Below are 123,625 nucleotides of genomic sequence, written 5' to 3'. Positions count from 1 at the left end.
ACATAATAGTCAGGAGAGCCATTAGAATGTTCAGGGCAGTTTTTTTTTAGTAAAACAAGGGTTTTCTACTCCTGTTCTCTATAATATGCATACTTTTTGCTTAGTTTTAAAACTGATAAAGCCTAGCTATAGCCAGATTGGCTTGCCAAATTGTTAGTAACTGCTTTCTAGAATGTCTTGTTCTGCATTTATAATAGATCAGGATGAAATAGTTAATGGTTTTCCCATAGAAAATGGACCGTATAAGAAATAAACTGTTTTGACACATTATGCCTTTTATGATGACAAGGACTAACAAGTGTTTCACTAATACAGCAAAATACCCTCACAATCTTCAAAGTACCATAAATGAGTTCTGGTGAACACTGACTTAACTAGCACTAGATTTTAACTTTGTCTATTGATATTAATCATAATATGAGTGGAAAATAATATTTGCATACCTGCTATGATAAGAATAAGCTAGTAATTCAAATTCATGCTCAAAAAATAAACCTGATTGTGTAAGGCCATTGTGCTTAGTTTTAGTACTGCATTTATGTCATGGTAATATAACTTGTAGGAATTGTTTTATCACTGTTTCCATTCTCATTCAGAAATAAATTTCAGACTTGAAGCCCATAAAAACTGAATTTATACTGGACAATTTCAGGTACTAAGCTATTTGATATGAATCTTCCAATAATGAACAATTTAATGGAGAGCAATATAATTTAAGATGACAGTGCAGTGACTGGAAAGAGTGATCTTGTCAAAGTCCTCAGTCTTTCTGAAATGGCTATAAAATATTACTGTAGTTCCTTGCAAAATAAAGGTTGTAGAACAAGAACTTTTGTCCCATTTTAAGACAAAGCTGGAAGGCCATTCTAAGCTTTCTTTAGAATAGTAATAATAATAATAATTCTAGTTTCTGGTGTCATATATATGTATATGTCAGGCATATTCTGTAAGAAGTTGGAAGATGTGAACTCTTAAAGGGGTTTGCAATTATTGGAGACAAAGCATGTGATGTATGTCAGGTTCATCTAGAATAACTGAGTAAGGAAGGAGTATAAGTAGAGGAGAATTTCTGTGATTCTGTTCATTGGCATCTTATACATGGCTGCACGTTATTCGCAAGAGGGAGGAGTGCTGCTACTGCAGCAGCTGGAGGTCATCCCAGAATGAGCTTGGGAGAAAGTTCCCTGGTGGCTGAGTACAGGAGCAATGTGAGAATGCTCTGCAGTGGTTGCACAGCAGCGATGCTTTGTGGAAGACAATCCGGGTGAGTGGGGGGCAGGGGGCAGAGCTGGGAAGGGCAGGAGGGGGAAAGTAGTCTGATCCTGTCATCTGGATGGGTGTGGAGAAAGATATCTTGTACAACATAGGGGAAACATTTTTCTAGTAGTAGGAGCAAGAGAGAAACAGCAAATTTTTTTGCATGTGCAAGCAAGCCTTGAATGTCACTAGATTTATTTTTTCCCCTCGAGTCCTTTATCAACAATCCAGTTACTGAGGGCACAGTGCTTTTGTTTTGTTCCCTCTGGGATACATTCCTGGTAAAGCTTTTAATTGTAGGGGTTTTTTTTCCTACTTCCTTGAAGGCATTTTTGCACTTAAGTATCATTTGTGTATTGGTGCCAAATCTCCACCTGCAGGATAACTACTGGTTGTGTTGATGAACCTCTGGAGTCTTTCAGGAAGCTTTGCCTTCTTTACCCCCAAGGGAACTAGGTGAATAAAGGTTTAAATATATGGTAAATCTGAGCATCAAGGGGCTACTGGGGAGTCTGCTATCTACCTCAGTGACAATAGATACCGGACTTCGAGGTGAGATGGAAGAGAGAGAGCCAGGGGAAGGCCAGGTGAGCATAGCACCTCTGCTGCTGTTTTGAGACTTCTTTATAGTAGCCATACACAAAATGAGGGTTGCTTGGCCTCAACAGCCAGACGGGAGGTGGGGGCCTTGGATTCACAAGGTGTGTGCAGTGGTAGTTCATCAAAGGGAAGAGTGTGACTTGTGCAGGTTGTTCCAGTGTGGAGTAGCACAGAAACTCCCAAATAGTTGCATAAGGATAGATTTGGTAGTGTTTTTGGCAGCTGGTTGTCTTATATGACTATGATGAATCAGAAAGTTGACAGTAGTTATTCAAAAATAGTGACTGTGGATAGTGTTTTCTGGAATTAATGACGAGATGGCTAGTGCTCTGCTATTACACATGCTATTAGGATTATGGGAAGTGTATTAAATTGGTTTTAAATATTGAGCTGCAAATGCCAATTACAGTAGCAGTTAAATATAATTGTGAAGACATCCCAAAAAACCAGCAAAAAATAAAATTGTATTTCCAAATAGATGTCAGCTTCAGTGATGAAACTGCAAGGTGAATCACTGCCACACAGGCTGTGAGCAACAGATGTTAAAGCACTTGTCTTTGGCTCTGTCAAGCCACTGTCCCATTCACACTTGAATGATCACAGGGGTGTCCTAACTTCTTTTTTAAATGCAGTCTTCTTTAAGTGAAAACAATAATATTGCTCCTCATCTGGTGAATGCTTCAGCATTAGCATTGGATTAATCCTTTCATGGTGGGGTGGTGTTTTAGGTTTATAGATCCTACAATGCATTAGGTAATATACAGAAAGAAGCCAGCAGCACAAAGTTTGCATTCTTACAAAATTCAATGACCAGTTCATCACTTATAACAATAGACTTGGTTTATACCAAGAATGGAAAATACTGGCTGTTCCTTTATTCATGAAGCAATTAAACAAAGCATTTGGTATCATATATCTCTTAACAACAGTGCATCTGGCATGTTTAGTAGATCTTAGTAGATTATATTATTGTTGGACTATGAGAAAAGGACTTAGTTATATATTACTTCTTTCAAAAGGGGGTGTTCCACCTTCCCCCCATAGTCACATTTTCACCAGATAACAAGCCAGTGGCAAGAAGCTTTATGACCAAACACTGAGGATTCTTTTCAATGCTTTCCATGCACTTGTCTTCCTGTTCCCAGTAAGGTCTGGCAATGTCTTTGACAAATTAGAGGACTGGGCAATCGCCCAACTTTTGTTAAACAACAGCAGTGTTTAACAAAAGCAAGTGCTGGATTTGTACCTGGGATGAGGTAATCCTGAGTGTACAGAGAGAACAGGGAATGGGATACTGGAAAGCAGTGACATGGAAAGGGAAAGGGACCTGGGTGTCCCATCACCAGCTGGGCAGGGGAGAGGATTGTCCTGCTCTGCTCTGCACTGGGGCGGCCTCACCTCGAGTGCTGGGGGCAGTTTTGGGCACCACCATGTAAGAAGACATTAAATTATTTGAGAGTGTCCAAAGGAGGGCAGCAAGGATGGTGAAGGGCCTTGAGGGGAAGCTGTGTGAGGAGCAGCTGAGGGCACTGGGTCTGTTCAGCCTGGAAGAGACTGAGGGGAGACCTCACTGTACTTACAACCTCCTCATAAGGGGAAGGGGCAGGCACTGATCTCTTCTCTCTGGTGACTGGTGACAGGACCAAGGGAACGGCCTGAAGTTGTTTCAGGTTGCATAATAGAAAAAAGTTTTTAACCCAGAGGGTGGCTGGGCATTGGAATGGGATCCCCAGGAAAATGGTCACAGCACCAGCCCGACAGAGTTCAAGGAATATTTGGACAATGATTTTGGGCACATGATGTGATATTTGAGGCTGACCTATGCAGTGCCATGAGTTGGATTTTGATGATCCTTGCTGGTCTCTTCCAACAAGATATTCTATGATGGTAAGATTTAAGATGTCCTTTGTGACACCTCTCAAGCACCTTTAAATAGATTTGTTGGCAGGAACTGTAGCCAGCGCTTGACTACCACAAACTGTGGGCAGTTATCAAGTCAGAACACTGTAGCAATAATTGAGATACACTGTGAATCTCTCTGAAAGATGTTGATTTGTTTACCTCCTTGAAATGGTACATTGTTTCCTTTCAACTTCTCATCAGTTTGAGACTTTGTATTTTCAGTTTGTTCTCCACATCGACTCTTCATTCAAGGATCTTTAGTGCGGCCCTGAGAAGCTTTTATGATTATTTTAAGCATTTCAGCATTTTCACACTTAGTGGACAGAATAAAGACTCAAATGATTTGGAGGCTGAATAAAAGTGAACTGAGCTGTTTTAGCGTTTATTACAAACTAGCTAGGATTTATCTCTGCCTCTAGAACTTCCTAGCAAAGGACGTTGTAGAATGTATTCCATGTTTTACATACTATACCTTTACTATAGAGGTATCTCAGTTTCAGAAGTAAAGCACAATGGCAGCTTTGTTTGTTGCAAAAGCTTTGTCTATGCTAGCAAAGCAAAAGGTGCCAGGACACAGAGCTGCAGACTTGAAGCCCAGAGCTTACACTGTTAAATTGTTGACAGCAGAATCCCTGCACTAGGTCCAGGACAAGCAGCATTCTCCCAAGCCACCTTTGGCATGGTTCAGGGGGTAGCTCAGGCCCAGCTGACAATACAGATGCAGTTGTCCTGTTCTGGAGGAAGGAGCCCAGTAATATGGATATGGCCACTGGCATGAGCAACTGGCCAGAAATTGACTGAGCAATAGTGCTCTTCAGATTACTAGTATGGGTAAAATTCAAAACTGAGGAATACAGCAACAAGAACACCTTACCTTCTGTGTCCTGGAATTTTAAATATTGTTGTCTGCAAATATGTAATGATCTGTCCTCTTACAGAGTCCTACACTATTAGAATTATCCATCAGTAAATGAACTGAAAGGCATACACACCACTCTTCTGGGGGAAGAGAAAAATGTAAGTATGCTGGCTACTGAAAAATTTCAACTGAAAATCAGGGTTGGGAGTATATGGGAGCAACACAATTCAGAGGTTCACTTAATGTGGTGAAATCTGGGATGCACCAAGACTGGCATGTTGTTAAAACTGTCAGAAACTGCTATGCAGGGTCTGAGGAAAGCACTTTCAAACATATATACAAAAATCATTGATACATGTAGACATTGATTTACTATAACAACAATATTAAAAATAAATTCCTATGTATTTCTTCAACTGCTCAATTAAGTTTTCATAAGATGTTTCTTTACATTAGCTGATTGACTTTTAGTGTTGTTTGATGCTTTATTTATAAGGGTCTGTCAAGAGCTAATTATTAATAGTCAAATTTGATGCTGAAAGATCAAGTTCAATTCCTTTTTTATTCAATCTTAGAAGTTGGATTTTAAAAAAATTCACATGTGCAGAAACTAGCACTAAGCTTCTGCTCCAGAGCTTATTGCAAGAGCACCCATCAGTAATGAGGTGAGAATGTGTATGACACTAACTATAAAACAATATTTCCATTATTTCACCATTCAAAATATATAGATACATCATTTTCCAACAGTGAGAGTTTCTGAGTGTCTAAAAAACTTCTTAGTTTGCCCAGAACTGCCTGTTCCTGCTAGCTCATGATCCACAAATCTCTGCTTGTCTTGTTTTTACACCCCACTCATGGATCATTTTCTGAACATGCTTACCAAACTAGGTCCTAACCAAAGAGGGGGTTGTGCAATTTTAATTTACTCTTGTGTGCAGGAGGATCCCACTTCAGTTCAAATTCTTCCAGGATAGAGAAATCAGTATTTTGTACCTCACAACAGACTGAGCTAGCCACCTGGGAAAATATCCTCAAGATACGGTTCTTCTTAATCTCTGTTAAGAAAGCTGCTTCCTTCTGCATGAGAAAAGTATCTGTTAGTCCATCTAGAATGATCACAATCTTTTAATCTTGTGGTAGGGCCTCACCTGGGAAAAGGGAGTCACGTGTGCCAGTCTTCATCTTACATCAGTATTAAGTTAAAAACAAGGAAGCAAACAAAAAATTCAACCAGTGTCATATGCAGGGATCATTTGCAGTCTGATCACACTTCTTGTGAAGCACTGGTACTCTACAACCTGTAAAATCAAGAGCTTGGTTCAATTACTTTAAATCAGCAGTTATCTTACACAATTTGTATCTCAATTAGTACACCATGCCTGTGTGGATCACCAGAGCTGGGCAAACTGACAATATAAAATAATCCTTTCAAGGCACCAAGTAGATGCTATACAAGAATACAAAATGTTGAGAAATCTGGATCAGCAGACCAGTATTTTCTCAGAAGACTGAACAATAAATGGAGATCGGAATCTCAGTGATGCGTATTTCATGGATGACTGACAAATCACATATGCTACACAAAGTAGGCACTGTCAGCCAAATGGCTCAATGCTAACAGCCCTGGATTTTTACTGTAAGTGCAAATATTGGTACTACTCACTCTACATCATTGCTATTTTGGGGAAAGTAGGTATTTCAATTGCATAGAAATAAAAATACTCGGTAGGTCTAAATTAAACAACATTAGAAGGAAATACTTGGGAAAAACTAGGGATGGTCTTTAGGCTGGCAACAGAGCAAGGCTGTTTTGGGTCAGACTAATGATCTTTATAATTATGTATCTGTACTATCACTGGCTGTTCTTACCTATAGAAGTAAAGACTGCTAAAATCCTTGACTTTGAGACTTCTGAGGCAAAAGTGAAGCCCGAACGACTATATTTTGTTATGAGGGAAAACATAGTTTTTAATTTGAAATCTTTCAAGTGTTTAAATTAATGAACTATACCCTAGAGTTTATAGAAGGTCTTGCTTTAGCTTTTCTCAAACAGAGAAATTTTGTATGCATTGACTGAATATTACTTCCTCCATTATTTTATTCCTTTTCCTTGGTCATTAATCCCATTCCTAAAGTATTTTTCCTTGATCCTAATTTTGTCCTAAGCTCTAATTTTTTGAGATAAGGTGAAAGACTTAATGCAGTATTACAACAGTAGATGTTATTGTTTTGTTTCACCGGCTTCATATTAGAGTTCTAGAAAAAAAAAATACCATATTCTCAATGTTGAATATGTAATAAATAAATATGTAATAAATAAATATGTAATAAATGTAATAAATGCAGTATTACAACAGTAGATGTTATTGTTTTGTTTCACCGGCTTCATATTAGAGTTCTAGAAAAAAAAATTACCATATTCTCAATGTTGAATATGTAATAAATAGAACGGTCTTTTAAAAAGATTTACCACTGGATCTCAAATAGACGGGTTTTTTTCTCCCCCTTATATTGACTTGGAGCCCATACGGAGCATGAATGACTCATATAATTTCTTCAATAGATTATTTTGAATGTAACATCATGAAATTATATCTACATTGTTCTGCTCATCACTTCCCTGGGTAGATCTCACTGATATTTCTTATGACCTCCTCTACTTTTATCTAAATTGCATATTAGCAAGTTTATCAGACTGTATGTCTGATAACAATATCACAGAATCCCTTAAGTTATTACATAGATATAAATCTTTAACAGTCTTTTGTATTAACTCAGAGAAATTCCAAGTCTTTACCAAACTAATGATAGCCAACATAATTTTGAAAAATCAGGCAAATAACCTCTCATCTGTATTTTTAAAAGTTGCATTTCTAACAGGCTACTACAGTAAATGAAAACATCAAATCCAAACCCCTAATTGGAAATGACCCTCAAACTTGGTTAAACAGGAATCTATATTTTCATTTAGAGAAATGGAAAGACAAACAGTAGCTGAAGGCCACTGTTAAATTGTGTCTTAACAAACTTTATAATTTACCAATTTAAATAAAATTTGTCACTTAAGACTTCAAGTCTTAGACTCATAACACTAATATGAAACCATTGAAAAAAATTAATGATACATGTTATTTTGAGAATCTTCAGCTCAACAAAATTTGCCTTAGCATATTAGAACAGTTTACTACAAAGTGAAGTAACAGCAAATGTTTCCAAAAGTTTTGTAGAAGCAATAATCTAAGCAAATAATTCTCAATATACAAAGCAACATAATTCCTATTTTCATTATGGAGTAATTCTTCTCTAAAATATACCCTGTGTATTATTTTTTTCAAAGCTTTCCTTAAAAAAAATTCTACATAACCTTAGAAGACTCAGAAAACTTTGGAGACATCAAATAGATGTGAAAATAGACATGGCAAATACCCAAGAGTCTCTGTGAAGAAAAGCCCAATAGCAAACAATTAAGTACAGCATTTTAATAATTTTCTCAATATCCTCTGGATAATTAGGGAATGGATTCAGTGTAGAAAGCTGAAATGTCAGACAGATCCAGGGAATTTAATTGAAGGTCTTTTACAAAATACAAGAACACAAATAAATGTGCTTTAAAACAATACAAACCCAAACAAAATTCCCAGCATGAACCAGTAGAATTGCTCTATTCAGAAGGAATAACATAGGCCTTATTCTTAGTTTCTCTTTGTAAAGGAAGGTTTTGCACTCAAAGATATAACAGTGAAACTGAAAGAATGTCAAGGCTGGTGCAATTCATATTTATTTGGGTAACAGTATACTAAAGAGGTTTTTAGATTCATTGGAAGAACTCCAACAAGGCTCATTTACTGCTCAAAATATAAATGGCATATAGATCTACTTTCAAAAGCCCAATAGTAGATTTGCAGCTAATTATTTGTTTTTACACAAAATTGATAGAAAACATTTTCATAGGCTAATCATTTTGTGTTCTTTTTAAAAAATGTTAATTTGTCAGTGCTACTGGTGTTTTGGGTAATGCAGGTGTCTAATTCTATGCTCCTCTTCATCATTGATGAGAAGCTAGCAGGAGCAACAGGAAATATTTTCAAAAACAGTGGAGTGGGAAGACATGCATGTTCTGTGGTAAAGGGCACACTGAAATGGGAAATAAAGTAAAAAATAGAAGCATACAGTTCACTATTTAGTATCTGATAAGGGTAGAATACAAAGCAGATAAGCACTCTATAAGAAACTTCATAGTAGAATGTTCAGGTAAGTTACTAATGCAGGATGCAGAAAAGATGGATGTATTCTTGGCATGAAGCATGAACAAGTGAGTATTTAAATGAATTTTGATATGAAACTACTTAGTTAAGCTCCAAGTTATTGGCTGAAAATACAGAAGGAATTTTCTCATAGTAGTATTGTATTTTAGCATGTGTGGTCCTTTCTGCATGAAGTTAACATAAATGATAATAATAAAAAAAGTTGCTGGCCTCACAAGCACTCATCACATGTGTCTTGCCCTGGTTGGTTTCAAGAGTAAGAATCAACAAGCAACTAGTGGTGATAATTCTCCTTCGAGGTGGAAAAAAATTACCAAAAAAGCCCTGTTCAAGTAACCAACCAACCATCCAAACCCGAGGAAAACTTACTCACTGCTTTATGTTGCTCTCAGCCACCCCCTGCCAATATCATGCTTCAAATATTTAGCTACATTGTTCAGCTTGACAATCTACAAACCCTACATACTTTCCTTTGTCTCTAGAGAAAAGGAGAAGAGCAAATTTCAAAAGACACAGAAAGGCCTTTCATGTCAAGTACTGCCACTACTAGGGTCCAAAAAATATACTTTCTGAGCACAAGGTATAAAATCATACTGACACAAAAAATCCCTACTGGCTAAAATATTTCAGTAAAAACAAAAACAAAAACAAAACCTACCAAACCTCAAACCCCCAAACTAACTAATCCCAAAAGTGCAGAAAGATACCAGAAAATTAAAGAAGAAAACAAAAGATACTACATTCTTATCTGTCAAAGGTAACCAGCAATTAAAGAGAATTCTAATATATCTGTATTTGGATACTTTTAGAGCCTATAGCACTTTTTAGGGGGGAAGAGGAGGATGGAAGGAAAAAAGGGGCCAGGTTAGGGTAAAAAGAGACTCCCCAACCAGCAACTATTGGGATCAGTCCATTGCTTATTATAGCTGATGTGTAAAATCTACAGCAACAGGAAAATCTATGAAACTTTATTTTTTTTGTAAAATTAATTTAGCAATTGTGTGTGAATATCAACATTTGAAGGCCACAAAATAAAATAATTTCATTACTATTTTTTCTTTTTTTTATGAAGACCTTTGAGAGTAATTTCTCCTGAAAACATTAAATCTTGCTGATAAAGCAGGACTGATGTATTTTATTTTAGAATAATGTAAGGTGACAAGATCACATGAAAGAAAAGGGATTATTAGAAAGTAAAACAATAAAGATAGCAAAAATTCAGAGATTATATTTTCTTCACTTGTGTACTTTACAAAAAAAAATCTGAATTTTAACTGAAAGAATAAAAAAACATTTTAAAATATCTCTGACAAATGAATGGAATATTTGTTACTGTTACAGAAATTCTTAGGACTCAATCTAACGTGTATCATGAAGTAATAATAATTAGGCATTTTCTCTTGTGTGTGACTTTCATGTTGTGTCACACATACACATAAAAATCCCCTTGGATTTTATCTGTAAAAAGTGGAATGTACGTTTGTAAAAGCTGTTTATTAAATATTGCTTGTAGTACTGCAGTGCTGCATCTCAAGTCTGGGACTATGATTTAATTTTGCTTGGTGATCTAAAAAAATTAAATAAAAGACACAATCCTTATATTCTTGTCAAAACAACAAGAACTTTTTGATTCTGTGGGCTGTGTTATGAACTGCAATAGGAAAAGGTGTGAGTTGCCAAAAGAACAAGGAGGCTCAATATATATCTAGGAGAGTTTTTCCTCTACTTTCAGACTCCTTAACTGTTAAAATTTTTCTATTGCTTGGTTTACAGTTTCAGTGATGTCATAGTCAGTATACTTTCTTTTATGTAAACATCAAGGGAAATTAAAATGTTAATCACATTATTCATGTAGCCCTTTGTCGTGAGAATCACCTATGGAAGATATTACAATACACATTTTACATTGCTAAGAAAAGATGCAAGTCACTTTATTTTTAAAATCTTTATTAGACATTAAATATTATTTCATTTCCTTTTTAATTATTTGAAGTGTGGATTTAAAATGAAGCTGAAACAGAGTGGTTATTGTAACAAATCTAGGGAAAGAGATACATGTACTTTTAAAATACATAGTGATCATAGCTACAGATACAGTGATCAAATCTAGTACATACAGTCTTACTTTTCTTTTTATTAAAAAAATAATCTATCCTACAAAATTAATTTATCTTAATGATAACAAATTCTAGATTAGAATTTTAAAGATTTTTCAGGACATGTGATAATTGTATATAAAAAATGCACAGCATCTATACATCCATTATATAAATATAGTTTTTATAATAAGACAATGGAAATAGGATGATAAAACATCACTTTTCTTTAACCTTTCAGGGTAACATTTCTTCAATAAAGCAGAAGGGTGATTGCAGCGAAGCTTTCTCACCATGTCAAGCACAAAGCTCGAGCTTTTACACAGAGCTTGCAGGCCTTGGAAATACATACAAAAATGCTCAACACAGGTTACTCTCAGCTGCACAGAAATCTTGTTCAAATTTAATTTTGTTGAAAGTTAGATAGTTGAGAATTTCGGGGAGTTTTAAGTACAGGAAAAAAATAGTTCTTTGTGTAGTTTCTGTACGATTTCAAATATACTTTTGTCTTTGCTTCACAAGTTGCATTGGTTAATAACTGAGGCTAAAGAAATATTTAAAAATTACAGCTTGATCTGTTTACATTGATCCCTGCTAAATTCATTCTTATTGTCGACAAACACATTCGTTCTTGCAAGGCCCCAACTCGACCAGAAAAAGGACGGACACGTTGCAAACCTAAAGACAACGAATCATGCTCCTTTAAATCCCTCATCAGATATGGATTTTTTTAAAAAAAGCTAATTATCAGCGGACACCGGCTTTGTTTTTTCTTTTTCCTGTAAGCAGCTAAGAAGCAGTTACAGCACAAACCATCGGGTTTTATTCAGTATCCTCAAGGTAGCAAACATTAAATAAAGAAACTATGTAACCGCTAACCGGGCTCCGTACAATGTTGCAGCCTTTCAGGAACCTTCGGTAGGTTATCGATCCGCTAGAGATTTACCTCCAGTTCAGCCATAGGTTGCAGGCATCACCATCTATCGCTCGTCCTGCCGTTGACAACACTCCTCTTATCCATCGCTCCTGGAAGGCAGAAGATTCGTCAGTCCCGCATGTCTGATCTGCTTGGCGGCAAGAGCGATGAATAGAATCGTTATCAGCTGTCGGGGTTTGTTTGGTTGTTTTGGTTTTTGTTTTGGGTATTTTTTTTTTTTAAGGGAAGTTCTCAAAGCGAGCGCCCTGCGAGTCCTTCACCCTCCAGGCGGGGCCGCCTGGGCAGACCCGCCGAACAACGGAGAAAGGCGCCTTTTTGGCTGCTGGGGGCTCGCTGGGATTTCCCCCCGCTCCAGACCCACGGCAGGAACCCGGGCGCGATGTTGCAAGAATCAGAACCAACAACGCGTGACACTGTGGCACTTACGCGCAGATGCCAAAGCCCCTGGCAGCGCCCCGAGGTCCCCGGCTGGCTCCGAGGGAGCGGGCTGGGCTACGGGGGAGCCGCGAGGCGGGGGTGTGGAAGCGCCGGGCCTCCCCAGCGGGGCCGCGCTCCCCGGGGGCATTTTGGCTTCGCTTGCTTCCCATTCTGGCGACGCTGGAACAAGGGAACTTCCAGCGCCGCCGCCGCCGCTGCCCCGCCGCCTCCGCGGCCCCTCCTCCTCCCCGTGCGTCGTATCCCTCCGCGCGCCGGCACGGCGCAGAGAAAGCGCCTTTCAGCCGCCCGCCCGCCGCCTTCCCGCCCACCCCGCCGACATCTTCTGCCACAGCCCGCCCGCCTTCCCGCTAATAAACGCGTAGCGCTCGCCCCTCTCTCCCCTCCGGCGCCGGACAGCGCTGGGGGCCGCCGCGGCAGCGGGGCGGTAGCCGGGGTCAGCAGAGCCCGGGTCCCCCCTTGCTGCCCTGCCTGGCCACCCCCGGCAGGCAGCGCCGGGGACTGGGGGGGCGCGGGGAAGGGGCGGCGCGCGGGGCCGTGGGGGCTGAGGAGGGGGCGCGGAGGAGGAGGGGACTCTTTCTCCTGGCGGAGGGATCGCGCTCGCTCGCTCGCGCTGGCTGGCGGCGGCGGCGGCGTTGGCGGCGGGCGGCTGCGAGTTGTTGTTTCCTCCTCCTCCTGCTGCTGCTGCTGCTGCTGCCCGTGGGTTGAATGGTGGAGCCGAGACTCTCCCCGGTGAACGAGCAGTGACAGCGACCGGGCGGGCGCATTTCGCTGGGACCCGACGCTGCCGCGGGAGCGCGGCCCGGGCAACCCCCCTTCTCCCCCTTTCCCCCCCTCCCCTCCCCGGTTTTCGCCTCGCCATGTCCGGGGACGGCGGCAGCCGGCACACGGCGGAGCTGCGAGCGGGTGAGTGGTGGCCGGGGGAGCCGGAGAGGGGCGGCGGGCAGCGGGAAGAAAGGGAAGCCCGCGGGAAAGAGGCGAGCTCCAGCCCTGACGGCCTCTCCTCTCCCCGCAGAGCTCTACTTCCTCATCGCTCGCTTTTTGGAGGACGGACCATGCCAGCAAGCGGCTCAGGTAGGGGATGGAGGGATGGATGGATGGAGGGACGGATGGATGGATGGCGCCGCCGGGCCTGGTGGGGAGGGGGCGGCCGGGCAGGGCGGCTGATCGGGCGGCGCGCTGGCCGCCTCGTCCTCCTTCTCCCTTTTTCTCTCTTTTTGAAACCTTTCCTCACGCCCCGCTTTTGTTTTGCTGCAGGTCCTGATCCGAGAAGTGGCGGAGAAAGAGGTAAGAGCGGCGCCGTGCACCCGGCTCTCGCCCCGCCTGCGGCCTCCCTCCCCCTTCCCTCGCTCCCCGCTTCCCCCGCCCCATCCCGGGCGCTGCCGGGGGGCTCCTCGGGGGAGGGGGGAGCCGCTCACGGGGCGCCCTCTCTTCCCTCCCTTAGCTGCTGCCCAAGCGCACGGACTGGACGGGCAAGGAGCATCCCCGGAGCTACGAGAACCTGGTAAGAGGAGCAGGCGCTGGTAACAGGAGAGAGCGCTGCGACGGGCAAAGTTGTTTTTCCCCCTCCCTCCGTCTCTCTGAGCAGCCCGGTAAAAAAATTGAATTTCCCGCAAAAAAAAAAAAAAAAAAAGGGCAGCAACTTAGGGGGGAAAAAAAGCAACAAAACTTTGGGATTTATGTTTTTTTATTTTTAGATTTTTGTGACAGCCTCTGTCCCTCCCTGCGCCCCCCGTCAGTGTCCCGGGGCGGGCTCGGGCCGGGGTCCGGCCGGTGCCCGCCCGAGCGGGGTCAATAACAACGCGCGCGCCGGGCCCGGCCGCGCTCGCCTCGCGACGTCACGGACGCGGCGCGGGCGGGCGCCACAGCCGCGCGCGCGGCGCGGCGCCGGGCGGGGCGGGGCCAGCGGCGGCGGGTGCCGGGGCGCGCGCGGCCGTGCGGGGGCGCTGCGCGCCGGCCGCCCGCGCGCGCACAATGGCCGCGGCCCGGCCCCGCGCTCCGCTCCGGCCCCGCGCTCCGCTCCGTGGCTTGGGGCTTTTTATACACCGCGCGGTGCTGCGTGCGAGTAACCGGGCTTGCCGGGGTCACACCGCAAATTTGACTTGAGTGGATTTTTGGTTGGTTCTTTTTTAAGGTTTCCTTGTGTGTGCTTTTCGTCTCAGGTTAGATCAGTAATAAAACGAAGTGTTACTCTCAGCGATGTAGCTCTGGCTAGCAGAGAGGGGCCTGGATTTTTTTTCCCTAACATGTTGGTAACTGCAGCACTTGGGAAAACAGCAATTAAAGTGTCCGAATTATCTCTTAGCAACTTGTTGCTAGTACAGTTTTCATTGCAGGTACACTATTGTATAATTTAGTCTCTGAATTCCTGAAAACGGTTTAAGAGAAAGACTGAGCCTTGTTTATGATGCTCATCAAAGAGAGATTTCTCTTGCTGGTTGCTTGTAGTTGTTCTGAGCTGCAGTACTTCTGAAACAGATATGCTGAGAACTTTTGAACTTGCACAAAAGGAGACAGAACCATTTCCATTTGTAATGCCTCTGATAAAAACTGTTGCCACATGCATTTTCTTAATTATATAACAAATGCTATAGTATGAAGCATAGGTATTTATTGTAGTTAGAACAGGTTTATTTACAGCATTGCTTTCTTTCTTTAGCAAGAGTTACATTGGCCACAGGCATTGTCATGTGTATGGTGTGGAAGAGTTGACAGCAACTAACTTGTGGAAAACATAAGAATGCTTATCAGTACCTTTTAACTTTCCTGAAATAAAATATGAAGAAACTCAACTGGGAATTTCAAAATGCACGATATATTACACTATTCTTATTTACTTATTTATTTGTAAGACTGTGAGGCTGTTTTGCCCACTTCAAGGAGTTGCTTGGTAAAACTTACTGATACCTGTTCTCTTTTATCCTATAAATTATAAAGACTTGGAGGTACAGTCATAGTGTAGCATGGAAGTGAGTTTCTTCTATATAGTCAGAGTATAAAAGGATGTGAAGAAAGGAAAAGTGAGGAAAAAAGACATTTTAAAGTTTAAAGTAAAAAGAGTTGGTGAGAAATAAGTTCATTCAGACCCTTTCCAAGAAACTTTTTTATGGATTGCAGGTAAATACCAATTTAGTCAGTGTAGGTCTGTAATAACATAAGATGTACTTCCTCAAACTTTGGACTTGATGCTGGATACTTATATTCAGAGCGGTGGTGCTGACTAAATCCTTTCTCTTTTCCTAGTCTTTTATTCATAACAAAATTTCCTTAGACTTATTAATAAACATTTCTAAGTGCTTTCCCACCTTTTCCCTACCTAGATTTTGGGGGGTGTGTGTGTAATTGGTTATTTTGTTCTTGATGCTTCCCTCCATCCTGTATTTGTTCTTGCCTTAGTTGTCAAAGCTATGTGAACTTTGTATTACTTGACATTTTAGGCATGTGGAAGCTGGCACGGAAATGTATTTGCAGCATGGCAGTTACATTTTGTACAAAAGAAGAGTTGAGGAGTTTTTCTCTCTGTCCTCTTTCATTAAACAAAAACTTATTTGTTTCAAACCAAAGGATTCTTAGCTTTTGAGATAGAAAATTATTGAACTAACATTGTTTCTCTCTCTTTTTTTTTTTTTTTTAATTTTTCCAGCGTTAAGATGCCAACTCTTCCTTCTCAAGATGGCACATTTTGCCATGTTTTAATACCTTTTCTCAGACATGAATGTCCTAAGCTTTCACTAAACTTTGTAGAGAGGTCTGAAGGGTTAAAAGGCTAAAAAATAAAATTGCCAGTAAATGTAGGGCTAGATATCTTATTTTTATTCTGGGATAGAATAATGGCTTTGTGTAACTGGGATGAAAATTAATCCCAAGTTTCTCTTTTGTTGTGTAGAAAATCATGCTTTTTATTATATTTATATTTTTGTAAAATAATTCCTTTAATATATATTAATATATTTTCAAGATATTATGATATTTCTGATTTGGTCCTCATTTGAAAGCATTTATTGAAGAATTTTTATTGGAGTTAACTTTTTGTTATTAGACTGGAATTCACAGCCCTAGATGTTTAATTTCTGTTACTTAATTTGTGCAAATAATGTTAAATCTGGTGCAGTTTTCATCTTGCAAGTTACTTTCATTTTTCTGTTTGGCCAGTGAAAGTAAATGTTTCATTTTCTTAAATAAGCTGATACCATGCTGTGGATGTTTGTAATGCTACAGGCAAATACATGAGTTTAGAAATGCTATTATATTACGTTCTTAAATGGTTTTTCTTGAATTTCAGTATTCCTCTATTGTATTTTTCTAGAGTCAGCATGTGTGGTGAAATAAATAACTTGAATGTGGCTTTGGTAGTGTAGGCTCTTATTTCAGAGCGTTGATATCATTTTAATATTGCCAGTATTAAGATTTCTATTTGTGCTATAACCCTAGACCCTGTGAGAATTGAGTCCTTGGTAGGTCTACCAAGCATGATGGGTGACAGATCTTCAGTAACAGATCTCAGGATGTTTTGTGATCTTGCTTTTGTTGTGAAAACTTGCAAATTGTAGGCTAGCTTATTTTCTCTCTTTTGAAAGATTAAGGTTTTCTCACTATGGGGGACAGAAACTGAGAAATTTTAAGAGTTAACAGCTCATTTAACAGCAGAGCAAGGCAGGGTGAATTTGTTTAGACATTGTGGATAAGATGTTTAAGTGTTATGTTACATCGTTAAACTTTGGAACACTTTTGTTAGGGCCTTTACACGAGCAAGCTTCGGTGCTTCATTTGACTCCAGGGTAATTGTTTTTTTTTCATGTTGCAGTTTCCCTATGGGTGTAGCTGCTCTAATTGTATGCTGTGGATGAAAGCTGTGCATTTCTACTGCATCCTTTGTGTAGGCACTAGTGCTCATTCAAATGTGTGGTTAGGTGGATGAGGCAGCTGACCTGTCTGAAAAATAAACAGTAATTTTAAGATGGCTCAGCTCTTCTTGTGTGCTACACCATGGGTCTTACCAACACCATGAGGGAGATGATAGGAGTGGGTGTGGAGGGGTTGGAGACTGTGTTGCAGTTGCTTCTTTTGGGAGCAAAGTAGACTTAATTTGAATGAAACCAACTGTTGAGATTCTCTTTGACAATTTAGAGCTACCATAGGGAATGTTGTGTGTTGTTTGGTTTTTTGTTGTTGTTGTTCTTTGTTTTGTTTTTAAGGTCTTCTATGGTACAAGCATAGTAGTGTAGATGATCACAACAATTGTGTGAATTTTCTTATCCAGAATATTAATTTGTCATTTTCTCTTTTGCATTAGAATTTTATTCATGGTGGTGATGGTGGTTGAAGAAGGGAAAAGCTGAGGCTTCACACCAAATTGGATGGCCCAATATGTTTACTAGGCAGTATGTCTTGGTCTCGGGAACTGTTGATGATTGTTTTGCTTACATTTGTGCCTTTCTTTTCTCCAGCCCACAATTGTTAAATGTGATATCAAGTAAAAACTACAAAACACTTTTTTCAGGCCATTCCGCTGTTCTTTTTTTATGGTGCAAACCTACATGAAGTTACAGAGAGTATCGGTGGGAATGGGGCACTAAGTACATTGATATTGTGTTTCTTTGTTCATGTGGTAGTTAAGTCCTCTAGGCACAATTGTGGTTACTATTTAGAAATTGTTTCTTAATGACAGATAATAAGTGGTTTATTTCTTTAGGAAAGTAAGCTTGTTCTGTAAAGATATTCAAAGAAATAGGGAGCAAAATTGAGTTGAATCAGAGAGTTGCATTATCACCTAGATTTTATTAACAGTATTTTGGGGACATTCTATACAATATTTTGGAAGGTGTTCTGAAAAACTTGGCACTATGGCTAAGAAAACTGAAGTATTTTGATTGTTATCCTGAGCCAGATTTTTTGGTCTCATTAACAGTGTTTCTGTTGGACATATAGCAACATAAATTATCTCCTGAGTTCTGAAAGACAAGTGCTTCTGCTCTATAGACTAGTCCCATAGTTGATTCCCATAGTTGAGACCTTGGGTGATGTTAAAACCTCTTTGTTCAAACTATTATATTTTGATATAGGGAAACACTTGTTTGTTGTGGGTAGCACCACACATTTGTTTGTTCCACAGATAATCAAGAAAATTGGCCAAGCCAACTGTTTTGTGCTAGTTCTTTCAAACTGGGACTAAGATACACTGTTGAGAGATGGGATGAAGAGGAATATCAAGTTTCTAATGTCTAACTTTTTGTTTAAAAAACCCCAAACCCACAAAACCCACAAAATGTTAAGAGCGAGTTTAAGAAAGGCAAATAGCTACAGGTAATTTAACAGTAACAGGCACAGCTGAATATCTTAGTCCATATGGCAAAAAATGCTGCCTCTGCTCACACCTTCTCATGTGGTAAGCTTGTGGCACAATGTTTATACTAAGGCTTGAGTTTATCTGCTCTGGCCTCACACCTATTAAAAGCATTAAATAGTTGAAAAAATAATGTGTTCTTGGGATGGCTGGTTTCATATAGATGTATTTAATTAGAGAAAGAGTAATCTCATAGTAAAATATTAGGCATTCTGATTGGAAATAGTAGTTAAGGATTAGTATAGTTTTAGCTCAAGCAGAATTAGAAAGTATACAAGAAATAAATATATTTTGGGGAAAATGGATCTCCCTCCCTGTTATTGGTTGTCCCTGCCTTGTCTCCCCAGACCTCCCCCCACTTCCCCCCTAAAAAAAAGAAAAAAACGGAATGAGAATTCTTCAGAGAAAACTACTTGCATTTAATTGCAATTCCTAATTTTAAAGTGATAATGCAGTGGCTGATGGTACACGGTACTCTATCAAATTGATGATCTGATTTAGTACAATAATTACTGTAATTCAGTTTGGGGCTTGTTTTGGGTAATATGTTACATAGCAGGGTAGTTAAAGCGGGAGAGCTGCTAGTATTAGACTGAGCTTTCACATCTTGGAATATAGGTAGCTGACTGACGCAGATTTTGTTGTTAAATGCCCTTGCATGAAAATGTGTTTTTTCTGAACCATATTTACAGCCAACCGGGTAGTTGAACATATTGACTGTTAGCAGGGTGGGAGAGGGAACTAACAATTTTTTGAGAGAATGTTTCAGTGTGCAGAGTATTTGGAACACTAGAATAAGGTCATATTTCACTTGATGTCTGAAACACTGATGGTGAATAACTGCATTATGTATTGCAAATTTAACTAAAGACTCTAGGTCAAACCACAATTCTTTTGTTTCATTCTTTGTGATTCTGATGCTGAATTATGCTGCAGAGTCATGCAGAATGAAAATATAAGCACTTAGCTCTATTTCAAAGGTGATAAAGATTTGTACGTTAGTCCAGATGGGTGTGTAGCTGCATTTTGTGTATTCCTGTGCAGCTTGTTTGGAATAGATGAAGTTGGGGGATAGTCGGTAAAGGGAAAGGTTTGAGGGTAATGCTGCTTCTGATTTTCTAGAAAATAATATTTAGGCTTTAAGATCTGAAAATTTTGTACTTGCTAACAGAGTTTAATTTATGTTACATTGATAGTTAAGAAGTGTTAACTTACGTGAAAAGGCTGTGAGAACAAAAAGAGGGTTTATTATTTTATCTTAAAAGCATGTCTCCTATGCATTTCTTTTGGGAGAACAGACAGATTTAGACATTGAAGTAAGTCTAATAGGGCGAGAAAGAAAAACAGCTAGAGTTTCAGTAGAGACTGGCAGAGAAAAAATCCTGTGCTTTTTGTGCTGTTTGACATCACAGTTTTGGCATATAATCTTAAAATTCCTGTTTGTAGAGTCCAGTTTTCACTTTCATTTAGAGCTGTATGAATTTTAAATACTTGTACATCTGTTATTTTTTTCCTTTTGCTTTCCTTTCTCTCTTGGAACCAGAGATAAAACCAAATTTTATTTTATTATTTCATTATATTAATTTCAAATTTCATTCTGTGTTGTCTTGAGCTTTCCTGTTTCTGACAAAGCTTCTAAAGTTGCTATTAAAACAAAAATTTATTTATTTTGTTTTGTCTCAGTACTTTGAAAGTATTTTGAAAGTACTCTGGATGTGGATTTTTTGTGTTGTAGGTATATTTTTGTTGATTCTAGGTTCTTTTTGTGGTTTGTCAGTTCTGGTAGGCTACACATGGAGCAATCTGAATAATTTTAATGTATTAAATAAACTTATCTTGTCCTGTCTTGCTTTGTTGCTACCAGGTTGCGGTTATCTTTCCTGTACTTCTTATTTTTCCTTTTTTAAAAGGGAGAAATTGGATGAATTTCTGTTACAGTTTTTCAACTAGTGACTTCTACCATGATACTCACACATACAAATTAGCACTGGAATAGACTTCCTAGAGAGTCAGTCAAAGCCCCAAGCCTGTTGCTGGCTGAGACATGTGGACAATGCTCCTAGCACTGTACTTTAACTTTTGGTCAGCCCTTAAGTAGTCAGTCAGGCAGTTGGAGTAGATAAAACATTTTTTTTTAAATGAAGAAATTATGTTACCTGGAGAAAATTAATAGCATGTTTTTAATAACTTATTGAAATTCCACATTTTATTTGTTTGTAGAAGAAGAAAAGGAAAAATGAATCAGTCAAAATAAAGACTGTAATAAAATAAGTTTTCATGTCTGATTTTGCAGAGAAATGAAACCTAGCTTTTTTTTTTTAAGTTTCTTGTGTGTACTTTAGCTTTTTGGAGGAAAATGAGAGCAGAATGTTGACTGTGCATGGTTCATGAAATAGCTCTATAAACTTCCTGGAACTGACAAGTGTTTAAATGGGCAATGCCACTTCTGTTTTGGCAAAATCTGCAGCTCGCTAAGTATTGTTGAATCAGTTTGTTAATGAGCCACTGCAAATGCTGCTTAGTAGTGAACTATGATTACTTAGACAAATACTGTGAAGAAGCATCACACAACTACTGCATAATGTGTCATAAATAGCTCTTTTCACACAAATGGACTTAAATGAGAAGAGACTGTAGTGTGGGTGTAAGGTATATATTGAGATCTTTAATACAGATGATCAGGAACAAAACAGACAGATACCTCTTATCAAAACATTTGCTTTAAAAACTACAAGAGGAATTGAGCCTACCTAATTTCTCCTAAAATAAAAAGTGAGCACATGGCTGATGACAAATCATGAGAAATATGACTCAAGATGTTAGCTTGCTGTAGTTTTGGAATGTGTCAAAGATGATTTATTTAATTTACTTTAGATTTTGTGCATTTTTTAGGATGTGTAAAAATGTAGGGTCTTGAGCAGGATAAAATGACAACTGTATTGTGTATTTAGTTGTGTTATTCATGGTTAAACAAAAAAAACCTCACTAGTTATTAATCTTTGAGAGATGAATTCAGATTCTGCAGATTTAAATTCTGGTTTCAGATGGAATTAAGCAGAAAGCAGTGTTTGTTAAGCTTTTGTGCTTCTTTTGATAGGAGAGAGGCGAACAAAAGCTAAGGAAATGGATCAGGGCTGTTGATGGCTAAAGTGTATACAGCTTCATAACTTCTTATGGCTATTTAGGTATTTTAGAGCTCTCATGCATGTATTTTGACTGATTGCTCCTTTAAGCAGAAAAACACATGTTGATTTGCTATTCTGATTAGTTTTTCACATCTTAATAATTTGGAATTATTTTTTGCCTTAAAATAATTCAGAAGAGCACACTCTTATGTGTGCTGTCTGATGACATTGAATTTAGCAATTTAAAATTAACTGATCTTTATAAAGAGCTGCAATTTTATTTAAATAAAATAAATTTTTAATATTTTTTGAAAAAAACCTTTTTCACTTGTGTGAATTTTGCAAGTTATTTAACTTTTAGGCAGCCAAATTCAGAGAGCTTGCAAAGCTTTCTACAAATGTAATATAATCCACAGAAGAAAAACTCCTCTTTCCAGGGAGCAGCTAAACATTTGCTTGCTGATGGGAGTAGTAAATGAATTCTTACTTTGCCTTACTTGCTGTGCAGATTTTGCTTTACTTATTCAACTGTTTTTATTTCAACACACAAGTTTTTTCTCTTTTACCCATCTGATTTTCTCCACCATTCCACTGCAGTGAGAATGATCAAGTGGCTGCAGAAGGCTGAGCTACTGGCCAGTGTTAGACCAGGACAGGAGAGAGAAAACTTTCCCTACTTCATTAGGAGATTGTGATGGTGGTGGGAATTACTGGTGTAAGCAAGGCTTTTCCAGAACCTCAGTTTCAGACATCAGCACTCTTTATGTTAAACTGCTGGAGTGCATTAAAAGATTGTGGTGTGTCAGCAAGATAGGAGCACATTTGATGAAGAATGAGGTATATTCTGTTAATTGGGTGTAATACAGAAGGATAATTCTGCCCAAGTGTCAGTCAAGACTTCCTCTAGTTACAGAATAACAAAACATCACAAGCTTTTTCTTCAGTATTTTGCTGCTTTCTTCCCTCTTCTGTGAAGTAAAACTGTGAAGATGTATTTTAGGCTATATGAAACACAAAACGACTACATGCCAAATTCTATACAATAATTGGAAAAATTGAGTCCATTCTCCTTCTTAATTTATGATTTTAATTTGTTTTTGTTATAGTCTGAATTGACAACAGCTTTTGCATTTTAAAAATGCTGTTTCTTAACCAAAAGTCTTATGTTAGTAGGATTTTTTATTGTTGTCACATACATTTCAAAAGCATTTTCCCCCCTTGTTATTTAAGACAGTTCTCTGGTCTAGAATTATGCTAGTTCAAAAGAATAAACTGTTTTTATCTGGCAGTCATTAAAGGTGGCTTATTATCAAGGTAGTGAGAAATTATGTTGCTGATAATAGGTGCTTGTTTTTGTACTGTATAATTGACCTGTTGCAAAAACTTGTCATGTTTATAGACGCAATAGGGAAGACATAAACCAATTTAAAAGTTGTATTACTTAAGACAACATTTTTGTTTAAAAGCTTTAGATGTAAAATAAATCAAGCCAATTGTAAAGTTTCAAGGTGTTTTAACTTAGGTAAATTGAGGTGGACTGTTTTTGCATTTTCTTTTACAAAGCTATATTATTTATTTGGTATTTGTAATTTTTGAAAGAAGTAAATGTTCCTGTCTTTACAATCTTTGTCTCATCTTTATCTTATAGTAACTTGAATTGACGAGACCACTACTTAAATGTAATATTGAATATATGCTTTACATTTTTTTTTACTGTGGTTATAAGGGAGCTTATTAGTGTATGACCAATTGTGCCTTGAAGTCAGAAAGTAGTAAATATCAACAGTTCTCTGTACAAAGTGGCATGTGTTGAAGAGAAGAATTAATTAGGACCAGCTGGAATGAATTATTGTACTTAAAGGTCATTATTTCTTTTTATCCTTTAATATCCTATAATTTCGTTACGAATTTGTGTAGGAGTCTTGGGGGGAAAAGATTAAACCAGTAATACATCAAAAATATTGTATTCTTTCTCAGATGTTCTGTTTGCTCTTTGATGTAATAGGTGAAATACTACAGACATTTGGCACCTGATCACTTGCTTCAAATATGCCATCGACTTGGACCGCTTCTAGAGCAAGAAATTCCACAAAGTGTCCCTGGAGTGCAGACATTATTAGGGGCTGGCAGACAGTCTTTGCTTCGTACAAACAAAAGTATGAAAATTTCATGAGAATTTTGAGAGTTCTTGATATTTCATACCTTTCCTGTGGTTTTGCATGAAAAAGCTCATTTGCCTTTATATTTTGGTGTGATTTTTAATAAACAGGTTGCAAACATGTTGTATGGAAGGGATCTGCTCTTGCTGCACTACATTGTGGAAGGCCTCCAGAGTCTCCTGTAAATTATGGCAGTCCACCTAGTATAGGTAAGTCAATTTTATTCTGGGACTGCCATTTTAAACCTAACTCTCAGGGTGATTGATTATTATGATGGTGAGAGAAATCGTAATTCTGTTTATATTTGCCCTTGTCAGTGTCACATACCTTACTTCTAGTGTTTTTAAGATGCAATGTTTCTGTATTCATTGTAAAATTTTCTCTGAAGCTAATTTTGTCTTTGAAGTATGAAACTGGATAAAATGTATTTAAACAATGACTACATACAAACAAAACTCTTTCTTAAAGATATAATAAGGCTCCCAGTAGATAAATAATTAGTATTATAGGGCAGCAAGACCTATACCCATTGTTGGGAAAAGTAAGTAATGTAGACTGGTAATGGTTTCCTTTGGAAAAATTTGAGTCTTGTAGAAGTTATTATTTTTGCTTTCTGGTCCATTCACTAATTTTGTAGCTGTCCTTTAGCTTTCTCTGCTGTGCTGTATCATGAAGGATGCATGTTCTGTCTGTACTGTTGAAAAATTGAAAGCTGCAGGTCAGAGGTATTGCAGTTTTTATTTTTAAGCTCTCACATGGTCACTGAAATGTTTGTTAGCTTTCATGTTTTAAGAACAAAGATACACATTTGTTTAGTTGCTAGAAGGATCAAGGTGTGATATTTTAGAAGATTGTTTAAGGAGCACCCTTTATCTTTTTTCATGTATAGAAAAATGAGCAGAATCACTGGCATCTTTTCATCTTTCCCTATTGATGTCCACTGAAGGGAGAATGATTAAGACCAAATTGTCTGTGTGGATTACACCAGAAAAAGACTGGGTTTTTTTACTAAAATGGTAGTTGCAGATAGATGCGCAGTTTTAGATGAGAGTGGGCATCGACTATCCAGTTGATTGGCTCTGGATCAGGTGCAGCTGCTGCTGCAAAGACAAACGTTTCTGTCTAGGCAAAAAAAAAAGAGAAGACTTGCAGATACATTGGGAAACTAATATATAACAAAGTATGTGAAATAATATATTTACATATGCTATATATAGTATCACAATATAAATATGTACGCAGACACTAATAGGAACAGAGACTTTTTTTAATGTGATAACTTGCCATTGGCAATTCTTCAATCTCTAAACTCCTTTTGGAGGCTTTTGGAACCCACTAAGTTTTTAATGAATTTAAATGGATACACATAACATGTATGAAAGATAAAATCAAGACAGGTTAATTTGGGCTGTTTGTATTTTTTCTTCAGTTGAAGGAACTCAAAATCAAATCTCAAAATACACACCATTACACTTAATCCAGAGAATTACAGTTCTCTCCCAACAACTGAAGCAGAACCATGCTATAGTTAAACACTCAGGTTCAGCACAGCCAATTTTGACTTGGTAGATTGCAGAATGTTTAGTGTCCTAGTAGCATTTCCATTTTAAAGCACAAGTTACATGCTTTCCATGGTATTTCTATAGCTGCTTGGACTGTAGGATGATAATGTGATTTTGCTTGTTGTTTAGAGCTGAGCTTTAAGAACTCCTCAGTTGGTATGTGTATTGATCAGAAGTGGTTCACTTGAACCCTAATGTAGCACCTGCATCATTCAATGTGGTTTTGTTTAGAGCCACTAGTTTTGTATTCACTTAGAGGGCATTTTCTGTGTTGTGCTCTAGGTGTGTAGGAGAAAATACTTGTTGCTGGTTAGAAAATTCCCTTCTTGAGTGGTAGTGCAATGGCTGGATGATAATAATCTTGGAAAATCTTGGGCTATTTTTTGCAAGGTGACTGTAGGACTGAGGTTTTTAATAGCTGATTTCTTTAGTGGTTGTTTAGCTTTTCGTGTGAAGAAATTTTAAAACATGTTGGAGGAATCAGAATGATTGAAGACTGTTTTATGTCGTACTGTAGCTTACAGTGTATGGTAGCTGGTGCATACTTTTTAAGGGGGAAAAGATCAGTGTATGAGATCCATGGTAGCTGAAGTTCAAAGAAAGCTGTAGAGCTGCTGTGGTAGTGAAATAAAATGTTAAGAAAAATAACTTTCAGACTCTTTTTTAGAGAAGAACAAGTCAGGCTTTCTAAATAAATGTTATTTTTATTGAACCTTTTGCAGAGCGCTGAATGTTTGCAAAATTGCAGTTATTTCAAATACCACTTTTTTTCATGACCAGTAATTTCCTTTTCCAAACATTCATATAAGTGCTGCTAACTGAATGTTTTCAACTGTGAAATGTATTTGGATTTTTGGGATATTTGGTTCAGAGCTGTATGCTAAAGCACTTACTTTTGATGTATCTTATTCTATCTACTCTGATCTCTCAATGAGATAAGGAACTTGAATAACACTTCTTTTATAAATTGAATTAGAATTTTTTTTCTGTTTCCTTAAATAACTTACAATTTTCCCCTGGGAAGACTACATTTTATGTAAAAAAAAGAGAAAAGTTAGAACCTATTATTCTTCAGGCTGTATGTATTTCAGGTAGATATCCTACTAATGTTTGAGGAACAGGAACAAAGACACTGAAATTCCTCTGTGTTGGCTAGGAAAACTTAACTTACATTTCAGTGAATGTACAAAGTCGTTAATTTATTTTCTAGCCTGGTGAATTAATGCAGGTATAATGCTGATGGAATATTACTTAGAATTATTTTTGTGTATGTAATGCCACCTGCCTTATAGGTAGCTGGCTTATACCAATTAAAATAGATCTGTACAAATACATATTTCCCCTGAAAACTATAGAGTATCTGTAGAACACGTTGAAAAGTAAAACTTGAATATTGAATAGTCTTTGTCCATTTGGGCTCACTTGTGCAATATAGCTCATAAAAAAGCTGCTGAAGTGCCTAAGAAATTAGAGCAAAAGCAGCTAAGTCATATGTGAATTTGTTTTGTTAAAGGTCTCAATTTTGTGGATGCAGAAAATGAGCTCTTTTTCAGTAATATTTGGGAGCTGCTGAAAAAGGAATGAAACTAAACATAAACCTTTGAGAGCTTTGAGCTCAGAACTCTTGGGAAAGCTGACCACTTGGGCATGAGGATGTGGCTGAGACTGGCTGTTTGCCCCAGACAAAGAAGATTTTTTTTTTCCTGACCAGCAAAACGATGTATTTCACAGTTTTGCAGAGTAATCAATCTCAAGAAAAGTTCTGAAGCGTTTTACACTTTTTCCAGTATGTTTATTAAGTGGTACTGGTGTTTTGGCTGTAAAGAGAAAGCCAGGTTCTGAAAGCAGTGTAAATGTCTATTTTTAGAAATACAGTAAATATTTTAGGCCTAAAAACTAGCTTCCCAGTACTTTGTGCAACTCTATTATTCTGATAACTATAGGAAGAAAATAAAGGAAAATACTGCATTTCTATTAAAAGATCTGTGTAAAAGTAACATCTTGTTATACATGTTCAGTCAAGTCTAGAGTGAGTTATACTAAAATAAATGACTTGGTAGTGTGTAAGAATAAATAAGTGGTTGAAGTCATGGAACTTTGAGTAAAGTACCAATGGAATTATATAGTGAAATCAAGTGGGGTGTTGCTGAAGTAAGGGAAGTTTGGAAGATTGTGTAGGTTTCATTTGGTTTTGCTTTCTGCTTCTTGAAATATCTCACCTCTTACCACTCTGAATTAGGAAGAGTCCGCAGTTGCTTTCATCAAGCAAATGAATATTTTATGTGACGTTTGAGATGTATATAGAATTTTTGTGTTTTCACTCCAGTTAGGAGTTGATATTCTTTTACCTTCATGATTTGACCAGAGACAAGTTTTGACTTGGTAACATAGCAAGCTTAATAATTTTACTTGGTTGACAGTCATGTGTAAGTCAGGAGACTTGGAATACTGTATAGAGTTCAAAAGCTGAACAGAGAAATGGTAGGAAGTTATAGGCCAGCTCTAGCTGGTTTTTGTTTTTGTTTTGTTTTGTGGGTTTTTTGTTTTTTGTTTTTTTTTGTTTCCCTTGAAAACCTTTGAAGAAGGGAGAAAAAAGCCCTTCAACAGCACCAAACTGAATGCTTGATACATTCAATCTTACTGCCTTGGAGAGTGAAAGGAGTTGTCTAGCAGTCTCTACTATTATTTTTAACAGCTCTGAATTCTGTGGTATTCATTAGAGGCCTGTCTAGCCTCTTAAGTTAATGAAACTTGATTCAATAAGGGTAAGATTTGTAAGTGAATTATATCCTTTGGGTATCCTTCCAGGATTCTTCTGAATCTGGTTCTATTTTTGTGTGTCTGGAAGGGGAATGAAGTTGGATTCTGGTTTTCAGAACAGAACTTCCATTAGTTAAATACAATTCCAGAAAGGAAGACAATGAAAGATTGTGTATGCATTTTAAAAATGTAAATGGTAAAAAATGTAAACATGTAAATGGTACAAAATTAAATTTGATTTATCAAAGGCCAGTGGTAAGGCAGATTACTATCCCCCATCTTTAAGGCATGTTCCATATTCAGGGATAAGACCATGTAAATAAGAATATAAAATGGATAATTTTGGTAAAATTAAAAATAAGGAAGAAATCCAAGTGAAAAAAAAAAAGAAAAAAAAGGCTAATAATGCCATATTTTTCAGACACCCAAATTTATCATCCTTTTAACAGACTTCTGTTTTCCTTTGAGCTGTGTGTTCTGTTTGGGATGTGAATGAGTTAGAGAAGTTCTGAAACTTTGGAGGCATTAATTTGGTGCCTGTTGCATGCCTTTTGAGTGGGAGAAAATCTATACTCTTTTGTAAGTTCCACTGAAAACTCCCACCACTTCACTTCCATCAGCTTTGTTTGATTTTTACATCGTTCCACAGGAAGCCAAACAAATAAGGTGTTTTTGCTGCCTTGAGATGTGTGGTTTTGAGATTAAGGTTGTTGGCAGCAGTGAATTGTAACAGCAGAAGCAATATTTAAAAAACAAAGTTGCATTTTAGATTCCTGAAAAATGGAATTTAAAGTCTTACATTTAGAGCATTTAGGTCAAGAATGGCAGGTTTTTTTCTCTACCTCACTTGGGTTTTTAAATTCTAGAGATTAAAGATTCTGAGCAATCTTTTTCCCTTCTTTCAAAGGAGGATTAGACTGGATGATTTTTAGAGGTCCTTTCCAACTTCAACCATTCTGTGATTTTGTAGTAACAGAAGTTGGAGTTATTCTGGCAATAAATCTGTTGAGGGATATGAATCAACACATGAAGAGTTTTTCAGGTCTGTCAGCAGTAGGAGGAACAGTAGTCCTGGTGCTGAGTGGGGCAGGGGACCTGAAGTAGGATGAGAAGCAGACTTTATAGAACTAAAGGCGAGTCCTCCTCATGACAGTCCCTGGGCAAGTGATGAAGCAAATATTTTTGGAGGTTGAGGTAGGAAAAGACAGATACATGGTTAAGAGTTGTTGGAATTGGTCTGTGAAGGAGAAATCATACCTGAATAGCCCAATAGCCTTTTAAAGGAGATGAGGGGCTTGGAGATTAGGGGACAATAATGAATGTTACTTATCCAGCTTTCTGAACAGACTTCCATAACATTCTCGATGACAAACTGAAAAGATGTGACAGAACTGCTGGGGTCAAAGGGCTGTGATCACCAGAGTGAATTCCAGTGACTGGCACAAGAGCCAGTCAGATGGAACAAAAAGTTTGTCAAACAACTGAAATCTGGGAGTAGTGAATGATTGAGGAAGACCTTGAGGGTGGAGAAATGGGTCAACAAGAATCTAATGAAGTTTCACAAAGAGAAGAGCAAAGGTCCTGTCTCTGGGGAGGAATAACTTCATGTACCAGTGGATACTGAGGGTTGACGGCTGGAATGCAGCTGTGGAGAAAACTACCTGGCTGTCCTGGTGCTGATGTGTCATACACAATGTGACCTTGGACACAAAACCCAAGCAGCATCCTGGGTTGCTGGAGGCAGTGCATTGCCATTAGATTGTGGGTGTTCTTTCCCCTCTACTCAGTGCAAATAAGGTCACACCTGGAGTGCTGGATCCAGCTCCTCAGGAAAAGACCTACATGGAGAGTCTGTTAACTGGTAAGCATAGCTGTTAACTGGTCTCTCAAAGGATCAGAAAGGTGATGAAGAAATTGATGTATCTGTTATACAAGGAGGAGCCAAGAGACCTGGACTTGTTTAGCCTTGAACAGAGAACGTGGCATGGGCCGGATGGTGGTGGTAGTATCAATGGTTATAAATACATTAATTGGAGCATGTGATGAAGATGGAGCCAGACTCTTCTCATTGGTGCATCCTGACATGACAGAGGTCATGAACCAAAACTGAAATAGAGGAACTTCAGTTTAAACATAATAAAATAGCTTTGGGGGTGATAAGATCTCTGGCACAATTTGCTCAAAGAGATTGTTAAGTTGCCATCCTTGGAGACTCAAAACTGGACTGGATGCAGCACTGAGCAACCTGCTCTAGCTGACGCTGCTTGAGCAGGGGGCTTGGAATAGATGACCTTTATATAGGTTCCTTCCCACCTCAGCCATTCAGTGGCTGGGTGGTAGTAGACCATTTCAGTCTTTTGAAGCTGGTCATATTGTATAAATATAAGTGCAGTTACTAAAAACTAGAAGCCACTTAATTTCATTTGGAACCAGTTAATAAACAATTTTTAGCAACTTAAAAGGATAGAATTTCTGAAAAAAATTCAAAATGTCAACAAATTCACAGCTTTCTCAGACACTGGCTTTCACTGATTATTAAGTATGAAGGGTTCTGATTTTGAAACCAGAATATTATCTGGGAGGAAGTGGTAGTTTATCATACTGTGTTGTGCAACAACCATTTAGTAACATCTGGTTTTTTAATCTGTTTTCTATTCAATTTATTTATTTTTAAAACAGGACCTTATGTGTTAGTAGAAGATGGGAATGTAAAACTAAGGTAGTGTTAATTTCCTTGGTCAGCCAGGCATTGGATAGTTTTTTCAATGCATTGTCCATTTCACAGCGCCCTTCCAGCCAGGGAGCATGCAATCTCTATTCTGTTGTTTTCTTGTTTACAACCCTTCCCTTTTAGTTGGTTGACACTGTAAGGCCCAACCAGCATTCTCTAATGCATCCTGGGATAAAGTGTAATCTTCCTTCACTCCCTTATGTAGTTTGTGGCTCCCGCTGCAACCATTTAACTACTTATACCTTGTCATTCTTCCTATGATTAACAGCTTTGTTCATACTCACTCATTTGTGTGAGGCCAAGCAAAGACAGAAAAGTGCTAGTACGGCTAAAACGAGAGAGATTAGACTTGCTGTCACAGAGAGTTCTAAATTAATTGTTTTCCAAATGCATTAAAATATGGCTAAATAGCATAGAGACTTGACAAGTGTTGATGTAACAATTGTTATAAAACCAAGGGCCTATAATTTGTACAAAGGCATTATTATGAACAGTGGGTAACCTTTCTCATCTTGTCTTGGACAAGAAAACTCAATTTTATTGTTTGAATGCAGGAATTTTTCACACAGGTATTTTTGATTTTTACTTGTTGTTTGGAGGGGAGAAAAAAGCTAATGTGCTAGCAAAGATTGCAGGTGTTTGGAATAAATAATGGGAGTTGGTCAGAGAAATCAGGATAGATTCTTGGCACTTGGCAAAATTGATAAGAGTAAATAGAAAGGTCGTTAAATGAAAGGGATATTGAAAAACAGTAGTAGATGTGAGAATTCCATTTTAAATAACCAGAAGATACCCCCCAGTTTGGGAAGTCTTAAAAGTTATGTGCTTATGGATAGTGTTAAACCTGTGGGAAATTGATTCTTCCCCTCCCCTGTGCTAATTGCATGAACTTGGTAAAAAAAATTCTTCCCAGAGAATGTAAGTTCATAATACTGTGGAGGGTTTTTTTCTTGCCAACTTGCTTTCTAATTCACTTAGTTTTATTTTTAACCAGTTTTTTTTTAATACATTTTAAGTTTTGATTAAGGCTAAAGAGTAAGATGGATTCCAGTATTGTTTCCAGTGTCAGTATTCCCTTTTATATCCTGTGGTAAGTTGATACTGAGCAAGGGGTGTTTCACCTGTTGAGATTCCCAGGGATATGTGAACTAGTAGTAAGTTGCCCACTGGTGATTAGCATCAGCGAGACCATTCTTAGAAATACTGGCTTGTGTTCTGCTAAAATTATCTTCTCCAGTGTGACCAAAAATCTGCCAAAACCAAACAATTCTCTTCCATAAACCCTCTCAAGTTTGAAGCTGATCTCAAGTACTTCAGTTTTTTATAAATTCAGGTGTGTATTAAAAATTGCATTCTTATGTAATTTTTTGTTTTATCCTAATGTCTCCCTGCAGTTTTGTTTCATTGACACATCTCTGCAAATTAAACTTTTAGTTAAGGTTTTTTCAGTTTTTGTGAGCTATTGTTTCATTTGAAGGCATTGAGATAAATCATATCCATGTTACATTATAAGTAGACAAAAGGTAATTTGTGTGTAGGCTGGGATTATTGTTGGGACACTGACCTTTATTCTGTTTGTGTGTGTGTACTTGTTTGGTTTCTTTTTTTTGTGTGTGTTTTTTTTTTTTGTTGAGGGTTTTGTGTTTTAAACGTAGGATGATTTGTGAGATACCAAAACTAGATTTATCTTGTGCCTGCACTAGTCTTGGTTTCCTGCTGTTCTGCAGTAGACTGCTGGCAAGGGAAAAGTTTGTCATAAAGCAAATGCAACTGCATCTTTTTCTGGTATGAGGGAAGGGTGAAGATATAGTAGAGCCTTAAGACAGCAATTGCTCTTCAACTAAAAGTGATTTGCTCTACAGCTAATAATTCCACTTCTTCACAGAGCTTCTTGAACTATGAAAAATTCCTTGAATTGGGGCCTGAGGCTAATGGACTTGGCACTTGGCTATAACACAAGAAGCTTGTGGTTCTTGCAAATTTGCTACAATCCCACTGTAAAAATTGGCTTATCTGATGTAGTGTGACCTGTGCTGGCTTATGAACCACTGTTATGTTGGTCTGGGCCAAACCTGAGCGGTGTGAGGGGTTTATAGCTCTTTTGTAGTTGATACTAGGGAGCAAGTTGTCCATGAGCCAGCAGTTCCCTTGTGGCCAAGAAGGCCAGTGGTATCCAGGGATGCCTTAGGAAGGCCTTTTCCAGCAGGTCAAGGGAAGTGATCTACTCAACCCTGATGAGGTCAGTCTGGAGTGCTGTGTCCAGTTCTGGGCTCCTCAGGATAAGAGAGACATGGAGGTCTTGGAGTGGGTCCAGTGGAGGGCTGTGAGAATGATTAAGGGACTGGAGTGTCTCTGAGATAAATATGAGAGAGAGAGCTGGGCCTGCTCATCCTTGAGAAACAACAACTCAGAGGCTTGAGAAACAACAACTCAGAGGTGACCATATCAACATCTGTTCCTATCAGAATGGAAGGTGCCAAGAGAAAGAAGCCAGACTCTTCTCAGTGCTGCTGAGCAAGAGGGATCATGCAGAAACTGATGCACAGAAAGTTCCCCTGAATACAAGGATGAACTTCTTCCCTGTCTGGGTGACCATGCAATGGAATAGATTGCTCAGAGAGGTTGTGGAGTCTCCCTCACTGGAGATGTTCAAGAACTGTCTAGGTGCAGTCCTGTGCCACCTGCTCTAGGATGACGCTGCTTGAGCAGAGAGTTTAGATTGGATGACTGCCTGTGGTCCCTTCCAAATTTCTTTAAATCATCCAGCACCATTTGGTGTGTGAGTGTTATATTACCAGCCTTCTGTAGATTATAAAATGTATCACCATTGCCATTCTTTGGTTTGATAAGGATATGGAGTGTGACTAATGTTTATGCATTAGTCTAATGTCTATATGGATTCTATGTGGATAATATGTGTCTGTATGGATACTAATGTATCCATGAAGCGAAGTATTATACTTTGCTTTGTTATTCCATTAATAGCAGTTTGAAATTAATTTCAGTGAGCTTAATTTTCGTCACTGACATTCTTGATGGAAGATTTCCATTTTGTTAAACTGAATTCTTGCTCTTGGAACTTTTTAACTTTTAAACTTGAAAAATATCACCAAGTTCTTTGAAACAAAGTTTTGTTAGTCAGAATCAGAAGTTTCTGTAAGTTTTGGTGAATCTGTTTGTATATTTGTTTGATGGTTTTGTGTGTTTATTTGTTTAGCTATAGTGGGTAACAGGGTTCTTAAAAAATGAATGGTCTTACAAGTGATGGGTAAATGTTTGAGCAGACCGCAAGAAGCAGGTTGCCTTGGAGAAGATTTGAATGTGTGCTGACCTTCAGTTAAAAGCTATGTGGGAGCTTCTGCACCTTTTATACTTGAGATAGATTATTCCTTCAAGGAAGCTGCCTTAGTACTCCTGAATTTGGGCACTTAAAGTTGGAAGTAATATTGCATCTTTGTACTATGCCTTGCAGTTCAATATTTTTTCCATGTCTGTATCATAGGCTACTTTTGTATGTATTTTTCTCTAACTAGGGCAAAATAAGAATTATTATAGTAAGCTGTTCATATGCGCAGGTGTTCCAGTTTAAAAAAAAAATTCTGTCCTTGTTAAGTATTTTAGGTTATGAATGCAATATAAATGTGTCTCTTCTTTCTTTACCCATTTGGTAGTGGATACCCTGTTTTCAAGAAAACTAAATGGAAAATACAGACTTGAACGCCTTGTTCCAACTGCAGTTTATCAACATATGAAGATGCACAAACGAATTTTAGGACACTTATCTTCTGTATACTGTGTAACTTTTGATCGGACTGGGAGGCGAATATTTACTGTGAGTACAAAATCTTTATTTTTGTACTTTATTTATTTATTTTTTCATTTTTAAGCACATATAATATGTCATCTAATTGTTTCCAAAACCTGAATAGGATAGACACACTGATTATGAATGAAAAGCAGAATAAGTCCTTTACTGCTGTTCCTCTCATATTTGCTTTTTAATAGCCATGCTGGTTTACACACAAAAATAGGTTTGGCATATGTCTCTGAACACTAGAGATGTGATGGTGGGTGCTGATCTGTGTAGTTCATTAAGAAAATTGTTCATTTTCAGTGGAAAGGATTTACCTGTATAGGTTCTTTCTTCTGGCTTTGTTATCTCTAGCAAAAATATAAGCAAAACAGGGAACTGCCACCACAGAATTAGATTAGAAAGTCAGAGAGAGAACAATCACATGGTGTGTTGTAACAAATGTTGATTCACAACAAATTGTCTTTATGAGATCCTAGGAACTTTTTTTTAAATGTTCTTAGTATTTTTAACTATTTACTTTTTGTTGTTGTTGTAAAGTCATAGATACTACACAGATGTCTGAAATCAGTACTGAAATTGCAGGTTTCTGAAGGGATGGGATTTTTAAAACCACACAGGTGTCAGTGTACTATTTAGATTTCTTGGTAAGTAGTCGGTTTCAGTAGAGACAAAAGATTTCATATACACACCTCATGCCAGTCCAGGATGCTTTGGCTGCATTTATTGCCTTCCTACAAACACTGGATGTAATTGATGCCTGTGTGGATTCAGGAGCTTGATTGTGTCCTTTTAACCTAATGTCAGATAGCTTGAACAATGGTGATAGAAGTACAGTTCAGGTTTCCTATTTTGCCTTGCAGTCCTAACTTCTAAAATTCTTTCAAGGCAGTTGTAAATATGTAAATATTCTCCCTTTTGGCTACATATATCTTGCTTTGTCCCATGGGGAAATATATGGTTGAAGGAATGGGACACCTTGCAGTGTTCTGAGCAGGCCTGTTTTATTTATTTGTTCACTTCAGGCACAGAAGAGACTTGTTTTCATATTTATTTTGTTTTTGTCAGCAAGCTAAATCAAAGGCATTAAAATCTTATGTCCTGTGGTTTATACGTGATTTACTTGCTGGAAAATGGGCTCTGTATTGTGGGCTTATTCTGTACATGACATGGCAGAATGCATTAAAGATTTTATGAGAGAATTCTCTTGACTGTGACAGCAGTTTTTTTCAAAGAGAGAAGTAGAACAACATGAAATAAATTGGGAGATGGAGAGAGACAGTATGTTTCCACAACCCCAGAGTTTTGCTGGCATTCCTTTGTTGACTAGTGTTATGTTTTAATTGTTTGAAAGAAAATTCCCAGTTTAGATCATGATTACTTCAGGTGTTAAATAAAGTAGCCATAAATATTAATTGTGGTTGCTGAATTTTCATTTTGGAGGGCCTAGGACTGAACTTCTTGTGTCTGCACTTTTAGGTACATCCAATGTTCTTCGTGTAGATGTTGAAGTGGTTGTTGGCAAAAGGTTGTATTCCACAATTCAGTAAAATCCAAGTTGCTCTAGCTGGCCTCATATAGTTAGTGGGTCAACAGTCATGAACTGTTGTGTTGTAATTGCATCTGTATAATGAAATGGTGCCAGTTCTTTTCAACCTAGACTACTGCAACCACTAAAGTCTCTAGTATGGTACGTAAATTTGCATGCATCAGTAGGGAATTGCTCTTGCCTTACATTTTTACTCCATAACCTTCAGTGTGACGTTAGTTAGATGAATTGTTTTAGATTTGTAATTGTTTCTGGAAACTTCATCATAATTGTTTCCTGTTCCACCTGACATCTGATGGATTGAAAGCCTCTAAATTCAAGCTTTGTTCATGTTGTGTTTCAAATTCAAAGGAAGAGGTGTTCTCAGCACATTTTTGAGTCATAGTCACCTGGGAGATGTTGTCCTTGCTAGAAAGTTGTTACTTCTATTTTCCTGAAGACAGTGGAAACGAGACAGTATACATTTTTCTTTACTAACTTAGTTGGTCTTTATTGTGTTCACATAGCAAGGCTGTGGTGCTGGGGTGGCTTCTGTGAGATGTTGTCGGAAGCTTCCTCCATGTCCAGCAGAGCCAATGCCAGCTGCCTCCAAGATAGACTCACTACTGGTTAAGGCTCAGCACATCAGTGATGGTGGTAGTGCCACTGGGATAATGTGTTTAAGAAGGAGGAGAAAAATCCCGGGATGGCTGCAGTTGGGAGAGAGGAGTGAAATACATGAGAGAAACAGCCCTGCAGACTCTATCATGAGTGAAGAAGGAAGAGGAGGAGGTGTTTCAGGTGCTGGAATAGAGATTCCCAGCAACCTGTGGGGAAGACTGTGGTGAAGAACTACCCCTCTGCAGCCTGTAGAAACTTTGTATTCTGGATCTACTGAAAAGCGTGACTTGCAAAACCCATGCAGGGTAATAGAAACAAATACTGTCTTCTCTAGTTCCTGCAGTACTTAAATTTCTGACTGTAAAAACCTCCTTTTCTCCCTATCTTTATTTTCGTGTCTCTGCTGAGATTATTCTTTCTAGGGAATAATAAAACAGCATTGTGTAATACTCTGTGTAAGATTTCCAACCCAAGATTAATTTGTGTGTTGCTTGGCAGTTTCACTTCATCCCACAAGTGTGTGTAATGGTAGGAAAATGAACCAATTTTACTCCATACCTTGGTAATGCAGTCATCAATTCTCTCTCGGTGCTGAAGTTGTTTTAGGATTCATTTTTGACAGATTCTTTTTAATAGGTATATAATTTGTAACGGTTGTGGATATAACCTTGGAAACATGAGCTGTGGTGTAAGCCAAATGCCCTTGCTAGTAGTATTGCACCAGTATTTTAGAAGTTGTAGATTGTCCCATTCAGATGAGATAGCAAGACATGAATTTTGAACTCTAATATTAATGTCTTGCCAAGGTGCTACAGAATTTACAATTTTACCTTATTTTTTTTCTCTTTTGTTTTCCTTTTCCCTGCCTTATTCCCCCCACCCCCTCCATTTTCATTGTTGAGACTTGGCTGACAGTATTTTTTCTCTGCAGTAGAGATGTACATCATGTGCCTCTATAGTGACACTATAGCCAGCTGGCAGGGAGCAGGGTGGTTTTATGCTGATCTTCTTTCCTTGGTTTGCTGTTACTAAAAAGACCTCTGGGTAATCTTCCAGGTGGTGTTAGGTGCTACAACTATTTTTTTTTCCTTGCTGACCATTTTACATCTTTGTGACTGATTTCTGCTCTTTCTAGTGTTTGGTAGTTCTGGGTTTGCCATTCCCTTCTCCTGCTTTCAGGTCTTTCTTGAGCGGTGAGGCTCTTATTTGCAGTATTACACACTAGCAAGCACACATACCCTTCTGTCTCAGCTTCTTGGGTTTTTTGGTGGTGACTGAATTTTGAGAAGAATATGAAAGCCTCTTTGTATTCTAGCCTCATATAATGATAACAGAACTGCATGAGCAGATACTACCTTTCAGATCATTGTAACATCCTTCCTGACAAACTGATGATGTACAGGTTAGATGTGCGGACTGTGAGATTGTCAGTTTAGGGCATTTTCAGGTTTGAAGGGCTGTGATTACAGCACGGGGTCCAGCTGGAGGCCAGTCACTAGTGGTGTACCACAGGGTTTGGTACTAAGACCAGTACTCTCTCAGGCTTCATTTAAGGACCTGGGTGACAGAACAAGACGGTGCCTTCAGTAGATGCCCAGAAGATAACAAAACCTGAGTGGTGGATACAGCGTCATGTTCTAGCTGACCCTACTTGAGCAGGGAGTTTGGACTAAGTATCATCTCACCTCAACAATTCTGTGATTCTGTCCTCTGCTCATTGCTGTAACTCAGACTCTGGTTGTGTTCCCTGGTCTGGCACTGTGGCAGTCTAGCAGTTAAAAGAGGCAAATGTGTTCCACAGAATCTCAACATGGAAGTTTTATGCATAGGTAGAAATAATATAGGCTGTATCATTGCTCTTATCACCCAAGAGGCTAAAAATATAATTATCAACAAGTTTCTGTAACTATTTCTTTTGCCTAGGAGACCTGGTTCTATTTTATAAAAGGTAGATGGCATGCCTTCTGCTGTTTTTTAAAATGTAATTGCTAGATTACAGAGGCAGATATGCAGAAGCACTGAAGTAGATGGAACAGGAAAAACTGATGAAATTTTATAAGGGTGGTGTCACATTGTAACTTGTTGCAGCACTTGTGTGTGTCCAGTAGCAGATCAGTGTCTGAATGTTAAAACCCAACTTTCTATTACTTCTGAACCTAAGTAATTTAATTAAATGTTTACAATAAACATTGTCTGCCAGTGTGTGGTGCAGTGTTGCAGTGCAGATGCTCAGACTTTCAGGGAGGCACAGAAATGCAATAAAAAATGAAGGAATGAGTTCTGAATTTTTGTTAGAGCTGGGAATTTGTATACAGGCAAGTAGCTGCTAGAATTGTGTGGGTAGACCAGCAAAACTTGAGTTAAATATGAATATGGAGATGAAGCCTCTTTAGTTTGTTGAGAAAGAATGGTCATTTCAATGTTTATGTGAATGTGAATATTAAAGCAGGTTTGTAGTAGTTTGACCTAATAATAGAATAGCTGTTCATACATGCTCTTTACCGAACTTCTTGTGGTAAGTATGATGATGATGAAATGAAGAAGATAAGGAATATATGTTGGTATAAAAGATAGACTGTACCAGTTTATAACTCAATTTCACTTTTAATGTAAAGCTTTATTTTAATGTATTGCAACAGCTTCTACAGTTTGTGCTGGATTTTTGGAAAAATATCTTACTGAAACATAAACCAGCTTGCTGTAGGATTTGTGATTTGTATTATAAATGCATCATGATTTGTATATACTGTTGAGAATCAATGTAAACTTGTGTTTTAAATGCAGTGTGGAAAACTGTTAAAAGCATGGGTGGGAGTATCTGCATGTCACTAGTTCTGTTTTTCACCTCACTGTGCTAACTCTAGCATCAAAACAGCCAATGGTGTGGTTGAAATTATTTCTACCTTACTTCTAGGGGTCAGATGATTGTCTTGTAAAAATCTGGGCAACTGATGACGGAAGGTTGTTGGCTACCCTGAGAGGGCATGCAGCTGAAATATCTGATATGGCAGTAAACTATGAAAACACCATGATAGCTGCTGGAAGCTGTGATAAAATGATCCGAGTTTGGTGCCTTCGAACTTGCGCACCCTTAGCAGTCCTGCAGGGCCACAGTGCATCTATAACATCATTGCAGGTAGGTTTTTACTTTGCAAAAATGAGTCACGAGAACGTTCAGTGTAATGAAAATGCATGCCTGGCAAGTAACCCTGAAATGAGAAGGAATTTTCATGGTATGCATTGGAAGAAACACATTTATTGTCAAAATGCCCAACCTTTGAAGAATCCCAGACATAATCCTTGTTCAAAAAAATTGCATGACACGTGTGGGTAGTTCTATTTTGAAGTACCATTCCTTTGCAGGCTGTGATTCTGAGCACAGGTGCCTTGAGTAAAAACTGCAGTCACTGGGAATACTTTAGTTTGTTTTTGTTTAGAGTTACATGCTATTGTGCAACTTGGGTGGTGGGGAGGGAGGAGGAACCTAGAGTGCTTTGGCAAGTAACCCGGAAGGGTTGTTCTTGGGGGAGTGACAGGGCAACATTTTGTTATTTTGGTGTTCATTCCAATCAGTTTCCCTTATGTATGGTTTGATGCTTGATTTTTTTTTTTTTTTTTTTTTTTTTTTTTTTTTTTTTTTTTTTTTGAGATTAATTGTAGAACTCCTTAGCACATCTGGAACAGATTAACAGGAAGACTTTTCTTTTTTTCTTCCTCCTTTTCCCAGTTCTCTCCACTATGCAGTGGCTCAAAGAGATATTTATCTTCCACCGGGGCAGATGGAACTATATGCTTTTGGCTGTGGGATGCTGGCACCCTTAAAATAAAGTTAGTTGCTATTTTATTTATTACTACTTTTGTTTATGTAATTAAGAATGATGTACAAATATGGAGAAAAATTTCACTAAACCAAGCTTGTCATGGACTATTTCGGTATGTGATTGTTGGGTCTGATCTATTTCTGATGTAGCTATAAGTTGCTTGCTTATCTCTTAAAAACTAAGTTGATAATACAACATTTTGTGCAGTGATAATGTATATCTGTTAATTTAGAAAATGAGTTGAGGTATTTTGTTTAATATAATGTCAAAGTTGGCACTCCATTACTTGCATAGGTGCTTTTCTAGTTGTTTGGGCCTTAACTATTTTGATGTTCCCTGCATCTTTTGTCTCTTTTGGTACTGTAAATGAAGCTGTGTCTCAGGTTCTTACTCCTCTGTTGCCTAGTGCATGCTGTAATCAAATTAAGATGACCTTTTTTACTGAGGACAGAAGAAGATAGCTTACATGCTTATTTTTATGCGAAGGAAAGGAGTTGCCACCACATTATTTTTCTCAAGGCTTCCTAAGTCTGAGCTCTTGTTGGCAAGATGAAATTTTAATCTCTCAGATGGGTACACCTTTTGAGCCCGCATGTTTTTTCCTTTTATCTTTCTCTTTTCTTTCTTTTCTTCTCCTTTTCCTAACTAAAGTTTTAGTCTGTGGTATTGATTTTTGAAACTAATTGTCATTAGAAAATAGTGAATCCTTGAGAGTTTGGTAGATTATAATATATAAACTGGGACATTAATATTTTAAAATTATGGAAGTTTGAATGAATCATGGAGTTGGATGAGATTTGTCTTGACATGAAACTTAGAGAAGGAGAAAATTGGTACTGATTATGGTAGGGGATTCTCCCATGGTGATATATAATTGTAGAATAAAAATTGTTAGTGATGTGCTCAATAAATATTAAATAAATAGAAGATATTTGAGGAATGCTTTCATGTAGAAGTCATTTCAACAGATGTGATTAGACAGGGGCATGGTGAAAACAGATCAGTTGAGATGTCTTGTGCAGCACAGCAAGGAAGTGGTTTGGTAACCTAAGTCATGCCAGTGACTCGTGTTGCTTAACAACAAAGTGCAGATTAAATTTTGAGATTGGAATTTTTCTACTGCTCTTACCTTCTGTTTTGGAAATACTTTTTATGTTGGGTTTGAAAAGGGGGAGGAAGTCATTAAGCTGTATTACTTCAGTCTGGAAAAAAATGAATACATGAAGATGAGTAATGTACAATCATGAGTGTGTTGAAAAGGGAATATTATGAGGAATTGCTTGTGGGTCATTATGGTTCTAGAAGGTATCAAATGAAAGTATCAATTTTCAAACTGAAAGGTGGTTCTTTACAAAACATGCAACTGAGTTACAAAACTCCTTGCCACAGGGTATTATGCATTATATGAAGATATTTAAAGGCATCACTGTGCTTTTTCTTCTTTAGGCCTTTGTTTAAGCTTAGTAGAGCTGTAATGTATTTCAAGTAATTGATGCTTTTTAATCCAAACTAAAACTTGATAAAAATGTCTAAATAAGAAACAGGTATGTCTTTTGGGACTGGAGTACAACTGTATGCCATTTGTGATATCAAAACAGTTGGACACACAGACAAGTCTTAATTTCCTGAATTGAACAGTATATTACTAGTTTAGGGAAACAGTTATTTAGGGGAAGTTTTACTCAATGTACTAAGCTGTAAACTTTTCTAACTGTGATGATCATGATTATTCCAGTAAACCAAAACAACTTTTACTTGTAAACTTGCAATCTAGCGTAATTTTCCACAAGAAGGCTGCATTGCATGGCCAGTGAAGCTCAGCAATGGGTGTATATTGTCATAGCAGTTTTCAATTAGGTGATTGCACTTCTTACACACTTGGATGTGGTTCTCCTTCCAGAACTGCAGAAATGTGGTAGGTTCCCTCTACACCTGTTCAGTTATGTGCTGGGGGAAAACAAGTACTAGCAATATAAGAGCATCAAGGGAAAGAAAGATGCCTGTTAATTTTTGTCATAAGGCCTCTTTTAAAGTTACATTAAAAAAATATGATGTGTAGGCCATCTGGAAGAGAGTATTGCTGGTAAGGTGGGAAGTTTGTCTTTACATTTATCTGTGTAGTAAAAAATACAGGCTTGTTTCTGTTCAATATTTCTGAAGAGGAGGAAAGCTGGCCAGGACAGCTTACCATGGTTGTTCAGCCTCTGAACCTGCTGCCCTGTATCTTGGTTCTAGTACAACTCCCACCCTGGGAAGGAGTAATTGGAGCTTTCAAGTAAGACTTAGAGTTCTGAGTAGTTCGGGTGAAAGATATTGTAATATGCTTAAGGCAGAACTTGATTTCATGTTCCTCCTGAGCTTGACTGCAGCCTGCTCTGCAAGAATACAATTGCTATCAGTGATGAAAGTGTGTTACTAAATTATCCAATGCTTCAGATGGGGATGGGTGGTAAAGTCTTGAAATTTTAGCTTCTTTAAAGAAAAAAAAAAATCGATATATCCAACACCTGTTTTTTGTATTCAACACTGCTTGAATCACCTGGTGCCCTGGTGAGGGGCAGCCTCCTGATGATCATGTGGTTGATTATAATTTCAAGATGATTGGCAGTGCCGCTAGTACTTTGCTGAACTTTTTAATGGAATACGGGAAAGGCAGAGTTGGTATTGTGTTCAGTGTACTCTCAAATGAAAAATGATCAGTTTTTTTCTTAACTACACTGAGCTGTATTTTCTCTGTTTTGTTTTTCTTTCTTACCTTTGCAAATGTTTATTTTGTTTTATTTAATTAATAATATGTCTGAAATTAGGGGCTTCCCATGTTGGTCTCCTATTTTTCAATAGCCTTGTTAATTGAGGCATGTTCTGTGTTTGGGTCAGACATATGGCCCAGTTTGGAGATATTAGTGACAGCTGTGTTTTGATAAACTGCAAAAGGACACATCACAATAGATTTAGTTTCATATGGTGCAGCTGACCACAAAATTCTCATGTTGTTTAAAGAAAAGTGAGCAACCTTGTTCTCATGATTCTGTGACTAGTGTGTATGCATGTTCTTTAGTGTTACAGGGGCACCTGTGTGCTCCTCTTCTTTCCTTGAAGAGATTTATGACCAGGAAGCTACCATGTATGTCTAAAAGCAGTAACATTCCAGGTAGATTAATTCACTTTCCAAACAGAGGAGCACTGGTTGTTGCTGCAGGCAAGGAATTCACAGAATGTAGCCCAAACAAGATTGAAAACAATTGAAAATGTAGGCAATTGAGTCTTACCCTGGGTTTATTCTGGGTGATGATAGTAAACACAGGAGTTGAATCCTGCATCAGTTTGCAGTAGGAAGGAGTGAGAAAGTCTGCCTCATCAGAAGCTGAAGAATCATGTGCGTCATTCAAGTTTAAGGAAGAATTATTACAACTGGTCAGTGCATCATAGTTAAATTAGTTTCACTGTGAAATATTTGCCTATATATCCTTTCAGAGGAAGACACAGAGTTTCATTTTTCTTCTGCCACCTTTTGCATCAAAAGTTTCCAGTGTTAGCCTGTTACTGACAGACCATATGAGCAAGGCAGCAGAACCATCTCACAGATTTGAATAGAGGAGCTTGGTGTATTGCTTTTCTTCTCATCTATTTATTCTCCCATAATTTTAAAAAGAGGGGAAAATAGTCAGGAAAAATACATGCTGATTTTGACATTCCTGTTTTGGATAGGACACTGATTTTTCAATTGTCATCAGTGTGATGGGATATTTCCCATTTGCTTTCTTATGCAGAAGGCACTTGGTTAAAGGGGCTGGTAATATATCAGAACTCAGATATGCTGAACCTCTTTCATTAACTTGTGAACAAAGACTTAAGTTAGAGAGGTTATATCACACATCTGTTTTCTGTGAAGAAGTCTTGCTTTAACTACTACATGACCAGAGTTAGGCTAGTCTTCAGATTAGATTAATAAACTAATAAAACAATAAATGCATTGAAAATATATTTAAAGTGAAACACTGTCCTGGAGAGAGCCAGCTTTTGTCCCATTTCCATGCTTCATAAAAATACTGATTGCCCAACTCATTTTGCAATCTGCTCTACTGTAGAAGAGTGCTGTCTCTAATCCCTAAAATAGCACACATTGGAGAGGCATAAGTTTGAGAATTTAAATTGGTTCTCCAAACTAGAATGTAAATGCATACTTTCTCTATTTTGTAGTTGTCCTAACGCCAAAGGCAGAGTTCATGAACAACAGTGGAAGAAAATAACAGGCTATTTATCTATTTACATTTATTCCAAATGATGGAAACTGCATATTGAATTGTTTGGTAGATCTTGTTAGTATTTCAGTTAAGGAGCATTTCAACTGTTTTGTAGGAAAGATCTTTGTCTTGTTTAGTGTACCTTGTGAAGTTTTCTTGTCACAAATCTGCATGGAGTTACCTTAAAACTCCTGCAGGGAAGGTCACAGAAACAGCCTATAGTGAATGGATAATTTGGAGAAAGATTTCTTAACTGGAATTGCTGGTGTTTATTACTTTGTTTTACGCATAAACATCACCAAGGTTTAATGCTTATTACTTTTTTTGAGATAGCAATAACTCATTAGTGGAGAAAGATCTCTTATGCATCTGCCTTCAGGTGAAATTAATTATACAGGCCATTTTGCTTTTAAAAGAGAACATTTTGGATAAGTTCTGAATATGCATTCTTTTATGTTAGAGCAAATCTTTAGTGATGACACTCGTGGGTGTAGTGCTGCTGTTCTCTCATAAGCTAATTCTTTGAGGGAAGATTGCAGATGGCATACTGTGCAAGACCACCTACTGGTTTGAGGTTGCTGTAATGCATGAACAGAATTGAAATAATGATTGAAGAACTTGATCTGATTTGTTTTGGTTTTACACATCCTTAAAGTGTCACTGAAGCTTTAGTTTTGTTCACTCACGCTTTAGTTTTGCTTGCACATCAGATTCTGAAATGCCTAGAGAAAAGTGAGGGCCATAAAGTAAAATCTCTTAAAAACTTCTAATCTTTGTCCTGACATATTGGGTACTGTTTGAAACTAACCTACAAGGATATATGTAATTTGAAGAAACTCTTATATTCTAATACTGTAAAAAACTCCAAATTTATTTAAATTTTTTGGATATCCTTATCTATATAGAACACCCAGCTCTGGATCTCTCTTGTTAAAACAAGCACATGCTACAGGAGAAAACAGTACACCCAGCAGTTTAAAACTGAACATCATGGCAAACTGGCTCTGAACATCATGGCAAACGGGCTCTGTTCTGCCTTGCTGATAACTTCGGGAGAGTATTTTGTATAGCATTATCAGAAGGGAATGGGATTTAAGTTATGTTACAACTCTCCTTGATGCATGAATTACTTAGTCCATCTGGATGTCTTAGTTTCCTAAAGATCAGATCATGAAGCATAGTCACACAAAATTGTTTATAAATGGGCAGCCATCTGTTCCTTCATATTTAATTTTATCCTTCTGTCCTTTATTTCCTAGATACTGACTTGTTTCTTGAAACCCTATTAGGAAATTATTTAACTGTTCTTTTGTTGTTTTTTTTTTTTTTAATTTGTAGTCCAAGGCCAACAAAATTTACAGAACGTCCTCGGCCTGGAGTCCAAATGATCTGTTCTTCTTTTAGTGCTGGTAAAAGACTTTTTTCCTCCTCTCCTTGTATCAGTGTAAGAAATAATTTGAAGTGTAAAGTACGGTACAGTTACTGTAGCATATTTCTTTTTTATTAAGATGGATTTGAGTTTAAGTGGCTATTAAAAGACCCCGAATACTTAAAATAGAAATTCAGAATTTGTGAATTAATACTTGCTGCTACAGAAATTCCTAGGAACAGTTAAACATGGAATGTTGTAAGTAATTCTCTTGGGACTGCAATTCTTTTCAGAACAGGATAGATGTATACCTTTTTTACAGAATAATTAGGAGAGTCAGCTTTATCTGAAGTGTAATATATGGGGATTTGTACAAAAAAGGGCTGATTTCAGAGTTCTCACAGTCTGGGTTTCATTGATTCTAGAGCTGGTAACTGAACGATGCTGCATAAATAATTGAATAAAATATCAAAATGTACTGGAGCTCTAGTTCCTTTTGATTTTTTTTTAAGAGGGAGGCTTCTAAGGGTTTAGCTGCAAGCAAATTGCTCTGGTTAGCTAATCTTTTGGATACATCTGCTGATGCATATTTACTGACAGCAAATGTGAGGTAATTCAGCTCCAGTTAAACTTTGGAGTTTCTGAATCTTGTTTTGATTTAAAGGTCAGTTACAGGCATAGTTGAAATGAGATACAGCTATAAATTTCAGAGAATAAATTGAAATATTTGATGTTACATCCCTTTGAAAATACTGTAATAACAGTAGATTGCCCTTTTTTTAAAGACTTATCTGTTTGTTTTTCTCAGGTGGAATGTTTTTGGCCACTGGGAGTACAGATCACATCATTAGGGTTTATTTCTTTGGATCAGGTCAGCCAGAGAAGATATCAGAGTTGGAGTTTCATACTGTAAATACATTTTTTAAAATTACATATGTACTTGATTAAAGTAATAATTTGGATAAAAGGGGATAACTTGGAGAAATTTGATTTCTTTTTTCTTTTTCTGCTTTTTTTTATATAGGACAAAGTTGACAGCATTCAGTTTTCTAATAGTAGTAGCAGGTAAGCACACTATTCAGAGCTAGCTTTTTGACCTTGTAGACATTTTTAAATACCAGTTTCCAGAGAGAGTTATTAAAAAAGAGCTTTGTTTTGAGTTTCATCCAGTATAATTGTCTATTACTAGTAGAGTCTCATTGTTTCTTTTTAATAGTATTCCTTAGTTTCACAGTTGTTTTCATTGTAATGATTGAAGTATTTTGAATATGATAAAATTATGGGTATAAAAAACTTGAAACTTCTTCCTGAGAAATATGTGTATATATATATATATTTTCACATATCAAATACATGTACTTTTAGATACATTTTAATGTGTAAACCTTTTTTCAGTTAATTTCTGTGAATGCAGCAGTCACTTATCGAACTAGATCTAGCAATGTTTCTAGCCTAGTTCTTTTTTTAATGTTTCACTTTAAGTTCTGGATGTTGGATATGAAGGATGCTCAAGAAAACAGTTTTATTTGTTATGAAGCATCTGGCACTTATTTGATGTTCTACACTTTTATCATGATGCAAATAGTTGTAAACCAAGCTTCACCCACCTCCTTCTCCTCCTCCTACCCCTGAACCTCTAAAAGGGGGAAGAAAAGTGTGTGAGAGAAACTCAGGCTGGGAAACAATTCTTCATATAAATATCATAATACTTAGAATACAATGCTAATTTACTGGGAGTAGGTTATGTTTTAAATAATGTCTGTACTTCTACTGGCAGGACTCTCCTCTTGACCTGGTGTGATAGGGTCTGTTCCTTGGAATGTTCATTGGGGTTGTGGTGTTCCACTGCCAGTGCAGTGCCATAACTCAGCAAAGTGCACCAAAGGTCACAAAACAGTTAGTTTAGAAGGGGCTCAGGATAGGGAAGCAGGTTTGGCCTTTTGGAGGCCTTCAATTTTTTTGCTGGTATGGGAAGCATTTTTAACCTCAAACCACTTGCACAGCATTCTGACAATGTTTGGAGTTCTTACTCATACCTTCTGTTTTTGAATTCTAATGTCTGGGAGTTCAGTTTTCAGGTGTTTTTTCTGTACAGATCTGCCTTTGATCTCTGAGTAACTTTTCCTCCACTTTTGTTAGATTTGTGAGTGGAAGCCGTGATGGAACAGCACGAATCTGGCAATTTAAGCGAAGAGAATGGAAAAGCATTTTGTTAGACATGGCTACTCGCCCAGCAGGGTAAGGGATGTAAAATGTTCTGCTATCACATAGATTCTTGAGAGTCTTTGATATAATTTGCTGACTTATTAACATTTTTTTTTAAAAAGACAGTGAGAGAAGAGAAAAAGAGAAAGTTTAAATTATTATTGCTCAAATGCACAGTATGCTTATCTAGCTCTTGAAATCTAACTAAAATAAATATCTGATAACATATTCAGGTGTGGAAATTAGCTTGTCCTGATAATAGTGCCACTAGTATTTTGATTAGATTAAGACAATAAAAGATAATCAAAACCCATTGATGGTCAAATTTATATGTATTGGTTCCTTTTCATACAATATGCCAGAGCAAAGAAATTGCTGGCTCTCTAACAGTTTCATGTTTGCTAAAACAATCTGAGAATTTACAATTTTGTAGGTATGGGAAACTTCTGTACACTAGAACAAGCAACAAAAGAGGTTTGAAGATGGAGAATGACTTAGTAGGGATTGTGGCTTGCACCTTTATATTTTGCATGAATATATTTTCCAGTTGGCATAAATTAAAAGGACTTATAGGAGGTTTAAGGGATAAACATTTTTCCCCTTACTCAGTGCTTTGAAGGATATTTAGTAGAAAAGAAAACTATAATGATTTCAGGAGTAATATGTGGTAAGAGATCTAAAGGACCAAGGGAAAGGTGGAAGAGAAGGCTAAATAAGCTGTAATTTAGTTAGATATTTTGATTAGACATTGTCTTTTCAGTTAAGGACAGATGCAACAAAACATAGGTATCAAAATGTTGGACAAGAGTGTATAAAACACTACTTTGATAACAGACTGAGTTACTCTCACTAAAAAGTCTCAATTTTAACTGATACTGTGCAAAAGAGGAATGGATTCTTCTTCATTGTGGTCGTAAGTGCTGAATTTATCTGAGGAACTGAAATGCTCATTTTAGTGAAACACTGTAGCTGAATTCTGTTTTATCCTTGTGGTGAGAGGAATAAGTGCAGTTCCAAATTTGGTCTTTTCTCTACAAGAACAGTTTTATAAAAAAAATGAAATCACTGCACTGAAAGGAAAGAGTGATTCAGCTTTTAAAGCCTCCTGGGTTCTGCATCGGATCTAAAAGGGAATTTGGCTATAACTACATTTTCTATTATTGAGTTTTACAATACATATATTGTACAATATGTTGTTGTGCTTACTATATGGAAGATTCTGTATTTTTTTGCCTACTTAGTGGTAACATGCTATTGTTGCATTTGGTTGATGTTTTCATAGAAGTAAATGTGCTAGAGAATTTAAGGGTGATTAGTCTTTAAATCACACTACCAAAAATGTAATTTTTGAGTATTCTGATATATTATAGATTACTGTTGTTTGGGTTTCATGGAAGATTAAATGCCATTATTACCAATAGTAAAGTGATGCCAGGGTAGTGCTGTAGTTCTAAATATTGCCTGAGAATTTAGATAATTTTATGGTATAGAATACTTCTCTCTCTGAGAACTACTTATTATGAATATTCTTTAGGGCAATTTCTGGTTTGGATTTCTGTTCTTTAGATGTCAAAAAGAATATTGTAGCTATCAATTTTAGTAAATTAGGTCATCAGAGTGCATTTTCTGGAAGATTCTTTAATCATTGTTTAAGTAGCTACAATTCTTTGTGATTGTATGTGCCACATTATAGAAAACATCTTTAATTTCTCTAGTTTCAGAGAAAATTTAAGAATATTTTTCAAGAAATATTCTTAAAAATACAACAAAATACAGAAGTATTTTCACTTGTTAGTAGTTTTAAACTAATTTGGCAAGGTAGGATTACACTGAAATTTTTTACTTTTTTGTTTTAGACAAAATTTTCAAGGAGTTGAAGATAAAATCACAAAGCTGAAAGTGACCATGGTGGCATGGGACCGCCATGACAACTCTGTTATAACTGCAGTTAATAATATGACTCTGAAAGTCTGGAATTCTTTCACTGGCCAGCTCATTCACATTCTCATGGTAAGGTATACCATCTTGATTTATCAACCTTGAATGCAAAATTTATTTATACATCATCAGTGTTCCTCCTTATATGTTTTTTCCTGACTGAAAACTGCCATGACAAATGTTGATGTCTATCAGCTGCTTATTAGAAAATAAAAACTTAAAGTTGCAAATAACCACTGCTGTTCAAGATGTCTGAAACTAATTTTGGACTATTTTTTTTTTTTTTCAATGGAGTTCTATCTTGAAGGAGAGAAGGATACAGCTTTTTAATCTTTATTTAATGTGACATTTTAAAATACTGTTAATGGGTGAATTTGCCCTCTTTAACCAGAGACACATCTTCAATCTAATAATTTCATGAGTACAAAAATTAGTCTTCTAGCTAAAATAAATCAACAGTTTTACTAATGTCTGACACTTCTTTTGTAATTGAGAAAATGGTTAACTCTAGATAACTTGATACTCTGCTTAGAGATGGAAATTCTTAATGCAAATCTCTAAAATATAGCATTATTTTAAAGATATTGTTCTCTAACTTTAAGTTATATATTTCATTCTTTATGAGTTTAAATTCAATTTCTAACTGATCCTCTGCTGAAAAAAATGGAAATCTGTGGAATATTGAGACCCTAAGATACCAAGTGTTTTGGACACTAATCTTTTTAAAATCCTGGGGAAAGTATTGGGGTGTACTTGTGAAAGTGGCATACTTGACATACTACTTAGAAAGGTAAAATTGCAACTGGAAAGAAAAGAGTGTAATCCACTGGTACCAAAAATAAAGTGTGGTTAAAATAGTTTTTTGCAGGGTATTTGCATAGGTTAATGTGGCAGCTGCTAGTGTTGCCATGTTGAGTTCTTGGGTAAATATCTGAGACAATACTCCTTTTCATTCTGCTGTGTCTTTATTTTCAGGGACATGAAGATGAAGTGTTTGTGCTTGAACCTCACCCATTTGATCCAAGAGTTCTCTTCTCTGCTGGACATGATGGAAATGTCATAGTTTGGGATTTGGCAAGAGGGGTCAAAATCCGGTCTTACTTCAACATGGTAATTACTGTGCTTTATACAGATATGTCAGAGCAAACATTCTAAACCCTCTGCTTTTAGTACATTCTTATGTAGGCCATCTTGAAGTATGATTTATGTATAGGGCAAAATCCTGCATCTGGTGAAGTCATGAGAAATTCCTTTTCAGTTCAGTGGGGCAAAGAGCAAATCTGTAAAAAAAGTTGTTTCTTTGGCTATATTTCATAGTGGGTTTCTTTTTTTTGTATGCTTGATCCACGCAAAATTGGAATGTTAGTTACATTGTCAGAGATCATGTGTAAGACAGGGTGACAAAGACCCTCCTTTTATGCTCTTTTTCCTGCCTGGGGAGCCAAGGTGGAACTTGGTTTATTTTTGCATTATTAATTCTTAATTTGGCTAAAGCTGTTCAGGAGTGTCTTTATCTCATACAAGGTTGTTATATGTCACCTTGGCCCATTGGATGGAATACTGTCAGTCTTTCTGTGTAGAACTCCTCCACATGCAGGTTTCAAATTTGGTCTGTTCTGCACTAGACTAATTCTCCTGCAAGATGAATGCAATACATGTTTTCATCTGTTTCTTGATATTAAGTGGGTCTTTGTATGTATCTTTTCCCTCAAAAATGTTATGATGTATTGTGTAATTCAGACTTCATCTCATGGACAAAATTACAAAAGCCTTTGTAGAATATCCACAATCATTTGGAATGCTTGAGAATAGGCAAAAGGTCTTCAGCTGTAGTGGAATGGCAGTCATGGAGACCAGCATAAAGAAAATCATCTGAAGAAGAGACCTATCATAGATATATTCACAAAAATATAAGAGACATTTAGAAATTAACTCAAGCCAGGAAGGTCACTGAACCTAAAGAAAGGTTTTGAGATATGCATTACAGTAGAGTTCATAAGGTCTTAGAGAAAATGCAGCCATTTCTTAATCAGAGACAGTGCAACCTAGATTCCTTCAGCAATGACCTGGGTTGAGTAGTGTTCTCTCTGCAGTGATTTCTGTAACTGAGCTTATGAAGGATCCAAGACAATCACACTGGAGCTATGAGCATGCATCTTCATTACTTGATGCTATCGACTGTTGCCAGTTGAGGTGCATGTTCTCATTTCTTGATTAGTTTGCATTTCCAGTTCTACTTACAACGGATGTATGATGGTTTTCATTGAGTTTAGGTCAGAAGAGTCTGAGCTTAGCTACTCTTTTTAAACCAAGACCATTTAAGAGCTATAAGAATCTAAATTACAGGCGCCTGTGATATTAGGCAGCCCCCAAAACATTGAAATATTTATGTCAAGAGTATCATGCAACATAAACACCTAAAAAAGGTAGTAGTCACATACATTTTAAGATTTTTGGAGTCAGAGAAATTTGTAGACAATCAGAAGATCTCAGCAGCTAGTAGTGTACGCTTTATGCTAGAAACTAACACGAGAAAGTCTGTCTGCTTTGTGAGGTGAGGGGAATTGTAAATCTGGCAATCAGTTAATCTCAAACCAATAAATTAGACTGTATGAGCCAGGTATACAAGAGAGGCATCTTTCTACAGATGGAATATTTCACTACTGTGTTTGATGCAAAAGACATGGGTGGAAATTACAGGTTTTCTTAGATGATGGGTGGCAGGCAGAGGACATTGTGCAGCCACCTCTGCAGAACTACAAAGTTTAAGTGCTCTGGTTTACTACACTGAGGTAAATGAATTCATACAGAGCTGCCAGTCTTCTCTGTTTCCTAAATGGCAAATGAAAAATCTCTCCTTATCATTGCCTGGTCTGTGGTACCAGAAAGTAGCATTTGGTGATTTTCTTACAACAAAAGTTCCTTAAAAAATGTTGCAGAACTTGAGAGAATTGGTTGAATTAGCAAAATCATAGATGACTGTTGGCTTAGTGTTAGTCTAGTCAGGTATTTCTTCCCTAGATGGATTCATTTGCACATCTAAAGCCTTGTGGCAAATTCCTAGAGTTGAGTTTTTTTTAAATTACTTCCCACCCTTCCCCAAATGCCTTCATTGTCAACATAAAAAACCCCAAACAAACAAAAAAAAACCCAACAAATAAAAAAATAAAAAGGAAAGAAAACACCAAGGGATGCAAGCAGTGTCAATCTTAATTCTTTTATCCAGTCAGTGAATATGAAATTGCAAAGAAAATCAGTCACCAAATACACGTTTGTTTTGTATTTAACTTAAACTTTGATTTCTTCGTTTATTTGTTCCTTGCTGGTTGCAATTTGGTCCCACTAGGTGACTCTGGTGGTCATGCAGAATATCCTTGCCCAGGTTTTTAAACTGAAGATTTCCTATTACATTAATTGTCATAACTGTGGATAATTTGAAGCATCTTTGGTCTGTTTGAAGCATCTTTGGTCTGTTTGCCAGATTTTGGTCCTTATCACTAATAGTCACCCTATACTGTCAAATGGGGTACTCTCAGTAAGTATATATGCTTTATATATTTCATGTTTTCGCCTGTAGTCTTCATTTCATTTGGTCTAGTTGTGTAAGTATTGCATAACTTGGTGTTGGAGTCCATGGTCATTCAGAACTGGTTTAATTCAGTGACTTGAGTCCCCTACAGTCGGGGGAGTTTTCAATATGCCAGAGCGTGCAATTTGCCATAGAAATATCAGGACTGTGAGATGGTTAAAGCATTTAGGCAATTTTGACATTTAGCAAGATGATGAGATGGTTTTAAATTGCATTTGTAAATACAGTTGTTTGGTTTTTGGCCTATGCCATAATCACTCTAAGCCTGACTTAATACAACTGCTAATGAGTTGTTAGTGCAATACTAGGGCAGTTTCATCTGCTGTAATTCCCAGGTACAAAGAAGTACTCTGAAAAAACAGGGTAATAATTCTCAAGTGGTTCCTTTAGCCAACTGTTTCAGAGTTTATGTATTTCACAAAAACTATCTTGTTGCTACAGAAGAACATTGCAGACTCTTGCAATGTTTAAATTGTAATTAATTTTGCTGAAGATTGTATGAACTGTAGATGTTTTAGTGGATGGTCAAGGGAGAAAAATATACTGAATGGTAGACTGTCTGGTGAAAGCAGCTACATGATAATGTACATAAAGATATGTCTGAAATGCAGTCCCTTACTCAAAGCTGCAGTGAGGCATCTGGATTCCTTGAGTGGCAAGACACGTTTCCAACAACTGAGGGAGGTCCTTGCTTTCCTAAAGGAGTCTACAGGAGCAAGTGGCACTCATTTTTTGGGATTACCTTGGCTGTTAGTGTCAGGAAATGGAAGACCTAGATTCTGTTATATACTCAGTAGTAAAGCACTCAATTCAACATCTCTGCTGCTTACTCAGGAGAACGTCTTGGCTATAAATGCCCTAGACAGGACTTCTTCCCAGTTTTCCCAAATTGCGCTGCTATGGAGAGAAGTGAATCTGTAGCCTATGGGTTAGTTACTGGCTAGTCTTCTTGGGTATACAAATCATGTTCTAGGTAGATTAGAAAGTGGTAGAAATTCTTTGCCTTTAGGTGAGCTTTTGTATTTGTAGGAGTCATGTTCCATCAGGTCATAAATAGAAGGTGTACACCACTCAGTTCTTGTCATAGCATTTGTTTTCTTTCATGTGTTCCCACTAAGTTACTTCCTAGTAGATCTGACGCCGCTGGTTTGTTAGGAATTCCAGGTTTGACACTTGGGTGGTATGTGCTTCTGCTTAGCCCTTAGGCTTTAGGCAGAAGTTTCTCAATGCTGAGAACATATGAAGGCAAAAAAAACCTACAGGGACATAATATTTCAGATCTAAATTGAGATGTCTGGTGATTTTAGGTGGATGCACGGGCCTTTATTTGATTTGGTGATTGGGTTGTTGTTGATTTTATAATTTAGACATTTTGTATTGGTGTTCCTTGAATCTGACCCTAAACAGGTTTGTGGTGTTATGGTGCTGCCTTTGATTGTCAGCTTTTGGACTTAGGCAAGTATCACTTAAGCACACCTTCCTCCAAGAAGTACCTCTTGAGGATGGGCTCTGCTGACTCAGACTGCTTGCAAAAAGCATTTTGTCTGGGGCCTTGGAGTATAGGTTTCTCCTGATAGTTCTTATCCTGTGGGTGGGCTGCCCTGGGAAAAAATATTGAAAGAAGTTTCCTAAAAGATTTTAGAATACAAACCCATAGTTCTGTGGGGTTTTTTTTGGGTTTGGTTTTTTTTGTTTTGTTTGTTTGTTTGGTTTTTTGGTTTAGGGTTTTTTTTTGTTTGTTTGTTTTTGGGTTTTTGCTTGTTTTTTTTTTTCCCCTTTAGTTTTTGGGGTTTTATTTTTTTTTTAAATTATGTGATTTATAAGATAGATTTATGAACAGTTGCAGGAACATATGGTGACTCCTATTACTTTAAAGTATGTTTTTGAAAGTATGAAGATGTACTACAGTAGCAAGGATGAAAGATTAGGAGAGAGCAGGCATTTTAAATTTTTTTGTCACTATAGAATATTGGAATTCTTGCTGTGTCTTTGAATGTCATTGCTTTACCTGGATCTGATACCTGGCTAGGCAGATTCTGTAGGTAGGCATTGCAATTACTGAGACAGGAAGCCTGTGTTTTGATAAAGATGAGCATTATGACATTTAAGAAATCTTTGTGTAGTGTAGAAATTAATCAATTAGGAATATTGAAGCCTTTAAAGAAAATAAAAATATTCTGGATAAGAGATTTTAAAAAAATACCCAAAGAAAACCAGCAACAAAAGATCTTTCATGACTAGGTGTTGTTATCCTGTCTTACTTGATTGACTCTCATTGTGAGTCGCTTCTTTGAGAAGTCAGGCTCAGCTGTAGCCAGCAGTCAGCCTTCTTTTGTCTGACATATGTCTGCCTTAGGTGCCTCCTGTGTGCCTGACAGCTTGTCAAGGTCAGCCTTTTGCTTATTTGTGATCTTAATGTATTGCCAGTTGTGAAGTGTTTGTCTGGACTGATTCTTGTGACATTACCTTAGTGCTAAGAGAGTCTCTGAACACTGTTTAGGGTATCCTTAACATGCTCTTGGCAGTAGTTCTGGAACTCCCTTGGAACTCAGGGCTAAGATGGCGATAACTCTCTTTCATCGTATTGTGAGGAATGCTTTGAAATACTGATATGAAAAGAATTTTTTTACAATTTGGTATTAAATTCAGATCTGAGTACTTCAAAATCCTCCTACCTTTGTGACTTTGAGTTGCTGAAAGGCTAAGCCACCTTAGCCTTTGACACTTATGCATCACAGTATGTGTATCTCTAACTGTTGAGAATTGTATGATGAGTCTTTTTCTAAATGCCAAAGCATGTTTCATGAGAGCATATAGAAATATCAAGGGTGTTTTAGAAATGCATTATAATTTGAACTCTAAACTAGTCATTTGAAGCAACCTTCTGATTCTTTTGAAGGAGGAAGAAGAAAAAGAAAAAATTCTAACTGAACCTGCTCTTCCCCTTTCCCACCTTCAGCTTCCTTTGAAATGACAAGTAACTCAGTTATATTTGTGAAAGAAAAGCTTTAATCTCCCCCAGAAACATCACTGTTCTCCTCTGTGTAAATGCTTACTCTCCACTTAGTAAATGCTGCTTGCCCTGGAAACCATATTGGTAGTTCAAAAATAGCAGTGTAACGCTTAGTGCTTGAATTGGTGTTTGTCATTCTTATGCCCTCTGTCCAACTTTTATGGAAATGGTCAAGAAAAATAAATAAAACAAACGTTTAAAATGGCAAGGTCTGAGGGGCAGACTGACATGCTTGTAGCATCCCCACTGGAGAAGATACAGGCACAGCTCTGTTTCTTGGCTGTTTGTTGAAAGACTGATCCTGGAGCTAAGGTATGCTTTTTCACTGAGACATAGAAGGACAACAGTGTCTTTGCTGTAGTTGATGTAACATAGGATGAGGATTCTTATAGGTTCCAGGAAAACAATTAGTGTGGTTTTTTTTTGTTTTTAAACGAGCATATTTTGCACTAAGTCTCTGTATCAGAATCCTAGCTGTTTCTCTTTGTTTCTAGGCAGTATTCTGTTGCAAGCTCATGATGAAGAGTCCCATACTTTAATTTAAAATGCATTAGTTACATTTTATGTAAATAGACATGTATCCAGAACTAGAAAGCTTGTGACATGTTGTGATTTACAATATGTTTTTTTACAATATGTGTTCTTTACAATATGTTTTAATTTTCAACAGGTTATGAAACCTAGACCTTAAATATTAACATTTTTAAAGCAAAGTAAGAATTTACACACTTTTGTGTTTATTTAAAAAGAAGGTTTAATAGCTTATTCAAAGATTTGGTTGGTGTGATTAGCATAGTTTCTCCCATATGTGTCAAAAAACAAAACAGGTACAATGTAAGCAGCTGAATTGAAAAGTGACAGTTTTCTAATAAGTTAAGGTTTTGCACTTGCAATTTTCATATAAATTTAGCAGCACATTATTTTGTCCAACTTCATTTAAAATTGTTAGCCCAGAAGCAAATTACTTAAAATTTTAGGATAAACCTGGATTTAACTGCATTAACAAAGATATGTTTATTTTTTTTTTTTATTTTTTTTTTTTCTTCTAAATTAAAATCATGACAGCTAAAAGAGAAATAGTGAGGAAACTTTAATTTCTGAAAGGACAAAACAACTTATTACTGGAACCTTATGGAAATAGTTATAGATCCTTTCAGCAAGATAAAATTATATGACTTGGCATTATGTTACCACATCAAAACTTACATGTAGTTGTTCTCTTTAACAACTGTATTAATAGGAAATAGCAATTCTAAAGTTCTTGGTACCGAAAAATGCTTTAAAGAACTTAAATGTTGTTGAACATAAAGTGTAACAGGTATAAGCTACTTTATGAGACCTAACAAACTTGAGGGTTGATTTTTTGCTTATGTTCTTGGTTGGAGTTAGAAAAGTACTGCAGAAGTTAATAATCCTTAGGGATAAAAAACCCAAGACAACAAAAATCCCAAACCAAATTAAGAAAAAAACTCAGAGCTTTGCAGCAGGGTAAAATTGTTACTGGCTTTACAAACATTTCAGTTATAGAATTATAAAATACAAACATCATCTACTTTAAACTATAGAATTTTAAAATTTGAATGTCTCATCCTGTCTTACCAACTTGACTCATAGCTTGAGTTGGCTTCTCTAATGTAGTCTCAAATATGAGATTCAGTGCTTGTTATCAGAAAGATGAAAATACTGAGCTGTGGTTGAGAAAGCTGGTCAGCATTTCTTGGCAAGACATGAGGACCAGATATTTAGCATGACTGACTTAATGTAATTTTTACCACAAATTCTAGTGAAAATACCCCAAAGGGGAAAATTTACCACAGCTTGTTTATATAGTTTTCAAACCAACACATGTTATGCCTCTTTCAGCGCTATTTAATTTTTAGTAAAAGGGTTAAATATTGGTACTTTAAAAATAAAACAAATTGTAAATTTGTTTTAAATTTTTAACATCTATGTTAAAAATTTAATGTCAAGTACATGAAGTGAGACAGTTGTGTAAATAAATTTTACTAGATTTTTTGAAAAGCTGTAGTGGTTATGTTTGTTTATTCCTGAAATACTGTTTGTGAAGAATAAAAGATTTGCTTCGCTGGGAGACCTCAGTGTGTTACTTGAGAAAATAAAGACTCCAGCACCTGCTTTTTCACTCTAAGGATTACAACATGACTATATTTCTAACAGATACCACTGCGAATGTTAGGTAGAAAATGTGTGTTGGAAGGATCTTGGAATGATGCAGGACCACTCATTAAAACCTTATTTACTTTTAGCTATGGTGTAGTAGCTTTCATTTGACTGCATTCAGACTTCTTATGCAGTGAAGAGTGCTTTCATATGATTGAGAGAATGTACCCACAAAGTTATTTTTAGATCTCTTGATTTTTCTGGCCAATCTTGAAGTTAAGACCCAAGCTCTTACAACTTTGCTATAGTAAAGAAAAAACCCTGACTTGTATTGGTCCTTAGTTTTCTTTTTCAGGTTGCTTCTTTGTTGAGAAGCCTTGGGCTGAAGAAACAAAAAGTGGATTTGATAAGGTTGTTTTGAAGGTGATCTCTGAAATTCCTTTATTTCATTTGATTGCCTTTGAAAACAATTTGAACAGTAGAATCAGCAAGCAGACACTAACCTACCTTGTAAGGTTGTGCTTATCTGGTTATATGAAGATTATAGTTGTATGTCTCTAAATGCTGCTTTTATTTAAAATGATGTAGTAGTGAAACTGATTATACTTAGATATGCTGGCATAAAATCAGGAAATGGGGTGATACATAATTTAACAAAGCAATTATTGTATTTAAAACATTAAACTTGTTTTTGAAACTGAAAATATGTATTGCCGTGCATCCAGTGAGAAAGCTTTGAAGCAAGTGAGTACATTCATGCTAATTTTGTTTTACATTCACTACGTGAAGTTACCATGGTGAATATGTCTTTTCATAGACAGATACAAGTAAATGTGTGTAAATGTAGATAATTTTTTTATATTATATATATATTATGTACTAAAATAACCCAATCAAAACACAAAAATTCCAAAAAACCTTAACCCTAAAATCATCTTAACAATGATGTTAAGGTTGAAAATTATGGATACACAGAAATTAAGGAATAAGATGGCTGAAGATAATGTCCAAGTGTTTTGTCCCCAAGTCTGTAGCAAACTGATTGTCTAATGTAAAGTTGTCTGGTGCTATTCCTGGTTCCATGCATTTCTTTTCAAGTCCTTATTTACTTTTCTAGGATGTATATTTGCATTGCATGATTCTTTTTTAAGCTTATTTAAACATTGTATATTTAAAAACAAATTAATAGAAACACTTTATTAGCTTTTGAGAGCTTTGGATATGTTTTATATTTATTTGGAGTTATTAGCATGAGCAGTGACAGAAGTAATGTACTGAACTTGACCATAAAAAGGTCAAGGTGAAGCAAGCTGCAAGAATTTTCCTGATTTCTACAATGGAAATTGTGAAGGGTGTAATTTTGATCCTATTAATGGAGGGTCCGCAGTACAGTTGAAGAATCGGACTGTCTGGATGCAGTGATGTGTTGGTTGTCTACTTGCCCAGTCTCTCTGCCCTCTTTATACATTTTATGTTTTTTTATAAATCAGTCAAAAATATTAGAAACCCCATGGTGGTTGTAGTAGGAATGTATTTCATAATGGCAATTATGTCTAGTTTTTGTGAATTTGGACACACACATTCCCTGTTAATGACTGTTTTAATGTTTTAGTGCAGTTTAATCCTTGTTTTGTTTAGAATTTACTGTCAGTGTTATGGCATTAACTGACTCAGGTTAAAAGGGTTTCTTCCTGCAAGTTGTCAATCAAGCAGAGACTACTTAGTTGCAATTGGATTTTTCTGTGTGCTCTTGCTCCTTCAGAGAGATGGTTGTTGACTGTCCTTTATTTTTAGCTTTAAGTGGACACTTCATTGCAGGTAGTTCTTATGCTATGGCTACTTATGTCTGTGTACCTTAATGTTTTTCCTACTCCATCTTCTGAAGTCTGATTTTCCACTGATCTGTGTGATGTGGTTTCATATTTTCTAATTCTGCTTCTACTTTCAATGACAACTGGCAAACTCTAAAGCCATAATAGCATTATCATATCACCTACAACATTGCTTTCTTTTCTTTAAACCTGTCAGGCCTACGTAGGTCTTTAACAGCTACTTGATTAGTTTTAGGCTAAATGACATACCAATAGTTTGGAAGTCCTTGTCAAATGAACAGTGTGTAAAATCAGGCTCCATTTAGAACACCTTAGCAGAATGCTTGGTGTGTGGATTTTCTGCCACATAAGATGACTTTTTTGAATAATGTTTAAAAGCCATGTCTCTTGCTTATATGAATAATGTATTGTAACTTCCTGTGGGAACTAGAGACGTGAAAACAATATTTCTTATGTTGTGGCCTTCATAAAGGCTTTCACTTTCAGTGGAATTATGTGGAATTGTACTTTTAGGTCAGCTTTTGTAGTTATGTGAAATACAGAATGACCTAAATAAGGTTATGGATGCATTTTTTTTTTTGAGTCAGTTTGTCTGTAGTCCTACTGTAATGGTTTGAAATTTTTGAGAGGTTCTATCTTTGAATAGCACATAAGAGCACATCCTGAGAAACAGATTCTGGAGAACGAAACCAGCATAATGCTCTAGTAGTTCAAATGGAAGAAGCCAGTGCTAAGTTTGTAGGATGTATAGAAAGAAAAATCTTTAACAATAACAAAAAAAGCTGTAAATAATTTATATATATATATATATATATATATATATATATATATAGCCTTTATATAACTTCAGGCATCCACAGGGTGGGTAATCTATCAGACCTTTTAACTGATAGATTTATTTTTAAGATATATGCAGCATTCCTGAATAAATAACGGATGTGGCTGGTAGGAGGATAGAAACATTTTTAGTAAGTATGCTAGTCTGAATTTTATTATTTCTTGTCTTCGTGTCATTTCATCTCTTGTTACTGCTTTGGGAGCAGTGTAGAAGATCTGCTGTTTTTTTAAAATTTTTATAAACTGGCTTAAAAAGTAAGTCTACTTTTCAATCCTCCAAATGAGTAGCAACCTCCTTTAACTTTGCAGAGAATCTGTAGATACTATTTGGCTTATGGAAGCATGTTGTGGTTGAAGATTTTTCCATAAAGCAAAGGAGAGCACAAACCTACAGAGAAAATTCCAGATACCTGGGGGCTGGTTTGGCTTGAACAGTTATGTAGTTTCATAATTTATAAAAGAGATTTCAATAATAATTAGTGCTGCTTTTTTTGCTAGTTTTGGAAATTTGTTCTAGCATACCATTATTGTCTTTGTTAGAATCTGGATTTCAGTTTTCAAGTTTGGATGTTGCTTGTAACTTATATTCATTTGTTCCTATGCATGTAATTAGAGAAGTTCTCATCCTCTTTAAGGTCTTTTAGTATAGTAGTTCTCTTCCTGCTAGAGGTCTTTTAGTATAGTCATACAAAATAGTCCTCTCTCCTTAGTGTTTATATAAAGAAGTTTAGCTCTTAGATTTTGTGTTATCATGATGAGTGGCTCTATAGCTGTTCCTCTTGGAATGTATTCATCTTGAACATGTGAAGCAAAAAACATGTATTGCTTTGGAAGATTTTGTTCTTGCTGTTGTCTATTTGTCTAGCACATATGCACTTTCTTTTCTGGATGCACTTCTGGTCTGGTTTAAAATTGCACTTTTTGTTGCTGCATTTATGTAATGTATTGCAAAGAATACACAGTGATCTTTTTCCCTGTATTTCCAACTAATTGCCTCAGTTCCTTAACATGAAGGATGGATTCTACCTCAGGCTAGTAGAGGTTTTAGTTCACTGATTTTTATTTGGTTTTTTAAACTTTTTTTTTTTAAATGTGCTGGTAACTAGTGTTGGAAGATTTTTTAGAAATATGTAGCATTATTTTATGTAGACTGAGTTTCAATGTGCTAGTAAATTATTTCTAATAATCTTATTAGGTTCATGCTATGTTGCATTTTGTCCTATTGGCTTTTAATTGCTTCAATTGATATTATTTATACTGTCCCAAATTTGGTCTTAGTGGATGATTCCCTAATGTTCATTTCATCAAAGGGCTCTTATTTTTTCTTTAGTCCATCTCAGAAAGGCCTGCCTTGAGAAACTTTAGTGATAACATCCTTTAGCTTTGTATGTCTTTCTGAAATCAGTAACTGTTAACCTTTCTTTATAAGGTTTGCCTACTCTGCATTTCTCCTACTAATCATAATCATTTGAATCAAGTTTAAATATCATATTATGCCTTTGAAATCTAGCTAGGTTGAATGAGTTATATTTTCTTGGCATTAAAAAATTAGTTATTTTTCTGAAGAAAGTCTGCTAAATTTCTCTGGTACACTGTACTCTATTAATATTTCATCTTATTGGAATTTTTTACTTTTTCTTCCATGTCTTACACACTTCTTGAAAAGTAAGATTTAGCTGTTTCTTACTATCAATTGATAACAGGTCAAAAAGGCTTATTACTGAGCTTGCTATGTAAGTGTTATTATTCTGTTTTCATATAACAAAAAATATTTTATGCATTTAAGACATTATTTTGTGTACAAGATTGACAGCTCCATTCTCTTTGGTTTGGGGCAAATGATAAGCTTTCCTCAAAACTGAGAGGAAAAGTCTTCCCCTTTTCATTTTCTTATTTCATCATCAGTCCTTCCTTCAGTATATACCAATGTCCACCTGTTTAGTTGCTAGTGAAAATATGGGCAAATTGGTCTCTTAATTATTGGAGCTAAAACTAAAAATAATCTTTATTTAGTCCTCATTGTATAGCATCACTGGTTCTTCCCTGTTAGGCTGAAAAAACCTTGCTACTTGCTTTGCTACCTGGAGTGTCTTATTCACTTTTCACTTTCCTTTTGTTGTGACACAGTCTTTGCTGAAGCACTGGAACAGGATATAAGAGAAACTGGGGGCTCCCCATCCCTGGAAGTGTTTAAGAGCAGGTTGGATGGAGCCCTGAGCAACCTGGTCTAGAAGGTATCCCTGCCCATGGTAGGGGATTGGAACTATGTGATCTTAAGGGTCTTTTCCATCCCAAATAATACTGTGATTCTGTGGCAGCTCTTAATTAACTAGTGTTTTTTCTGTACTCCCAAGCAATCTCTTCCCTTCAAAATTGATATCCTTATATGCAGCAGGGCAAGGTCCCAGGCAGAATAAGCACTCTAAATCTTCTTGGGATACAGTCTTTATCTATAGTAGTTCTTGCATCCTTGACTTAAAAGGGATGGAGAGGGGAAGGCAGCTTCCTTCTTGCTGAAGTAACACCTTCACTGATTTACTACAGCTTCCCTTTTTGCAACTTAACGTTTAGTTTCTGTTTCAAATTACTAGCTCCTCTGGGTTAGCTTTATTATGGAAAAAAATTCTATTGTAAGTTGTTACTTATTAATCCTGAAATAGTTTTATTGAAAAGAAAATTCTACTGGGTAGAATTTGGTTCTCTGATCACTCTGGTTGACTTTGTTCTTTAATTTAGAATAGTAATTATATCGTGGAAGGTTATCCTCAATGGTAGTTTTTGTTCTTATAAGAATCTTTATTTCCAAGTATTTGTACTTCAGACTTGAAGATTTGTACTGAAACGTCTTAGAGTTGCCCTTTCTGGAAGCACTTTTTAAAACCAAATTCTGGGCACGTTTAGATTAAAACTATTTGCACTGTACTTATCCCCAAATAGTATAACACTGTTCTTTTCCTTTACATAAGAAGGGAATGTTTTCTGATTAACACTCAGATTTCCAGGGGTTTCTTGAAAATGGTCCATCCAAACTATTTCTTGAGGGAAAGGATTAAAAAACCCATCATCTTAGTAGTTGGTTTTCTTTCCTTCTGATTATCATTTTTCCCCTCACCATAGTTAGCAAATAGTTCTTCCCACAACCTGTATTGTTTTCCTTGTAAAACAAAAGGTATTCAAAACTTAGGCTGAACTGTGAAATTCTGTTTATGAAGGACTTGAACATTAGGAAGCTTGATACTGATGTTTCCTTTGTTGGAGGAAGGGTAAGGGAACAGAAATCTCTATGTATAAAATATTTATTTTCCAATTTTTAACTGTGTTTCTGCAAAGCTTATTTTTGTGGTGAAAGTCTGCCTGCTTTCCACCTGCTGTCCCAAACTGTCTCCCTTTAATACAGTGAGCTTTCTATATGCAAAAGGCAGCACAAAGTTGTAACTTTGCTGTGGTAGTTGGATCTCACTTAGACTAAATTAATTCCTCATTCCTGACTGTTGTGGTGTTAGTGTCACTTGCTTGAAGTTCTGTTTTTATTTTCCATCTCTTTCTGTGAGATACTTCTATTAATTTCTTCTGGAATAATGGGCAAAATAGAACATAAGACTTGCATTGGTTTATGTTCCTCTTTCGCTAGTCCAGAAACTCGTTTGACTTTGAGGGAAATTACCTGTAGTGAGAAAGACCTGAAAGCAATAGATGGAGCAGCCTCTCTCACTGGGGGGATATGCAGGGGTGTGGATGTGTTGTAAGACTGTGGGGAAAAGATTTAGAATTCTTGCCTTTGTCTCAGCCTGTAAGAGAGCGAAAACAGTACATATCTCAAAAGATTTTTGAGGCTTTGTTAACTTTTTAAAATAATGCTGATGGCCTCTGGAAGGTGCTGCAGAAGTGCACAGCGTTACTGTCTGAAGGCTGAATATAATTGTTTTTTGTTTTGTTTTGTTTTTCCCCCCTTTTCTGGCAATATATAGGCATGCCACAGTTAGGGAAAGAACTTTGTTTGGTGTCTCTTTAAAGAAAATGCAAAAGTGCTTTGCTGGGGAGAATAGAAAGGGGCTTTCTGAAGAGGTGCTGAAGACATGAAAATTCAGAGTGGTGATTGGTCACCTCTGCTTGATTGACAGGTTGCAGGGAAAAACAAAAACCCATTTGTTCTGGCTTAATGGAACTGGAAAACAGAAAATGAGTATCAGGTAAAAATTCCTTTTTTAAAATCTTTGCAGTTCTCCTATAAAAGGTGGAGTTTTTACACAAATTTACTCCTTCCCCACTCCAGTAAATTAGGAGTAGGAATTACAGAAACAGGTAGTTGCTAAGCTGTGTAATGTGGGTTGTCTATGTCAGTGCGTTTTCCAGGGGGCAGGTGTTGTGGAACACCCTGCAGCAGCCACTACTATTGGGGTAGCTTAGCAAGAAGGCAGAGGATGGAAAGGGTGTAGTGACTAAGCCCTGAACTGGGCCCAGCTCTCTGGTTAGGCTCATTAGCAGGACGTTCAAGGGGAAGCTTTTATTTTCACTTCCTATACTGTGCCTGCTTTGTGGATAAAGTCTGTCAGTTTCTACTGCTATCAATTTGGAATCTTTCATGAGCATTATTACAAAATTCACTGAAAAGTGAATAGCTTAAAAAGTAAGCTTTGTTTTAAAGTAACTTCCATCTAGCAGTATACTGTCATAAAGATTTTATAATAAATTTCAATGTCAGCACCACAATTTTGAGAATCATAATTGAAAATTATTAATTTCTGTTAATTATTTTGTATGTTGATGTATTTCAGATTGAAGGACAAGGACATGGTGCAGTTTTCGACTGCAAGTGCTCTCCCGATGGACAGCATTTTGCATGTACTGATTCTCACGGTCACCTTCTGATTTTTGGCTTTGGTTCCAGTAGCAAATATGACAAGGTACAGTGCAAGATGTAAATCAAAATGTCTATCTGTGTTGATTGCATTTGTGCAAACTTCTTCAGAGCTTCATTTCAAGAGGGATAACTTGACACAATTTTGAGCCATTAATATGGAATATTTTGGATGTCTGTTGTTGACAATGAGATTTTTCACTGTCTTTTTTTAAATTATAGAAACATTCTGTTAAACTACTGCTTACATGAGAAGTTCATAATAATAATAATTTAAAAACAGAATTCAAAATTTACCAGTCACTGTCTACTTTCTTAAGTGACAAAGTTACAAATATCTACTAATGGATCCACATGGATAATGGGAATATGCTACAGTAGAACTGATTATACTTATACATTCTACTTGAAATATTTTCTTTCTGGTTCCTAACTAAGCCCCAAAAAACAGGTGTGTAATAGAACTAATTCTAAATATTGCATAGCCCGTGAGAGAATTATTTACAAAAAATGTGCTATGTTTTAGTGATGCTATTTTATGTCTGTTTATGAAGTACTATCATGGATGCCTTTGTGCTTACACAGCAATATTCCACCATTAGCCTGATTTAAATATTATATCTTTATTCTAATGTTATAGTCTACATTGTGTATTTTGAGTGTGGGTGTCCTGCCACAGACCCTCATGACTGTAAAGATATGTGATGTTTTTTTTTTTCTTTTGTGGAGAAATGTACTCTGGGAACCCTACAGGTTCAGAATGTCCACAAGATCTTGGTTCTTTTACCACCCAGGAAGGAAATGAGGTGTTTCTTCTCCCTTTACCTAAGACTTATGTACATCTATCTGCTCCATTTTCATCTCTGCTTGTGGTAAATGACATTTGAATGTGGTTGGTGAAGTGCTATTTTTTGGATATCTGCTTTGAACCTTTGGGCTCAGGCTGGTTTTGAAAGCATTTTGGCAAACGGCAGTGCAGAGGGACCTGAAGAAGGGAGAGCTAAAGGAATTTTAATATCTTGTAAGCTGCTGGATTTCTTTCTATAGTCTTACAGAAGGATTTACATTTGGGGATTTATTTTTTCTTCTTGTTTCTCAAACACTATTTTTTGAGAATCCTCACTACTAAGCTGCTGTTGCTATCCCTCAGTTATTACTATCTGTGCATTTCCCCGTCTATTTCAAGTAAAACAAATTAGTAAAGACATCACATGCAAGGAAAATCAGGATTATCAGATCATTTTCTTTGCGTTTCAGAATTCTGACAGTTCTAAACTTTAAAAACTTTAAAGCCTGTTGTAATAGGAACATTTTTCTTACCATCTCCATGGATCGTTTCAGGTTTCTTTTTCTATCCAGTTGTTTTGGAAGTATGTAGTTCTCTGCTACTTTGAAATTCTGGAAATTAAATTTGAACTGTGAGTCTTTTGGTCTTTGCTGTGGTAGATCAGAATTTTCCTCTATACTGCTATTTGAGAATTTACCTGTGAGGGATTAAATGTGTTTGTAGAGTGAAAGCAGTTGCTTTTTCCTGCTTAAATTCTAAAAACCCTTGGCTCTCTTGGGGTTTTTGCTGCAGTCCCTGAGAAAAGATTGTTTTAAAATTTTCACTTATTGAATGATTTAAAATAATCTTGTACAGCTGTTGCTGTGCCGAAGTTACTCTTGGCATTCTTCATAACAGAAGAAATGGGAGCAAATAAGGACTTATTTGTTACCACTTTAATCTCAGTCTTCCACTCACAGAAAACTTGGAAGTGTCTGGTGTCTTCCATGTGTGGTTTCATCACCTCCATTTTTGTCTGACCTGATTTATGTGAAAATGTTACTACAGGTAGGTAGGTGCTGGAGATGTCTGGGTTTTTTCCTGTCTTTCTCCCCTCAGATACTGGGAAGGGTTTCAGACATCTTGTCAGACTATGATCTGGTAGGATATGTGTTTTTTGGCCCTTAAAGTGTTTCCCATCTCTCTGGGGAAATTAATTTTACAGAAGAAAGAAACATGGTAGGTAACCTGTCCTGTATTCCTGCATTTTGGAACTGACAGTGATTATAGCTGAGATGGTGTTAATTCTACTGAGAGAACAAGCTCTTTGTATTTTCATGTTATGTTCAGATAGTATCTACATTTCCTAGTTGACTGGAACCAGTGCTTAGGCTTTCTTTCCCCTGCAGTGTGATCTTGGCCACAGTGAAAGTAAAGTGTTAGCATTTTGTTTGGAGTTTATGGGGTTTTTTGTCTTTTTTTTTTTTTTTAAATAAATTATATGTGTTTTTGTGAAGTAATTCTTTTATGGGGGAAAATAAAAAGAGTACATGTGCTGCTTGTCTGGGGCTGCTTGAGCCAATCTCAGCTGAAATCTGAGTGTGTCATCACCAGAGCTGAGCTGAGTTCACTGTCAACAGGGCATGTGCACTTCTGAAGTTCTTGATTAGGTGGAAGCTTGTCCAGGAGTGGCTACCAGTTCTGAAGTGTAAGATACTATTCTGTTGATTTTAAATCATAGAATATTCTGAGTCGGAAGGGACCCACAAGGATCAAGACCAACTCTTAGCTCTGCACAAAGCACATCATGTGCCTGACCACGTTGTCCAAATGCTTTTGAACTCTGTCAGGCTTGGTGCCATGGCCACTTTCCTGGGGAACCTGATCTCTGAGCTTTCTAAGGCATTTGTTCCTGCAGACTGCCCAAACCACAGTACTTAGCTGCAAGTTGACAGTTTGTGTATGGTGGATTGGTGCAATACTGGGAAAAACCTCTTTGTGTAACTGTGCCCATTTGGAGAAACTGAACATTCTAAATGTGTGATTGGAAGAGAATCTATCTATAGAGCCCAGACCTTGTGGAAAGCTTTTGTGCTTATTCTCCAGCTAGGTTTGTGAAGTCATATGAGTAGAAGACTCATGCAAGTGGTGATGTGATATCATCTTATTGTCATGAATTTGATCTCTAATAGTATATAAACAAATAAGCCTTATTGTTAATACTTCTGGCTGGTTTTCTGATGGAAAGTCTAATTCTTATGATTTTTCTCAGGATAAGACATATTCCTGGATTCCAGTAGGGGTATTCTACCTCAGAGTTGTCCTGAGCCTGTGTTCTCCAAGAAATTCCGCGTTATCTTATGGAGTAGAAAATTGTTATTTAGTCTCCCTATTATACTTGATTGCAATATAGAGTACACAGAAGTGTAATTGCAACAAAGTTCCTTGTGATCTTGTACTGGGTCTTCCCTTTGCTCACAAAACCTGGGATGCAGGCTACACTGTACAGCCAAGATGCAACATAATAAAACTCACAGGTTGTATGATCTTGCCATTGGAAACTCTTTTTTCTCAGTGTGGGAAATACTTAGTAGGAAGACTTATACTAGGTGTAAGTAATGCATATTCTGATTTCTGCAGACATTGTAAGCTCTCCTAGGGGACCTCCGTCTCTATCATATTGAGCTATTGTGAGATGAAGAAACAAAGGTGTTAATCAGGCCTTGATTCTGTCAGTCAGACACATTAAAGGACTTTTATCTTTTTCATTCAGCCTCTGTTAACAAAGAATTTAGTAGCAACATTTAATCCAGTAATCTTTTTTTATTGCAGTGGGCTATCACCTTGTCCATATATATTTTGTAAGAGTAGTCTTTTGAACCTCTGAAGTGAATTCTTTTCCATTGCTTTTTTCTTTGTATCTTTCAAATTTCTTCCTGTTGTTATTTTTCTGAGGTTTTGTAAGGTCTAGAGCCCATGACTACTATGATTTTTTTCCATTTTTTTTTTAATCCATGTCATTTGGATGCACTTTCTGATGTTGTAATTGACAAATGTCTGTTGTCATCTTTGTTTCCTGGTCTTCTTGCTTCCAGAAGAGACATTTGTCATTGAGAGTCCAGACCTCTGAGTAGCTGCTGTAATCTCTGCCTTACTGATTTCTACATAACAAATTACCAGAAACCATGTTATGGATTGGTCATGATAGAGCATACTCTCCACAGATCAGACAATGTTCTGTGACAGTTTGGGCATTCCTCTCTCCATGCTCCAAAGACAAGATTTTTGGAGATCTCTATGCATTGAGTCAATCATTTCACTGTTTTCATACTGCACTAGAAATCTTAATTTGTGTGAATTATGATTTTATGATTTGATTTTCACTTGTGCATTCAGTTCAACTGAATACGTGAGCTGCTACAGGGTTTGCTTACCAGTGTGTGGTCCTATGATGTGTAGTGTATGCATCAGCTTCTATTCACTTTTTGTTTTCTGTTCGCACTTCAATATCTTTCTTATTGCACAATACTGAGATACCTGTGTCAGTGAGGGATGGAGCATACATCTTTTTATATTTATTTGGACAAAAATATTCTTCAGTCTTGAGGGTCTGTGGAAAGTCATCTATAATAAATTAGGAGCAATTGGACAGAAATAAAAAAGAAAACTTAGTGAAAATTTTAATTTTTATTTTGGCTTTATTTTATCAACTGAAACTTCTTCTGATATCTACCATTATAGTAAGGCTATATCTTTTTTGATGTTAAAATATTTGGCAATGCCCTGATGTAATAAATATTTTCCTAGTCTTCTGCCTGCACCATATCTCATAAGTCTGTGACACAATTTTTTATTATCAGAAAATTTATTCATTCAGACTGTAGAAGAAAATTTATAAACTAATACATTAATGCTGTATTTGGTCACATGTCTTCTAGTAGTTAAATATTACCCCACTCCCCTATTCTTTAAATGCTTCCCACCCTGAAACATGTGGATCATTCTCTTTGCAGTGTTGTATAGAAAAGAGTACTTTGAAACAAAATAATAATGAAGTCAATTATCCCCTTTAAACTGAAATAAACACATCAGCTTATAGCCCTGGTTTTGCAAAAGCGACCATGAATATCACTGTTAAAAATACTTTTGGCAGTTCTCTTCTGTATGCTTTTGTAATAGGTTCTTTAAAAAATTACAAAATGACTTTGTTTACAGATAGCAGATCAGATGTTCTTTCATAGTGATTATCGGCCCCTTATCCGTGATGCCAACAACTTTGTCCTGGACGAACAGACACAGCAGGCTCCACACCTTATGCCTCCCCCATTTTTGGTTGATGTGGATGGCAACCCTCATCCTGCAAGGTATCAAAGACTAGTTCCTGGTCGTGAGAACTGCAGGGAGGAACAGCTTATTCCTCAGATGGGAGTGACATCTTCAGGTATGGAAAATTTCACTTCACTGACCAGTAGTCTATCTAGTTACTTCAGTTGTTCTACACTGCACTTTGTTCTTTTTCTTCATTTATGGCCATAGTCGTTCTCTGGTGTGGAAGAATTACAATGTCTTTGGCACTGATTGCTTGTGACAATTTCATTTACAGTACTGTCATCAATCAAGTTGGCACTAGTTGATGCTACACCACCAGTTAGCTTGGAGTTTGTTTCATTATTGGAGCAATGTATAATGCTATGTGAGCTCTCAGTTATCTCTTTGGGATAAGATTTCCTGCTTTAGAAAACCTAAGAAACAGACTGACGTTCTACAGATCAGTTAGAAAAGCTAACACTTGCAATAACAAAAAAATGAGGAGACATCTGAAAGAAGCAAAATTCTCTTCCTCATTAGTTGAAGACAGTCAATTTTAAGCTTTGGTGATTTGGTTAAAGAACTGAAGACTTGAAAAAGATGCAAAATGTAGGAATTTCCTTGAAAGTTTTATTCTTAAAACAAGGGCCAATGGCTGGCTGTTGGAAACTGCCTAAAGGTGTTTTGCATGGGTAGGGATGGAAAAGCAATGCCTACTTATTGTATGTTACTAATTTAATATTAGTGTAAATAAGAAAATAGTGACTGTTGGAAGTAGCTTTAAATGTTTTCAAAATAAGCATTGTTAATGATTTGAATATTCTTGAAAATATGTGAAAATTGACTGTTCCTGTAAATTGTAGTCTATTTGTTCATGATACTTAAACCTGTGGTGTGTCAGACATTCCAGGAAGGGTAACTGAGAGTGTTTTTACAAAACAAAAATATCTCTTTATCCTTATTTGTAGAGCTCAGGATTATAGGGCAGTGAATATTTAAATGTTTTTAGGGGAGGATTTCCTTATTTCCTCCAAAATTACAAGAAGAAATGCTACTTGAGAAGCAACTATAAGAAGGAAAATATCCTTCCTGGTGAATGTAAATTTATTAGTTACTGGCTTTGAAACAAAATTTGGTTTTTAGGGAAGGATGTGACTTTGCTTCATTGTTAAAGTGTGAATCCATTGCATTGTGAAAATCTCCAAATTTGAAAATGTCCTGGGCACATTCTTCAATATATCTTGAAACAAGTCAGACTCTGCACATAGACCAAACAAAATTAAATCTAGAGGTGTGCCTGTATGACACATGAATGCCTATAGAGAGATGATGTCCATAGCATTTTGTTTAATAGCAGGGAGCCATCCATCAGCTTGACAAGTACTGGAAAAACACAAGATATTTATCTACCTTTTTACAATATAGCAGCAATACAGTTGTATGCAGACCTAAACAGCGTTTATACAGTTTATACGTTCCCTTCCATTAAGAAAGTTCCTTTTCTTTTTGAAGCTTTGTTGTGGGATTTGATGCATCTCACTCAGAGCACTGGCCATTTATTCCTTGTTAAGTTTTCTGTAGGGACTTCTAAGAGTAGGGGGAATTCAGATTGTTATACTTGATTTACTGCTTTGATGAACATGAAGCACCTTTAAACCAGATGTTTTGAAAAAAATCAAGTATACACCCTGTCTTTATTATTTTATTAAAAAGAAACCATTTGCTGTTTCTTGCTAAGGCATTGTCTCACAGGCTAGATACATAAAAGACATTAATTTTGTTTAGATAGCAGTTTCCTATTTAAGATCATTCTTGGGTTATTAGCAGTATTTCCCATTGTTCTCAGTAGACAGTATGCTCACGAGATTGACAAATTAATGTCTCACTTACCTGACTCAGAAAACATCCAGCTGTGGTTATACCAGAGCTCATTCCATTATTCCGAGGTTTTGCTGCTTTAGGGAAGTTGACTTCAATAACCTTTAAAGCCTGAGAGCACTATCTTAAATATTTATGTTTTTTTCTGAATACTGTTGAGGTAGCTGCTTCTGTTCAGAAACATAATCAAAGCTCTTCATTTCATAGCACAATTACTGTAATATCTAGTCTTTAATCTTGCAAAGTGCAGTTCATACTGTGATATTTCTTTGGAGTCATGCGGGAAAAATAATTTCTAGATCTTGTTTCTTTGAACATTGTTATTCCTCATTATGAAGTCCTGCTTCTCTTGACTAGAGATTCCAACCATTCCACTCCACCATCTCACTGTTCTGTGTGGAGATGTCAGACTTCTTTTTGAATCAGTACTGTAACCCTTGTCTTTTTCTCTATACCTCTCTGTTTTTTGTGATCATTGTAAACAGGTTTTGTGTTGTTCATGCTTATGTGCTGTGTGTTTTGCTTGCTGCTCAGAAACAGTATTATCACGTTGGAGTCACTGCTTTGGAACTGTTTCCCATCTTCTATTCACAAGACCTATCCAAAAGGAGGTTTCTTGGCTGTTTTACATACCAAAGAAAATTACCGTAACTTGATCTGTGCAGTCATTATGTCCATGTGGAGCTCAATTAAACATTTTTACTGCTTCATTTTCTACAGTATAGATAATTATTTTCTATTTCAGTTAGACCTTCTTGATGTAGTTCTTTCATTCAAGCTTATAAAGTGTTTTTTAATGCATTTGAGGCAGGCTAATCTTGCATTTGAACAATTTGCATTGACTGAACTGACAAACAACAGTTGCATTAAGCTTCTGTGGCTTGCTGACACTTGATCAAATTTAACATTTTATTAGAAGTCAAGTGTGGTCATCTTGACCCTGCTACAGAAAATATAGTGCTCTTAAATATATTAAGAAAAGAAGATGTCCTATTTTAAGAAATAACTGTTGGAAAAATAAGCATTAGGCCATAGTTCCATGTTGGTAATTTCCTATACTTGTATTAAAGCTAAAACTTAAATGAGCTGTCTGTATCATTAATTTCCCAGAGTTTTACATTTGTGTGTTGTTCTCTATATTTTACTTCACAGGACTGAATCAAGTTCTTAGTCAGCAAGCAAATCAAGAAATTAGTCCGTTGGATAGCATGATTCAAAGACTTCAGCAAGAGCAGGACCAGAGACGTTCTGCGGAGGCAGGAACCAGTACTACCAGCCGGATCAGCAGAGGTAGATCACTGGGGGATGGGTGTTGAGTCTGGGATTGGAAAACATAAATCCCTTTATATTATCCATGATCTGTGCATTTTGTTGAACTGGTAGAAAGGAGGTAAGGAGCTGTAGAAAACAGTACAGCTTTCCCATCTTTTTTTTTTTTTTTCTTTTTGCAAACTGTTGGGCTTCTTAGCATTACAGATTTATCTTTGTTATTGTCTCCTTACCCAGGGAAATGCAGCAGCTGCGTTCCCTTAGGAGTAACTACCCTACTGTTTAATCTGGAACTGGCCGTCTAGTTGTTTGACATCTGACTTCTTTCAAATAAGGACACAGGAGGAAGAAAAGTGGAAGAACTGCTTATTTGTCTGCAGAGTTGTTCCATGTTTCAGTGTTTTGCACTAGCGTACCCAATAGTTTTTAATAAAAAAATATGGTTAGCAATCCACTAGAGTAAGCATGATTAGCTTGTGTGTGTAAGGATGTGGAAAAATGTTGATATTTTGCTACTGTGTGGGTGTTTGAAGGATCTTGCATGTGTGTCTTGTTTTGGGTTGGTTTGGTTATTTTTAACCTCTTGACCATTTCAATTTTTGTCTGTAAATTTTATAGCTTGATTATTAATTTCTAGTGTTGAGGCTTTCTTTTTTTGAAAGTAGAAGACTGTTTAAAAAGCACAGATTCAGTCAGATTGCTCACTGTTTCATAGCACAGATCTATAGTGCAGTAGCAATAGTCAGCTTTGCATAAATGTTTTCAAAGGTATTTTTAAAGAAGCAACATTTGCTTCACTTCAGATTGTTACTACACCTGCTTCTTTTCAATGTGAGTTTTTAAACAGGGTGCTGCAGCCCAGTAGCTGTTTGTGCTTTGTTGTGATGACTGTAAAAACTGCTGAAATACTTATACTCTGTTAATATGATTTCTTTGGAAGTAATAGATCAAGCAGAGTTATTTTTTCAGTTTCATTCCAAGTTTTTCTTTTCTAATGCTTCCCTAAGGTATTGCTTTTTGACTTTTAGGATCTGTAAGCTCTACCTCAGAAGTACACTCCCCACCAAATATAGGGTTAAGGCGCAGTGGGCAAATTGAAGGTGTGCGTCAGATGCACAGCAATGCACCAAGAAGTGAAATCGCCACTGAGCGGGACCTTGTGGCTTGGAGCCGCAGGGTGGTAGTGCCTGAGCTGTCTTCTGGTGTGGCCAGGTAAACACAGATGGAGAATTTTACTGTGATTAACTTAATTAAATGGAACAGTTTTGGATTTCCTATTGCCATTCACATCGTCATTTGTTTTCTATTTTGTCATCTCAAATTTCTTATAAAATCAATTTCAGTTTGCAATCACTTGTTGGTATATCACTTGAAAAATCTTGTTATTTCAGAAGGATTAGGAATAAAAATTGTTCTTTTAATGAATGATGCAGTAATTAAACTTGTATAGGCAATGGAATCTAGTTGCTTCCATATCTTCTTACTTGTAGCATAATACCTGTCATTACATGGTGTTTTATGGCTGGAATACTGACCTAAACTATTAAGGGCCTGAGGTAAATTGTGATTTCCAAACTGGAACTTAAATTTTTTTCAGTAATTACTTCTTGTGATGAATACTTAAATCAATAAGTCAAAAAACCTACTTGCCATAGTCAAGCACAAGCTGCTCTAGTTTAATGACATAGGATGAAAATCTTACTTTGTTTGAAAGAAGCTAATTTTAAAACCATATGCTAACTGTAAAAGAAGAACTGCTTCTCAAAGAATGATGTTGACTTATTCCTTGGTCTGGAATAAATACTCTTAGTTTTAGTAATGTCCTTTAGAGTTAACATCTCCATTTCTTTTTTTTTAGTAGGCAAGAAGAATGGAGAACAGCAAAGGGAGAAGAAGAAGTAAGGGTGTATCGATCAGAAGAGAAAAGAAAACATGTAATGAGTCACATTCCAAGAGAAAACAAAATACCTACTTTCTCTAAGGTAAGCAGTCCACCACTACCTTATCACAGAATGAAGCATAAAATTTAATTTAATAAATTGAGTCGCATAATTTTACATCCCTGTTCTCAGTTTTAAATTTACAGACCAGGGTACAGGAGTTTGTTTGCACATGCTTATCTATGGTTTCCTAGCTAAATAACCAACTATCTTTTTGTAATAAGGGGAGTAAGTTTTAGCAATGGTAAAGCAGAACCCATGCTTTGGGTTTCATAAGTATGCTTAATAGGGAGGAGACTCTTTTCAACCTCAATTCAAAGCTTGTAAAACACAGCTTTCAGTAATACTGCAAATTGTGGCAATTGCAATTGAAAAGTAAAAACACTTATGGGATATAAGAAAAGTAAAAATCACCTATGGGATATAAGAATGCAGAATCACGTTTGGGATAAACGACTGCAGCTCTTACCTTTATTAGAGTACCATATTTTATGCCTGTAAAGGAAGGAACTGAGATGGAAAACGATTTGAAAATAAGTAAATTTCAGATGCTTACTAGTGATTCTGTAATTTTTAATTATGATGAATTAATCTTGTATGTAGTAGAGTAAGTTTGAGATGAGCAAGTTTATATTTGATATTAAATTTCAGTATTTGCTACTTTTTTCATACCCAGCCAAAGTAGATTTCAAAAGAAGTGATGTGAACAGTCCCCTACCCACAAGTACTCTAATAACTTTAAATTTCTTTATTAAATGTATTTCTTACTTTTTCCTTCCAATTTCTTTCTTGTATTAAAATTTGAATCCATTGCTATCTTAAAAATTGTACTGATAGACTCTTTTCTGTTCTGCAGGCACCAACATTGTGTGCTTTCCCAAGAAATTTGTTCACTTTTGTCTCCAGCTTTCATACATAGTCCTGCCACATGACAGGACTCATTAGTGAAATACCAGGACATCAGAAGTCTTTGACTCTTTATTTTTCTTTTGGGAGTAGCAGCAAATGGGCCTGACAAATTCAGATTATAACAAAGTTTTTTTCTGTCTTAAGGGATGTATTTTCCTGTCTTAAGGAAAGCTGAATTATACACTTTCTTTTAGTTGAGTTAAACAGTTGCACTGCTCAAGGATTTCTATTTTTTTTTTCCTTGCCTTTTGCTACAGCCTAGTAAAAAAAAATCCTTCCTGATAATGTGAATTAATACCAAATTACCATTAAATTTCTAATTGGGTTACAGTTTTCTTTTAAATTATTACTAGGACATAAAAGTTTAATAGAATAGTCTAGCTTGTCCAGCATTTTGCTTTTAGCAATTACTTTTATGATGTCTTTGAAACAAAGAATCTTAAAGCAAAAGTTTTTTTTTTAAATCCTGTTAAAAAAAAGAGTTTGGTCTCCAAACTGTAATAGTAGCACTGGATCTTTTGGGCAAGATATCTTATTCCAGATATTTATGTCTTTGAAATCCTTCAGAACAACTGCTACTTAGGAATAACTTTCTTCAGTTTCATATATTCAGACCTGGGGGTTCTGTGAACTGGATTTTGGTTTCTCAGAGTGTGAGACACATAACTTGTTAAATCCTTTAGTCACTTTCTACCTTTGTTCTGAGGAAATAAGAAAAAACACAGGCAATTGTGATCTTTTCATATGAGTATGTCAGTAAATTTTCTACATAAAAATTACTGATATACTTAGTAATACTTTCAAACACTTAAAGCCTTCATAAACCCTACTGAATACATTGAATAAAACACCTTGAAATAAAAAAGTGGTATTCTTCCATAGCTGATTCTTCATTAAATACATCTCTTTTTGGAGGACTTAGACTGTTGAGATGTACAGTAATTCAAATCTCTTGAGTAAAATCTCAGAGGGATTCAGAAATAAGTAGATATCCCATGGGCTTTAAATAAGCACGTTTCAAGAAGAAAAAGGTGTTTGATCTTGAGTGATTGAGTCTCACAAATTAACTGCTCAGATTTGCATGATTTTTATTGTTACTTACAGTTAACATGTGCAACACCTGCTCAGGAGTGTCTGAACAACAGGAATAGTGAATTGGAATTGTCATCTTCTGTAGTGTTCACAATGAATTCAAATAAACACCTGGGATGAGAAGCAAGATTGAATGTAATCCAAAAACTGTTGTGCAATATTTTTAGGCTTAAGTAGAAATTAATAACTTCATTATAGTTACTCTTCTGTTGCTGTACTTTTACAGTAGCAGTGTGACTTGAAATACAAACTGTTAGGTTGAAGACAGAACTGGAAAGCACAGTGTAAATATTTATTTTCTTTGAGAATATCGAGTGGGTTTTGATACTGATTCCTTGTAAGCTATATTACAGTACTGTTGCAAGAATATAGTCCTTATTGCATAGTGAATTATTACAGGTTTAATGAGAGAATTTATGATCTAAAGGAGATGGGGAACACCTCCAACAAAATACAGGGCATGACATTTTCTTCCAGTAATCTCTAGACCTAAGAACTACAGCATCAAGAATTCTAGAAAATGTCTCACTCTATAAAACTGTCAGCTTCTCTGGGAGCAGAGTAAAACAAGGCTTTTAAATAAAACAGTTGTAATCCATACCAGTAGGAAATACTGTTTTTTAAATCAATTTTTGAAATTTATCAGGTGTATTAATATAATAATGATAATGATGAAATAATATTTTCTTCTGTTTCCTTCTTCCCTTATAACTGAAAGAAGTCAAAATACAGAAGTAAAATTAAAAGATATGCAAGAATTAATATTATTAGCATTTTGGATTGCAAGCTGAAGCGTAGGTCAATAAGAAAGAACACAGGGCAGCTGTAATTACATTTTGAGGAGATTCCAAAGTCATATTGCTAATTTTTAATTCAGGGTCATGGTAGGGTGTGTTAAAAGTAGTACACAATTATAGCTCAGTCTTCTTCAACAATATCTTCAATTTAAATGGAAGTCACAGAAGTGTTCTATTGAAAGCACAGTTTTCTTTGACTCAGGTCATAAGGAAAAGTGTTTGTATATGTTGCTAAAGGGACTAATGGAGTTATGGGGGCAAAAGTAAAAACTTAGATATTTTGACTTGAATAGTATTTAGTAAATAGTAAATCACTGACCTGCAGGCTGAATTACAAACTTGGTTTGATTTTCAAAGTCATTGGTGAGGAATAGGGATTTTTCCATTGTTAAACAAAAACACTTTAAAAAGCAAACAGCAAAAACGTGAACCCCCAATACGTTAATGAAAGAGGATAGAATGGAATTTTTACATCTTCAAAATGGAACTGTATTGCAAATTACTTGTTTTCAAGAGCAGATGAAAATTGAGATAAATAACATGCTTAGGTAAATATTCCCAGTCCAAGTAATTGAGAGGATTAGTTTATTAAACTACTGGGATTAGAGCATTTTAATAAATATTTATGAGTGTGAAATTTCTGTGTACTAGAGGGTTGATATGATGTGTGTCCTAGTAAAATATGACAAAAATGGAAATATTTGTCATTAAGTGGAAATGTTATGCCGAAATTTAAAGGAATTAACATGGGAAATTGTTATGGATGGACAAAAGTAAGGATAGGCCTCTGTTGTGATGGGTGCAAATGATTGTATTGTAAACTAATAGAACCCAGGGAGGAGAAACATGCGCTTTGTTCAGCTGAAAGTGGCTTATTTTTGTTCTACAGAAATAAGTTTTTCTACTTACATGTTAGTTAAACAATTCTTCCAATTAAATCAGCAAGATGTTAAGAGAAAAATTATCTAAAACTCCAGAGCCTTGCACTTAGTGCTTAATGTCTGTTATCTTCACTGCTTTTGGAACAGTTCTTACTCATTTTTTACATACATGTGATGTGGTAAGAGTAAAAACTAAGTAATTATAGACACTGATTCAGACTTAAAGGTGCTCTTTAGCCAAAGAGAAAATGCCAGGGTAAAGAGATCTATTTAATGTTGGGGTTCTGATATTGGACATACACTTGTGCCTTGCCCCTGTTAAACTTCCTAGCAGAAGTAAATTTCTGTTGGCTTAAGGAAGGAAGAATCATTTTCACATAAATAAATAGATGCTGCTGGTTAAGAAATACTATGAAATTGCTATAGCCAAAGCTTCCCAGAGTTGCTTCAGCCCTGTATGAAACAGCAGCAAAACTGCAGTGTGGTCTGAGTTGTCAGGACATCACTGGCTTTCCACTGTATCTCTCAAAAATGATGTTACCTAGACCCCCAGCAGTGTCCAGTATCCCTTTCAAATACAGGAAATGCCATCATTTTTATTTCGCAGAAAAACATGTGAAATAAACATTCTGTCAGGAGCTGTAATTTCTGGTGTATCAATAGGTGTGCTCTGATACTGACTGGTATGCTGACAGGGTACAAGGTACTTGTCAGCATATATGACTGTTCATCAAAGTGTTTAGAGAGAAAGTGGTGACTGAACCTCAAATCGTAGGTTATCTTGGCTTTATTTCCCAGCCTGCTCTTAGAGGTGAGAGTACAATTTCAAGCACTTTCTTTAGGTTATATATTGAGAGAGAGGAGGCATCTGCTGCGTTTCCTCGGTTATAGTCAAATACGCTGGTGATAACTACATTTTGTCAGGAAAAAACCTGTAGTACTCATTCAACTTTAGCTCTCCTCAAATAAATGAAGTTCTGCCTTACAGCTTCTCTTCAGATTTTGAAAAGCGAAGCTGAACAGGAATGATGTTAAAATACTTTTCTTTTTTGTCAAGATGAGGCAATTGTATACGTTATGACTTTTCTCATCCCTGTTTGAGCAGTGGGTTTAGACAAGGTGACATCTAGAGATCCTTTCCAACTTCATTCTATTCTTCTGTTACTCATGGATAAGTACTTGTGGTTTTGTTTCTCTGTTTTTTTTTTTTTTTTTTTTTTTTAATAATTTTCTGTTATTGTTTTGGCATTGTATCTTTCCCAGAGCATCACTATGACCCAATATTTATACAGTGGTATTACATTTTTCCATGTAGGAATGATTGTGACAGAGGGGCTGGGGTGTTGTTTTTTCCTTCAATCTTTGAACTGCCAAAAGAACCGTTTTCAAAACCAAAGAGTAATGCAAAGTGCTTTAGTTTTCCAAGCATCTGTAGTTCTATTTGAGTAGGGAAAAGCACTGTTTATGATAACAGGATTGGGTAACCTCACCTCTGAAGAGAAACGGGGCGGTAAGCTTTTAGGACTTCTGTTTCTAGAGAGAAGACATGAACGTTGCAGTCAAGTTGTAATGTAGCTTCTGCAAAATATGTCTCCCTTATCTTAATGGATACTTGACTAATTTGTTTCACTGGGGTTATGTGATTCCATTCTGTTATCCTTGCTTTCTCTACTATATTTCATGGGAAAAGTCACAGTGCAGTAGCAGAAAGGAGTTAATGTAATGCTGGCTTTTGTGACCTCTTTGCTTCAGTATTGGAGCTTGATGAGAAGTGAACAGCCCCAGAAGGCTGAAGGACAGAAGGCTGTGTGATGGGCTTAGCCACAGGGCTTAGGGCTGCCTTGGAGCTGTTCTAGGTCAGGTCAGAGCAGCTTGAGGAGATCTCTTGTGCGCTGCCAGTATGAATCCAGGAGGAATAAGTGCCTCAGGTCTCGAAAGTCTTAGACAATGTTAAAGTGCTGATAGCTGCGCAGTCCCATTAGAAGTATCTCTGGTAACTGTGCTGTCAGTGATAACTTCCCCAACTCGACAGAAGGACAGAGCAACAGAAGCACAGTACTCACTGAAAAGAGCATGGAGCAGTTTGTGTTGGTCCTCTGTGCCTTGATGAATACTGGAACACAGTACAGAGGGTGTGTTGGCTTACTTTAGTGAACTGTTGCAGTCATGCTTGCAGAAGGTGTCTATCTTCTAAAAGGGAGTGTGGGAGAAGAACTAGTTACTAGACTTCTGCACTTTAATGATGATTTTTATGGCTAAGGAAAACTAAATCGTAGCATCTGTTGATTAGCCAGTTTTTACTACAGCTTTTACTGTAAAAAGTGGGAGTTATTTTCCTCAAGAAGAAAATTTAATCTAATGAATCAGCTTTTATCATACATGATAGAAAAGGTATTTTCTTTCCTACAAAAGAAAAAAAAATATCAAGAGGAATAGGTACAAGCAGTCTGCTCTACTAGAAGACTGTCCAAATATTAATGCCTTTTTTTGTTTTGTTTCAGTTCTGCTTTCTTAATCTCTGGGTCTGTTTTTTTTTCAACTATTATCAGCACTTAGTAGATATCTGAGGTTTTCTTTGTGGCAGATGGATAACACTGGGGAAGTGTACCTCTTTTTGTGGCACTTAGGAATGTACCCGGAAATTATTTTGTTAGATCTGAGCTGGGGTGAAGGTTGAAAAAACAAATTAGCACAAAACTCTTGAAAATGAGATCATAACTCTTGGGTTTTTTTCCCAGTGATTGGGGACTAACGCAAGATTGCACACTTGATGTAGAGAACAAATGTTTGCATTATATATATTCTACAGGAGGAACAAAATCTCTTAATGCTGGTGCATGAAATGTTTCTAAATTACAGCTTTATTTCATTCTTTTAAGCTTCATATTCTTTCAAACTGACTCATTCATTTGAATTCTCCAATGCATCATCATACTCTTTAAAGGTCTGTATTTGCTAACCGTCATCTCTCTATGCTGAGGGATGTATTACTGTACGAGTTTCTTTTCTAACACATCTGACCCCTTGGCTGCAAAATAACTCCGAACTTCTGTTTAAGAATCTTCTTTCCTTAGCCATTTTTAGTGTAATTCTAAGCTTTTACAGGCCCTTAGCAACCTATCAGTAGTTATGTTTTAGCTCTTGTTTTACATTAATTGACATGTACTTTGCAGAGAATGAATAGTTTTAATAATTACAGATTTTAAAATTGTTTTTGTGTCTGAAAAGAAATTTAATTATTTCCAGAATACATGGAACTGTTTGGGGCTTATAATCATTCAGCTATGCATGTGGAGTGTTATCTTCAGCTGCTCTTTAGTTTTGGACTTGTAACTTTTTGCCAATGCAAAAATTACTTCATGGAATAGTATTGTTAAAGAAAATGCATACTCAAAAATTATGTATTTTGACTTTTCTATCTTCACAGAACCATTCTCATGATAATTTGCTAGACGTTAGTGACTCAAAGAAGCAAGCAGCTAATCAACACAACTACCGTACGAGATATGCAGCAGAAGAAACTGCAAGGCCCGCTGAAGAGTTGGAAAATGGACACAGTTCTTCAGATGTAAGATCCTTATTCTTGAGGCAGTTCTTACACATTCCATTTCTATGCATGAAGCTCCTGCTTCAGCTAATGAAACATTGTTTCTAGTGGAAACTCAAGTTACATTTTTTCATTGGGCGTTTCCTTTCACCTCTTTAAAAATTACCTTATATTAGGTTTTCACAAGTTGTTGTATATGTTTAGCTTTGAATTGAAAAATAATTGATAAAGAGAAAAATGCTCGTTTGTAAGGGTATTTTGCAAAGTATATGTGTAATTTGTAAGCCTAGTTAGTACTACCCACATGGCCTAGCAATGTGGTCACCGACTTTAGATGACCCTGCTTGATAATATGACCTCCAGAATTCCCTTCCAGCCTCATTTATTCTGTGCTTCTGTAACTATGGTAGAGAATGAGTGAGGAATACATAACATTAATACTGGGTTTTTGTTTCATATTGAAAAGATGTGGAAATACAACGTTAAAAACACTTGAAATAATTTTTGAGAAGGTGAACTAGCCTTGTCAAATGAAAAATGTTGCTCTACACTGCACCTGGCCAGGCACAGATTTCTTCATACTTTTTTATATAAATCTACTAAAGTAAGGGAACTATCTGCAAACTAAAATGCCTTTTAAACATAAAACTTCTAGAATGCCAGATGCTTTATAACACATATAAAGCCTAGAAAAGTTTTCATTGTATTGTCATATATTATAACTTGAGCTCTAAAGAAAATTCCTTATTTTTCTCTGCTTCGCCCTCTGCCCCTTCCCAATGCTCTCTGCTCTCCTTATTAGGAAGGAGAAGTAGTTGTTGCCAGTGGTGGAACATCAGAAGATGACGAAAGAGCATGGCATAGTGATGGCAGTTCTAGGTAAGTGACAGTATATATATAGCATACAGAGAAAATTTTTGCCAAGAAGTCTTTAATAATTTTTTGCTTTAAACAGTTAATGAGTAACAACTAACACTTGTGCAGATTTAGAAGAAAAAGTGAAGAACATGAAACTTTCAGGATTTAATTTTCAGTTATATTGCTAACTAAAATTTAGGGAAGGTTTTTCCTTGTTTGCTAGAAGCAGAGTTCTTTTGCAGGAAGGTATTTCTTTTCAGGCACACAAACACTTCAGGCAGGTAGTAGCAGTTTCCTATGGTGCTCAGTCTGAGCTGTGATCCTTGGTTTGAAATTAAAGAGCAAATAGAGCATCCCTTATTTTTTCATTCAAAGCTATTCAAAACCAGAAGTCTTGAAAATGATATCCAGACTTCAGTGTTTATCATCTTGAATTGATGAAGTAAACACGGTGTTTACTTTAATGGATGCTATAAGTATGTTTCTTGCAAGAGAAATTATGTCAGGGCTCTTGGTATATTACCATTTAAATTGTAGAGTATAGGGTTTTAAGCATCAGGGTTTTAACTATTAAAACATTGTAGTTAGCTAGACTGTTAACTGTAATATTTTATTTGGTTATATTGTGTAATCCAATGTACTTTTTAACTTAAAGGGGTTAATTTCTTTTTTATTTGTTATATCATATATAGTGACTATTCTAGTGATTATTCTGACTGGACAGCAGATGCAGGAATCAATTTGCAACCACCAAAGAAAATTCCTAAAATTAAAACAAAGAAGGCAGAAAGTAGTTCAGAGGATGAAGAAGGACCTGAAAAACAAAGGAAGCAAATTAAAAAGGAAAGGAAAAAGTGTATTGAGGAGAAAGATGGACCATCAATGTCACCAAAGAAGAGGAAACCCAAAGAGAGAAAACAAAAGGTTAGATGTTCTTTGTCTATTACAGGTTGCTCATTCAGCTGACTTAGAATTGGATGAATATTTCAGTTACATATACAACTTAATATTGTCTACTTTTAAAACATATAATGACTTTAACTCTTTACAAATGATAATTAAAGACCTCTTGCAAGACAAATGATAGATGGCTATAAGGATATGCTTTCTGAATATGATGCGTTTGATGTAAGGAGCACTTCTAATGTCCTTATCACTATCCTTGCTCACACTAGGAACTTCCTTTCTGTGGAAGTAGAGTATTCAACTTCCAATACAATTGAGTATTGATATAAAGTGCCAGTATTTTTTACAGCTGTGCTGACTTGTCTTCCTGTAAAATTGCAATTTCTTTTAGATCTACACAACTATTTAATTTTTTTTCTGTCAATTCTATGATATACGATATTTGCATTATGCTTGCCACTGTTGACTCCATCAAGGGAAATATGACTTGATCAGAATTTTGTTGTCTATATTTCTTTTGCTTTCTAATATAATGTAATTGCAGTTTAGATGAGTACATAGAAATTTCCGGTGACTTCAGTTATTTTCAGTTACATTTTAGTTGTTTTGTTTTTGACTGTTAGATCTGAAAACTTCATTCTTCCTTCTTTCTTTACAGAGACCAGAAGTGATCTGTCTGGTAGATGTTAATTGTTTTTGTAAACCTATAGCCTCTATTTTTGCAGTACCCAAGGAAGTTAACTGTATCATCTAAACTAAGTACCTGTATTTTTTTTATTTATTAAATTAGGAGTTCAGCATTCTTTAAGATCATTATTTCAGTGTTTTAGCCCTCATTAGAAGGTAGACTGACAAAACAGATTTTCGAACATGGAGGTTGGCACAGTGTCAGATTAGCTGTGACTCTCTGGTATGGCATAAAGAATGTCTGGTGGTAGTGTTTATTCTTTGTTGTGGCTACTTTTTCTGTATTGTACACAGTCATTAGTTGCACTGTCAATACTAATAGTATATTGCTATTTACACAGTCTGAAATCAGAAGAAGGTATCAGAAGGAATAAGAAAGCAGATGAGAAAAATAGATGGTGGGGGACTTTTTAAATTATTGAAACTTCTAGTTTAGCTTCTTATTATAAAATAAAAAAACATGTTGACAGCCTACTATTTCCACTCAGATTAAAACTAAACAGAGTGTTTTGGGAATACTGCATCCATTCAGTCCACATTATTGAGATATGGGACGTCTTTGATTCAAAAATATCAGGTTTAGCTATTCCAGACTTTTAAAACTGACCTGCTTATTTCTTGAGCCAGAAGAAAATATGAGGTTGGAAGTAATTGCAGAAAATCATCTCTTTCCTCTATCCCTAGGTAGCATTCGTTATACCTGTCATTTCTGACAGATGTTAGTTTTTGAAGTTTCTTATGATGGACATTTGACCTCCCTACTGAGCAGAGAGCTTACAGGCATTTCTTGTAGAAAGTTCTTCCTCATTCTGATCCTGATTCAAAATTAGGTCTTTCCGTTGAGGAAAGAAGTTCTGACTGCCTTTGTAGCCACACAAAGAATCTCAAAAATTAAAAATGGAATAGAGAAAAATTTACATTCATCTCTATTAATGCATAGGTTTAATGATCTTGAATGGTGCTTACATTTCGAATCCCCCTCTACCAAAAATCAATCTAAAAAATGATACAGCAGTGAATGACATGGATGGATCACCCAGGAAGATCAAAAGTACTGAACATTTTCTTTTCTTTAGATCAGACACAGAGACTGACTCTTAGAATGGAGAGAGTTTGGAAAAGATATGATGAAAAAGCTTATATAAAATAAATGCATAATGATTTCCTTCCTTATTTTGTTACAGTGAGATGTTGCATCTGATGGCACAGACATAAAGCTCAAAAATGAGCCATTTTCCCATTCAGTATCCCCCTCCCACCCAAACCCACTTGAGCGTGTAGTCAGGTAGTGGAACTAATTACTAAAGGATTTAGTAGAGTTTCAGAAATTATTTAATAAAGTCACTGGAAATAGTCCCTTCCTGATGAGTAACTAACACCAGACTTGGCTTCCAGAAAGTTTTAAACTAATGATTAATGTGTAAAGTTATAACAAGGGAAGGTTCTCTGGTTAAAGGCTATTTCTTACCTTCCCATAATTTACCAGTTAGCTAGACACTTTGCTCTGATGCAGTGTATAATTATTTTGCAAAACAGACCTGCTTGAACCTCAGAATTCACTAAGTGGTTCTATGTTATTGCCTTATCACAGTAAAGAAGTTCTATTGAGGTGGATTTTTTTCTTGTTGTTTTGGTTTTGTGGGTTTTTTTTTTGTTTGTTTTGTTTTGTTTTTTTGTTTTTTTTTTGTGGGCTTTTGTATTTTACTATATGTATGATTTTTCCTGTGATACTTACTGGTGCAATCATCACAGTGCTTCTTGTCATGTGGTTTCACATTTGAATTGGTATAATGGAATTGCACATGGCATATCCTATTTGCAGTCTGGAGATGCAGTCCGCCAGCAGTGGCTGTATGAAGTGGATTTCTGTACAGATGTCCAGGGTTGCTTTCTGTACACAAACACACAGAGGATCCTGTTAGGAATTGCAAAGCAGCCTTGCCTGAGTCATTGTACAAACCCCTGCTTTATCTGACTTATTGGATACAGACTAGCAGTGTGTACCTAGGACTACCAACTGCTCTGAGTGTCATTGCTTACAAGTATGTGATGTGGAAATACATTCTGAAAATGCAGTTCCACAACATTTTATAGTAAATATGACAGTATGTAATGTGGATGTACCCAATCCAAGTAATTTTCACATGATTTACCTCATAAATCTTTTCCTCCTTGTTTTGTGCAAGGCTTCTTAATTGGAGGCAGCGGTATAGTTTTAATGCCTTTTTGGCCAAGGCTACCATGTGAATTTGGTTCAACAGAATGACATGCTGCCATTTTATGTTTTTGGACATGAGACATAATTACTGGACTGTTAAAAAATTCAGTTTTCGTTTGAGTTCATCCGCATGCACCTCCCAAAAAGCCTTAAAAGGCAGTTAAGATTAATCCTCAAACTAACAATAATTCCTACTAATCCCCTGTTTTTTTCAGAGGCTGGCTGTAGGAGTTCTGGCAGAAAATGGTTTGACGCTGGAAGAATGGCTGCCCTCGGCATGGATTACAGACACTGTTCCTCGGCGGTGCCCATTTGTCCCACAGATGGGAGATGAGGTATTGTAGTTTTACCCTCTGTGTCCTTTCTTCTTTCAGGTTGTTTTTGCCTTTTGTATTTTCATCTGTGCATTTTTTCCCCAGAGAGTTCTAATAAAAATATTTTGGGTTTTCTTAAAAACATTCTTTGATCTGGCTAAAATTTGCTTTTGCTTCCTTGTACTTAAAAAAATGTTCTGCATAGTGTTGCTTTAATGCTTTAACTTTTTATTATTATTCCATGCTGTTGCAGTAGTGTTCTTTCTTGTATGGTATTCACTGTGTTGATTTCCTTATGATACCTGTAGACAAGCTGTGTGAGGTGCTTTATGTTGTGAAAATATTCCTTAATTGTAGAGCATTTAGTATCCTGAAGAACAGGTAAGAAATCAAATATGAAATTAAGTCTGGAAAACATACTTCAGTTTGGGACTTGAAAAAAACCTGAGGAATTAAGCCTCCTGGGGAAGGTTGTGAGTTTTTTGCTTGGTATGATTGTTTTGATGTCATTAAAAAAAATAATTTATTCTGAAGAAAAACTCTGATATTGTCCTTATCTCATGTGTTCCTGATATAAAAAACTTCTGCTCATCTCTTACAATGGAAAACCACAAGAAAAGTTTTGTGTATATGTATTTTATACAAACCAGACTGTAAATATTTTGCAAACATGACCCAGATGTCTCAAAATATGGTAGCAAAAGGATACCCACCAGTTTCTACTTTGGAATATGTAGCAGGTGAACATTACACTGAATTTTACGAATAAGTAGTATTAGGTAGAATGCAAACTTGAAAGCCAGAGTCTGTGCATGTTTCTTAAAACCCCCTCAGGTTAAAATAAGAAATAGCTGGCTTATGTGGTAATGGGCAGTGTGTGTTGTTTCTTTGGGGAGCAGCATGTTTTCTGAGTTACTTAGCAGAGTTGTTGTATAGTTCACAGCTTCAGAATGCTGTTGGAGAAATACTTGACATGGTGGCAAAGTTGATTAACTTTGTTCCCAAGCTAAAGCTTTTTGTGGGCACCACCTCAGAAACAGAATCAGGAACAGAGGTTGTATGTGCAAGCAGTTTTGTTTTTACTGGATCACTTCCCTGATCCAGTTCACAGCACAGCTATGCAAAAATTACATCAACAAAGCCTAGTGAGGGAAGGAAAGAGCATTTCAAGTTGAGAGTTGCAGCTAGAAAGAATGCTTATGGATTGATACCCTCCAGGAAGCATGTTTTGGAGACTCTGCTGTTCAAAAGATCAAGTCCAAATAAATATATTTGGTGCCTGATACCATCTGGATACAGTGAAGTAGCCAAGGAGACTCAGGAGACTTTACCATCATATTGGTTTAGTAAGATAAACAGTTGTGTTTGATTTGGCACCTGCTGAATACCATGTACAGTGTGTACTAGGAATATCTAAGTAGGGTACCTACTTGTGCTGAAAATGCTTTATGTGGGAAATCAGGAAGTTTTGTGTCCTGTGCCTAGAAAGTAGCAATAATTGCACCAATAGAGAGTATGTTTGTAATCCAGCTGCTCTGTCTGAAATTTCACCTTTGATACTTGCCCTGGATTTACTTAACGTGAAAAGAAATTATTATTCTAGAAAGTTACTTTTGAGATTCACAGAAATAAAGGGTTGGTTTAATTAGAGGAATGTTGTGAGAAAAAATATGGTGTGGCGTTCCAACATTTTGTTGGATAGTAGATAAGTTTTATAAGATTTTGGGGGAGTTATATTTAAAATCTGTTCTCAAGCTGTACAAACAAGTAAAAAAAACAGTAGTGCTATATTTAGTTACACTTAGTGTATAAGAATAACACATACCATCCCATTTCGCTTTCTGAATAGTGCTGTTTACAGATCTCTGCCCTGTGTCTTGAGGAACGGTGGAAACACACCAGAGAGATGGGGTTGAGACTTCATCATCTAAATATACAAATACAAAGCATGTTTGTTGTAGTGTTCTGCCCTTAACACAAAAACCAGTTTTGTCTGGGTACTACAACAAACATGCAGAAGCAGGAATTCATCAATAATAAAAATATTATTTCCTGTGAAAATACATTATTTTTTTCCACAGATATCTTTCCAGTTTGTTGTTCTGTCAGAAGACTGAATGCTTAGTCATTTGCAAAATAAAGAATATTTCACTTAGGTAAACAGTGGGTTGAATTTATGTAGTGGTTTAGCAGAAACACTAAGTGTAGCAGAGATTGCTTGTAGCCTGTACACTTTTTCTGTTTTAATTCACTGGAATGTATGGGAAACAATCATCACAATGTTGAGAGTGTAATGTAAATTTGCCTTCAGATGTGTCTCAGTAGCCTCTGTTCCTTTTTCTGACAGATAGATTCTGACAGTGCCTAGGAGATTCTCACTGCTTTCATGCCTTTTGTAGCTGGTGTATGTTTTGTCCCTATGAGGATATTACGCATATTGAATACTCTAAAAACAGGGATTTTAAAAAATGTAGTGCTGAGTCCTCCATTTAACAAAAGATAAAATTTGCCACATGACACCGAGTTCAGTACCTGTTAATGTAGAAAGCCAGCAAAGACTTCTTTATAATGTTTTATGATACAAGAGTTTTAGAAAGTAGCTAGAAATATAAATATTAGTGTGTTTATTTGTGTATTTTAAAACTTGGAGTGATTTCTGCTCTACTTTTTTTTTGTTGTATTGGACGTTTAAATTAAAGCTATCTTTCCTTTGTGCTATTAGATGGAAATCACATGTTGGGACATTTGAAGAGGAACTTTTATTTGGCATAAATTGTACCAAGAATACAGCCATTTATCAGATCTTTGTTCTAACTCATTTGTGGAACCTCTGTTTCACATTTCAAATACATTCCTTGAATACACGTTTATGGGTTTCAGCTCACTAACTCATTACAGTGGTGGCTTATAATGGTATGGTATGATATACAAGATCAAAGCAGAACTGGATTAGACTCTGGATGTCTCAACCATGGAAATTTATACTAAAAGGATTAAAAATAATTAATAAGCACTGGAAATGTCTATTTTAGTTTGTTCAGGCCTTTGTTAGGCTATTTTTTCAGTCATATGGAAGCAAACACCAAAATCTTACCAGAACAATAACAGACTTTTCCTTTTAGAATATATTTCTTGTTCAAAAAAGATAAGCTAGATAGTGAATTTAGTGAAACTTGATTGTTAACTTAGGGCTGTCTTGCAGTGATGTGGAATTCTTGTTGCTGTCATTGAATTGCTCTATGGTGCCATGATAAATGGATGGTTTTGTTACTGATTTTGTTGATCTCACTCATGAGTAATTTAGGGTATTTTGCTCATACAGAAAATGTTCTAAGTCTTTCCTGCTTTTTTTGGTAAATGTTTCTATAATAGCTTTTAAAATTTTCCTCCAGTTAATTTTTGAGGACCCATGACTTTGGCAGGAAAACAGACTGAAAAGTTGATGAACTAGATAGGATAACTGTCACATTTCACTTTTAGGTTTACTATTTTCGACAAGGTCATGAAGCATATGTTGTAATGGCCAAGAAGAACAAAATTTATAATATTAATCCCAAGAAACAACCATGGCATAAAATGGAATTGCGGGTATGACTTCTTTTTCTTTTTTGTTTATATCTTAATATTAAAAAAAAAAGAAACTAACATGGAAGTAAGTGCCTTAGGCAAATAAATCTAGTGCTCTTAATATTGTAAGATAAGGGGAAAGATTTAATTTACTAGTCAAATTAAATCAGACCTTAAACTTTATTACTTTTTGTATCAGCTTGAGCAGATAAGGTGGTTATACTTCATAGCAAAATATTTTTCAAACATTGCATTGTGACATAATAGCTCATTGTGGAATACTAAATTTCAGATTCTTGATTTTTATGTGATCTGGCAGAAATAGAGAACATTCAATATAACCATGTTTTCATGTTTCAGAAAGCTATTTCAATTAACTTCAGTGGTGATACATAGTATTTTGTTTATTCTAGGAGCAAGAGCTGATGAAAATAGTTGGGATTAAGTATGAAGTGGGATTGCCTACTCTCTGCTGTCTTAAACTAGCTTTTCTTGACCCTGATACGGGTAAACTGACTGGAGGAGCCTTCACCATGAAGTAAGGAAAGCAATATTGTATGCAAATTGGGGGTTTTCTTGGCAGGGGATGGACAGGGGAGTGCTGAAGTTGAAAGCTAAATTATAACATTAATATTGACCTTGTGCTTTTGAAGTGTTGATTTCAAAGTGGTTTTGTGTGCTTTATGTTATGCTTTTGCTGTTTTATTGCTTAATAGTTGTGTGTTCTGTTGTAACTAGGTACCATGATATGCCAGATGTCATAGATTTCCTAGTTCTGAGGCAACAATTTGATGATGCAAAGCATAGGCGATGGAATATAGGTGAGTTGTGGGGAAAGTTGTGTGCTGTGGTTTTGTTTGATTTTTTTTTTTCCTAAGTGTCTACCTATTTTCGTGATAACTTTCTTAAAAGTAGGTTATGGTAAAGCAATCCTAATATTATGGTGAAGTCGGAGAGTAACCTCTGCCCATATTTAGCTGGGGAGTTCTACTTAGTCCTTGACCAAAGGAACTAGAATAATTTGCAGCAAGGAAACAAAACAGTGCATGTGATCTTTAAAAGAAAGTGCAAAGAAAATTTCAGTTGTATATTTGTAGAGAGAATAGTTAGGGATATGTTTTAGAAATATGGTGTTTATTGCTAGCTAATAACTTCTTGCAGCCTATATATTGTATCTCTTTTTTTTTTAATTGAAGGCCCTCACAACTACATTGCTACTAGGATTATTTTCTACCAATTTCTAAAGTTTCTGCTGAAAACATGGGAATACTTTTTCAAAAATTGCAAATTGATGTCTAGATTGTACAAAAATAATGCTCTTTCCATCTTCTTATACTTTTTGAATTCTTTTCTAAATCCTGTGGTTCAGCTTCACTGAAGCATATATAGTTGTAATTTGCTGCCAAGTGATGAGGGAATGACTTGGATTCTTTTTACTTTGTCTGTGCCCAGTTATTTTGGAGTACTGGATACTGGAACAATGCCCATGAGTGGTACGTCCTCCAGTCAGATCTCTTTCCAAGTCATCTTTTCCGTATGATGACAAAGATTACCTTTCAGCAATGGAATTAATTAATCTCCTGTCTTTTGATGTCCTTAGGTTGTATGCCTCAGCAGTATCCTGAGGTTGGGTATTTTATAATGTATAAATTACATGATGCCATAGGAATAAGTTCCATATCATCTCATACTTCATGCTATGTTGTCTGAAAAGACAGCTCCTCTTCAGTTCTATAGGGAATTTGGTAAACACCCTAGACTTCTGATCCAATGAGAAATGTAAATCTTGATTTCTTCTCAAAGATCATTTTAGTTTTTTAAAGATCTCATGAGTGACAAGGTTGATGAAGATCTACTAATAGGTCGCTAAGTTTGCTCCTTCCTCATGGTTATGGATCTGTGCTCTTGTCCTCCTCTGCCACATTTTTGCACAAAATCATTGCAGCAGCAGAATGATTGCCATAGTTTGTTTGTGAACAGCCTAGCCAGGCTTCCTGAGCTGGTACTGTATTTCAAGAAATTTGCAGTCTGGAATAAATCTAAGCTACACAGAAAGTATTGGAAGTACCAGGACCTGTTATCAAGATTCCAATGCAAATAATGTGAATTTTTGTTGTTGTTTTTGCTTTGTTTTAGGAAAGAATATTTATTTATCTTTTATATTTTTAATATTAAGTTTATATTAATGTATGAATCCTTTTAGAAGGAACAAACATAAAATTTGAAATTACAGGTTCTTACTTGCATTCAGATTATATTTACTGCATATCTTTGTCTTACTATAGTTAAACTTCAAGTTTATTACTTGGGCTAAAAGCTATTCCAGTAGTATTCCTGCAACTTCAGGAATACTACATGTCTTAGAGAGGTGTTCATACCTGTCTCTTACATAGCAGCCACTGTGAGTTCCACATACATTTTTTGTTATTTTCAGGTGAGCATTATGCAGGGATACTCAGTTCTGGAAAACTGCACTAGAGCTGACTTCTGAGAGACTTTGGACTGCTCTGTGCATAGATGAGGCAGCACAGAGGACATGGGGAAAGTAGAGATTCAGGAGATGGTTCTTTCACTCATGCTGTTTTCTGCTTTAGCATTCTGTCTGTAGGAATGCTGTGGCTCTTGAGAACTTACAAGCAGCTACCCGTATATGCCTCTTTAAGTGGTTTTGATCTGCTTAATATCCAGCTCAGTGAAGTCACTCCTAGTTGTACCTATGAATATTTCTTTGTAAAACTGATCATTAGGAAAGGCCATATTGGAAAACTAATTTTATAGCTCTTCAGAAAATAAATTTTTCTTTCAAAATAAAGCATCAGCCCTTATTTACATTTTTGATCTTGCATTTCAGATATTTCTGGTTTACTTGGTTCTATTCAGCACAATTAGGGTTATTAATAGAAGCTTTATAATAGTCCCGAATTACTTATCCATTAAATTCAATCTTTAAAAAAAAAATGCAGTAAAGAAAGCAGACCATTTTTGAGACTATATTTACTTCCTATTATTTCAGACAACTTCAGCAAGCATTTGGGCAGAGGGTGGATGTATTGAAATTGAACAAATACTGCAGCAGCTGAGAGTGTGTATATATTCAAATCCCACATAAAATGTGTAGTTCTTGGAATCTCAGGCTTAAATTACATTTTTTCTTGTATTGAACTGAATACTACACTAAAATAGTTTCTTAATTTTGTGGCATGTGTTGTAGGAAATGTTAGCATTTATGATGGTCTGTAATACATGCACTCGCATGTGTAATTTTTTTTTAATAATGCTTCTGACCTTTTTTCTCAGCTGTGTGAATGCTTTGTGGTAGTGAAGCCATTGCAAGTCACAGTAAATTACTTTGCTAACCTTTTGAGTGAGCTTTAATAAATTTTATTCTATTATCAGTCAGATTGCCTGCATAGTAAAGAGAATTAACCTCTTGAGTTACATTTGCATTGCTGAAAAAGCACTTCAGAAACTAAGGAGGATGAGCTCAGCAGCTTGTAAAATATTCCCCATACAGAAGTGTCATAGTGCTCAGTTATTTTAAGGTAGCATGTAGTATTTAATGCAAAGATTTGAGTTTTAAAGGAGTCTTAAAGCATTGAAATGTCTTACCTTTATATTAAATTAAGAAATAAACTCATAAGTTAAGAATACGTAGGTAGATTTGCAAATCATTATTTTTCTAAAATGCCATATTAACTTTAATTTTAGTTAAAAAATAATCTTCAGAAAGAATTTAATAGTTTTTAACTAGCATTGACTCATGATTTCCTGCTGAGGCTGTAAATGTTCAGAAGGATTTCTGTATTCAAGATCAAGCCAGATAGATCTAAACCTGCTTTTCTGGGAGGGTAACATGCCTTATATTGATGAAATTATTTTTTGTTCTTAGGTGATCGTTTCAGGTCAGTGATAGATGATGCTTGGTGGTTTGGAACAATTGACAGCCAGGAACCTCTTCAGCCTGATTATCCTGATAGCTTATTTCAGTGCTACAATGTCTGGTTAGCAAATTTATCTTCAATCTTCTTTATGTTAATTAGTTATTTAATTTGAAGTACTGACTGAGAAACTTACTTTCACTAAATTGAGTCATGCATCTTGTTGTACCAGTTTATTATAATGTTCTATGGTTTATAAATTAAAATTTTGTTTTAAACATTAAATAATTAAATTGTTGAAGCAATATTAGTAGATAATTGAAGTGTGGTTATTTTTAAGCTGGGACAATAGTGATACTGAGAAGATGAGCCCTTGGGACATGGAGCTTATACCAAGTAATGGTATGTTACCTAAATAATATAATTTGCTTTACAAGTGTATTTTAAGAAGAAAAAAATTGTTATATGGTTTTACATAAAAAATCCTGGTTTTTGGGGGGAATGGGAGGAAGGTCCACAAACAGTTGCATTTAAAGAATATCTTTAAATCAATTACTAAGTAAGCCAAGATAAAAGAACTGTGAAAAAACAGCCATGCTTGATAAACAGAGTGATAATGAAAATAGAAATAATACAAAAAGTGCTATAGATAATGTACAGTTAAACTTAACTCTTTGTACAGTTAGGAAGATAAACCCATACCCTAGGTGAGCTTGAGGAAACTGTCTGCTTTAAGATATGTCAGCATTCCTGCAAACATTCAGTGCATTGCAGATGCAGCCTGTGCCTGTGAGAGAGTTTGGTAATAGCAGGATCTTTCTCCCCCTCTGGCCCAGCACATGTAGCAGATACCCATGCTGCAGAGTGGACAGCATAGCATGGACACTGTTCACATGTTCACAGTTGGTTGGTTGAGTTTTTCTAAGACTTCACAGAACTCAGGTTAAAATGCGAAGTAGAATCAGCATTTTTTCCTTGTGTTTTCCATGAAACATTTGATAATACTGTCTCTCGAAAGTAAGCATAAATAATTCATAATTATTTTAATTGTAATTGTGTTAATTTCTACTTTTAATTTTGGTTTGATCCTTTTTTTAATGGGCACCTCTTTGTCATAAGTAAAATACAGGTGTTAAGAGTGAGAACATGATTAAAATAATTAAAATAGACTGCCCCTGTTTACTTTTTAGTAGAGGCCAATTCCTGTTGTCTTAAAAAAGGAAAAAAACATTTTCAGATAAAGAATAGTACTGATTAAGATAACTAAACCTGAACCTGATCTTTTTGCTATATTCATTAATATCAACATTTGTTATTCCTTCTTAAAGATTGTTAAGAGGACTGTTTAACCTCATACTTTAAAAATCTGCTGTTACAGTATAAATTGTCAAAATTGGCAGGTCCTCAAGGATGCTAGGGGGATAGCACTATTCATTTGCATACTCAGAAACTGTGGTTTTAGATTTGAAATCCAAACTGTGGCAATGTAGAACCACTACCTGGAGAATGTTTTAGCAGCAATGTCAAAGTTATCTTAAACTCTATCTGGAAAAGTTATTTTCCTTACCAAAATAACTTATTTCCAAGAATACTGGCTTTTAAATACAGAATAACTCCAAAACCAAAACACATGTTTTAACTGTGATAAATGAGCGTCTTAGTTGGTTTTAAAATAAATTTTACTATTAGTATTTGGAAGAGGATGAATCTTCAGGGAGGACCTCTACACTAAACTGCATTGTAAGGATTTAAATGTAACACAGAATAATATACACAAAGGATACTGGATATGTTCAAAATGTCTTTGAGCAAAACAAGAACTATGCATTTATAAAAATTATTTCATGGTATCTTTGATTTACAGGTATAAGTATTACACAAGATACAGACATTTATGTTTTATTTAATTTTCATATTACATTCCAGCTGTGTTTCCAGAAGTACTGGGAACTAGTGTTCCTTTAACTGACGATGAACGTAGAACACTCCTCTACAAACCTCTGGATGGAGAGTGGGGTTCCAGGACCCGAGATGAAGAGTGTGACAGAATTATTGCAGGGATAAACCAACTTATGACTCTAGGTAAATTCTGAATAATATGGGAAATGTTTTTGGTTTGGTTTGTTTTTCAGACTATAATCATGTGCACTTCTGAAATTACTAAAATGAATGTGATAAAATACACATTTAACTTTTTGATTAACAGGAACAAAACTTTCTCGTTGAACATTTTTGAAGTTTTTTTATAGTTAGTACTTACAAACCTACATTTTTTTCCTGTTTCCTGAGTTAACTGTTGTTTTTGGTAGATAATTTGACATATGCTAGGGGTGTGAGTTTTATATGTCAAAAGCAAATTACTTGATTTTTTTAACTTTAGCCACCAGAATCTCATGTTGGGGTTAAAATTAAAACCTTTATGATTAAGTGAATATTAACTAAATTACAGACACATGGTGGGGGAGAAAAAAGCATAGATTTACTTAGATACTATGTGTGGATTTTCCCTGAATTAGCCTCTTCTAATTCCTGATTTCTTCCCCACATTTCCTTAATTATGCAAAATGTTGAGGGAAAAGTAATTTACCTTAGGAAAGCTACTTGCTATTTGGTTGTGGAGCAATTCTTTACTGGCAGTTTCTGAAAAAGTAATTGTTAAAATGTTCAACACATTGCTGCAAAATTTACCTGATCAAAGATGGATGTCTGGCTGGAGATCTATCAGTAAACAGAGGCTGAATTATAAGTTTTCTGTCTGTCTATGGGGATCAAAAGGTGTTCAATCAGTAGTCTTAGGTTTTGGGCTAACAGTGGTCGTGCATTAAATATAAAAGTTACAGATACTTCATTTAACTGATTTTTGAAGCACAAGGTAAGATTTATGTTTCAAAAAAAGCCCAAAACCTCTTAACTCTTAAAATAATTCTGATCACTTGTATATCCTATATGGTTTCTTTGATGACATACTGCATAAGAAGCCTCCCTTTGCTTCTTAAACAAAGGAGTTATCTGTACAGTGTAGTAGAACAAATTAGAGATTTATTAAAAAAAAAAAAACTGAGGAAATGAAATGTTTTGCTCTGCCATCTAAGAGTAATAATTTTACATTTTGCATTATGGTGTATGGCAGACCACTTAGTTTGGAATTTGGCTGTAGCAGGTGTGGTGCATTGGTACAAAGTAGCAGTTGCTAGAACATTCAAAAGAGTAACTAAACATTTTAGAAGAACATTTTAGAAGAAGAGCAGTCTTCTTAGCAGCAGCACATTTTCTGTTTGTAAAGACTTACAAGACTTCTAAAGGTGATTTTATGGTTTTGTATTACAGTATTTTCCCTTGAGATACAAGATGTTAGAATGATGTGTCTAAGCTCTCAGGATGATTCTAAGTACAGGAGGGAAGAAGCAAGGAAGTTTAGGTGCACAGACTTAAATTGCTCAGCAGTCCTCTAGCACTGTATTGGATTGGTTTTGGAAGGCTTCTTTGCTTTTAGGTACGGACAGGAGAGAGTGTTTCTGTTTTCCTTTGAGCGTGGATTTTACCCACAATTACAGAGGCTGAAATAGCACTGTAACTTTAATGGCAGGAATGTAATGTATTGCTTTGTTTAAAGATGTGAGAGTGGCAGTATAAAGCAAAATGAAATGAGCCTGTGCTGTAAATAATGATACTGAATTGCATGCCTTCATCTGTGTATAATTTTTAGACTCTGTGTATAATTTTTAGACTTTTCAAATGTGTATATTTCGAATGCGTATTTGTGATGCCTTTGGGGAGTGTGGTGCTTCATGCATAACACCCAGTCACTGCAGCAATGGGATGTGCAGCACAACCTCAGCAAGTACTCTAAATAGAATACCAGAAATAATTTGGAATATCTAGTTACTCTTATTTTTGGGAAACTGCTGTGCATTTAAAACATGAAGGAATAGCTTATGTTGCAGGCGGGTGACTCTTGAAACTGCTATAGAACTTTGTGATATATAACAACTGGGGGTTTTGTGGTTTGTTTGGTGTTTTTTTTTCATCTAGATATTGCTTCTCCATTTGTGGCACCAGTGGATCTTCAGGCTTACCCAATGTATTGCACTGTTGTGGCGTATCCCACAGACCTCAGTACCATTAAGCAAAGACTGGAAAGCAGATTTTACAGGTTAGACCCAAGTCTCAGCTCTGCTGTGATCTACCAGCAGCTGTATTTTTGGTAGCTCTTTGTCTTGTCATACCAAACTAGGAGGTGCACACGGGTGTGCACTTTTACTTCCTTTCATCTTCTATCCTTGGTCTAGGTTTCCATTTTCTAAAACTCAAATAAGGATTGAGCATCTCCAAAATTGATTTTATAACTACATGGCATTCAAATTCCTGGTTATACAAATTACTTGTTCCATTGGAGATTCAAATTGCAGGGTTAGCAAAGTGACTTTTGGTCCAAAGAATAAAGTTTCCACTTAATAATTTTTTAAAGTAATAATTAATAATTTTCAAATTAATTTTAATAAGAGAAATCTTAGAAATATCTCAAGTGGTTTTTTGTCCTGATATTCTTTAAAAATATTCTTGCATCACTTAAGCAGCTACACAGAATATGACTTCTTAAATTATTGTTGTTGAACTTTTGAGTTGTTGTACAACAACAACAAAAAAAAGTTTATGCTTTTTGATACTGTTTTGATGTTTTCCTAAACTGTGATTGCAGTTGCTGTGGGTTTTTTCTCCTTTTTTTTTTTAGTAAATATCTATATATAGCAATGCTTTTTAATTTTCAAAATAGCACCTCAAAATTGCAATACTGAATTCTATGTTTATTGTGTCATATGAGGTAATCCAGCTTTCTCTTCTACAATGCACTGCTTTGCTGTCAGGTGGAGGGAACTTTTTGCTGGATTTTGTTTCTCTTATCAAAAGAGTAAACAGTTATTTTTTGTAATCAACACACCTTCAATAAATGGGCTTTTTTAGTTTGTAATATTGCTGAGGCTTAGTTAGGTAGCAAGTGACCACACTGTGTTGTGCTTTGCAGTGATTTTTATATATTTTTTTTTTTACAGTTAGTAGATTCTTTAGATCACTTTTGATTTTTGGTGGTTTTTCATGAGGTTTACCTTAAAACTTTGATGCTGTCAATCTTTACTATATTTTTTTCTTTTCAACTTGGATCTATTTTTTCAGTTATTCTGCTTTTGTGCATCATTTTTTATAATGTGGCTATTCTGCATTTAGGTTATTAATCAGGGGAAATCTGATTGTTTTCTGTCAGAAAAAGGTATACTCTACAACATTTTTATTACTATATTGTTAATCCTTAACTGAATTCAAAGGTTATGTAGGATGGGTTATATATATCGTAAAGGAAAAATAAAAACGGAAGTGTCACAGCTGAGTTTTCCTGAGGGGTGTCAGCTGTATGTTCTTAAAGCCATTTGTATAGATTACCATAGAATATAACATAAGAATGGGAAGCCAGAGGAAGCTGCCTGCTGCTGGTCACTTAGGGCAGCATATCCAATATGCACGTTTTCTGATGTAAGGGAAAACAATGGTGAATGAGAAGAAGGCTGTAACGCTTTTTCCCCTGTTAATATACATTGCTAGAAATTGTCCTTATTTATTTTTCCTTTTCTTTTCCTCCAACTGTTTTGGTACAGGCGCCTTTCTTCGTTAATGTGGGAAGTCCGGTACATTGAACACAATACTCGCACCTTTAATGAACCTGGAAGTCCTATTGTCAAATCTGCCAAATTTGTCACAGATCTTCTTCTACACTTCATAAAGTGAGTTGCTTAGTAGGTCTGTTGTTATTCCTATCTCTTACCAAGCTAAGAACCTTTTTAGATCTGAATTTTAAAGTAAGATAGTTCTGCACTTTAAATAAACCTGTTGTCTGCTGTTGGGGCAGAAGAGAATAGAGCTTATGTTGACAAAGAATTCATAAGTTTTCAAAACTAGTTTTATAATACATTGAGTGTCATAGATTGGCATGGCATTTTATTTTGAGAGACTTTCTCCTAAATGATAAAAATGGGTTTGAGTATCTTCATGGACTTACAGATATATTCATTGGTAAGTTAGGAGTTATAATTTTGAGTTTGAATACTGGCTATGTTAAAATAATTCTAAAATCTAGATTATAATTTATAATAGGTTTGAAAATGATGTTTTATATGTATGCAAAGTAAAAATTAAAGGCTTTGTAGTCAACTGAACTTGTAGCTGTCTTTCAAGCATTCTATTATTATCTATAGACAAACTCAATGACAGGTATTGTAAGATTTTTCAGTCAGTCGACACATCTACAGAGCTGAAGCTTGTAAGAACTTGCTGTGCCCACAGCCTTGGTTTGCTCATACATAATAAATACTGCTGTTTCCACCTTGTAGATACAGCAAGATACTTCATTTGTTTAACAAAAATGGTGATGTTTTTAATTATTTAGTTTGTCAGTGTTAAATTGAATCTAGTTCTTTTTTATTTTTATGTGTTCTTAAAAAACATTACAACTCTGTTTAGTATTTGGAAATCTAGGACTTTGAGTCCATAAATAAATCTTCAATTTCTCCAGTGCCTGTGATTTCTGATAATTGCTGGAGAATGAAAAACACTTAACTGCTTTAGACATTAAAAGTTTTAGTGAAGTATATACCATCAGGAACAGATATACATCTAAAGGGCTTTTCTGTTACTAATTTTGTTCTTTAACATCTTTGTCCTACATGTTTTTTTTCTGATTAATTAAGCAGCACAGTGTTTTTCAAAGTGTATGTAGCTTAGAGTTTTTCAAAGCGTATGTTTTTAATTGGCTTAGTTAAATTAGTGGATATTCCTGGATATTCTTACTTAATAATGGCCTATAGCTTGAGCCTATTAATATACTAATTTAAGTGAACTAGTAAGTCATGGAAAGCCCAGATTTTGTTTGTAACTTTAAGGTAGAAGGCCTAGACAATGGAAAATAAAGCCCATGGTTCTAATGAGAATGAAATATCTAGATGCCTCTGAGAATATACATCTTAGTTTCTTACATTACCCAAGTATCTTAAAGAGCTGAAAATGGGGGGTGGGTGTTTCAGTTAATTTTTTTTACCTTCTCTTACAGCTGTTATAGTGGTAATGGCAGTAGCCTGTATTAGGGATTCTGATTCTGACTGGAGTTGCTGTGTGTTTACAGTTACAAGTGCTAAAAGTGTTACAAACCACTTTTCTGCCCAGTGGTTTGTATACAGTAGAACACCTTTGAGCATTCCTCTGTAAAGAAGTTTTATATGTTAATCAAGAATTGAAAATCAGTGTGTTTTGCCGATTTAATTATGCAGGCTTGTGCAATAACAGTGCTAGTCCTTCCATACTTGCATTTCAAATGTCATACATTGTGAGTGCTAAATTAAATTACTAAGATGTGATTTTGTACAATAAATTTACTATAATGCACCTTACAAAGCTAAATGGGCCTCAAACCTTTTATATAGTACAGGATTAGATTTTTCTGATGCTGAGAAATACATGGTAAAGGATTATGATTTTTAATTTTAAAATATTCACACTGTTAAGTCATCTATATTTTACAACTTTTTGAGCAGATGGTTAGCTTGACTTTATTACTTCAGTTCTCTTAGTATTCACATAGCACAAAACACATTCTCATTTTATTTGGGAATAGCTTCATAAATAATTTGTTTCCTAGGCAAATTACAGTTGATTCCACAGGTGATGATAGAAAATAAATGTTAGCTTGTGTTCCTTTTTACAGAGACCAGAGCTGCTATGACATAATTCCATTATACAATGCAATGAAGAAGAAAGTGTTGTCTGACTCTGATGAGGTAAGTGCTTGTGTCTTGGGCGCTGGCATTGATACACTGGAGAAACAAGACTGCTGGCTGTCCTGGGGAGGACCAAAGTGCTGGTATCAGTCACTGCTCGGAAGTGTACTTTTCTGTCAGTACAATGTTTCTTCTTGGCGGCTGAGAAACTGGGTGAAATCCAGCCTTTTCTCTTCCTTTAGTGCAGAGAGCTTTAATAGTTTGCTGGAGGATGCTGCTTCTGCTAGATTTCTGGGAGATTGACAGTCATATGAAATGCTTCTCAGAGGGATGGGGGTAGGACTGTAGAGACTCAAATTATAAGTTTAAAATATAAAAGAATTCGCCTACTCATATATGCTTATATTTTTTAACCTTTTTATGTGACTCATTATCTTGCTCAAAGGAAGAAGAGAAAGACACAAATGTGCCAGGGACATCTACTAGAAAAAGAAAGGTGAATGTTTTTAAATTTTTTTTTAATTGATATTTTTTAGTGCTACAATTGATAAAATGGATTTGTTAAAAACTAAATGTAAAACTGAAATATTTCTAGTATTGTGTAATCTCAGGTTTTTGAAAGTTTTGAACTTAGTGACGTGTTGTTCTACTGAACTGTTTTATGTAAAGGTATTTCTGTCTGTGCTACTGCATGTTGTGAATTCATTTATATCCTGTAGGGTAATTCTTCCATTAGATTTTGTAAAAGCAGCTAGTTTATTTAATATATACCAGGCAATACTGTCTTTTCAGGATCATCAGCCGAAGCGACGACTACGTAATAGGGCTCAGTCATACGACATTCAGTCATGGAAGAAGCAATGCCAGGAGCTGCTGAATCTCATTTTTCAGTGCGAAGACTCTGAACCATTTCGACAACCGGTGGATCTTCTTGAGTATCCAGTGAGTATTTTAGAACAAGGTGACTGGTTATAATGCAGTTGTTAAGTGGTGGGTCGGTTTGTTTTTTTTTAAATTTTGACCATTTCTTCAGTTCTTTCAATTGAAACTTCAGGCAACTGTAGTGACAGAATGCTTTTCAGCACTTTGTTGTCACTTGTTTAATATTTACTGTTTTTTTTCAACTAATTTCAAAATAAAAAATACTTTTCTGCTCTCTTGATACTTTTGTTGGAATGTATTTTATATTCAGGGATGCTTATGTTATTCAGTAGATTACAGCTTTTGCAATTAAGTTATCTTTCCTTTTCTGATTGAAAAATGGTCATATATATGAAATGCATATATTTGGTTGCTGCATGTGATGTGTTTTGAAGGACCATTGGTTTCATTTCAGAGTATAAAAACTAAAGGTAAGATTATATGAAAAGTTAATGTAATAAAGGAAAGATTTTCTTGCTTTCCTTCTAGCATATCTTAAGTTTTGTAAAGTATCACCCCAGGGTGAATCACTTGGGCAAAATTAACTGTCTCAATTAGAGAAAAGAAATGCTTCTCTTTCAGAAGTCACTAGTAGATCTGTCTTGACACTTCTCCAGCCACTGGGTACCATTATTTTTTAAGTAGCCTAATCTTTATGCTGTGGCCAACTACAAGTGTTTCTATGTGTTCGAGATCCTCAAATGAACTGATAGAGAGCACTCTACTAGGCTTGGGCATGAAACACACTGCTCCCTGGTGTCACAAATCTGTTTAACATGCAGAGGCACTCCTTCAGGTTTTATTTACTCTGATGGATTAACTTAAACTTTTTGGTTACATTTGGTATTTAGGCTTTTTATTGTATAAACATGTCTCTGTTTCTTCCATATCCTGAAAAAAAATTTTGTCATTGGCTTCACTTGGGTCCTACCTAAGCCTGTGGAGTTTTTAATACTTCATTACATTCGTAAATTGTCAGGTCTCTATTTGGGAAACTGCTCAGGTTTCAGAAAGGATGTGATAAGCCTCTGATTAGGCTCAAGTATTCAAACTTCATATTTTAAAGCTAAAATGTGAGAACAGTATTAGTCTTAGTCCTAAGTTTGAGCTGCTAAGGCACCTAGAAGGCTTGTAGACGCACTTTCATATCACTGTTATCTTCATGTCAGTGTGTCAGTAATGCAACCCTCAGGACACAAACTTCCGAGCTCTGTGTTTCAGTAAACCAGTTTATAAAATGAATTAAATCACCTACCAGTTAACTTCTAACTTTGACCCTACTGAGTATGTCTGCAAGGGAAGTATGTTGTATATTAGTGGAAAGGGGGAAAATGTCTTCAGCAGTCTTCCATACCTATTTAAAGAGGACATTTTGGTTAAACAGGTTTATCAAACTCGTCCTAATGAAAATGATACAGTAAAGCTTGGGAGAAAAATTGTAAAAATGGCTTTGCTATTTCCAAACAGGATTATAGAGATATTATTGACACACCTATGGACTTTGCTACTGTTAGAGAAACACTGGAAGCTGGCAACTACGAGTCACCAATGGAGTTATGTAAAGATGTGAGACTTATTTTCAGCAATTCCAAGGCCTATACACCAAGTAAAAGATCAAGGGTAAGATTTTATTCTTTTCTATTGTTGTTGTTTGAAAGAACACTTATATCTGAAAAATATAGGACCAAAAAAGCAGAGAGACAGTGTAATTTGATTGTTCTTAAAAAACAAGTTTAATTATTTCTGATTTTAATATATTAATATTTCTGAGAAACAATTACAGCTTTGTATTTCAACAGAAAGGAATGTGAGTTTTTTAAATACCGAAAGTTCTGATGTTCTGCATATGTGTTTCAAAAATAAATATTAGAAAGTGAGTCTAAATGGAAAATCACATGGAAGAAAAGTTCTGTAGCAGCAGGATTATGAGTACAATAGTGAAATTTAACTGATATTTTGGGGAAGAAACCAGATTTTCAGAACAAACACACAGGGAGCCTCTCTACTTTGAAGGTTGCCCAAAATTGAAATACCCAGATATAGACAGAATAGGATGTTGAAATTCTGTGCTGTTCACTGCTGTGCAGTAGGATTGTAATGAAGCTCTTAGGACTTCTGGGAAACAGGACAGTTTTCTAAAGCACCACCTTACAAAGCTCCTTGTACTGAGATGTTCTGCTAATAGTAGGTGCAGTATCTGATGCATATTTACATGGGTTCAAGGCTTCTGTGTAGCTTTTCTTTTACTAATGTGTGTTAGGTTTTAAGACCAGAATTATTAACAGCTTTTATGTTTGGCTGTTCTGAATAGCAAGTTAATCATTAGGACTTCATTGTTTTAAGGCTTAGGCACAAATTTCTTAGTAGGAAACTATCAGGATCAGTGATTACTCTCCAGTCAGTAGCAGACAGGCCCACTCACTGTTGAGGCTGCCATACCCCATAAAATAATCACTCTTTCAGTTGCAGCAAATGGCAGGGCTTTTGGGGCAGGTCTGGATTCTTTTGTGGCTTTTCTTTCTCTCCTTGGCCCTATCATATCTGACATTATCTTTAGCTTTGTGTAGTTTCATAGATTCTTTTGACATTTTCATTTCTTTCATATTTCTTCCAAACAGACTGGTATAGTAATAAATTTGTCTTTTTTTTTGCTTTACTCAGAAGTTGAAGGTTCTTATGTCAAGAGTTTTAATATTCTAGAACCTATGTGCTTTCAGTGCATGCAATATGTAGTTGAATGTGATGATTTTACTATGTTTTGTATCTTACTTTCTGTCACTGATGCTTTCTCGAACAGTAGACCTAAAGTCATCAGCTTTTTTTCTTGGCTTGGCACTTCAAACACACATTCCTTTGCATGCTATCTCCAGTAACATGTGCAGAATCTGTCAAAACTGTCAAGTCTGGCACTCAGATGGTTTGGTGTATCATTAAATAGGAACTGGTTCAATATTGTCTTTGTGTTTCAGCACAAAGGGTGCTGTGTCTCCTCAAAGTACCTAGACAGGTCACTTTTGTGTTTTTTATTTCAGAATTAATAGCAATTGTGCTCAAATAATTACTTGTGATCTAAACTGAATTTGGGAGTCTCTGTAAATCATCCAAGAGATGGGAAAAAATGTGCACCTACATAATTTCAATACATTTATTATACCTGTTGCAGCCAACTTACTTGCAGTATCAATTCATCTGTAAGAGACTGGTGTTGAAGTATAGGATATAAGGATGCAAGTTAATAGAGCAAAAAATAAGATTTCTTGACCCTAGGTATGATACAACAAAATTACATTGAGAATCTCTCTTTGTAATTTTTGTTGAAACTAGAAAGGGGTACATTCTAGAAAGGCAGTTGAAAGACTGTTTTTTCCAATTCTTCCTTTTCTGTCATCTTCAGTTGTGATACAATTTTCAAAAACATGAAAATAGTTAAAGCAAACCTACACATGAATTAGCATATATTTATTGAGGCAGATTGTAAATTTCCCTAAAATGTTTCTACATTAATCACTTTTCACTTTTCTACCTGTTGTTCAGTGATAAGTAAGTAAAGGGATGCTTTGGAAAGGTATCAGGCTTGTTTACTGGCTTTTCTTTTTCAGATCTACAGCATGAGCTTGCGCCTTTCTGCTTTCTTTGAAGAACACATAAGTTCTATTTTATCAGATTATAAATCCGCCCTACGCTTTCATAAAAGAAATACAATAAAGAAACGAAGGAAAAAAAGAAGCAGAAGCAGTTCAGTTTCCAGTAGTGTTGCATCCAGGTACATTAATTCCTTTACAGTATTCATGAAATGCTGTGAAATTTTGACATACCTAAACAATAAAACTTAGTGTGTTTTTTTTCTTAATACTTCCTTTACTATTCCCTATATTGCAGAATGGTAGCTTTGACATGCAAGTCCCTATGATGTGGAAGAGTTTTAAACTTTACTTAGAGCTATCCTAGTGTAAGTGCTTAAAATTCAAATAACTGCTAAATGTGTACAGTAAAACAGCATCGTTAGGATAGTGATGGCATCACGCTTTATCATATAACTATAGTATTTATTGTAAAGATTCACTTTCCAGAAGCTCACAACTTACATGAATTTCCACAGTAAATGCCATATTTTTAACATACTTCATGCAGAGGTGATTGTTTTACTCCCACAATCTCAGACACTAGCATTTAATTTTATTTATTCCTGTAAAATGACAAGGTGGTCATCCAGGATACAAATTGTTACTCCTTTTCCAGCCCTGAAAGGAAGAGGAGATTAATAAAACCTCAGCTGAAGGCAGAAACTTCTGCCACTTCATCATCTTCTGCACCTGCACGGTCGACAGCATTGAGACACGCTCCGCCTCAGATGAACGGAAAAGCCGCTGAGGCCTCCTCCCTCGTGCGGACTCGAAGCAATAGGGGGATCACAGATGTGGCTGTTACAGAGCAACCATCTACTTCTACAGGAGCAAAGCCTTTAACTATAAAGCCTTTAATTACAAAGCCTAATACTACTGCAGGGTCAGGAAAGTCAGGCAAGTTGGGGTGCTTTTGGTTTTGGTTTTCTATTAATTAAACTGTTAATGTTTTTAAAGATAAAACTGGCTCTTTGGAAATCTGATATATTTATTTCAGCTAAGACTGGTTCTGTTTTCAAACTGATGGGCCTTTGAGGCTCTTCAGAGGAAAATTGAACAAGTTAGGCTATGTTGTTTTATCTAGAAAGCTTTCTCCCTTTTGGATCACAGACTCAAATTGTTTGTAGTAGCACATGAGTTCAATTTTAGCCCAACAATATTGAATGCAGTATAAACTACTTGAATTGATAATTATGTTTTCTTTTTATCCTTCTAGTACTGGAGAATTCAACCAAACATTCCAAGAACCAGAGTATCGTATCAAACCCTTCCCCATCTGATTGCAGTCATAACACTAGGAATAACTCCACAAAAGAAAATCCTGAGAAAGAGAAGCAAATTAAGCGCAAAGTAAAATCTTCCACTGTTAATCCACAAGGTACCAAATTTCTTTGGAACTTTCTCCCCACCCTCAGAGTTATTGATGTAGTGACTATAGTGTTGTACTTTAGTTGTGGTAATTTAGGGGTAGGGAAATTAGAATGCATTACGATTTAGCAGAATAGGGAAATAATGGAACAACTCGGTCACCGTTAGTTTCCTTCTTGATGAATTAGCATGGTTTTGACTACCCTTAACACCATTTTCATGTTATAAGTTTCTAAATCCTAAAGCAGACTTCTGCATGGTTACACTTTAAATCCTATGTGTTTAATCACATAAAACTTTTGTGTGTTATATTTGGGTCCAGTAACACTGAGTGTGATGACATTCGGCACAGCAGCAAGCATAAGGATCAAAGGACCTCAGCTGCAAATTCTTTATTTCATTTTTTGGCACAGAAAAAACCCAAAAACTATGCAGTATTTACTGCTTCTATATTTGAATGGCCTGCTTGGACCTAGTTCATGAAATCTCCTGTGTGAGCTTGCTTGGTCTTTTGATGTCAGAATGCCTTAAAATTCAAAGCTTCTGTGGAGGCTGAAATAAGATCTCCTAGTCAGAAAGCTTTCCTGTTTATGAAGGAGCTTTGAACTGTTAGGAAGATGCTTGAAGCACGTAGATCCACTAAACATCTTTTCTCTGAAAATGGGGACACAGTAGTCTGCAAATTGGGTCCCATCTAATTAATCTGCCTATTCCTTGTAGACCTCTCCCCAAGGAGTTCTTTCTTTACTCCTCCATGCTTCTGAAAAAGTAGCTTGTGGTCTGATAAGTTAAATCATCTGTCCATCGCTTGTAAACTTTCTCACAAAGGCCCCAGCTGTTCCCACACTGCATGGCTAAATATGCAGCTGTTATAGGATGGGATATCAGGGGTTTCTGAATGTTGTTGACATGGTCCTGTCTCCTTTCATTCACTCGCAGGACAGAGGAGGCCTGTGCTTTTAGTGCATGATGGTGCACATTCAAACTCAGCAGAAGCTGTGCGTGGGTGTTTCATGAAAGGGCTGCAGGAACTATCATGCTGGCTAGGAGCCTGTTCGTGGCCATATTTTAGGCAAGGCTGAGGTGTCAGAACATCTTTCTAAGAGGTCCAGTGACGTACCCCTTTGAGGAAGTTGATTACCCCTCATGTCATGAAAATTCATGCCCTCTAAAAGTCTCCAAGCAAGTACATTATGCTGTCTGTTAGTGTGAGAAATCTGTACAAATCTGATACAAAAGATGGTACCTCAGGTTGAAAGAAAATCTATTCTATTTATTTCTCCAGAGATGACTTACTGTGAAGCATTCCCAAACCTTACACCATTCCCAATGCTTCTTGGCTTATTTTGTTTCTTGGGGATTTTTTCCTTGCAGCTATCATGTGCTAAATCCAACTAGAAGTTACTCCTCATTCCATTGTAATAAAAAGCTCTCTGAGCTCAACTTGGGGGTTTTTTAGATTTTGACAGATTGGCAATCATTCTGAATCAATTCAGATATTTTAGTAAGAGTTTTTTTTAAGGCAGTGTGAAAATGAATGCAAATGCAAATCCGTTATGTGACGTGTATATTTCTGTACCATTTTTTTACAGCAGATTGCAAGAATAATACTTTGGCATCAGGAAGCATTCAGGTAAATGGACATGGAGGACAGCCTTTGAAACCTCCAGTTAAAAGAGGTCCTGGACGGAAGCCCAAGGTGGAGACTAATAACAGTAGCTGTGAAGTGGTCGTGCACAAGAAAAGAGGCAGGAAACCAAAAAAGCTACAAATTGTTGAACAGCAAAAGGTTGCAGAGCAGAATACAATCCAGACCACAAGGGATATACCAGAGGAAGCCTCTGTTTCTACTGCATGCAATTCTCTTTCTGAAAATAATGTGAAGGAAGACTTGTTACAAAAAAAAGGCCGAGGGGGTAGAAAGCCAAAAAGGAAGATGAAGAGCCGCCAGCCAGGCTCAGACCTCTTAGCTCCTGCAAATGTTAAAATGCAAACAAGAAGCAGGAGGAAAAAGACACACGAGCCTATGGAGGAGGGTTCTGAAGAGCTTAAAGATTCTGAACCTCACATGAGAACTAGAAACCAGGGTAGGAGGACAGCCTTTTACAATGAAGATGACTCTGAGGAAGAGCAAAGGCAGCTATTGTTTGAAGACACCTCCTTAACTTTTGGAACTTCAAGCAGAGGCAGAGTCCGAAAGTTGACTGAAAAAGCAAAAGCTAATTTAATTGGTTGGTAATTTTTACCTAGGGTTTTACTTCAGAATGCTATGAAGCAGGTACAGTTAAGGAACAGCAGAACAGACTTCTGCTTCTCTGCTGCTATTATGGGTTAGAAGAGTATGTTCTGATTTGAGGAGAAAAATTTAGCAAAATGATAAACTGAAAGAACATTCTTTGAAAGAAATATATATTTTAAACTTTTGCTATTTATTGCCCTCCAAATAGGTTATACATTTCAACAGTCATTTTGTTCATGGTTGAGAATAATTGAAGCAATTTCTGACTGATGCACAGAGTTCAGAGCTACTCTGCTCAAGTAGTATGTAATATCTCTACACAATTGAAAAATGGTAATAGAACTTTTAATTGCCACAAATTGAAAACGGAAATCTATTTTTGACCAAGCCAAGGTACCCTTTGATTGTAAAGTCAAGTCACCTAGGAAGGCAGACTTAGGCAAAAAGTGTCAGTAAATTCACTTGCATTTCTATTAAATAATAAAATACCAAACTTTGCTAATCTGTAAAAGCTTAATTTCAGTTGTGATGGAACGTTCAGCTGCAAAAGAAGCCTAGCACAGGCCATTGTTTATTCAAGTTCTGCCAAACATAGCAAAAATGTAATCACAAATATATATATCCACATTGGAAAAAGTTTGACTAATGTCTAATTTTTCAGACCTTGATTCTTGTATCAATCACTAAATCTCTGTTTATTGTGCCAAAGACTGAGAATCAGTGCAGTGGAAAACCTTTTTTTCTTTTGAGTGTCAGTACAGCATACCATTTGCAGTGATAAAAGCTGTGTCTTGTTTTAAATAGTAAGTTGTTAACATTGTTCTGAAATGTATCCTTTTTGGTACTTCTGGTAGAAAATAATGCACTGGTGGGGTCCTTTGACAGAGATGTGTAGTCTAAATGTATAATTGGTTAAAGGATTCAAGGAAATTACAGGACAGGTATGGAATTATGATGTTTACTTTCTGATCCAGATTGTTGTTTCCACAACTTTAGACATGCTTAAGAGGCAGAAATGACCTACAAAGAATAGTGTATGTGTATATATTAATATATACATAAACACATATGTCTAAAATATTACCCAGGTATAAATTTTTTTCAGGATTTTTTAGATAGCACTAGAATTGAAAATTTTAAAATGTCATACTTTATAGTTTAATTTTAAGGGGAAGATTGGTTATTTTCAATTATTAGGGTTAAAAGGCCAAATCACTTTTTATGCAATCATGTTTTATACAGTGGTCTCATTGCACATTGTGTTTTTCTGCACTTTTTATGGTATATCATGCTGACATTTGTCAATATACACCCTAAAGAAAAATTCCATTTAATGATTGTGCCTTGTATTCTATTATTTCTTGCATCCTTACTAAAATTAAGTTGTCTATTGTAAATGATAACTATATGACTTAGGGGAATGTATTGTTATATGTACTGCTCTGGAAAAGAAAAGCAGTTATTTATTTGTTTATGGTACATTTAGTTATTTTATACCTTTACAAACAAAACTTAATACCATTTTCTATCATTTAAAAAAAGTATTGTCCAGTTTGAAAGAAAAAAATACATAAGTAGTGGTATTTACTGAGATCTGGTATGGTACAAAAATGTAACCAAAATTTTCTGGTTATACTTTTTTTTTTGTTTTGACACATCATCTACAATGTCTGGAAGGGAAGACATGCAGAATTAAGATCTTAAATTTGCACAGATTCTGTATATGTATTTGAGGCCAGATTCTTCACTCTTTATTTTCTTACCGAAAGAAAGCCCAGAAGTTTGAACAAAGAATATTGGTATTTGCCACCAAGAGTAATAGAAATAGGCTACTGTGGATAGCATATTAGTATCCACCATACCTAGTTTTAGATAGTTCATTTTGCTACAAAAAATGGCTGAGATATTTTCCAGATCCTCTTTGAATTGTTATGGATTTGAATTTGGGGGCCAGGGATTAGTTTGTATTTTATTTGTTGGCATATTTATTTTTTCTAATAAGTATTTCTTTATCATCTGATTCAAATGGAGTGACTAAACATATGGTAAGATAACAAGCTGCGTTTGGACAGTTGCAATACAGCTTCACAATTCAAAACTGATTGATTCTACTTGTTAATTTTGTCAAATCTCACTGATGAAGGCAATCATTTGAAAATGTGTAATTTCCTGATGTTATCTGCATTGTAATATATAAAATAGATTATATCTAAAATTCATCTTCTGTATTTACTCCGTTTGTAATAATGTTTTATATGGCATGTTTATGTATATATTTATATATCAAAAATACCTTGTGTGTAAGTTTTGAAGACTGAAATAATCTGCGTTCCCTTACAGTAGGTAGAGGAGTGTACATCCTAATTTTACAAGGGTAGAAGGCCTTGTCTGCCAAACATGAGTACTGCTTCCCACCCACTAATATTGGTGACTTTAGCCAGTAAGTTTTTGATTCTTATTAGAGACATTAATGTTTTTCCTTTAAAAATAAACTGTGGATAATTTGGGTCAATTTTTTATAGAAGCAACACTAGACATTTATTAGAAATTAATACCAGATTTATTTAAAAGTTATATTTTTTATAATTTAATTTCACTAGGTTGCAGACTTTATTTATGAGACTTTAGTCACCATCAGACTGTATTTTGGTTGGGGCAAAATTTATTATTTGAGGTGGTTGTGGGATACTGTATCAATACAGAAAAAGAGCTTTTGATTACAGAGTCTTAGGTTTTTAAATGTGAGCAATAAGCTGTTGGTTAGTGTTCTGAAATAATTTAAGATCTATAGTTATATGCATGTTTTATAATGCCATCTCAAGTACCTAACAACTGGTTCAGAAAATGGAATATCAAAACCTCATGTGATTGTTTTACATTTGCATTGTAAATAACATAGCTTCATAGTCACATACATGCAAATGATCTGGCAGCAATTAACTCCATTTTATTCATTAACTTCATTTATATTTGACATGGATATGAGGATACTGTTCTGGTACTTCTACGCTATACTGGGAAACATTATAATTGGTATTTGCTGCTGAGTGGTATCTCGATAAAAGTGTGTTCTTTAACTGCTGGTGAGGAAATACTTCTGCTTCTGTCATAAGTGTGCTCTAAATGTTTAACAGGAATCATTGTACCTGTGCCTACATACTTAACAACTCTTTAGCCACTCTGTTTCTGTTGTTAGTGTGTTCTCTGGGAACTGAACTGAAATCTTACCACTGTAGTGTTCATTATTATTGTCAATATTGAACTAGAGCTCTTTGTCACTTGGCAATGACCAGTGATACAATTTTACAGAGAAATGTCTTCCTCCAGTGATTCGACTGCTGTGATAAAGATTTACAGATGTTTATTTGTACAGTGTCCGGTGTGTACCTGTGATCAGTTTGTTGATAGACTTGTAAGGTTGATTTGGTTAACTATTACTATGGCTTAATATCTGTAAAGCTATTAATTGATAAAGGACCCTGATGCAGCACGTATAGATATTAATATCTATTAAAAATGTAGTGTAGAGACAGCTTATTCACTATACTGCTGTACAAATATTTTTAAGTACCAATTCTGTGCCAGAGGCTTTTGACTTACCAAAAAAAGGACTACATGCAACACAAATAATAGTCTGTCCATTCAGTAATTTCAGGCTTGTTAAGATTTTTACACCACATTTTTAAGTATTTTGCTCACACTTGTTGGATTGAGGACTACAAGTGAATGCTTTAGCGTGTAATTTGAATTTAGGCACATGTTAAATAGTTGATTGGTTCTATAAAAGCAGTAGGCTTAACTGGATGGGACCCTTTCACCCTGTATTTGTATAGTAGATTGGAGGTTAGAGGTTTTTAAGCTCACTTTCATCAACATTCACATTTTATTTGTAGTATGTGAATCTTGTTGAGGTAATTTTAACATCACTGGTCAATTAAAATATAGCCATACCACAATATTTACATTGTGTCCCGAGTCCTTACCTTATTCTAAAATAGTGTATTTTTGTTGACAATAGATTGTCAAACTTTTTCATTTTGCCTTTTTTTAACAGTGTTTTAAAATATTTACTTATAACTCTGCTACAGTGCTGTGATAGAGAAGGCAGAGGGTTTTGAAAACTCACCTAGAAACAGCAAAAGCTCATTTTCTGTTTATGACCTAAATGAAGACAAATGAACCGTGTAAAATGAGTATATATTTTCTTTTATCCCTGAAGTTCTTGTAACAGTTTGGTTTCCAAGGGGACCTAGATATTCAACTGATAAAAGGGCTGTTAGTTTTCTGCTGTAAATTACTGTATATACATGTTTGTTCATATGCAGAGGGAAGTCTATTACATTTCATAAATCTGGTCAAGGCTTGACAATGTGTTGCAAATAACAAATCTGGCATTGACAGCTTACGTAGCTTCTTGGTTTTGAATCGTGAATACAGCTTGCTCACTTTCTATGATGTCTAGAGGAAAACAGCAGGTAGCTTTTAAACCAGAGCTAACCTCCAGATGCTCTTGTGTTTCTGCTGATTTTAATGCGGGAATTCGCCATGTCATTTTTACAGTGTGTTAGAGAAGGAAACATGCCAGGAAGCCAGATTAAAAGGCATTTCAAATTGCAGAAAAAGGTGATTAGCTGCTTCCCCCCAACATCCCACCCCCCCACCCCCTCCCCCCCCTTTTCCCAAGGTTCTAACAGCCTCAAGGCACTCTAGAGAGAAGCCTTATATGCTGCAATAAAATAAGGGTGAATAAATTTAGCTTTTAGGAGATATAAAGTGAGACAGTCATTTGGGTCCTTTTTAATGCAGATAAATACATCAGGAAATTCACTTCAAATAATGCAAACAATACATTTTAGGGAGGGAAAGTAGTACTATATTATGAATTTCTACACTGAAAGAACAAAGAATGAGGTCACACAAATTAGGAGTAGAAAGAAATAGAAGTACCTGTCACGTACTGTGTGATGTACATGTACTATTTTGTGCTTACAACTGTGCAGGTTGGTTTGCTAATGCATTGAGACCATACAGAAGTTACATTTTTGGACCATACTAAAACTGCAGAAGTGTGGTGGACAACTGGATAATGATCATGTGTGAATTAAATTCCATCATAATGTTTCAATATGTATAGAATGGAGCTCAACTTCAAGTAAATTACCTAGAAAGGTTAATTTTAAAACTGACAGATTTTCAGATTAAAAATTACACTTATTTTGTACAGAATTATGTAAAACACAAATCTGTTGTATGTAATGAGTAACAGTTTTGAAAACTATAATTCTTTAGCTTTATCAAGGCTTTTTTCCTTCCAGAAATCTAGATTATCATGTTATATATAACCTGAAGTATCTCACCAGGATAACAGTGCCCTTTCTTTTTGTACATATGGATTGGAAATTTCTTTACTGTTATGTGGACACTTTCTATGTTAGTTTTGATGCATAATACTTTGAATCCTTTTATACAAACTAGAATGTATGTGTAAGAATTACTGTCACTGCAATGTAGTAACTACAAACTTATTTTTAAATAAATAGAAAACATGTTTTTCTAAGCTGTCCAACAGTGTTTGCTTCTATCTGGTAATTGACTGCTATGGGATGATTAGTTGTATGTTTTTTAGAACTCCCTAAATTCAGCTCCTCTCGATTCCTTGTGGAATATGGAATAGCTGTATCTGGTAGTATGGTATAGTGGGTAAGTGGGAACAACAAAATTGGAACTTGAGCTCTCTGATAGAGATCAGAGTTTGCTATTTGGTAGGGGTTTTCACTAAGCCCTGCAGTTCAAGAGGCAATATAAAGGCAGTAGAGTCTGGCACTGAAGATACCTCGTTGAGTCCTCTTAGCTCACTTTCATGTGTGCACCCGGGCACCTGCCTCTAACCCTCCAGGAAGCCTTCCCTGTTCAGGTGGCAACTGTTTGTACCGGAGCTACATCCAATCAATGGAAATCTCTGCTTCCCAACAGCTCTAGAAGATGCTGGAAACACTTAAGCAGAGAGAATCCCCTGTCTCCCTCCTGGTCTGCCCTGAGTGGGTGATGCAAGGATAAGCAGACATAGGATGTGTTTTCACAAAACTGCAAGGTTGGTTTGTTTATATCTACATTTTTCTGTTCAATAGATGCAAGGAAAAAGAAATGTGGATTCTCTTTAGTTTCATGTTATTTGCTTTATCAGATGACCTTTTCCTTAATTTCTTACCTGAAAACACAAGGAAGTGATGGGAGAGGCCCTCACAGATGCAGGTATGTGTACTTCTGGGCAATGGGAATGTGGAATGGTCACAGCAGAATGAATTGAGTTCCCTGTGATTTTCCAGACTCTACATGTGAAGACTGGCAAAAGCAAGACTTGTTTTAGCAATTGACGAAAAATCTCTTTACCAAGCATGTGAGTTTTGCTCATTGGCACATTCTGCTTGGAGAAAATAATTTAAGAATACTGAAAATATGACACACTTTGGTGCTGCTGTTATGTCCTGGAGGTAGTTCTGTTGAATGTACATTTCCAGTGTTGCAGCACAATTTTAATAGTGGTGTGCTCATCCAAGCATAAGCTGCTCCAGGTCCAGGGTTTTAGTTTTATTACTGAGAATAGTCTTAAGCAGTTAATAACATTTCCTTTGTTTTGAAAATATCTAAAAAATATTTTTTCCGTGTAACTGTAGAGAATCCTTAAAATACAATTGTATCCCTGTTCCCATTTCTATGACAGGTATCTTTTGGAAGCCTACTATGGTTCTTTCATTTTGTGCAGAAATCAAGACTTTGCTTAGTATTAACAGATGCTGTGAAATGTTGGAACCTGACAATGCTGTTGGAACATGTGCTGATTTTAACATCGGCTGGAAATTAAACTCCAAACAAGCCACACCCCAGCCCCTGCCCCTTCCAGTAAAGGAGGGACAGAAGAAGAGAGACTATGGGTAGAGATAACAACTTACTGAAACACAAAATGATGGAATAAGACACCCACAGAAAGGTATTCACCACCAGGGACAAGAACAAAGGCGGTGGTGAACATTCTCCATGGGTCGTGTCCATGTGGTTTTTCCAGACAAAGGCAATAGGATGATCATTCCCGCATGCTGCCCACATGGTAGCTGGGGAAACAAAGGCGGTGTGGTGGGGGAGCTCCCACGGCTAACATTTCCCAGCCCAAAATAATGGAAAACAGTGACAGACAAACCCCGCGGAAGCTGGGTCATCTGAGTTAGGGGTGGTGCTGCCACTGCTGAGCTCAGCTCTGTGCGAGTGCCTTTGCTGCCACTTCCAACGCTCCTGTACACCAGGGCAGGGCAGAATGGTCCCACTGGGATGCTGGCTTTGTGCTGCCCCTGATCACTGTTCCTGCAGCGCCACACATGGGAGCCACGCCACAGCCTCCCCTCAGCACCATGCCCCAGGATGGAATCCCAGGATAGAATCCCAGGATGGAATTCCCGGGTCCTTTGCTGCCACCCTTCTGCAGGAGCAGGAGAGGCAAAAGTGGCCATCTTCCAGTAAGGGCACCTGGCTTTTCCTGCTGAGTCCAGGCCGAGGTGATGCGGTGTGTGGTAACAACTTGGTCACATCCACACTGCTAAACTCCATCCCCTCTCTAACCAGGACAGATCATAACATACATTAAACAAAGGAAATTGTATGATCATTGAAGTTGACTATTTTGCTTTTAAAGTGAAAAGTTTTTGTGCCAAAGCCGGTGTTCACTGCTCTAGCAATCAATATGAGCTTTGCAAAAAAAATCTTTGTCACTTTTCCCAAAGATAAATGAGCAAAGAGTAATGGCTTTAAAAATTAATCAGTGTTGTTAGTTGAAGCAAATGTGAAAATAAAGCAAGTGCCAGCAAGCAATGGACAATGTGTCTAGAATTTAAATAGCAAAAGGTTGAGTTACTCTACAACAAATTATAATGCAAAATACAATTTTTGTGGCTTTTACTACTGTTAACAGGAAAATCAAAGCCCAAAATGTCTGGTTGCTTTTCTAGCACAGAGAAATATGTGCTAAGAAATCTTTGTAAGAGGCTTAATTTACTGTTTGACAGGACTGCAGTGAGAATTTATGAATCTTCTCTTATACTTTGAAATCTGTGTGAGTGCTGAAGGGAGGACACAGTAGAGAATTTGGGAATTATGTTCTTAGTCTTGTAACAACCATACAAATTTCCTTTGTGCTTCCTTTTCTTGTCTCTGAAATGGGAAGATTTTACCCAAACTCTGTTTTACCCAACTCTGTTGGCCTTTCATTTTACTTTAGCTAGATAAATTAATACCAAAAAAAAAAAAAAAAAAGAAACCAAACAAAAAACCAAGAAGGAGGAAGCAAGAGGCAAGTAACCAACTCATCCAGCATCAAATTTCTGTAGAGGCCTATTCCTGGAGGTACTGACTTAAAACAATGTTAGCATTCAAGAGCCAGGCAACCTCAGCTGTAAATTTGTGTTGTGTCTCAGATCTCAGAATCTGACTTTGAACAAGGATATTCAACATAATAAAGACAGAACTTAAAATGCAAACCTGGTTAGAATATGATTAAAATGTTAGAAAGAATTACTGTATTTGTATTCAGTAGCAGAGAAATCTAGTGGGGTCATTTCTTTGAAATTTGAGCACCTTAATCAAAACTTGAATTCTCTTAAATATTAAGGAAGATGAAGTAAGCTTCCATGAACTGCTAGGTTATGGAATACAGCTGTCAAAAACTTTAAAAAAAAAAAAAAAAAAAGACTACTAGGAAATCCTTAATTAGTGATTGCCTCTGAATACACTGCCTATTTTTACCCAGCTAGAATCTGAACATGAGGAGCTGGGTATATCTACAGTCTGTACTGTTGTTGTCCTTCACTGATACCAATCAGTCTGCACGCACAAGTACCTGGGGAAAGATTAAATATCTGGAACTCAAAACATTTATGCTGTTTCAATACTTGTAAACTGTTTGAGGCTGTAAAATGTGTGCTAATGTTAAACTCTTCTTAAAGTTTACAAGGGAAATCAGTGGTTAAGTTATTTAGGAAAAGTTACTAGAAAACTCACACAAGCATTGTCTTAAGAAAGGGCAGATCATCTGAAATCGTGTTACGGTTAGGATTGCTCATTTTTTCTTGCATGCTAATGTATGAAGTTGTAATTTTCCTTTGGCTTTGGCCTCTTTGCCCACCTCTGAGTCATGACAGAACACACAGGGCTGGTTTCTTTCTGACTCTTGCACTGAAAATCTCCACTCAAGCACACAGGAGTAATGTGTTTTGTAAAAGAAGCATCCTCATCTTTCAATTTTATTTACTTTATATTAAAATGTCTTAATGTTTGGGCAGTAATATGTTGCCTGAGTAGGACTTTAAAACCTTCAGCCTCCCTGTGGAAGGATCAGGTTCTTACATGTCTCCTGAGGTTTTGCTCAAGGGAGTCAGTAGGTCCCAGTATTTACTGCAGCCTGGGCTGGTGTGATGCAAACACAGCCACAATGGCCCCAACGAGTCTGCTCTCCTTGGGGTGGGCTCTGTGAGGCAGATAGGTTGCTCTGAACAACCTGATCTAGCTGAATATGTCTCTGCTTATTGCATGGGAGTTGGATTAGGTGCCCTTGAAAAGGTCCCTTCCAACTCAAATGGTCTATGATTCTATGATTAAAAACTGTTTTTCTTAGGTAGAATTTGTATTTCTAGTCTAGGCTAGTATTCATGTGAGTTTTCAGTTGGGCATTCCTGCCATGTTGCACAGGTTTAAATCCATCCTAGGCCTGGCCCCTTAGTTCCCACATGTTCACTAGGCATGGCTTGATAACATTTTTGATTTTTTTCAGTCTTCCCTTTTGGAGAGTTGTGCTCAGTGAGAAGTGATGGCTAGAGCATTTCCTTCCTCTTGGTAAAGCTCCATGTTTGCTGCTGCTGAATTTCTCTTCTTGTCTACAATGTTCTCATTGCTCCGATCTCTCTGAATCATTCACAATTTGAGTCTGCTTCCTCTGTTTGCTCCCACTCTGAGCACCATCAGCAAGTCTGGTTGCTGTTGAATTTAGACCACAGAAATCTGTGACACAGATGAGGCTCATGGCCGGGTTTGCCCCCTGCAGCAGCCCAGCAGGGGCAGCCCCGGAGTTTCTGATGGGCGCTGACACATGTGCTAGGGAAACTACTCGGGATGCTCCTGCTCCAGCTGTGACAAAGCTGTGGGGCTGCACCAGGTGCTCTCTGAAGTACCAACAGCGTTTTGAGAGGCACGACATGAGGCTGGCTAACAGGGCTGTGTTACGACATATTTTGCATAAACTTCACATGAGAGAGCTACCACCAGACTTCTGTTCACAGCCCGTTCAAGCCACTTGTCCATCCGCATCCGCAGAAAAAAATACCTAGGTAAGGAAGTTGGAAATGTTACTTTCTTTAAGTTAACCTCAGAAATAAATTAGAACTTTTTATTTCTTCATTTTAATATTTCTAAAACTGTCAGGGTGTAAAGTCCACGCGGGTGTTTGCTGCATTTTGAGACTGAGAAATCCTGATCCCTTCTGCACTGAGAGCTTTTTGTGCGATGGACAGACGAGAGCTGGGGACAACCTCCCAAGCTGGCTGAGAGCCTGGCGCGGTTCAGGCTCGGTGCTCACCTCTCCGGGGTCCTTTGGGCGCTCCTGCGCAGGGGAGCGCACAGCTGCTCCTGCCGCCCCACCGGGCGAGCATGTGCATATTTGTGCATATTTGGTAGCACAAAAATGGTTTGATTCGGGCTACCGCATCCTTTCTGTCTGGGGGATCCGGCTACTCAAAATGCCGATTTTAGAGACAGGAGGAAGATGTGCAGCGACAGAAGTTGTACTGCCCCACTCTGTAAGTGCAGAGGGCAGCGCGGTCGCGACCCCCGGGTCCTGTCCAGCCCTTCGGCCTCGCAAGGTCCTCATGGCTATTTGGTAGAACTGTGACTCTTCCTACCCCCACAACACACAAGGCTAACCAAGTACTCTGCAACTACTGACAACGACTAAAAGGAGATTAGGAGATGTTTTTTCTTTACTGGTAACTCTAAAACAGATGATGCAGAAGTTAAAAATAGAGTTTGTGGTAAGGCTTCAT

General features: G+C 36.4%; 1 protein-coding gene across 2 annotated transcripts; it reads left to right on the top strand.

Moving 5' to 3' along the window:
- The first annotated feature begins 12,973 nt into the window (after positions 1-12,973).
- Positions 12,974-112,694, top strand: PHIP (PHIP subunit of CUL4-Ring ligase complex). 2 transcript variants are annotated; one of them, XM_077782322.2, is made up of 40 exons: positions 12,974-13,260; positions 13,370-13,428; positions 13,612-13,641; positions 13,799-13,858; positions 23,828-23,978; positions 24,092-24,190; positions 34,706-34,866; positions 39,909-40,130; positions 40,722-40,822; positions 46,398-46,468; positions 47,237-47,337; positions 47,453-47,493; positions 48,568-48,666; positions 50,490-50,643; positions 51,547-51,681; positions 66,739-66,867; positions 71,803-72,028; positions 74,926-75,063; positions 76,071-76,254; positions 76,901-77,024; positions 84,089-84,229; positions 85,011-85,087; positions 85,759-85,990; positions 89,093-89,212; positions 92,672-92,779; positions 93,172-93,296; positions 93,497-93,579; positions 96,648-96,759; positions 96,977-97,038; positions 98,563-98,718; positions 100,669-100,789; positions 102,285-102,410; positions 104,384-104,456; positions 104,842-104,892; positions 105,189-105,338; positions 106,785-106,937; positions 108,917-109,080; positions 109,557-109,837; positions 110,157-110,318; positions 111,904-112,694. In XM_077782322.2, exons 1-40 carry the CDS (start codon positions 13,215-13,217, stop codon positions 112,545-112,547), a joined length of 5,472 nt encoding a protein of 1,823 aa, XP_077638448.1. In that variant the 5' UTR covers positions 12,974-13,214; the 3' UTR covers positions 112,548-112,694. The 2 variants fall into 2 exon arrangements, with proteins under 2 accessions (XP_077638448.1, XP_031360270.1); XM_031504410.3 differs by having other exon boundaries at positions 111,901-112,694.
- Positions 112,695-123,625: the final 10,931 nt, after the last annotated feature.

Source organism: Lonchura striata, chromosome 3, assembly GCF_050655825.1.
Source record: "Lonchura striata isolate lonStrDom1 chromosome 3, ASM5065582v1, whole genome shotgun sequence".
In the NCBI taxonomy this organism is placed as follows: Eukaryota; Metazoa; Chordata; class Aves; order Passeriformes; family Estrildidae; genus Lonchura; species Lonchura striata.
This window is presented reverse-complemented; position numbering and strand designations above follow the sequence as displayed.

Excerpts from the sequence above, each read along its gene's own strand:
- PHIP (XM_031504410.3), top strand. The coding sequence starts at position 13,215 with ATGTCCGGGGACGGCGGCAGCCGGCACACGGCGGAGCTGCGAGCGG. Across the intron at positions 104,893-105,188 it reads CATCTACTAGAAAAAGAAAG|GATCATCAGCCGAAGCGACG; the intron begins GTGAATGTTTTT and ends CTGTCTTTTCAG. Across the intron at positions 109,838-110,156 it reads TGCAGGGTCAGGAAAGTCAG|TACTGGAGAATTCAACCAAA; the intron begins GCAAGTTGGGGT and ends TTATCCTTCTAG.